This window comes from Aethalodelphis obliquidens, unplaced genomic scaffold, assembly GCF_003676395.1.
Source record: "Aethalodelphis obliquidens isolate GAN/ISIS:26980383/991018 unplaced genomic scaffold, ASM367639v1 scaffold11, whole genome shotgun sequence".
Lineage (NCBI taxonomy): Eukaryota > Metazoa > Chordata > Mammalia > Artiodactyla > Delphinidae > Aethalodelphis > Aethalodelphis obliquidens.
Genome location: NW_020837955.1, coordinates 40924175 through 41068353, shown reverse-complemented (window position 1 = coordinate 41068353; position 144179 = coordinate 40924175). Strand labels below are relative to the sequence as shown.

The window sequence follows — 144179 nt, the reverse complement described above, 5'->3', positions numbered from 1 at the left end:
AACCCAGTGGTCTGAGCACAGCCTTTGGAAGCTGAGGTCCTAACTACGCCCACTGGATGTGACCTTGGGAGGTCACCTGTGTTTTGTCCACCGTATTGACAGTCAGCAGGGAGGGAGTTGTCCCAGCTGTTTAGAATGTCAGTGAAGGCAGGTGTGGTGGTGTTATTCTCACCAGCATAAAAATAATATTTACTGTAAATCATTTGAGTTGCTTCATATCTGCTAATCACAGTCAAAAAGGAAATAGTCTCTCTGTTGGATTACAAATATTATGACCCAGATAAGTGACTGGGTGGTCAATTTATTTTCATCCCAGGAGCTCTTGGCATTGGGGTGGAAAGAGGAAATCTGTAGGAACTCCAACACCAACTCCAATGTCATTAAAGGAAATCTCCGTTGTTTCATAGCCTAAATTTTAGTTTCCAGAGAAACACTCTGACGAAGAAATGAAACCATACTGATCTGCATCTTTGTCATAATATAGTTCTAAACACGGATTTAGGAATGTTGTTTTGTTTTTCCACTGGAAATGAGACAACATGTTGGTGTTTACCAGGCTATAGGCTGTGTCAGAAGCTCAGTGCTGTTACCGTGGCAACAAGATGCTCTTGCACCTATCTGCAATACCGTCATGGCTTTGCTTGGACCATTTCCCAGAGAGTCTGGAGGGTTATTCCCCAGTGGACATTTTGACCTGACATTACATTTACAGAGTCAACCAAAGAACTCATACAGAGTATTCATCTTAGACTCAGAAATCCTCAGAAATTTTGCTCCCCGCCCCCACCAAAAAAAGGCAATGATCAGTCAGAAGTCTGTGTGAAGTCTAACTTAGCAGCCAGGGAGGGTAAAAGGTCAGGACATTCTCTACTGAAGAGGCATGATTTGGGTCCAAGAAAACAAGGAGCCATTTGCCAGGCATCATAGTTGAAGTCAACCTTAAGAAAAAGCAAAGAGCCAACACAAGGTCCCAAAGCCTCTGCTGGAGGCTGCAGAGAGCCCAGAGGAAAAGCAGGAGCAGCTAGAAGGAGAAAGAGAACGTTTTTAGGGAAATAGATGCATAAATATAGTCTTGAGGGCTTCCCTGGTGGCGCAGTGGTTAAGAATCCGCCTGCCAATGCAGGGGACACCGGTTCGAGCCCTGGTCCGGGAAGATCCCATATGCCGCGGAGCAACTAAGCCCGTGCGCCACAACTACTGAGCCTGCGCTCTAGAGCCCGCGAGCCACGACTACTGAAGCCCACGCGCCTAGAGCCCGTGCTCCTTAACAAGAGAAGCCACCGCAATGAGAAGCCCGCACACCACAAGGAAGAGAATCCCCCGCTCACCGCAACTAGAGAAAAGCTGGCGTGCAGCAGTGAAGACCCAGCACAGCCAAAAATAAAATAAATTTATTTAAAAAAATATAGTCTTGAGAGACTGTTCAGTTCTTTATAAGAAGCCATGGTCTTTAGCATGATTACGCTCAATACAGGTTCTGCTAAGTGTTAACGCTGTGACCTTGAGAAGGAACTTGACCTCTCTGAGTCTTGGTTTCCTTACTGGAAAAGTGTGGTTTATAATATCAACTTCTGCAGGCTTTTGGGAAAAGTATTGATAATAAATACTGTACCATATGTGAGTACTGTGTCATGATGTCTGACACGCAGTAAGTGCTCAGTGACCCCCTTAGCTTTCTCATTCATCGTCTATTGGGCATTGGCAGGTGACGCAGACATTCAGATAAACATGTTTCAGTTCCTATCTTCAGGGAGCTGAAAGCGTCATTGGGGCGGGAGGAGGGGATAGGTATTCATCTAATGGTCATGCAGTGTGACAAGTCTGAGAGCAAAGGAGCAGACAGAGCGTCTAACCATATCAGAAGAGTTGGGTGGGGCGCCAGAGGAAGTGGCCCCAAAACCATGCCTTGGAAGAAGCACCGGAATTTACCAATAGAGAAGTAGCTGGAAGGGCATTCCCACCAGAATGGCACCAGGGCAGAGGACTGGACTTCCTGGTGCATGGACGAGCTTCAAATGATCGGGCTGCCACACTGGGCAGTCACCCAGTGCCCTTCAGCACCAAGGCCTCCGGGACAGTTCCCTGATCACTGCGTGTGTTTGGGGGAGGGGGTGGAAGGGGTGCTGAAGGACCACAGACTACCTTAAAACTCTGAGCTCACCTTGTCAAAGAAAGTCAGTATATACTAACCGCTTGCTTATTTTTTAAAAATAATATTTTGATCGTGATATAATTCACATACCATACAATTCACCCATTTAAAGTACACAGTTCAGTGGTTTATAGTACATTCACAGAGTCATGCAACCATCACCATAGTCATTTTTAGGAGATTTTCATCCCCTCAAACGGAACCACCTGTACACATCAGCAGTCACTCCTCATTTCTTTCCAATCCCCAGCCCTACGCAACCACTAATCCACTTTCCTTTTCTCTGGGTTTACCAATTCTAGATATTTCATATAAATGAAATCATATAACATGTGGCCTTTTGTGACTCGCTTTTTTTTACTTAGCCTAATGTTTTCAAGATCCAACACTGTTGTAATATGTATCCGTACTTTATTTCTTTTTATGGCCAGATAACTCCACTGCATGGATATAACACATTACTTATCCATTAATCAGTCAACGGATATTGTGTTATTTTCCCTTTTTGGCGATTACAATGAATGCTGCACTAAGCTTTCATGTACCAGTTGTTGTGTGGACACATGTTTTCATTTCTCTTGAATATGTACCTAGGATAAAATTGTTGGGTCATAGAGTAACTCTACATTTAACTATGTTAGGAACTCTCAGACCCTTTTCAAAACTAGATGCTCCATTTTACATCCCTGCTACCAGTGTACAAGGGTTCTGTGTTCTGCCCATCCTTGCAGTGCTGGTTATTACCCATCTTTTTTATTTTAGCTGTCTTAGTGGGTGCTGTGTAGTATATCATTGTGCTTTTGATTTACATTTCCCTGATAGTTAATGATTTTGAGCATATTTCCATGTGTTCATTGGCCACTTGTATATCTTCTTTGAATAAGTGTCTATTCAGAACCCTTTGCTTATTTTTTTGGGGGGGTAGTCTTTTTATTTTTGAGTCACAAATATTCTTTATATAATCTAGATACAAGTCCCTTATCAGATATACGGTTTGCAATTTTTTTCTCCCATTCTGCGGGTTGTCTTTTCACTCTTTAATGGTGTCCTTTGAAGCACAGTAGTCTTTAGTTTTGACGACATCCAGTTTACCTATTTGTTCTTTGTTTATGGTTTTGAAACCTAATTTATAAATGGCTTTGCAATTTTGGGTGGTTCAGCCCTTTACATACTTCTTCTGGTATCATGCATAGATAGGAACTGACCATAATGTCTGGGAGAGAAAAAAGTGCTCAAAGAATGTTACCTACAAGAATGAACAAAATAGGGCTTCCCTGGTGGCGCAGTGGTTGAGAGTCCGCCTGCCAATGCAGGGGACACGGATTCGTGCCCCGGTCCAGGAAGATCCCACATGCCGCGGAGCGGCTGGGCCCGTGAGCCATGGCCGCTGAGCCTGCGCGTCCGGAGGCTGTGCTCCACAACGGGAGAAGCCACAACAGTGAGAGGCCCGCGTACTGCAAAAAACAAAAACAAACAAACAAAAAGAATGAACAAAATAATAATATAATAATGGAAACAACAATAAATAACAATGATTATTATTATACAATATCTGGCAAATTACTTACCTCATGATTGTTGTTTCCTTACCTAGAAATAGATAAGGAAATAGAAAGGAACTTTGAGTTTGAGTGTGTATTATATACCAGGCACTGTGCAAGGTATTTAAACAGGTAAATGAAAATCCTGAGACTCAGAGAGGTTAAGTAACATACCCATAAAAATGAATAAACGGGAGCCTCAATTACAGAGTCAGGAGGCCAGAAGGGGGCGCTCTCCTGTCCTGTGACCATAGCAGAGCCAAGAGGAAGAAGAAAGACTCCTCTTCTGTCCTGGCAAGGACTCAGCCAATGAAAAGCCATGGGCTCCTTGTTTACTGCAGCCTTCCAACTTCCTTTTCCCTTAATAAAAGCATCTCCTTTCCTTGCAGTTCAGGGACTTGCATGTGGCTCACCATAGTTGCAGACCCTGAATTACAATTCTCTGCTGATCCCAAATTAAGCCATCTTTGCTGGAGAAAAATCTGGCAGTCTATTTGTTTCAGGTCAACACACCCAAGGTCACACAGTAAATTGTGAAGTGGAATGGATTTGAACCCAGAAAGGACTGGCTCCAATATCTGTTCTTCTTCTACCATCAATGTAACACGTCATCATAATGCATAAAATGTCTTGAGGATAATTTTTTTAAAACCCTATTCTAGGGACTTCCCTGGTGGTGCAGTGGTTAAGAATCCACCTGCCAATGCAGGGGACATGGGTTCGAGCCCTGGTCTGGGAAGATCCCACATGTCGCAGAGCAACTAAGCCTGTGCACTCTAGAGCCCACGAGCCACAACTACTGAGTCCCTGTGCCACAACTACTGAAGTCCACGAGCCTAGAGCCCATGCTCCACAACAAGGGAAGCCACCGCAATGAGAAGCCCACGCATCGCAATGAAGAGTAGCTCCCTTTCACCACACCTAGAGAAAGCCTGCACGCAGCAAGGAAGACCCAGCACAGTCAAAAATAAATAAATAATTTATTAAAAATATTAGTAATGCCTTTAAAAACAACAACAACCCTATTCTACCTACAAACAGCACTCACAGAGTGTCAAGTGGTTTGGTGGAAACTCAGAGTAAAGCAATCAATGATATTCCCTGAAAATGCGAGGTTATAAGGTTTTCTTTTTGTTCTTTGCAAGCTGAAACTTGACTGTATGCCATTTGATTAATCACATAAAATTCACTTACGAATTAAATTCCAGAAAAGGGCAGTCTAGAGCAAAAGGGGAGGTCAGCCAAGGTCTTGGAGAGGGCGCAGAGAGGCTCATGTGAGAATTGCATAATATCAGAGGTGAAGCCCCCCATCCCAAATGCATGACCCTTCTGGTACCCCGTTCTCCAGAAGACCTGGTTGGAGGGGATTGGCTTGGTGGAAACTCCGGTGCAGGGCCCCTTTGTCCATGGCATCAACTCGGTAATGTCTCTGAAAGCAGTTCATCCTGAGAAGCCATTGCAGTAGACCCGAGAATCAGAAACTGATTATTTTGAAGTGCTGGTTTAAAATGCACATGGGCAGTAATTGAATGCTGCAGGACCATGAGTATAACTGATTACAGAGGTAGTCTTTTTTGAGATGACTCAGTCGCTACGTGCATTGATTTTGCTGCTAATGCGTGTCTGGCAGGCAGGACTTCAGAGTGGGAAGTATTTGCCCCATGCAAGCAGTGAGAACATTCATTAAGGTGATGGATTCCCTCTCTGGTCCTGGAGCACTTCCTGTCCTGAGTGATAAGGAAATATTTAAGGCCCCAACAGCTCCCTTGAAAAGGCTCTCTTCCAGGGCAAAACACGCAGCGCCTCCGCAGTGCCTTGAGTTCCAACCATGCTGCCCTGTCACTGAAGGCGTCCACTGTGCCTGCTCGTCCTTCCCCAAACCAGAGTAGGCACCAGAGTGGGCCCCTGGGGCTGCTGGGACAGGTGTCGCCATCACCCCCTTGTATTTCTGTGTCCAGAGGGCAGAGGTGTGCTGGGCTGGGTGGGGCTCCTCCCAGGTGGACCCAGGTGGAGTGATGTCTGGGGTAAAAGCCTTCTGCTTGAGGTCCCTCTCCTTCCTGCACCATCTACCTGGCTCGCCAAGGCATGACGGAACTGCAGAGTTTTGCTTTTCACGTTTAGTTTCCTGTTGAGTTCATACATGTTTCTATGTTTCTGGGGAAGCTGCCAATTCCTATAGTGGAAAAACCCCTCTCAGCAACTTCAAATGTGATTTTGGCCTTTGGACAAAACCCCTAAGAAGAAAAATTTCCCAAGGCTGCTTTTTTCTTCTGAGAAACAGTGCCAATTTCTCTGCAAAATGAACTTTGGATAAAACAAAAGAAAACAAAACAAAAATAACAAAAATCCCCAAACTGTTGCTTTAGGCCAAATGGATGCCTGTCCCAAGTCTCCAGCTTTCCAAAGATCACATCCAGGCTACCACTGAAGGACACCGGGCGATTCCCTGACAGGCTCACACAGCCTTGGGCCTGGAGGGGTGCACATGGGAGGAGGGCGTGGTCTCCTGCCAGCTTACAGACAAGGAAGCCTCTTACCCTGAACCCTCCTTCCACTGAAGGGAAGGAGCGGCAGGTGTGCAGCATCCTTGGACACAATTTCTGTGGGAAGGCTCTGCTCTGCTCCAGGAAGGTGAGGTTCCCCAGTCTCTATAGGGACCCCACCACTTCCCTACTCCTTCATTTCTTCACAGTTCTGCTTTTAAAGCAGACCCAGCTGGTGCCACAATTCAGAGATGCTTCTTAATCATTGATAATTTTTCAACCAGGTAAAATCCTTCATAGACGAAGGGAATTTACCGATAATATAACCTAGTTCTCTCAGTTTTATAAAAAAGACCCAGAGAAGTCAACTTTGGTTCCAGCCATACAGCTAGTGGATGGCAGACCCAGAACTAGACCCCAGTCTCCTGACCCCTGTCCAGGGCATGCTTGACCAAGGCTGTCACCATATTATATTTTAAATAGTGGCCGGGTTGGAGTTGGGAGTGAGGGGATGGGAGAGTGGAGAGATGCATGGTTTTGACCAAGTGGAGTAACTGACAAAAGGGTAGAAAATTCAGCATCAGGAGGGAGAAGGACTTTCAGACCAAGTGGTCCTCTAGTTCCTTCTCCTCTCCCAGATCCAGAGGTTAGCAGTTACATCTTCAGGTATGATTGAAGGGGAAGGTGTACAAGGAAGGACTTGGCTTGTGTTGAAGAGAAGCGTGGCTTAGCAGACTTTGTTCACATGTGTGGTTCACAAGATCACTAAAAGGACCAAAGCCTATTCCTGGGTAGGATTTGTGAATTTTTTTTTTCTTTTTTTTTCGGTATGCAGGTCTCTCACTGTTGTGGCCTCTCCCGCTGCGGAGCACAGGCTCCGGACGCGCAGGCCCAGCGGCCATGGCTCACGGGCCCAGCTGCTCCGCGGCATGTGGGATCTTCCCGGACCGGGGCACGAACCCGTATCCCCTGCATCGGCAGGCGGACTCTCAACCACTGTGCCACCAGGGGAGCCGCAGATTTGTGAATTTTAAATCACAAAATGAGCATATGGCTTTAAGGTCTACAAGGAAGTGGATGCAATGTCATTGCTTCTGCCATTTTTATTCTAGCTGGACAGGAGTTATTGTTCGTGTCTAATCTTCCTCTTGTTCTGACATTTTCTAGAGCAAGGATGGAGATGATGAGTGTTCTTACACATTCTGTCACCTTTTCACACTTTTGACTTGGTGTGAAATTTTAAGGAAGAGCAAATGTATTGAAATGCTCTCAGGAACAAGAATGTCCAATATATTTGACTTCCAGAGAGACTGGAGAACTGTTTCCATGAAAGAAGTCTCCTTGTCCCCCAGGTGCCTAAAGACATCTGTGCCCAAGGAAAAAACCAGTAAACGGCTTTGCAAAATGAAAGCTGGAGCCCTTCAAAGACAAGTCTGCCCCAGCCTTGGCGTGCATTCCTACGGGCATCGAATTTCAGTTGAAAAGTATCATTAAATAATATTTGTTTTGTAGGTAAATACTGGGTTAGAAAGCCGAGGAGCAACAACTAGTTTGCTCTGGTTGTATACAAATTGCCAGTCAAAGTGCAAGTCAAGGGCTCTGTGTGGTTAGACCCATCCAGCACCAGTGAGCTGAGCCCCTCCACAGAGTGTGTGTGTGTGTGCGTGTGCGTGTGTGTGTGTGTGTGTGTGTGTGTGTGTGTGTGTGGTTGGGAAGGGGGTTGCAGAACTCAAAAGTCATTGTCTCCAGGCAGATGAGTAGGGTCTTCCTCCCCCACCCACCCCCATTGTATGTCTCTTCTTTCTTCTTTCTGTCATCAATTCATCAAACCCATGCAGTATCTCTCCAGGCTGAGCAAAAAATAATGTCTTCTACGCCTTCTCTTTGCCAACACAAGTTGGGTCCCAAGCCTGAGTGACATGACAGCAATAGCCTGTCACTGCTTGTCACTGAATCTGTAGATTGCATGCACGGAGCTGCATGTGCTAAACACTCAGCAAACATTTGAGGCATGGATGAGTGAACTGGCGAACCCACCGTCATTTTCTTGATGATACAATGGAGGTGAAAACTGACACTTTTTCTTTGGTCCATCCTCACAGAGTGAGAGAGGCAGAGCTTGGCCATGGATTGAGAGTGTGCCTTAGTCACATGCCCCCCACTCCCCTCACATACCACTTCCCAGGCTACAAGAACGTTTTTATATCTCATACATTTATTTTGAGCTTTGGCTAATTTTCCTTGGAAAGTCATATTGAGGATGAGCTGAGAATTTGCACACTCCAGCAGACTAAATAGAAGTTTTGTTTTTCTCTGACGTAAAAACCATCTGCAAGAGGCCAGTCAGGCCTGGTACGGTGGTAGCTCCACAAAATCATCAGGGTTCCAGACATCTTTCACCTTTCTTCTCTGCCATTCTCAGGGGGTCCCCCCTCATCTTCATGTGCTCAAAATGGCTCCTAGGGCTCCAGCCATCATGACTGCATTTTAGGCAGGAGAAAAAGGATGAAGACAAAGAACAAAAGGCAAAGAGGCTGTACACAACCTGAATATGCCCCTCCCTACCCCAATTTTAAGATTTTCCCAGACCTTCAACAAACAACTTTTGATCATACTTCATTGGTCAGAACTTAGTCACAGGGAAACCATATTTCCACAAGATGATGAGAAATGCAGGTTTCTTTTTTTTAAACCAGATATGTTTCCACCTCCTCCAATAATACTGAGATCTTGTAGATAAAGAGAAAAGGGAGATTAATAGTTATGAATATGATTATCTCCATTTTCAATTGAAGCACTTAATTGATGAACCTTGAGAATGAATGCCTGTCACCAACATTCCTAAAATATATAACCCACTGAATTAAAACACATATGACAATAAAACCTTGGGGATTTTTGTCATGGCTCAATTATATATGCAGTTTTAAACTAATTGGGTGATATTGAAGGGTATTTTTAAAAGGATAAATTGACTTATAAAAACAAAGTTAGAATAGTAAAAGTTTAAAAAATACATTGTGCTTCGTGTCTAAGATTTATTACATTTCATAGGACTTCTTGTTAGAAAATTATTAAAGAAATCTGTAGTAGAATGTTATTAGTTAAAGAGTCACTACAACTTTAAATTCAGAACTTCATCCCAATGGTGGAGTGATGTGGTGATGAGAGTACGGTTAGCTATTTGAAGAAGAGGCTCTTCAAGTTTGTGTGTCAACAGCCCCATTTTTATCTTAAAAGTTGTGCTTATTGAAGTTCATCTCTGTATATAATTTTAAAAGCCCTGAGATACATTCTCCATTTAGCCATCAGCTATTAGACTTAGCTTTTACAAAAGAGCATAAAAGACTATAAAACAGAATTTTAAACAATTCATACTTGCTTTTCTTTCAGCTAATCTGAGTGACTGACTTTTTTTGTGTGTACAGAGAATGCATTCTGATGACATGTTGTATTTAAAACTCAAAGAGCATGCACTGAGCGCCTCCTCTGGGCTCCGGGAATAGAAAGCAGGCAAAGGAGGACCCTACCCTGGAAAAGCTGGCTGCAGTGTAGTCTGGAAAGCAATGAACGGTAGGGCTCTGGACATGGGTAGCATAGCACTGCATAGGAAGGTGCCGTTCAGTATGCCACAAGCTTCCAGATGGATGCCAGTAACTGTTGTCTTCCTAGGAAAAGAGTCCTCAGTGATTCTTGGTTTTTTTTGTTTTTTGTTTTTTTGTGGTACGCAGGCTTCTCACCACTGTGGCCCCTCCCGTCGTGGAGCACAGGCTCCGGACGCGCAGGCCCAGCGGCCATGGCCCAAGGGCCCAGCCGCCCCGCGGCACTTGGGATCCCCCCGGACCGGGGCACGAACCCCCGTCCCCTGCATCGGCAGGCGGACTCTCAACCACTGTGCCACCAGGGAAGCCCCCTCAGTGATTCTTTATGGTCCACGTTGCTGTGTTTAATCTCCATGCCCGGGTGCTTTCCTGGTGCGCTGGCCAAAGCTGATAAAACCAGAAACTGGTGAATGAGTAGGAGGCAACCCTACGTGGAGTTTCCTACCAAAGCTCTGCAGCAGCCCAAAGCTGCTCACTGGGAAGCTGTATGAGATGGTGGAGGATAGGTGGTGGTTAAGATGTTGGTAGGTGGAGGAATAAGACAGTTTGAAATTAAAAGTCATATCCAGCTTCTAGCTCTGACCCTTACTAGCACATGCCTAGCCTAATGGACATATAACATCTGAAAAGCACCTCGGAAGAACCTGTACCTTTGGGAAAATTAACCTCTACTCTCAGATCCTTATCTGTACAACTGGTGATGATTTGTTGGAAGGATTTAATAATATCATATCATTACAGTGTGTATCTTGGTGTCCGGCTCATAGAAAGAGTGGAGTCAAGGATAACCTGCCTTAACCAGGAATGTTCATGGATGAAGAGAAGGTGGGTCACGTGAACTCACGTGATGTCCAGTGATGCTGAACGACTCTCTGCTCTGGATCGGGATTTCACCTTGAATGTGAGAGAATTCACAAGGGATGAGTTGCCGATGAGGACATAAAAATATTTTCTATCTTCCTACATACTGCTGTGAAATCTTGTAGCAAAATTCTATTTAATGATATTTTATATCAGAGAAGGAACACACAGATTAGTTTTAAACAAGTAAAATCATGTCAAATGGCCAGAAAATATAATAAAAAATTTATCACTGAAAAACATTACTGAGAAGTCTTTTACAACAATAAAGGTACATTGTAGGGCTTCCCTGGTGGCGCAGTGGTTGAGAGTCCGCCTGCTGATGCAGGGGACACGGGTTCGTGCCCTGGTCCGGGAGGATCCCACATGCCGCGGGGCGGCTGGGCCCGTGAGCCATGGCTGCTGAGCCTGCGCGTCCAGAGCCTGTGCTCCGCAACGGGAAAAGAAAAAAAAGTAAGAAAAAAAAAAAAAAAAAAAAAAAAAAAAAAAAAAAGATGTTAAAAAAAAAAGGTACATTGTAGAATAAGACTGTAATTGTCATTAGTCTTTATGTACCAAATAATATATAATATTATTAGCATCAGTGTGCATATAATATATAATGATAATAGGACCAATATGCATAATATTTAAACTCCAAAAAACGCAGGAAAAAAATGGACAGAAACACAATAGCAATGGGAGTCTTAAGTAACCTCTAATAGCCTATCACAGACCTAGAACACAAAAAATAACAGGTGATATAGACAATATTTAAAACATAATTGATAAAACTACCTAATATATATATATATCAAACTTTATTCTATTCTACATAATGGTGAATACATTTATTTTTTCAGTGCCCATGGAGTGCCATTAGCAAACATTGACTCTATATTAGGCTACAAACAACATCTCAACAAATTCCTTCCAAAATGTAGAACAGATGCAATCTCACTGACATAATGAAATGTACTTGCAATTTTTAACAGATATGAAACTAAAGAACTCTAGGAACTAACACTAAATAAAACAAATAATTGAAACTTTGAAAAAAATCTCAATTTCCAGTACTGGCAGAGAAATTAAGTGATCATGCAAATCCCTACAGATAACAATACAAAAAATGAGTAAAATTAAAAAAAAAACCCAACTGTTGAAAGACATGAGAAAGAATCTAAAAACAAATGGAAACTAGTGAGGTTTAATTTCAAAAGGCTGAAAATGTAAGAGATAAACATGGTGAGTTTGTAGCTGGCTGGAGCAAGGGTGCTGATCCACCCCAAGGCTAGGGCTATAAGAAATGGTAGCTGCACAAAACATAATTTTACTTCCAGAGAACAAAGTTCAGAGCTGGCTGGGGAAACAGCCGAACACTGAAAGTGGAAATTATGGCAATATGAGAACCTGAGAAAGAATAAGACACAAATTCAGAGAATAAACTCCAAAACCCTGACTGACAGCTAATTATGCAGATATAGGAGAGAGAGACCCCATGAAAAGCAACTAGAGGACAGAGGAAAATAGATTCTTGTTAAAAGAATGGAAAGAAAAACATTTAGATAATTGGGGAAAATATGCTACTAATGAATGGATAGAGAATCTCAATAAGGAAATGAAAACTATACAAATGTTGGAGCTAGGGCTTCCCTGGTGGCGCAGCGGTTGAGGGTCCGCCTGCTGATGCAGGGGCCACGGGTTTGTGCCCTGGTCTGGGAAGATCCCACATGCCGCGGAGCGGCTGGGCCCGTGAGCCATGGCCGCTGAGCCTGTGCGTCCGGAGCCTGTGCTCCGCAATGGGAGAGGAGGCCAAAAAAGTGAGAGACGCGCGCACCCCACTGTAAAAAAAAAAAAAAAAAAGACAAGGACTATTACTACAAAGAAGAACACTTTTTATATCACGGCAATATTAATTTACTCTTTTTGCCATGCAAAACTTTTTCTTGTGAAGTCAAATTTATCAATCTTTTCCCTCACCTATTGTGGATTTTGAGTTTCCCCCACTCAACCTATATAGACAAGTTCACTCATATTTTCTTCTAGCACTTAAAAGTTTTCATTTTTAAAAAATGCTTAAATCTCTGATCCATTTTCACAAGCACTGAAAAAGTAGAAGAGTCATGAGAAATTTTTGCCTCAAAATCTACAGAAAGTCTTGATTGGTGCAACTGAATTAAGCTGACATTTGTTGGTTAAGAATGATTGGATAGGAAAGCAAAACTCTCCAAATGCGTTCTCTTTTTACGATCAAATGAGTGAGAAATTTCACAGGCCTGGACTAGCTCAGGCTCCTTATAGGTTTCTTGTTGGTTAAAGTCAGCAGGAAGCTGCTGGGGCATATGGTTTGGGAATGGATCCTTTCTGGAAAAGACAGGGCTGTGACTTTTGTTTCCCAGCATGATCATGGTCATTGAGTCTCTCTTTGGTATTAGTAGCTTTCAGAGTGGCTCCCATAACTGTCCAGCAGGTGATGTGTGGCTCTATGCTAAGCCCAGGCCTAATGCATGAAGACGGGTCAGGTTATACAGTAGCAATGAGACAGGCAGACACCCGTGGGGGGTGAGGAATCTCTACACAGGCTCTCTTGATTCCAAGCGTTCCCATGTCTGGCTTTTCACAATTATAATTTATTAAAGGCGTTAGTGGGATCCTGGTTAAGTTTCTCATTTTATAGAGAACTCACACAGTTCGTATTTTTGTCTTTTTAGAAAACATACCTTCAGGATTAGAATACACATATACATGTATACACAGACACGTTTTATCTATCTTCTATCTTTTCTGGCTCTTAGATCAAGATTTACTGCTGTGCTGTTTCTTTTGAAATACAAGTTGATTTGGAGATCCATAATTGTTATCAAATAATATGTATAAGGCTTCCCTGGTGACTCAGTGGTTAACAATCCACCTGCCAGTGCAGGGGACACGGGTTCGAGCCCTGGTCCAGGAAGATCCCACATGCCGCAGAGCAACTAAGCCCGCAAGCCACAGCTACTGAGCCCGCAAGCCACAACTACTGAGCCTTCAAGCCACAACTACTGAGCCCACATGCCACAACTACTGAAGCACGCGTGCCTAGAGCCTGTGCTCCGCAACAGGAGAAGCCACCGCAATGAGAAGCCCGCGCACCTCAACGAAGAGTAGCCCCCACTCGCCACAACTAGAGAAAGCCCGTGCACAGCAACAAAGACCCAATGCAGCCAAAAATAATAAATAAAAATAAAATTAAAAAATTTTAAAAAATAATATGTATAAATAGTATGCTTAAGTCTATATTTATGTATAAATAGTAATATATGTATAAATCATAGGTATAAATCTCAGTTCCGGTGACATGCAAATGTTGGAGCATGTGAGGATCTTGCAGTCACAGGCACTAATTTAAATAGTTTTAATGTGATACAGACACCAAGCTTGCAGGGAGAGAGATGTTCTTGGAATATCCTTCAGTTACGCGATACTTTAGCAGACTTACAAACAGATGTGTACTCCAGCAATTAAACTGGAATCTGCTTTTTCTCATCTCTGGGAGGTGGGCCTCCCTTGGGGTGTGGTGGAAAGGGCCCAGAAATCAAAGTCTTGTGGCTGAGGCTAGAGTCCTTGTGTGGCTTCTTTGAGGCTAACTTCTCAGGCAGGGACCAGCCGCTTAGACTGTCAGCCTTGACTTCTGCATATGGAAGCTCATGATGAAATGATGTAAAGTTCTAAAGAAATGATACTGGAAATTCCCTGGCAGTCTAGTGGTTAGACTCCACACTTTCACTGCTGAGGGCACAGGTTCAAACCCTGGTTGGGGAACTAAGATCCCGCAAGCTGAACGGCATAGGCAAAAAAAAAAAATTAAAAACATAATAAATAAATGATACAAATGAACTTATTTACAAAACAGAAACAGACTCACAGACTTCAAAAACAAACTTGTGGTTACCAAAGGGGACAGGTGAGGGGGTGCGTTAAATTAGGAGTTGGGGATGAACAGATACACACTACGATATAAAAATAGATAATCAACAAGGAACTACTGTATAGCACAGGGAACTCTACTCAATACTCTGTAATGACCTATATGGGAAAAGACTCTGAAAAAGAATGCGTATATGTATATGTATAACTGAACCACTTTGCTGTACACCTGAAACTACCACAACGTTGTAAATCAATTATAGCGCAAGATAAAATAAAAATTAAATTAAAATTAAAAAAAGAAAATAACACACCTACCTTAAGGCTTGTTTGTGGGACTCAGATGGATCATTTATGTATAATAGGCAAATTGGTCTCTTGGTTGTGGGAGGACTCAATCACACTGCTTGGGTTCAAATCCCAGCTCTGCACTTAGTTGCTGTGTCATTTGGGCAAGTTATTCAAACCTCTCTGTGTTTTAGTCTCCTCACGTATAAGTAAAGATAGCAATAAGTCCTACTTCTAAGGTTGTAAGAGTTACATGAATTCATTGGTTAAAAACCAGTTAGAATGAAGTCTGGCACATAGTATGTTAGCTCTTATTATTACAAAGAAAGACAATTAGAGAAATGTTCTGGGACTGCAGAATAAACAATTAACATGTGTTGTGTCCCTACCAGGTACCAGGCACATTCCAGGTGTTTTATGTATATTTCATCATTCAATCCTCAAAGAACTGCCGTAAGGTGGTGTCTTTTACCGTAGGGGAACGGGAGACCCAGGGAGCTTATGAATTAACTGGTTTCCCTCCAAATAATCCTGAGGGTAAACGTAAAGCCAGTGTAAGAAGCCAATACCCAGATTCTATGTACTCAACCATAACTTTTTCCAAAAGTGACCACTTCTGTATAACCCCCTCTTCACTAGGCCAGCCCCTCTTGGGACCATAAGCACCCACCCCTTTGCCCTGGAGGTCAAGTCCTAACTGCCCAGAGGACTCAGCCCGTGCTTAGCCCACCAGCCTCTTCTTATGCTACCCCAGTGCTGGGCACCAGCCACGCTGATCTTTCATGTCCCTGAAATATCTCTTCTTCTCTTGCTTCCAAGTCTTTGTGCTTTCCTGCTGCCCAGAATACTTTTATATTCTTGTTCAGCGTTTTATTTAAACAAAAGTATATGTCACCGTGAAACACAGGCAAAAGGCTTGAAAAACAATCTCAGGGACCTAAATTTCTTTTGTTTGTTAGTGGGCTGTGCTGAAAATTCTCTCTCTCTGTAAGAGAAAATAGACAAGGACACAGAATATTTATTACTCAGTGGGCTAAACGCAGAAAGCTGTTTATCTGGCTAATCAGGTTGACGCCATGGACTTAAGTAAGAATAGACTTGACTGTCCTTTGTTTTTTACCATTAATTAGAGATTCTCTTCTATGTTCCTTGACATTCAATGTACGGAAGGAATGACTCCCTGAAATGTCAAATTATTTTACTGCAGAGCCTGTTTTAATTTCTTAGGAATATAACCTTTCAAGCAAAGGCTTATGTTAACTCTGAAGTTGGTAAAACATGTTCTACAAAAACAGTATGAAATCATTAAAGTGTTTGTTCCAGGATAACAGGATATATAGCAATAGTTCATCAAAGATGCCTGTGATTATTGGATTACATTGGAAGTAAACACACTTGGCTTTTATCTCTTCTCCCTTTGTTACTCTGAAAATGGGACTGTACCCTGGGAACTTGCTGGCAAGGAAAAAATGCACCCATCCCCAGCTACCTGTATTTAAAATGTCTCTGGAAGTTTCTGATGCAAACGTACCAGAATGCTGTCTTGCTTCCATCCCCTAAATACTGTGTCAGAACAGTTTTCTGAAGTTTCCAACTGTCACTCCCAGAATGTGAAGCTCTATCTGTGCCCGTCTGCTGATGGGTGATAAAGAGCACCTCTCCCAGACAGCACAGCCCACGTGCCTTCAACTATGAAAACACATTCCTCAAGCAAATGTTTTCTGACCACCTACTGTGTGCCAGGCTGCTTTCCTACCAGGGCTCCAGGCTTTGCAAGCCACACACAGTCTCTGTCACATATTCTTCTTTGTTTGTTTGGCTTTGCTTTTGACGCTCTAGAAACTTAAAAGCCATTCCTAGCTCAGGGCCACACAAAAACAGGCAGTGGACTGGATTTGTCCTGGTGATATTTCAAGGTGATATTGTGATGAAAAATGCAAACACAGCCCCACCCTCAAAGAGTGATGGAGAAGGGTGAGTCGTCTATGAGTGGAAGTAAGAGGGTTGTGAAAACAAAGACTCAAAGGCCAAACCCAGAGAGGCTTCCTGGAGGAGGGACACCGCCTGTGCAGGGAGGATAGGGGTTGTGAGGACGACTGCAGTGGGCACACTGGGAGGAGGACCGGGGCCGAAAAAGTTGTTTGTGCAAAGTTGGTGAGGCAGGAGAGAAAAGGAAAGAGAAAGGCTGCACTCAATAGCCTGAGGGTGTCAGTGTGGCCTAAGGAGCCTTGCAGGGTGTTCAGCCGCGTGGGTTTAAAAGGAAGAAGGAGCTACTGAAAAGTGTGAGGCCAGGAGGCCAGGAGTCATCAACCTAGGGCTGCAGAAGTGGGTGGATGGAGGGAGCCCCAGGAAATGTGGTCCAGAGGGAGGCGGCGGAGGAATGCAGGCGAGAGAGGATGGAGCGTGGACTGACCTTGGAGCTTGCCAGCCCCTCTTAGGCCAGTTAGAGGCCAGAGAGAATGACTAGGAGGTGAGCCTAAGCCCTCTCCTTATAGGAGAATTGCTTGGAGAGTGGAGAGAGGGGCTTTGAGATCAGCCTGGGACCCTTCCCACAGCCCGTGGGACCTTCCAGAGACGAATCAATCTTCCACGCTCCCCTATTGCCATAGTGATGGAAAGCGAGGTTCTGCTAACAGACAAAAAAGTGCCCAAACCCTTGTCCTGTGTTTACTGAGAGTACATCAATGTGCCCCAAACCTGGATCTTAGGGGCCTGAAGAGTAATCAGCCTACTCGGTCTACCGGGATTTGACTGTCCGGTTAGGGAGACAGATAGGCAATGTGACCACAACGCAAGAAAGAACAAGATGCGGCAAATGAATGTTTAGAGATGCGTGGGATTCTGCTTATTTTTCCCAAGTTGTATTATTGGTTAATACAACAATCCACTGTTTTCTCAGTGTATTTCTCTGAGGCCATGATAATAAGAGTGTCAAGTGGGCAAAGGCAAACCTAGAAATCAGCCAGCTAAACTCTAGGCCAGGATGAAGAGAAAAGTCAGTGATAAGCGCAGATCTTTCCATTTTATAATAGCAAAGCATTGTTTCTGTGCAAGAAAATCCCATTTTCAATTAAAAATTTCAATTTTCATATTGGTGCTTAGTGCGGGAGCTAATAATTTTTGCTTGCGGTATACTGCCAACTTCTGACAGCAAGAGGTAAATAAGGGATGCATGTTCTCAAAAAAACAAAAAGTCACATTTTTTTTTAGTGGGGATAAAAAGATACAAATAATCATGCCTTAGGGTGTGCTATGGTCTAAATATCTGTGTCTCCCCCATTATTTGTATGTTGAAATCCTACTGCCCAAAGCAAGGGTAGTAGGAGGTGGGGCCTTTAGGAGGTGCTTAGGTCATTGAGGGTAAAACCCTTAGTGAATGGGACCGGTTCTCTTATAAGAGACCCCACAGAGCCCCCTGGCCCACCCCTCCTGCATGGAAGGTTATCAGGAAATGGGTCCTCACCAGATACTAAATCTGCTGGCACCCTGTCGTTGGACTTCAAGCTTCCAGAACTCTGAGACAGAAATTTCTGTTGTTTATAAGCTACCCTGTGTGTGGTATTTTGTGCTAGCAGCTGAAATGGACTGAGACAGAGTGTCAGATGTCACAGAAAGTGTGTGTGTGTGTATATGTGTGTGTGGGGGGGGGTGTAAACGTGGATAGGGAGCTGATTCATTCTGTCTGGGAACTGAGGTAAGATCTTTAAGGAGTATTCGGGTTGTGGTGGGAGATGGGGAGAGAGAAGGGGCACTTGGCCAGGGCACTTGGCCAGGGCACTGGCCCTGGCATACTCAGTGGGGATGAGAGAGAGGAGTTATGGTGGAAGAGAATGGAAATGATGTAGGACCAGATGGTAAAGGACCTTGAGTTAAGGTCCAAATGATAAGGAATTTGGACTTTATCTGACACTCATGGTATTTTAAGTATGGTGGTACCGTAGGCAAAGGATTGGAGACCATTGAAGTCAGGAGACCATTGGAACACCCTAAACAGAGATGGTGGAAACCTAAGCCAAAGTTGTGGCAGTAAGGATGGAGAGAAAGCCTCTGAGTTAAGAGTTATCTAAGAATGAGGTTTATTGATGAAATAGAGGGATGTGGGGTGGGCATGGTCTGGTGTCTCAATGGACCATGGTGAATACAAGACTAGCAGTTGGCTTGGTGGGGAGGCACCAAGGTCCAGATTGGCAACGTGGAATTTGAAAGGCTGATGTGACATCCTCCTAATAGCTGGAGATGTGGGTCTGTGATTGAAGGGAGAAGGTGAGGCTGGAAATGATTTAGGACTCCACAGCCATCTGGGCATCAGTCAGCTCAACAAAGCAGGGATTTTTGTTTCTTGTGTTCACCACCTCATGACCAGGCACATAGTAGGCATTCAATAATCTTTGAAAAAGGTATGAAGAGGGCTTCTAATTTCAGCTCTGACATGTAAAGGGCTTATAAGTCATCACTCCCATCTTCACAACAAGAAAAAGCTGAACCAACTGAAGACCAATGACTTCTCGAAACCATCAGAGAACAAACTGTCACCCTAAGATCTAGAAAGAAAGGCAAACCTAGAGTCCCAGCCGAGATCTGCTTACCTGGAACAGAAGCTACTGGAGCTATAAACTGTTAGACACACTTACAGGGGGAATTTGAAAAATTGCTCAAGGCTGAATGCAGACAAGAGTGAGAGTGAAAAGCCCTCAGGGGGATCACAGTCTTAGGGTTCCCCTAGACTTTCCTGGGTTTTGTTTACAGGGATCCCTCTAAGTTATCATGCTAAGGAGCCAAGAAAACCCCTTGGAAGTCAGGAAAAGGGAAAGGATATAACCATCGGGAAATACACCCAGAGTGTTCTCCATAACAAAAGCCTACTTTCCAGGGAAAAATGAATTTTACCAAAGCCTTGCCTCCCTTGGGGAAGAACATTTCTCTGACTCTAGCACCCTCTGGTATTCTTGCCCAAGAAAAGTGAGGGGGCACTAAGAAACACCTGTGAAGGTCACAGCCCAAGGACACAGACACACTCAGAGACTGAGATGGAATCACAAAGTAACAGAATGCTTCCCCTCCCCCACACAGTGGATTAGACATGAAAGAACTACAAGCTGCAGGTTTCTAAGGAAGAGGACTTCAGGAAGCCCAAAACCAACAGGAGAGACAAAAACAAGGACAATAGAGAAATGTGAAGCTTCTGGCACCTACTGCAAATATTAAATGCAGCCCAACCTCTAGCCAGATGAACACACAGCCTCACAATAAAGGTCAGTTTACCCAATCCATCATGTTTAGCTTTCTGCAAAAAATGACCAGGCATGCTAAAAGGCAAGAAAAAACAGTCTGAGGAGACAAAGCAAGCAACAGAACTTGTCTCAAATATGACACAGATGTTGGAATTATCAGATAGGTGATTTAAAATAGTTATGAATAATATGTTAAGGACTTTAATGAAAAATATAGACAACATGCAAAAACAGATGGGTAGGGACTTCCCTGGTGGCACAGTGGTTAAGAATCCATCTGCTAATGCAGGGGACATGGGTTCAAGCCTTGGTCCGGGAAGATCCCACATGCTGCAGAGCAACTAAGCCCATGTGTCACAACTACTGAGCCGGATCTCTAGAGCCTGTGAGCCACAACTACTGAGCCCACATGCCACACTGTTGAAGCCCGTGTGCCTAGAGCCCGTGCTCTGCAACAAGAGAAGCCACTGCAATGAGAAGCCCAAGCACAGCAATGAAGAGTAGCCCCCGCTCGCTGCAACTAGAGAAAGCCTGCATGCAGCAACAAAGACCTAATGCAGCCAAAAATAAAATAAATTAAAAATAATAATAAAAAGATGGGTAATGGAAGCAAAGTGATGAAAACGAAGAAAAAATTCAAAGGAAATGCTGGAAATCAAAAACACTACAACAGAAATGAAGAATGTCTTTGATTGGCTCATCAGTAGACTGGCCATGGAAAGACTCAGTGAACGTAAAGATAACTCAGTAGAAAATTTCCAAACTGAAACACACAGAGATAAAATAATTAAAACACAACAAAATAATAAAGAACATTCAAGAATTGCAAAATATATAACACACAAGTAATTGAAATACCAGAGGAGAAGAAAGATAGAAAAGGGCAGAAGAAATATTTGAAGTAATAATGGCTGAAAATTTTCCAAAATTAATGACAGACACCAAACCACAGATTTGGGAAGCTCAGAGGATACCAAGTAGGATAATTACCCAAAAATCTCCCATCTAGACATATCTTATTCAAACTGCAAAAAATAAACAAAGAAAAAGAGATAATATTAAAAGATACCAAAGCAAAAAAACCCACCATACAGTTATTATTGAAATATAAAGATGTCTGCTACCTTTTCCACAGTACATTAGCATGGTTGACTGAGTTGAGAAACAGAATCTATGCATAACTCTGCCATTAACTGGAAGACCTACTTTGAACAAATTATTTGACCTTTTTCAATCTTCATTTATGTTATTATGGCTGGAAGCAGATTTAATTCCACGTATGAACTCTGAGAGACAGGCAATGGCCTCCTGAAGGACAAAAATGAGAAAGATTCTGAAGGTAACTGAAGATGGAGTGGATAAGAATCCAGTGATTGATTATTAATGTCTGCCCTGAGAGTAAGGAATGGAGAGAAAAGTGCAATGTTATTAGCCATCCCTGGAATAATGATCTCAAATTGTCATTCTAGCTCTAAAAGGCTTGAATTTTAAAATACTTTTTAAACCAATACAACTTCAAGGTTTTAGTTGGAAACAATTATTTGAAGATACTCATCACAGGTTTTTATTTTTTAGGTGGTGCCTCGAAGCTTCTGACCCTCTGCTTGATATCAGAATTGAGACCTGAGTAAGGAACCTGTCCCTACTTTCATCTGGAACCTTGGTGATGGTCCCCAAAACGTTTAGGGACATTTAGTCTTCTCCTTTTGTTGTTCACCACTATATTCTTCTGCACCTTCTCTTCTTAAGACTCCCTTTCTCTTTCCTTAACTCCTCCTTCACTCCCTCCTTACTTAACTTTTACCTCTCAACAGGTAACTTCACCTTTTGCTTCCCAGAGAAAGTAGAGCCTCACGTGGAATCTCCCCCTCCTCTCCATGTGGTAACTGCAATCTTTCTTACCTCCTTCCCTCCAGTCACAAAGGAGCATTTCAGGGGTAAGAGGGTGGTAGGGGCTGAAGATGCCCATTTTTCCTGATAATGGCTTACTGATTCCTTTTTCTTTTCTTCTTGATTTGTCTTTCTAATTGCCTGCTTTATTCATTTTTTGAAGAAACAACGCCTGAATTTTTTGATTGTCTATATTGTTTTGTCTTCCATTTCACTCATCTATTTTTATAGTTACAATTTCCTTCCTTTTTCTTTTTAAACCATTTATCTCTTCTAGTTATTTGTATTGAACACAAAACTCAATAATTTTTTTTGTGTGTGTGTGGTACACAGGCCTCTCATTGCTGTGGCCTCTCCCATTGCGGAGCACAGGCTCTGGACGCGCAGGCTCAGCGGCCATGGCTTATGGGCCTAGCTGCTCCGCAGCATGTGGGATCTTCCTGGACCGGGGCACGAACCCGTGTCCCCTGCATTGGCAGGCAGACTCTCAACCACTGCGCCACCAGGGAAGCCCCTCAATTATTTTTTATATCCTTTGTTTTTCCTAAATACATTGATTAAATAAATGTAATGCTAAATGTTTCCCTCTAACAGCCATCTTTTAAGCACTTTTACAATTGTTCATTTCAATTCTCTCTTTACCCCATGACATGTTTAAGAATTTAAGAATTTTAAGAATTTATTTTGGTATCCAGACATTTTTAATGATCTTTTATTGCACTGTAGTCAGAAAACATGGTCTATGTGACAAAGTCCTTCCATCATTGTTGAGATTTACCTTTGTGATCTAGTCTGTGGTTACTTTACAAAATAAAAACTGTAAGAAATATGTATTAATATAATTTTAGCATATGGTTCTAACTATCTCTGTTATATCAAGTTGGGCAATTTTGATATTCAAGTCCACAGCATTACTGATTTTTTTTTTATCTGCTTGATGTAGATAGAAGTGGGTTCAAATCCCCTACTCTGTGGGTTTGTTAAATGAGTGTCTTTCTGTCAGCTTTTCTTTACTGAATTGTGAGAAAATACTGTTGGTTATATATATTCTTTATATCTTTTTGATGGTCAATTTCTTTTATTATTGTGTATTTTTCTTCTTTTTTCATATCCATGTATGTTCACTTAAATTTTATTTTTTATTAGTGTTGCTATACCAGCTTTCTTTTTGTTAGAATGGGCCCTCTATTTCTTTTTATATCTCTTCACTTTCAATTTTCCTTGAGGTTTAATTCCAGGTATATTTCTTATCAGCAGCTTATAGTTAGATTAAAAATACATAAATCCAATCCTCTGATTTTATTAGAGCAGTTTATCATTTACATTTATTATGATTAATTATGCATTTGGGCTAATTTCTACCATCTTATTTTGCATTTACTCTTAACTATTTTTTCCCACTCGCCTTTCTATCCTCTGATAAATGTTGACAACTTTTTTCTGTAAAGGGCAGATGGTAAACATTTTAAGCTTTGTGGACCAAGGGTCAAAATTGAGGATATTTTGTGATACTTATATAACAAGAGAGAAAAAAGAGATTTCCACAAAATTTTTACTGATGACATTCAACTTATAATACATAATTACAATAGTACAACATTGAGGACAAAAGCTAATAGTCTTAAACAAGTTTACTTTTTCTGGATATTTTCTGAGCTCATTTCTTCAACTGCTGATCTCAAACCTGATTTAATGAACACATCATGAATAAACAGTTTTTCTTACCCAGAACCTTACTTGGTCTGGTTGCAACTTCATTTTCATTTCCTAATTTTTGTGGAGAAATTCTGCTCTGGTGAGATAGCTTGTTTAGAAAATAGACAGCTATTTTCTAATTTTTCTGACCATCACTGTCCTGAATGGAAAGGAAAGGCTTAGTCTGGTAATGGTGATTAAAGTGTATTCTTTAGCACATGTATGTCATTGCCTGATAAACACAGTGCCTGGCCATCTAACTCCATGACAGAATAATCCACCTTCTACTGTGTCTTAAAATTGCAACACTTGAAGTCCATTTTTTTTTCTTTTCTTGTTTTGATATAATGGGTATGCATTGGTAATATAAAAAAAGGCTTGAAACAGCCACATACACGGTCCTTAAGATGCAGGGCTGTATCTGTCACTGGGACCTGCGGTGTGTGTAGCCATAAGACCCACATTATTCTCTAATGCAGCTGTGGTCTCTGATGCAGCGCCAGAGCAGCTATGGACCGCATAGAACTGCATGTGCAGGCTGTGTTCAGTACATCTATATTTACAGGCGTTGAAATTTTAATTTCATGTAATTTTTACATGTCACGAAATAGTCTTCTCTTATGTTCTCTTTAAACCATTAAACAATGTGAAAGCACTCTTAGTTTGTGGGTCTTACAGAAACAGGTGGTGGGCCAGATATGATCATTTGGAATTTCCTGGCTGTAATTTTTCTGTGCCCTCTTTTCAGTTTGGAGCCTATAGATTGTATTTCTGTTCATTTAAAGATTGCCCTTAATTTTTAAAATTATAGTACTGAATTCTATTTTATAATAAATAACAGTCGTGTGCTATTTTTAAAAATCATACCCATTGAATTATGTTTTTTTATATAATAAAGTCCAAAGTTAGTGATGTTTTCATGTTTCCATCCTGTGTCTGAGCTTTCCTGGGAATGCGACACAATGGATTAACATCTCTAGAGCAGAATTTGAGGACAGAGAATGCGGTGTTTCTCTGTCGCTCCCCCCCCCCCCCCCCCCCATTAGTTACAGGAAAGGCAGTGCGGAAAGTAGGAACACCAGTGACTTTGGAGTCAGACTAGTTCAGCTTTAATCCTTGGTCCCCACTGCCCTACCCACCTTGCGTGAGTCACTTAACCTCTTTGAGCCTAATTTTCTCGTTTGTAAAGCTAAGTTAATACCACCTTCCTTGCCTAGTAGCTTTTAGTAGCAGTCACGTCTTTAAAGCCCCTGCTGACAGTGAGCGCTCAGTACCAGGGCATCATCCTTGATGACCCAGCCCTGCCCAGTGCATCTTAGCGAGATTCCTTTCAACTGCAGGGATCTGTGTTCCTACAATCGAAACCCCAACTCTGCAATTTTGCTCTCTCTTGACACTGTCACTCACTCTGTAGCATGTTTGAAGACTTTGATTCGATTATCTCTAAACTGAACATCTCCACAAAGCCCACAGCATCGTGTCTGGGTTTATGAAAGCCTGTTCCAGTGGATGGTGAACAGGGCATGCGTCTCAGCATCGGCTCTTGTCATTCTACACCCAGTTATGCTAAAAGTCTTTTTTACTGTGGATGCCCCAAAGGGAGCCATGGGGTTGCTGTATAAACGAGCCCAGGTGAAATCTGAGCCGGAGAGGGGTTCCTCCTGAGAAGTCAGAAGAATTCAGAAACATCCATCTTACTAGTTACTTGAAACTACGTGACTTTTTCCTTTCATAAATCTCATTTTAATTTTGTGCCTGCCATGAATGCATTAATATGATATGTGTACTAACAGACTTATACATTCAAACCCAGAAAATGAAGAAACATTCCTGCCAGGGATGAAAAGAATTCTTGCTAATGAAGAAATATTATTATTGTAGATTCTTATATATATTACGTTTCTTACATATCTTTTATGTATTATGTATCCTAACTAGGGTGTTGTAGAAAAATGAAAGCAATAATGAATGGAAAAACAAGTTTAAGGGCAATATAGCTCTTAAGAATTGCATTACAAATGAGTCTTTAAAAGTTTTCTTCTTTCCTTCCCTTATAATTTCTTTCTTACATTGCATGTAAGTAGCATGCAAGGTTTAAGTAATATGCCAAATTCCTTTTAATTTTCCTCAATTAAAATATATGATGTGATTTATTCTTAACAGAAATTTTAAAATAATAAATCAAACAAACCAAAGTAAATAAAGTAGCAAAGCCATCCTGTTCCACTCGGGATTCCCAAAAAGCATGAAGAATTAAGCTCTAACTTTTCAAGAATCCTGAAACAGAAACCTTTCATTAAAGTATTAATTCTACTTACCCAAGAAAGTCCATCCTCCCCTAAACCGACCTGCCCTTAGGCTTCTAGGACTAAAGTGTTCCCAGCCCAGCAAAGCGAGGTCCAGTCAAAGGGCGTCATTTGGTTCAGGTGCAGAAGTTAATGTTCCCCTTAGGCAGAGGCAAACCGCCAGTGTGTGCAGGAGTCAGGGGCAGCCACGGGTGATGGATTGCTGAGACAGATCAGGGGCTCCGAGCCAGGCAGACACCTGAACACTTCTAGAAGATGCAGTCAAAATTACCAATTGTACACGCGCTCTGCCTCTCCCCATCTTTTAGTCCAGGCCCTGTGGGAGGGACACCGAAGCATGACCCAATTCTTGTCCTTACATTCTTCCGGCCTTCTTGGAAGCTGAGCCTCATTCTGGACAAGGATGTAGGTCTGGGGAGAGCAGAGGTGACAGGGAAAGGTATTCTGGAAAAGGCCCAGGCACCACTGGCAAATAAAGACTCATCCCTCCGATAAATGTGTGTACATAGCTAACCTCTCATCAAGGTGTGGCCATGGAGGTGTCAGCCTGGATTCTCTGGGACGTTGTTGGTATTATTATGATTGCTTTCGTGTTCAAAGTGAGAAACTAACCAGACCTTATTGGCCTCATCTCCCATCACGTCTCTGGCTTTTCCTACGCGTAGCTCCACACTCCTCAGCACACAGCACCCCAGCACAGGGCACTCTGCCCGACAGTGGTCTCCAAGGCTGTGTCTCATTCATTTTTGTATCTGCAGAGTCCAGCTGAAGCTCTGGCTCTATATATGGAGGAATCAGGCCTGTCATAGGAGACTAGGGGGCCTATGAAGGGAGGGAGAGTATATGGAAAGCTTAGGGTACAACTCTGCCCACTCACACTCTCATTCATTCATTCACTTGCTACCCTCCCCCCACCCCTACAATATCGTGTCTACAATATGCCTGGCACTGGGGATGTTCCTGTGAAATAAAGCAGGCACCTCCTCCCCACATAGACCCCAGGAGAGGATGGAGGTGGTGACAGGGCCTTCTGGGGGCGGCTGATGAGGCAGCCCATCCAGGAGCTGCAGGAGCAGAGCAGAGGGGCACCTAACTTGGACTTGGATGCTGGGGAAGGATTCCTGAAAAGTGAGATCTCCCTCAGACCTGAAGGATGAAGTGGGAGGCAAGGAAGTCAGGGGCAGGTGGTAGGTAGGTTCTTGGTGACACAGCTCTGAATTCTCTGTGGCCTCTAGGAAACAAGCCACTTAATCTGAGTCTCAATTTCTGCATCAGTAAAATGGGGATAATAATACCTGCCTCCCTGGCTGGTTGTGAGGGCTTAAATAGATGATGTCCATTAAGCATTTAACAGAGTCCTTGTCACCTTGATGTTCAATCAGTGTCAGATGAATGAATGGGTGATTCTTGGGGGTAGAGAAAACCTCAAAGGCTCATCAGTTCAGTTAGCTCCATGTTAACGAAGGGATATAACTCTGATATTTTTTTCTGGTGAAAATCTAATTTAATATACTATTCATTTACCCTCTGCGAACTGAATGAAACTCAGAATATTCCACATTCTTTGTGTCCAGTCCCTGACGGGAGTTTACTGCAGGTGCTGGGCACGTAGCCTTGAGGAATGTTATTTAGCAAATTTTACATTAGATTAAAAGAGGAAGAGCTCCCAAAACTTCAACAAACGGATGCAGGGATGCGCCAAAGGCATCCACACCCGGGAACCTCGGGGAAAGGCCAGCTCTGGTCTCTTGTGACCATCAGCTAATAGATCTTCTAATAAGCGGACAGGCTTTATGTTAAAGCTCCTAAGTGATGCTGTGGAGAAGGGAGCAGATCACACTTGCTCCAGGCCAGGGCAGTGTTCAACCCCTGGCCTAAATCACAATGAAGTTATAGAGCTGAGAAAGCAAACAGACACTTGCGAGTTTTCGGAGTGTAGGAAACACAGCCATGAGGCAATTGTGTGTTTACAAATGAGATGGCTTACGGACTTGATCATAAAGTCATTGCTTTGGAACCAAATAGCCACGGTCCAGCCTGTAACTGCTCCTTGATCTCTGCCTCTCCCACTGGAAGGAGGCTTTGGGAGGGCAGCAACGGCCCAGGGTATTCACTGCCGGGCTTAATACAAAGGCAGGTACAGAGTTGACGCTCGGAAGATTTACTGAACACATCACATTTTATTAGGATGTGCGACTCCACCCCTACTATATTCTACGATGGTTGCACATGTTCCTCTCCATCTGAAGTCAAATTCTGAATGCAAATGTGATACTCTTTTTCTTTCTTTCTTTTTTTTGTTTTTTGGCTGCTTTGGTCTTTGTTGCTGCGTGTGGGCTTTCTCTAGTTGCGGTGAGCAGGGGCTACTCTTTGTTGCGGTACATGGGCTTCTCATTGCGGTGGCTTTTCTTGTTGCAGAGCACAGGTTCTAGGCGCATGGGCTTCAGTAGTTATGGCTCGCAGGCTCTAGAGGGCAGGCTCAGTAGTTGTGGTGCACAGGCTTAGCTGCTCTGCGGCATGTGGGATCTTCCCAGACCAGGGCTCGAACCCGTGTCCCCTGCATTGGCAGGCAGATTCTTAACCACTGAGCCACCGGGGAAGTCAGCAAATGTGATATTCTCACAGTATTGTTTGAAAATACTATGCCGTTGAGTATCATGGGTTTGTGCAGTCATCTATGGCTTTTTTCTTGAGGATCCTGGTCAAGACATGGCTCAACGATGTGTGTGTGTGCATGCACACGCGAGCAAACAGATATGTACACGTGAAGGTGCATTTCTGAGTGTGAGCCATAGAAAGGTTGCGTGTCTATCAGAAGCCCTTTTAGTTCTCATTAGATGAGCTTCTGGAGATCGCTTAACCCTTTGACTCAGCTTTTCTATCTGCAAAATCACAATGAACTTCAGTCTCCTGTTTCACTGAAGAGTTGCAATAATTACTGTAAGGTTATTTCCCTGAATAAAAAAATGCCACTTGGTTACAATGGATACACTCAGGAAATTAAAGATTAAAAGTTGAACATGAATAGCCCAAGGCGGAATTGTCAAAATGCAAAACTTGCGTTCATCATAGGTGGACATACTCAATGTTGAATCCATGTGTGAATTCCTACCTTGAAATCCAGTGCTCACTTTTTAAAACTCTAGTTACTACCCTTTAAAAAATACTTTTAACAAATATTTGGGTTTTCAAACACAAATGGTTCTTCTTTGCCTGGGACACCTCTTCACCCCATGACTGCTTCCAGGGGAGGTAATTTCATAATTTACTTTATTTTTATGCTCTTTGGTTTTTCAGTCACCTGAAAATTTCCACTATTATTTGGCAATGGAAAAAATTCCTAAAAACCTGGTATCCTGACAATTTTGTCTTTCTCTTCTGAAGTTGGAAACACATCATTTCTATACTTGAAACTATTCAGTGCCACTGAAATGTTGATTCAAATGAAGAGCTGAGTATTTCAGTGACACTCCATCTGTGTGCTTATAACATCTTACCAAGGCACTCCTTTTGTAAAGGTTTGCAGTTAGTTTTAAAACAGCTTGGAATTTTCCTCAAGAGAAAAGCCGTAGCTTACAGCACCTACCCCTGATATGCAAAAGCACAACATTTTGCTATTTCAAAGACCAAAAAGACAGAGAGGTGGAGATGGGACCCTGAGCCCTGGGGAGAGGATTCTTCTGGCCTCCTGGCAGCATTTCCTCCATCTGACCAAAAGAAGCTGGTCCTTCAGTCGCTCATGTGCAGGCTGTCCTAGAAACTAAGGTCAAATTCACTGAGTCCTGGCCCAAAGAAGATATTTAATTATAAACCGATAACAGGCTTCTTTGTTCTTTTTGCTTATTTTGATTTCAGTAGTTTCTTTCCTCTGGGAAAATATATCTTTGGGCTAATGCAAAGTGGTTCTGAAGCTGACTGCCCCAGGGCCCAGAAACTGCATTTTAGTCTCTCCCCTTCCCTGCCCCTCCATTATAAAAATACATCCAGACACATAGACTGTCATGGAGAAGGGATGGTTTCTGATTTCCAAATGCCCTGCACTGTCAGAATTACTTTAAATTCTACTTTTCTCATGAAGATTCCATCTATTTGGTTATACCATTACCAATTAATGGCATAAAGTATGAATGGATGAACCATTTTTAAACATCAAAAATTGATTTTTAGTCAAACAAACTAAAGGTTGAAAGATCTTTTTGAAACTTTTCCCCCCTCTATTTTGTCAGAAAAACCATTGTTGGAAGATTAAAAAAAAGCAGCTTCGTACCAATTTCTAGCAGTCATGCAGCTATGATACACAATGTTTATATACATATTTATCAGCCAATTTTCTGAAAGCTCTATTAATTGTAAAAGTGTACATTGTACTTTCCCAATGTTGTCAAACTTATTTTTAAAAATTCCTTTACTCCAAGTTTCCTGCAGATGCAGAGTCTAAACTGAAAATGTTGGAAATAGTGACGGATTCTTCACATGTATAGAACAGCAAGTGGATTCGAGTTACAGTATGTTGGTGTTTATTTTTTAGCATTTGTTGTTTATTAAATGGGCCTGAGAAAAAATTCTTTCTTTTCGTAAGGTGATGATTTTCTTTTTCTGGTTTTCTTAAATTGTATTACATTTGGGGAGTGTTTTTCCCCAAAAAGATTTTGGGTTGGTTGTAAGTTTGGCTGGGCAACATAGTATCACAACAGAGCCAGGACGCTGCTTGCCTTCCCACAGCCTGGCAGCAGAGAGAGGCGATGCTGAGCGGTTTGCAACTTTGTGCCTCACCACCCAGGCTCCAAATTCACCGCGACTCTTGGCTTGTTCTAGCCATGCCCGAAGCCCTTCCGCTTCCTCTAAAACTCGCGCCCTGGAGGCACCTGCTCTGCTGGGCTTGCCAAATCCCCTGCCCTCCTCCAAGCTCGCAGGGTCCTCTCCCTGCTCTTCCCCAGGGAAGACGCCTCTCCTGCACGCCCCCAGCGCAGGGAAGGTTGGTGCGAGGCGACGGCCGCTCCAGGAGGAACCTAATGATCCCGGGCCCCGGCCTCCAGAAGCTCGGGGAGGTCCCGAAGTCAAAATTTTTCCTCCCAATGGCTGTTGGCTGCAAAGATAACCTTCTGGGTAAATGTTATACAAATTGGGGAGGAGGGTTTACATTTGCACAGAAGGCAGCCGCTCCGCGCAAGGAGTGGGGACTCTGGGGACCAACTTGGGGGATGAGGGGTACGAAGGGAGAGGAAAACAGGAGTGGTTTCTCCGGCGTGCGAGTGTGGCTGGGTGGCAAACCTAAACCCACCCTGAGACTCCAGCGCGCTCCGCACGGCTCTGGCGGCCCCCGGAGGCGCCTGCTCCTACGACAGACTCAGGGAGGCAGGCGCTGAGTGGCAGGGAAGGAGCTGGTGTCCCCAGGGCCGCTCATCCGCAGCCCTCCTCCCATCCAGCCCTCGGGAAGTCCCTCGTACTCGCGTCCGGTCCCGACCGTCCCAGGTGCCCCTCGCTGGCTGCGCACTCCCCCCGACGGTGGGTGGAAGCCGGCTGGCCCCCCGGGGCTGCTCCGGAACCCCGAGGGCCTCCCTGGAGCGCCAAGGAAAGGCCCTGTGCGCTGGGTGAGCCAGGCTGGGAAGGAGGAGAAAATCCTCCCCGCAGGGGCCCGGGCGTCCCCACTAGCACATATGAGAAGGCTCTTTGGGGTGCGCCAGGTTCCTTCACAAAAGCTGGGGTGAGCGCCAGCCTGTGGCCCCTTTAAGGTGGAACCCCCTGGGAGCGTGGGTTCGAGGTCCAGGTCAAGTGGAAGCACAGGGGGAGTGGGGAGCTCCCGCTCACCCCACCTGGATGGTCGCCTGGGTGAGGGGTGCACGACGGGCTGGCTTGGTTCCCTGCATCCCGCCCCGGCACCCTGCGCTCCCTGAGCTGCCCTGACCCCTGCGGAGCGAACACGTGGGGCTGAGCTCATCTCCTGTGGACACCGCATGCGGGACAATCCCCGGCCTCCCTTCAAACTTCAGTCCCTTCCCGACTGTAGACGAAGTGACCGACGCGGAAGCCGGTGGCCGCCGTCTGATGGCCGGAGGCGAAGCCGAGCGCGGGGCCGGGGGCCTGGGTACCGTGGGCAGCGACCGTCGTGGATCTCCCGAAAGAAAAGTCGCCCGCCAGGCCCCCGGGAAAGGTACCGAGGCCTCCAGCCAGGGCGCCCATGGCCGAGGCGAAACTGGAGAAGCAGGCGGCTGCCTCGGGAACGGGAGGGGACGACGAGAGCCGCAGGTCCGGGGAGGCGGCGCCCAGGGGCTCCAGTTCCGGCGCCTCGGCTCCTCCCGGGCTCCGGGCACCCGAGGATGCGGCCGCGCTCGCCTCCCCCCTCCTCTTCCTCTTCCTTCGGAAGTTCCCGTTGTCGAACATCTTCTCGCAGTTTGGGTCCAGGGTCCAGTAATTGCCTTTACCTGCGGAAGAAGAAAGGGCCCAGATCAGAAAATCCGGGATTTGACCGAGGTGATGTGAGAACGTGAGAAATGGAGGTCAACTTCACCGGCCCCTCCGTGAGCCCTCACGCCCACCCCAAACCTTGAGGGGGTGTTCTGTACCGGATCAGGCCTCCACAGTCAGACTCGGAAGAATGTGGGCATCCCAGAAAGACCAGGGAAGGGCGACCCCCAGGAAATACAGAGCCTCGCTAAGGTCAAGGCCAGAGAGAAGACCTATGAGGTGCAGAGCCGAACCGGCTCTCCTCTGGCACTCGCTTTGCCAGTGGAGTGGAGCCCACAATGCCAGGCCTCTCTGCAGGCTCCAAGGCTTCCCAAAGCGGCATCTGATTTGTCTTAATCTTCCGGGTGGCCACCGTCTTTCCCATTTTACAGCAAAGGACACAGGCCCAGAGAAGTCACTCCAAAGGTCCCCCAGCAGACTAGCTTCTTCCTTAGCGGGAGCGCGCGAGAATTAGAGACTCCTGTTGCCCTAGACCTCAAGTCAGGGCCGCGGGCTCTGCTGGAGTCCTCGAGCCGTCTGCGGCCAAGTACGTGTCGCTTCCCCACCCTCCTCCCGCCTCGGCACCCTCAGCTGTGCAAAGAGGACCGGGCTGTCCAAGGCCCCCCGTCCCTAGAGTGCCAGGAGGCCAGCTGCGGGAATCCGCGGAGTCCTGGACGGGGCGTGGCGGTGAGCTTCTGTTACCTGGGTCGTCCTCGTCGCGGGGTACCTTCTTGAAGCAGTCGTTGAGCGACAGGTTGTGGCGGATGGAGTTCTGCCAGCCCGCCTTGCTGCGCTTGTAGAAGGGGAAGTTGCCGGCCACGTACTGGTAGATCTGGCTGAGCGTCAGCCTGCGCAGCGGCGCGCTCTGAATGGCCATGGCGATGAGCGCCGAGTACGAGTAGGGCGGCCGCACCAGCCTCAGCAGCTCCTGTTGGCCAGACAGGCTCAGCCACGCGAGGTCGGCGCCCGCCAGGCCGCCCGGGGCCCCGAGGAGCGGGCCAGGGGCCCCGTAGGGGGACGCGGGCGCGGGTCCCGGCGCGTAGGGCGCGGAGCTGAGCGCGGGCGCGTTCAGCCACAGGCGCGGGCCACCACCGCCCGCCACGCCCAGGTCGCCACGCGCGTATCCCGCGGGGTGCGCGGCCGCCCGGGCCTGGCCGTGCGGGGCCGCGCAGGGCCCCGAGCCGTCGCGGTAAGCGGCCATGGCCAGGCGCTCCCGGGTCTGGGCGGGTGGCTCCGAGCCGAAGCTCATGGGCGCCCCAACCAGCGCGGCCGCCAGCAGCTCCCAGTGCGGCCCGCTGGGCCCCGCCCTCCGCCCTTTAAATGCCGTCGGGGCCCGAGCCCCAGGTGAGTGTCGACGGCGAGCCCCCTCCCCGACAGTTTTAGAGGAGTGATGTCTCCATCCCCGCCCAGGGGTCAGCTTTCCGCCCCGCCCAGGTCCCGAGGCGCTCTCGACCAGCCGCTCCAGTAATTCCCAGACCCTGTGCTGTCTGCGCCATCTCGAGCCAGAATCTTGGCCACTGTCACCCTGGGTCCCCGGGGATCTCGCCGATCCCAGCCTCGTCAGGCCTTCAGGGCCCCGCAGCCCTGGCTGCCCTGCACCCTGCGGCAGGTACCACGTCTCGCGCAGGCCCCCAAGATTTCGGAGTGGGATCCCCGTCCAGCGCAAGCCCCCCTTGCTCGTCCACCGGGGACTCGCTGTGTCTTTTGGGACACCGAGTGAGCAGCAGAAGGGCCAGTACGAGCGGCGGAGAAGGCGAGGGGCCCAGGCAGGGTCTGGCCGGGTGCGGACGGTGGCGCTGGAGTCGTCGGGAGCCCCCGCCACAAGCTCGAAGGCAGACCGGACCCCTGTAAGCGCGGAGACGCTGGAAACTCGGGACGCCCCAGTCATCCAGGGAGCCCGAGACCACGCCTGCCCAGTCCGCGCGCAGTGGCCTCGGGCACAAGGTGCGGTGGGTGGCAAAACCCTCTGCTGGGTTTCCCTGGCCCCGTGAAAACAGGGACGTCCCCGCGGTGCGCCCGCCACCACCCGGCGGGCCCTGGCTACGCCGGCCTGGGGCCGCGCCCCAGGCTCATGCACGGAGCCGGGAAGAGCAGCGCCTCCCAGACTCCGAGCTGGGGCCCCTCGCCCTCGTGCGGAGAAGCGGTGATCAGGGTTCAGAGATAAGGAGACGGGCCCCGACGTTCAGCGCCCGCGGGGTTAGCACCCTTCTGGCAGAAATCGGTCTCGCCCTGAGACCTTCCCAGCATCCCAGGGCTGTGCAGGGTCAAAGCCAATACATCCAATTCCTTTAAAAATCAAACGTTCCAACCCACTTGTCCCACGCCGCCCCCTCCCCGCACTCTTGGAGGTGGGGAGGGGGCAGGAGGGGGCGCGTGGGCGGGGCTAAGGATTAGACGGAGTGAAAGCCCCGGGCTCTGGAAATAAGGGGCCCAGCTGGAGTCAGGCGTGAACGTCGGTGTGGTCTTAGGCCTCTCAGGTTGTGATTTCGAATTTCATGTAAAACAACCAATTTGTGGATCTATTTAACAAGTAGCAGAAGGGAGAGTCCCTCTATTGCCACGTGGGCCTCTCCTCTTAGAAGTAACAGCCTCCTGGGAAGTGGTCTCTGAACTACAGGCAGTTCTGGGGGTTTGTTTGCGCTCTGAGAGGGTAGAGACCAGGGACCCTGGGCTCTCAGACGACGGCAGGAAAGAAACCACCAGAACTGGTTCATGGAAGTTAGCTTCTCAGCCGGCCTGTACCGGCCCTCCCCTCTCCCCCTTCCCACAGATTTCCAATTGATGTCAAAAGCTTGTGAGCTGTGAGGATCCCAGGACCTTTCAGAACCCCTCCACCCCCTCCCCCATCACTGCAGGGATAGTTCTGGGGGGAAGGGGGACAGCAGTACTTGGGATGGGAAGCACGCCCCGGTTTTTTCTTGCTTCTGTGACAAACAGCAGCTGTTGTGACCACCTAGAGGGGTGGGATAGGGAGGGTGGGAGGGAGACGCAACAGGGAGGAGATGTGGGGTGTAGGTATATGTATAGCTGATTCACTTTGTTATAAAGCAGAAACTAACACACCATTGTAAAGTAATTATACTCCAATAAAGATGTTAAAAAAAAAAAAAACCGCAGCCAGAAGCATTGGCCTGTCAGTTTAGAGATTTTCAGTACATCCTCACCATTTTAAACACACGCTATCTCTGTAGATATGACAAGCTTTTTGGTGATGGCGTCTTAAAGACAGTGTCTTTCCGTCAGCAAATATGATTGCAGGCATGACTTGGATGGGTTCATTACCAGCAAACTGGGTATCAGCCCCGCACACACCCCCTCCCCTCCCCTTCCCTCCCCTCCCCTGTCCGTAGTAGTCATACCTAGTTTGCTGAGAGTCAGCAGTTTTCCACACCTGACATTTTGAAATGGCTGCTGGTTAGGGGGCAGCTTTCCAGAAACCACCCTTCATGAGAATGGGACATCACAGAAGCCACACAGCTCTGCCTTAACCCGAGCTATGGGGGTGACGGAGAAAGAGTGCGATGGGAGACACAGCTGGGTGGGCGGACTTGCCAGCCAGGCCTGAATCCACAAAGACCCGGCCCCGCCTTCCCTTTGTTCCAGCAGCTGCTGTGTGACCTGCAGAGGCCCTTGGAAGAAACCTGCTGCACCTTGTGGGGGGTTTGAGTGCCCAAGGCTTCAAATGTAGGAAAACTTGTCTTGATGGAGTGACACAATGATCTAGAGGAAGAATCAATTTTATCTGCACTTACCTGTACTGCATCATAATAAAATCAAAGATACTGAATTCTAAAGAACATCCTGGGTCATCTCTTATAATGTGAAAGAATAAAAACAGATGATAGTCCTTTCCAAATTCCTTTTCATTTTAACAGCCTTTCGTCCTGTTAATATTGTAACTCTTTACTACTTGTGAGTTTCAGGACTTCTAAGAAAATCAGTTGAATCTTCCTGAAATTTCCCTCAGTTTCACCTTATAGAAGTCATTACAACTTGTGCTGTGCGGGAATGTCCATATTTTAATCACCCTTCCTTGCTTTCTGAGCCCAGTGTGCATCTTCATCTCTACTGTAGTAATTTCCTTATTTTTCAACAGATTGGACTCATAAAATGAGTATCAGGTGATGCAGCGCAGTCATGTGGGGGAAAAATGTTTTAACATTTGAGTCGGTCTTGGATGGAACTCTGATGAGAATTTTCCAAGAGGAAAAAACAAACCAACCCCCCCCCCAAAACAAACAAACAAAGAAAAAACCTCAGGTGAAGACATAACAAGGGAAAAGGCTATGCCTTTAGAGTCCCCAGCTTCCCCTGTGTCCCTGGCCCTGCCCAGGAGTCCTAAACAGAACTGGTCCCCTCCCTCAAACATCTGACCCATTGCTTCTCCTTCTCAAACCTGACCCACTGCCTACTTTGTGGGTAGGTCTCCCCAACCTTCCTCCATTAGACTCCCAAGGACACCACAGCTGTCTTCCTTCCTCTGGTCACCGTGGGATAGGTGTCCTTTCTTCACCACGTCAGTCTCTCTCTTTGCTTCTCTTCAGCAGCCCAGTGTCTGGAAGGGTTGCCTCTGTTGGCTGTTGGTGCGTCCTTCTGTCTGGAGAACACACCTGTGCAGCCCAGACGGGCGTCCACCCCCACGGCTCCAGTGAACCTGCTCAGGCATAGTCTCTAGTGGCCTCTGTCACTCTAAGTCCAATGGTCGCTGTTACTCCTTTTGCTTGACTCTCAGCAGCTCCTGACACATTTGAGAATCAACACCCCTTTTTCTACCTGCTTTTGAACTCCGTCCTTTGGTTTACCTCCTCTTCTCTGGCTCCTTCTCAGGCTCTGGCTTGGCCTGCCCTCCATTCAGAGCTCTGTTCCAGGCCCTCTCCTCAGTCCTGTGGCTTTAACTACTGACCATAAACTCCCGGTTTCTCAGCCTCTTCACTATTGGCATATTGGGCTGGATAATTCTGTGCTGTCCTGTGCACTGTAGAGCGTTTAGCAATATCTCTGGCCTCTACCTGCTAGATGCTGGCAATACCCCTCTGCTGTGACACCAAAGATGTCTAAGACATTGCCAACCATTGCCTATAGGGCCAAATCACTCCTGATTGAAAACTTCTGCCTTAACTAATGATTTGGTCATTTTTATCATCCATTTGGATGTCTTCCTCTCCAACTCAACATGCACTGAATTCATTATCTTCCACACATGAGCACTGAGAGCAGCCTCTAGCAGATGAGGGCACTCCCTACCCCCCACAGCCATCGAGGAAGCAGGAACTTCAGTCCTACAACCACAAGGAACTGAATTCTGTCAATAGCAGGAATGACCTTGGAAGAGGACCAAGGTCCAGATGCAGCAGCCAACTCCTTGATTTTAGCCTGAGCAGAGAACCTAGCCCTGCCTTGCTTGATGTCTGACCTACAGAATGTGAGCTAATAAGTGGGTTTTGTTTTAAGCTGCTAAGTTTGTGGTAATTTGTCACACAGCAGTAGAAAACTTAAAAACACAACCACCAAACCAAACAGGGCCATGTCACCCCAGTTCAGAAACCCCACCTTTGTGGTCATAAGAAGGTTCCCACTTCTCATGGGGGTTGTGCCTCCCCCGAGAAAGGCCCTGCCCCTGTGCCCTTACTTCTCACCATCCCCTGTGTGGAACTCCAAGTAAGGCACGACCACTGCTGGTCAAGGCTGATTGGTGGGGTCTAGTTAACTTTTTTAAACGTTCAAAATTGGAGAGAACTCAAGGGGGTTTTGGTCTTTGAATGGATCAGTTACAACATCAACAAAAACCGGCCTTGACTTGTGCAGCTCTTCTCTGCCAAATAATGTCCCAAGTTCTGGAATTAGCTATGGATTTCTGGTTGCTTACTCTAGAAGGGGTCAGGTCAGGGGTCACTGTGACCAAGAGCTCAGGCCCAGGTGCCAACCGGACTTTGGTTTGAACCCTGTGGAACGTAGGTCAATGATTCCACCCCTGAGTTCCATTTTTCCCCCCACCTGTGAAGTGCTTTGATGTATTAAGTTTCTCAATGAATGCATATCCCGTCTCCTTACCACCCCATGGTAGTTCATAACTGAAATTTACTTCAAACTCTTATCACTGAGAAAAAGTATTGAGACAACTTTCAGACTGTGCAGACCTCTTTTCAGCTGGCAAATGTAGAAGGTGAGAGCCTTAGCTACAGACAGACTTGGATTCAAACCTTGGCTCTGGTCCCAACCACCCGAATGGGTAGGCTGCTTAACCTTTCCAAGTCTCAGTTTCTCCTTCTGCAAAGTGGAGCTAGTAGCGCCCAGCTCATAAGTTATTATGAAGACTAAATGAAATCATGCATGCCAAACACACATAAACATTAAGTACTTACTGACAGTAGGTAACGGTATTTCTTCTCTCTCTCTCATTCAAACATCCATTGGTCTAGAGAATCGAGACCTGATCCTGAGTTCACAGTTTGTCTCCCTACATGTTAAATACACTTTCATACCTAAATATGTTGTCCACATTCTTGACATGAAACTGAGGAAAGGCTTTATTATAATATGTTTTCTCCAAATACGCTCTAGCGTCCTTTACTAGGGAAAATCCTGGCTGTGCTGAACTGTGTTTAAACAGACCCCATCTTATTGATTTTAAAACTGTTTTAAATATTGTATGTTTTAATTTTTATTCTAAAAATGATCAAACATTGAATTCAAGTTTGTAAATTGTTGCTGTATTTGCTTCACCTCTGTGTAGCTATGTATTTTGTTACTGAAGCCTTTAAATACAAATTATAAATCTTTTGATTTATAATTATGTTTACCCTTAAACATGCATCAGTCTTTAAAAAAAGACATTCTCCTGTGTAACCACAATATTATAACCACAACTAACAAATTAGCAGCAATTCTTCAATATTATCTAATACACACTTCATACTTAAATTTCTCCAATTTTCCCTAAATAACTTTTTAGCCTTTTTCTTTTCAAATCAGAATCCAATGTGCCCACGAGAGCTATCTTGTATTTTTCAGGTACTTTCCGTTTCTTTTATTCTAGAACAGCCCCTACCTCCCTCTCAAATTGAATATTTAAAGGCATTGACTCTTTGAAAAGAGCAGTCCCACCATCTAGATGTGTCTGATGGTTTTCTCCTGGTGACGTTTATTACCATATTCCCTGCATTTCCTTTATACTGGAATTTAGCTCTCAAGATTGGTGCAGATTCAGGTTACGTGGTTTTCCTCCATCATATCAGGAGACACACGATGCCAGGTTATGCCTCTCTCACTGACTCTGAGTTTGATCACTGGGCTAAAGGAGTGACATTGACAAGACAATTAGGAACTAATCCATAGGATGATGCTTGGATACAATAAAAGTTCTCTGGTGGTCCAGTGGTTAGGACTCAGCGCTTTCACTGCCGTGGCCTGGGTTCAAGCCCTGGTCAGGGAACTAAGATCCCACAGGCTGCCCAGCACAGCCGGGAAAAAAAAAAAAAAAAAAAAAAAATCCACCTCCCCCCACGTAAAGGTATTCTCCCCAGGTAAGAATTGCTATTGATTTTATTTTCCATTAATTGTTGCTCCCTAAATCAATTACTCTACTGCGAGTTGCAAAATAAAAATTTTCTAACTCTGTCATTCTTTAACATTCATTAACTGTCATTTTTCTGTAAAACAGAGCCGTCATCAACTGGATTTATTGGGTTCCCATGAACTATAATTTATATTAAAAAGACCAGAAAATTACACACTTATTTCCCTTTATTGATCAATTTTAAGAGTAAGGAGTTGGTGAAACAGTCACCTTAATTGGAAACAGTAAGTTCTTGTTTTGTTTTGTTGGATTTCTCTGAGTATCATTATGGACTCATAAACGTTTATATATTTAATGTTTTAATAAATTATACTTATTTTTGTGATGTATATATTGTCCAAAACTGAGGCATTGGGGGTCCCTTTGAGCTGGCCACCATATCCTTTTTTTTTTTTTTTTTTTTTTTTTTTTGCGGTACGCGGGCCTCTCGCTGTTGTGGCCTCTCCCGTTGCGGAGCACAGGCTGCGGTCGCACAGGCTCAGTGGCCATGGCTCACGGGCCCAGCCGCTCCGCAGCATGTGGGATCTTCCTGGATGGGGGCACGAACCCGCGTCCCCTGCATCGGCAGGCGGCCTCTCAACCACTGCGCCACCAGGGAAGCCCCACCATATCCTTTTGACATGGTCCCAATAGGCATTGGCCGTTTCTTTGCTGTTTCACACAGCAGTCCTGGGCTTATTTTGTACTTTCCCTGACCCAGACCTTGAATCAACTATTTCTCCAATGGGCCCTGGCTCCTTTTTAGAAGGAATAGTATTAAGAGACTAAAATATAAGGAGTAGGATATTTTCCTGGCGAAAGGGGTAACATTGCTTTCAGACCTTTCAATGGACAGAGCTAGGAAATACATTTTTTAAAAATCATGAGTTAAGGGCTTCCCTGGTGGCGCAGTGGTTGGGAGTCTGCCTGCCGGTGCAGGGGACACAGGTTCGTGCCCTGGTCCGGGAAGATCCCGCATGCCGCGGAGCGGCTGGGCCCGTGAGCCATGGCCGCTGGGCCTGCGCATCCGGAGCCTGTGCTCCGCAACGGGAGAGGCCACAACAGTGAGAGGCCCGCGCACCGCAAAAAAAAAAAATCATGAGTTAATATACTTATTAAAATTTAACACTTACAAGGCTTGTTTAAAAAAACTTTATACCTGTGTCTTCTTTCTCTTACACTGGAAATCTGATTCCTAGTCACTTTAGCATGATTACTTCTTGCTGTATCTCACAGCCCACCTCCAATAACCATGCCAGTATCATTATTAACAGAAAAACTATTGAATGAGAATTAAGACTTCTTTGCAGTTCTTTTTTATAATCCTTAAAATACATCCCACTAAAGAAATATAGTCAAAGCAATATGTTATAAAGTCCCTTGAAACTTTTCTTTTCTCTGTGTGGTCTGTTGCTGTTTAGGCAGATGGTTGGGCTCGTTTCATTTTATTCCATGTATGTGTAAAGCCTGGAATTTGCTGAGCAGTAAGAAGTTGGAAAGCACACTTGGTCATTTAATTGTACAATATTTATTTTCTTTCCTGTATGTATTTAGTAAATAAATGTGATAGACGTCATATAGGGTTACTTGAGTATTAAAAGTTATGGCTACCTTTGGGATCATCTAAGGATGTTCTAAGTGTTGTGGTAACATTTATTATCTTGTATCAGGCAGACATTTTCAGGGACTGAGTGGGACCATGCTAACAGTGGTTGGCTTTGACAGTGAGGAAATGTCAGATGGACTCCGGTTTGAATCCTGGTCCTGCCAATTACTAACTATGTGATCCTGGATGAGTTAACTTGGACCCTCACTTTCCTCATTACTAATATAGTAATAGTAACTGTCTCCCAGGTCCCCCCCTCCCCACTGGGGCAGAATGATATCATGCATATAGAGCACTTTGCACGTTTCCTGGCATAAAATACATGGCAGTGAGTGTTATTAGAGCGGCAAAGAATAGTGCATTTTCTCTCTTCACTAGTCTGCTTTATTTTTTCAGAAAAAAAAATTTTTTTTTGTTTTAAATAATGAGCTTGCCTTGCCGTCATTGTAGCAAATAAACAGTAAACTCCAATAAGCTGGGGGTGAGACAATGATTTTATCCTCTTTAGAATCACGTGACGACTTTGTTTATTCATCCCGCCTCTTCCCTCTGTAATTATGTGACTGTACTGCCATCTAGTGGAAAGTCATAGAGTCTATTTCCTCAAGTAGCCCCGTTTCATAAAGAAAAATCCCACATTGATGTTACAAAATAGGTAGCTTAAGTTCCATTGCTTCCTCGGTATAAAGGTAACGAAATCGACAAGAGAAAAGAAATATTCAGAATCCATAGTCATCAGTAAAGATATTTTTGAATGAAAAGCATTTAAGGATATAACCTACCTACAGAGAGGGTAGGCTTCTTTCATTATAAAGGTTTCTTTTATATTTTTATGTCTGTATTAAATATTCTAATGCCAATTTTCATGATCATTCTATTGAATATTTTTTAATGTAATAAATAGACAGGACTTTTTAACATTTTACTTAAAAGAAACACTTACTGCAGTTAAGTACCACGAATATTCCTTTGATTAAAAAATAATAATAATGTATTTGGAATGAAAATAAAGTCGCACCGATGGTGAAGCTAAGCCCATCCAGTGTAGCGGCGGTGGCGGGATTGCCTGGGAGCCAGGGGACCGGCGTTCTCGTCTGGGTTGTGCCTTTCCCATCTTGGGTGACCTTTGGTGGGGAGAGTCTCCACCTGAGCTTCATCTGTACATGATCAGGTTGGATGAGAAGGTCTCTCATCTTCCATCTTGTAGATCCTTGAATCCTTAATTACTGGTTTATCAAAGTGAGGCCCGCTCTTTACGACTGCTACTTACCAATTATATGAACATCTAAGTCCTATTTCTCCTGTGAAATGTACGTGGTCATATAAGTAGAATAGATCAGGATGGAGACTAAGATGCTCCTGACTAGCGGATGGGGCATTTCTCCTCCTTCCTTGCTCCTGCCCAGATGTAACTCTGACTACACCTTGTAATGACTAAAGGTCAGAAAATCGTTTTCTTTTCAATTTCTTATCATTCTGTTTCTTCAACTTAATCGATGTCCCCTGATTCCTGACCACTCTGGTTCAGGAGTGAATCAGGCCAGCAAACACAGGAGGACAGAAGGGGCTGGGCTCCTGGCTGCTTCTCGCCAGAGATGCAGATGGAGATGATGTGAAACACTGAAAGGAATGGTGTCATTTCTCCATCGTTGGCACTTGGTCTGCTTAGGGGCCACAAGGAGAAGGTACAGCTCTCGTTTATGAAGACTGCTGCCCCTCCAGAAATGAGGACGGTCCGAGTGGTCTTCCAGGTCCGACCCATGCTCCGACCGCTTCTCACTGTTCTCCTGTCCTGCCTGACACAGAGCATGAGCTAAGAATGCTCGTGCCAGGAATCACAAGGACACAAGAGCTCACAGCCTGCCTAAGTGGCAGTGAAGTTAGCATTTAAGAGCATGGGCTCTGGAGTTAGGCAGTCCCGGCTTTGAATCCGTGTCGCTGCTCTGTGCCTTTGCCTAAGATACTAAATCTCTCTGAGTCTCATTATCCTTGTATGTGACATGCATATAATAATAATACCTGCTCCACTGGGTCAAGGGAGGATAAATCAGGTATGCACGCTAAGTACCTAGTTAGTGCTTAAAACATTATCATTCAAGTCACTAATATATAGTAAATCAAATATATTGATTTTATAATATAGTAATTACATTTTATATTTTATCCTATACTTTGTTATATGGTGTACAATATAATTATTATATATTATGTACATTATTTATATTACACTATATTATTTAGTAATATATTAAATTAGATTAAAATATTGAATTAAATATTTGTTATATGGTATAATACTAATATGTGAAAATTTATTTTTTTGATGATTTATTTATTGAATTGGTTTTCTGGGAGACCCGGCTGAAGGAAATGATGTTGCTATTTCTACATAATGATTCCGTATAATTTGGTTCTTAGCTTTTGCCATTTCCACAAGTCAATTAGATCAGTCTGGTTCTCCTTCCTCTTGTTGTCCTTTCCAAAATTAGAGCATTTTTCAGGGGTTCCCCCCGCCCTGGAGTTTGCTTGTTCAGTATTTTTCAAACCTTTGGATTTCTGCAATTTTGTCCATTTTGTGTGTAAGCTGTGGAGATGCTCTCTGGAACGGATTGGTACCCTCAGCTCATACCCTCCTACCTCACGGATCTCATCTGAAGGCCCCCTGTGTCCACATCAGCTCAAACATTGTCTACGATGATCTGGAATTGAACTAAAATGCTCTGTGTCCAAAGGACTTCCATCCAGAGCCCTTTACCTTGCCAGGCGCTGCTTCCTCCCTGGCCAATGGCCAAGCATTGCTCTCTTTCCATCAGATTCTCCCAGGGGCTGGTGGGAAACAAGTCATTTTCCTTGGTATTTTAGAAATTCCCCTGTGTCTCTAGTTACCTTTAGATAACTACTCACACAATGGCAGCTCTGCAGACATCTGTCCAGTTTAGTGGCACATCTATAGAGAATTGCATTAAGAAAGGAAACCAATCTAATTACAAGATGATAATTAGCTGTGTGTCTCTCCAGGCACAGTGTGGGGCTGGGGGGCGGGCATCGGTTCAAGGTTGGACCTGAGGCATCATGGGGGGAGGGGAGACCCAACCACCCCACATAGGTTATGAGGAACAGGGCTGGTGGTCCAGCTTCATTTCCCACCCAGCCTGGCTTTTCCAGTTTACTGGTACTTTCCCTACTTTAGAGATGCTCCTGAGGGACAGAGAGCCTGGCCAGGGAGGCTGAGCTGCTCCCAGCTCCCAGTCGGGCCACTGACCACCCCTGTGCCCTTGGGCACATCCCTTAAACTTTCTTGAGCCTCAGTTTCTCCATCTGTAAAACATGCCATATCTCAGAGGGGTTTTGCAAAGGACAAAAAAAACCAAACATGTCGTAAAAGCACTCGTAATGCGCTGTACAAGATTGGGTTTTTTTTTCTCTACAAAAGAAGACACTTCGTTGAGGAGTAAATATGCACACCTTTCAAAAAGAAATGATATTCAATGAAACTTTTACAAAACCAGAAACATTTTAAAGGTCTACACTTCTCCCCACTTATTTTTAAAAGAAGAAAATTTAAAACTAACTTCAGCCTGACGGGTCTAAGTTTCTTCTTAGATATCAATGTGGTTACAGCGATCAGGGCTGGTTACTTTTACAAAATAACAAATAATGAATTTAGTGCCAGATATTGTCTGTAGCACTCATTTATATTTCTGCCTTTCTAGGTTTTTCTGTATGTTCTTTTGTTCTAACAGCATAGAAGCCTTCAGAAGCAACTTTCCCATCAGAAGCAGGGTTTCCATTAGCTTCTGCCAATGGGAGGTTGAAAAGGCAGGGGAAGGCATGAGCTACTCTGTTTCGGGTGGTGCTACCAGCCAAGGCAGGGCCACGAGTCAAGGGGAGCAGCAGGCGACTGGGGGCAGCTGCAAGCTCTGGTAGCAGCACCTGTGGCAGTGGGAGGTGGGCTGACTTCTTCCCATGGAGCTGGGGGTCCGTAGAACACGACTCCTGGAATCTTGTCCAGGGGAGCAGAGACCGTGGGCCGTGGGCTCAGGTGAGCACTGGCTGCACTGGCTGCAGCAGCGATGTGACAGCTTTCTGCAGCTCCTGACGTCATTGTAACGCTGCCTTTATGCAATTAGTTTATCACTTAATTCCCTGTGTTAAGTCCTCTCTGTTTGTAATACCTGGAGTAGTGTCTGTTTCCCCATTAGACACGGATACTTGGAGAGTTAATTTGGTGGTTGTTGCTGAATTATTTTGCTGTTGCAGTGTTACTTTTGGTGGTTTGATTCTGAATCAGGGCTACCAGCAAAAATGATAACTCTTCACATGTACACGTGCTTTGGAATACACTAACGCCCTTAGAGATGTTGTCTCATTTGAGATTTTCTGGTAGTCCACAGACAAGAAAAGTAGATGGCTATTATCACCTCTATACAGGCAAGGAAACAGAAACCAGGGCTGGTTCAGTAATGTTTCTTAACTGTAAACCTTCTGTTTCAGGTTTATTCACCTGTCAGAGGCTGATGTGTGGTACCCAGCACGTATACTCACTGGAAAGCACTCCCAGGAGGAGGAGGTGACGTCTCCACTTTAAACTTCATACGTCTCCTCCACCCTGATTGCACAATACCGTCTGGATGATTTCTTTTTCCTCAAGGCTTGTTCATGGTCATCACTTTAACAAGGTGGCACCTGCATGAAACCTGCAAGGTTATGCCAGTTTCTGTGATTTTTTTTTTCCTTGGCCACACATCTTAGTTCTCATGAATTACCACAAGGATGTGTGTTATTTCTCAATCAATAAGAATTTACTCAACACCTACTATAGGCCAAGATCTGAGTTAAGTCCTGGAAGGCGTGACACTGTTTAGAAGCCAGCAAGCCAGTGAAGAAGGTCTGAGATAAGTGTCTAACTGCAGTGCAGGGCAGCAAAGGACCAGGCAATGCAAGGGCACATAGTGGTTCACTGTAGAGGCGTGATCTTATCAGGATCAGGAGGTCAAGAACGAGGAAGAGGGGATGGAAAGGGCAAAGGCGCTAAGGGAGAAAAACCTGGGACAAAAATTTGGAGCAGGCGAGGATAGCTAAGCTTGCCATGATAAGATATATACGCACTATTTTCTTCTCTAAGCCAGGAATTTTATAAGGTGCTCAAGGTGAGCTGGAGGCGAACAGACCCAAGAATATATCAAGACTTCTTCCCTGGTTCAATTCATGGTTTTTTTGTAAATGTTATTGCTATTTCTACAGATAAGTCTACAAATCAGGTGCACAGCTTGGCAAACTTTCACAGAGTCAATTCATCTCTGCCACCAGCACCCAGAAGTTTACAGCACTTTAGAGAAGTCCAGAAGACCCTCCTGCTCCCAGGCGTGGACGCTCCTCTTGAGGAGTAACCTCTGTGCTGACTTTTAACTTGGATGAGCTGTATCTGGTTTTGAACTTTATATAAATGCTAACATTAGTATGTGCTGTTTTGTCTAGCTCCTTCATTCAACATGTTTTGGTGACATTCAGCCATATTGTTGCAAGTACTTACAGTTGATTCTTTGTTGTTGTTCCGTAATATATTCCATTGTGTGACCATATAAAATTCACTTACCCATCTCTCCTGCTGGCGGTTATTTGTATTGTTTCCAGTATTGTGGCTACTAGATATAGTGCCCCTGTGAACATCTTATATGAATCTTTTGGCGAAGATGTGTGTGAATTTATAGTGTAGAATTACATACTCAATGAGGTATGAATACGCTCAGATTCATTAGATGTTGACATCTTTCCAAAGTGGTTGTACAAATTTACACACCAGCCCCGTCTGTCTGAAATTTCTAATTGCTCTTGTCCTCAACAACTTTTGATATGTCCGACTTTTCATCGTATTGACTCAATACCATTTGGGTGGATGGTAAAGGTAGGGTTTTGTCTTCAGGATTTGTAATGGTTAAGGTCCATAAATGCAGTATCTTGTCCTGAGCCCTGGTAGTTAGATTGGCAGTGGGCTATGTTTCGCTCGATCGCGTCATTGAATTTTCAAACCTCTGACATTTTCTTCCCTGAGAGCTCATATTTCTGAAATGAGAGCTTCCTGTTATAGCCTAACATAGCTGAACACTCTAACATAGACACCAAATCCAGGTTCTGGGGGAATATTGTTTTCAGCATACATGCTTTTGATGTGAACAAGAACTTTAGCAAAAGTGAAATGTAAGACTTGACAATCTAGTCGTAAATGTCTTCAGAACATAATTCGTTGCTGCTGCCATTTTGACAAAGAAAGACTATGAGTCTTTTCTTTTTACAGCTGTCTACCTGCAGGGGAGTAATGCAGTAGAGTGAAAAAAGGCATAAGTTTTGAGCTTGGGACCACTTAGTTTTGAATTCTTCTCCACCATGACTTGTAACTAAACAAGTTACCTAATCTAAACTTGAATTTCCTTATGAGTTAACTTGGGGTAAATCAGCAGTGACCATCCCATAGCGTTTTATTTAAACACCAAACATGGTGGCTCACGTTAGAGCATTTAGTTCAGTAACTGGCACTCAGTAAACACTCAATATTTGTTAGCTAGAACGTTTTCCTTTTGGTGGGTTGCTAGTTATTTTGATATCTATTTTGTAAATTGCTGTAATAAACTTAAATATGTTCATTTTTAATCCTGTAGTGATTTTGTTTTTATTTGTTATTAAAGTAATATGTACATAATGCTAAAGGTTTAAGGTGAAATATTAAAGTCTCCTTCCCCATCACCAACCCTATTCCCGGAGGTAACCACTTTTAATTCGTTCCGTGTTAGATATTTTGAAGTTTCCTCTCTAACTTTAAATTACATGCTTGTACCTGTCTTTTTTTTTTTTTTTTTGCAGTACGCGGGCCTCTCACTGTTGTGGCCTCTCCCGTTGCGGAGCGCAAGCTCCGGACGCGCAGGCTCAGCGGCCATGGCTCACGGGCACAGCCGCTCCGCGGCATGTGGGATCTTCCCGGACCGGGGCACGAACCCGTGTCCCCTGCATCGGCAGGTGGATTCCCAACCACTGCGCCACCAGGGAAGCCCTGTTTTCTTTTCTTAATTAACTTTTTAATCAAAGTAATGGAAATGTATAGCAAAACCTTATTTTCTTTCCCTCCCATGTACCCTATTCTTCTCCATAGAAATAATAACTTTTAAGCTCTTCCACTTGATTTTTAAAAGATTTACCTCCACATTTCAAATAATATGCAGATATTGTTATTGCCCGATTCACTAATTTTTAGCTTTACTTATTGGCTTTACTTTAAGGGAGGTGAAATTTTGGTTCCCCTATACCTAATCCTCCAACTCATTGTCCCAGTTTAGTATCATAATTTTTATTTAAATACATTTTCAGTGTTTTAGCTATTATAATTATGTAAATATCATTCACTGCTGACCAAGCCAAATATGATTACATTTTCTTTTATGTAAATTTTTTATTTTTCCAAGGGTTAACAATTGCTTCAATTTTTAAAAGTGACATTGTTTCTCTTGAACAGCTGACTGAGTCTTTCTATACCTCCAATACTCTCTCCAAGGCTTATCAGTACAATTCTTCACATAGCCTAACTTGTGAGATAATAAATTACCTAGCTTTGTGTATGTGTCTGAGAAGTAGTCTTTCTGGAGTCCTTCTTTTAATTTTTCTAAACCAGGCTGCCTACTATTTTCATGGAGACATTTCTCCACCATTATCTAGGGGATTTCTTTTTCCTCTTTCCTCCTTGAATCCCCTGCTTTCTGGGTCTCATACCTTTTCCCTTTCTTGGATTATTCAGTTCTTTTAATGGAGGGTACTTCTTGTTGTTTCTCAAGAAAGGGTACTTGGGAAGTATTTGTTCTTCAGATTTCATACTTTGAAATTTCTACCTTCATTATGATTAGTAGTCTGTCTGAGTATAGATTTATATGTTGGAAATTATTTGTACATAGAGTTTTGAAGATGTTTTTCCATTATAGTCCAGCTTCAAAAACTTCTGAGAAGTACACAGTTATTTAAAATTCTTGATCCTTGGGTTGTGGTGTATTTTTCCCCTTGGAAATGTTCAAGGTCTTCCCTTTGCTCTTGGGATTCTGAAGATTCATGATTACGGGCTTCTATTTCTCTGATTATTCTGAACACACTTTCTATCCAGAGGCTCATGTCCTTTGATTATAAAAATATTCATATTGACATTGTTTTTATATCATTTTATCCCATTCTTCTCTCCTCTCTCTTTCTGTAATGCCTACTAGTCAGGTGTTAGACACCCTAGATTGACCAACTATTTTCTTTTCATTTCTGTCCTATTAATTCTCCCTTTTCTTATTATTGTTCTACTTCCTGGGAGAATCCCTTGAGTTTATGTTCCAATTCTTTTATTATTTTTTTAAAATTTTCATGGATACTTTTAATAATTTTTTTTTAACCAGAGTACTTTCTTATTTTTTGACTGTTCCTTTTCACAGCTTCTTGTTCTTGTTTCATGGATGCAAAACTCTCGCTTACCTCTTTTAAGATATTAACTATAATTGTTTTGAAATTATCTTCTTCATCCTGTGTTTCCTCTGCTTCCTTTGAGTTCATTTAAACTTTTTAATATTTTATTCATTTCCATCTGTATCTTTCATATTGGAGCCTGTCATTAAAAGTCAGGTGATGCTTGGCCGACCAATCATATTTAGGAGTGAGGCAATAAAAAAGTTGGTTGGTAGCTGTGTATGTATGTGTGTGTGTATGTGTGTGTGTGCACGCACACAGAAATCAGGGCATCTTTTGAGTTGAATGTCAGCTGAATGTCAGCTCAGAAAAAAATATGTTGTGGAGCTGGGAAGGGGAAGAAGACCTATGTCTCACTGTTCATTTTGGAGACTCCTACTTAATCTCCACAATGTGAGTAAGATATTTTCCTCCCATTTTCCTTTGTGCCTGGTGCTCAGACTTAAGTCTGAGACCCTCTGGTTTAGTGTTCTTTCTTTTTTTTCTTCTTTTTTTTTTTTTTTACCTTAAATTACATTTATTTAATTAAGCCTTTAAATGCAAATACTAGTGTTGTTTCTTTTATGGGTATAGGGTACTCACAAACATTGGATGGGGGTCTAATTGCTCTATTATATGGACTTCCAACAAACCATCCCTTTGTCTTTAGTCGTTTACCCATCCCTGCCTTTTTCTGTTCTTAACATGTATTAGCTTGCTCCCACCTACGTGTTGAATCTAAAGTTTTCTAAGGATTAGCATTTGGGGACCCTATTCTCAGCATTTCCTGCATCCCCACCCCTGCCTTAATCACCAACCCCTCTATCTCCATTTATCTAAACTTCAAAACCTTTGAGAAGTTACAGAATTTCTAAAGCAATTGTTGAAACCAGAGCTTCTGACCTATTTCTGTAAAATAGCTGGTCTCTAGGCATTAGACTGAGACCTCCCTGAGTTAAGACTTAAAGATTATTTTACCATGTCAAGTAACAGGAGAATAATTTTGTGTGGGAACCAGAAGTGTATTGAGTTGAGTGTCTGTAACCTTCTATTGGGGGAAGTGTAATTCCCAGACATTGAGTGTCACAGAGGAGGAAATGAATAGAAAGAGAATCCCCCCCTGGTGCTTTAGGGAAGGATTCTTCATCTGATTCTATGCAGGGAACAGCAGGGGTGTAGGTGAAACAACACCCTCTTGTTTCAAGGAAGCAGCTGACACCGACTCCCAAGCACTTAATAGCCCAGCTGGATACTTTTGGGGAGTCATTACAGCATTTGTCCCTAATGGGGAGCCCCCTCAGCAAGGATGAGCCAGCTCAGCTGGTAACTTAATCCTCACGACACCTTCACTGATGACACAGAAGACCTGAGAATGGGAGGCTTGACCACGAACACAGTTTAATTGCTCATAATAAGAACGACTCTTGGCTGGTAAGCTGACATCCCAGGCGGCAGGACTCCTCTAGTCAACAATTAATCACTCAAGGGGGAAAATAATCAAAAGTCCCATCATGTCAAAGCAGGATGGATACACAAATTCTTTCAAGAAGTTACCTGGGGTCTAGAATCTGCCTTGAAGGAATCATGGTTTTATTTTTCCAAGTACCTTCCTTTAAGTGCAGAGGTGATCAGATTACTGATTGCAAAGGACAGCTCCAAATCACCTTTGAACCTTTGCAGCACGAACTTCCTATCACGTGCGTGAGGGTAATTTTGCCAGGAGCTACAGCAGATTGAACCTCCCAAAGGGTTCTCCAGCTCTGAAACAAGCACTGACAATGCTTGAGTGGAGAAAAGGGTCTTTCTAAAAGAGAAGGTCACGGCTTCGTCTTTGCTTAAGCAAGGCGGATGTGCATTATTCAGCTGTTTACAAAACTGCTGCTTTCTGGAAAAAAATCAACAGCCATATCACGTGTCCTGTACAGTAACTGGTTAAATAGCTGTCGAAAACCAGACTGGATCCTTCTGGTTCTGATTTTATCTGAGGCATGACTGAAAAGCACATATGTTGCCAGGTTTAGTATAGCAGCCCTGAAGCTCTGGGCAGTGTCCCTGCCCTTGAAGAGGACTGGTCCTTCCTGTCCCGCCTGCCTTGTAGGAGACGTGGCAAAACAAAGGGACTTTTTCAAAAGCTCTTTCTTTATTTACCGAGTGTCATTTGTGCACCTGCATTTCAAAGGAGGCTTCATAAATATTGTATAATCCCTTTAAACACAGAAATTTTTTAAACAGAAAAGAAGATTTAAAAAGTGTATCTTATAGTAATTTTCCTGGTGAGTAAATGTATGTGAAATTATTGTGAAGGATGATGTCAGAATGCGCTTTACGGGTTTAAAGACAAGTGTTAAAATATGTTTTATCATGGAGTAGTCATGTCTTTCGTGTAAGAGATTGTTGCTATTTTTTCTTAGACTAAGGTCATTGGAGGGGAATTTAAACTGAGTTGGTAAAAATTTACTTGTCCCTAAAACTGTGTTTTAAAAAGGGTCCTATAGGGCTTCCCTGGTGGTGCAGTGGTTGGGAGTCCGCCTGGGGAGTCTGCCTGCCAATGCAGGGGACAAGGGTTCGTGCTCCGGACCGGGAAGATCCCACATGCCGCGGAGCGGCTGGGCCCGTGAGCCATGGCCGATGAGCCTGTGCGTCCGGAGCCTGTGCTCCGTGGCAGGAGAGGCCACAGCGGGGAGAGGCCCGCGTACCGCAAAAAAAAAAAAAAAGTGTCCTGTAAACTTTCTAAGGTGGAGTGGCTTTTCATTGTTGGTTGATCTAAGTGCCGTTAATGATTCCTTCTGGAAAAAAAAATATTTTTTTTAAGAAATAAAATGTCCCAAACTGTTAATATACACTTTATTCTCTTCACTGAAGGTTCAGAGAGAAATAGGAAGGTGAGACATCTACATGCGTGTGTACATTCAGAATGAACAGACAAGCCTAGTTTAGGCCTATCAATCTTGACAGCTCCTTTTTAATCCTTTGGATTTGCACAGATATGCAAACAGAGGAATCAGAAGTGAAGAACTCACAATTTAGAAGTCACATCAGGGCTACAATTGCTTGAGAGCGGCGATGATTTGTAATCCGTTCATTTCACTCTGAATCCAGAAATCTATGGTTCTATTCAAAACGGAAACCAGAAACCATCGATAACGTAGAAATCCATGTGAATGACATGCTTATGTGTAAATGTCAAATCTGAGGAGCCACAGATATGCTCTACACAGAAATGCCTCGACTTGTCTGCGAGTGGGGTGTCTACCCACTGCCCCCCTGGCACTGGGAAAATGAAGGCTGATAAATAAATGAAACCATTAGCATCCTCCTTCACACGTTCTACAGGGGGATACGATGGGTCTTTTAAACACGCTGTAACAGAGCCTTTTAAACTTGAACTTCTCCCAGTCCTCTTGTTCCCAAGTCAAAATTGGTCATGTACTTTATACTAGTTGAATATTATAGTTTGACCTCAATGCAGATGGAGGACATAAGAATCCAAAATGTATTTCTTTTAGGGACTGAATGAACCTCAGGAGTCTACAGTCGTGTATAACGTGAAAGTAGAAAGCACTTAGCCAGGTGAGCTCTATGTTTTATCTTCTAGATGGAGCAGGACACTGCATGGCTGGCTGTCGTCCAGAAGCACTTTCATTAAATCACGGGCTCTCTTTGAGCTCTTGGTGCTCGGGGTACGGAGCCACTATAAGTCATCCGTCTTCTGGGCTAGTAAACCACCGTATGATCAATTCCTCTGCAAAGGATGATCATAAAATTTTTCAGAGGTAACCGCGGAATTCTCATTTCATGAAACATCATGAAGTGACGCATTATGATCAACGTTTAGTCAAAGACAGGGATTAAAATATACAGCCAAGGCATGCCATGGTGGAGGAGGTGCTTCTGAAATGTTGATGCTAAGCAGACACAAAGCAGGTCCAGCTGGGTTGCTAATGGGTCTGGCCATGTTCATCCTGTGGCTTCTGGGAAATGACTTTGGGCTTCATCTGACACATCTTCCCCCTCACTACTCCCACCCCACTCCACCCAGCTGGCCCTTGTCCTGTGAAAACTTCACATCAGCGCTAACTTATATCTCTGCTGGAATTCTCTGCAATCGGGTTTGAACTCACCAGGCAGGAAGACTAAGCCACCCACACAGGAGCAGAACAGAAAGGATGCTGGATGCTTCAGAGACAGCTGTCCAACAGGATGCTCTGCGCTGGCCCCAAGTTCAGGGCCAAGTAGTGGCATTTCTTTCTCTGTGACCTTTGAACGTAGAAGAGGTGTAGGAGTGGACACTCCGTAAGCCCCTTCAAGTTCTACAGTGTTGACGTCTCATTGCTACTCAGCTTCGTCATAGAGAACCCTGGAGAGAACGAGAATACTTTATTACATACGTGGCCCCATAGCAGTGGCACGCGTATCACTCTGTTGGGTGCCAGTTTCTCTTCATGCTTTATGAATAATCCTATAATATGTGGAAAGAAAGAAACAATGGGGCGCAGCAAAGCACTCTGACTTTGGAGGGAATTCAGGGGGAAGGGAGTCTTGCTTTAAAGGCCGGAACTGAAAAACATACAGGGAGCTGACGCACGTTGCAGGGTTCAGAATTCCGAGCTCCTGTGGTGTGAACGGCTCTCTCTGCTCCCCCTTCCCAAACTCAGCCAATGGAAGTGATCATTTCTTGATGGGATCATTTCTGGCAGCCAGGAGGCTCCCAAGTCACCTCTCACTGTCAGCTAACACTCATTTTCTCTTTTTCTTTTCCTATTCTTTCTTCTTCCCTCCGAGTGGCGCGCACACGTAGCCGTCCTTGTGACGGGGGCCCTCTTGTGCGACGTATTCTTTTTAGCGTACAATCCAAGAGCTTCGCCTACTGTTTCCTCCACAGGTAATTCTCAGCATCTTCAGCGTCGTATTTTATGTGGGTGAGCGGGCTGCCGCTGCCACCTGACACCTTTCAGGGACGTTGACTTCCTTTTGTGAACTTGTACAGACACTTGTCTAAATTACTATTTATGGAAGATTTGTGGCCTATTGTTTCAGAAAAGCACTCAAAGCATTTTCTACCCGTATTAGTATCTCAAAGTTGACGAGTCAATAATTTGAATTCCATTCTTGAGGTAAGCTTTTTTAAAAAGGTAAAGAAAACCTATACGTAAGCATTATCTACCAGTGTTAAGTATTTTCTGTGTCTTTAAGTTGTATTCTGGTAGCATCAGCATGCTGATAAAATTATGGTAAGTGGTATTTTAAGAAGCTAGGTAATATACCTTTTAGTGAAAACATAAAGTGTGAAGGCTGTTTTTAAAAGTAATTGTAGGTAAAACTAAAAATATATGCACAAGCACATCTCTTTATAAACACATATATGTGTACATAAACACAGACATATGCATAGACACACATTTGCATATACATAAATGTATGCGTGCACATATAGTTTTTAAAAAATTATGCGTATTGCTTGGCATTTTAGTTCCTTAATTTCATAGCGTCTCAGTTATCTATCTCCTTTGTACGCCTGCATTGGTTTCTTAATATCCTCCTATGGGTTTATTACATTTTATTTGCTACTATTGAAGCCCTGACTCATTTTCTCTTGGGGCTGAGTCGGATCCCCAAGAGAAATGTAAAAAATGTAAAATGTAAATGAAAAATATTAAATATCAACAGGAAAAATGACTCCTCCTCAGATTTCAATATGTGCTTTTCTTTACTTTTTAAAATTTTTATTTTGTTTAATCTCTAATTCCCTTTAACTTTCATGTTTTCACTCATCCCACCAAGAAGTAGATTTCATATAAAAATAAAATTCCTGTTTATAACTAATTGAGCTGTGTCTTTCCCACCCTCTCAGTTGTACTCTGTAGCAGGAATGCTTTTGCATCTGAATAAATGTCAGCAAACAGACATCTTGTGTTGAAATGAAATAAAGGCTCCTAAGTGCATACAAAACTCAGTATTGTTTTTAAGTCTCTAATCTTTAAAAACTGTTTTTCACTCTATGATTCCGATTTTCAGCACATTTTAGTTTGGCTTATAGGTTTGTAGAACATCTGCATATTCATTTACTCAGTGAATGAATTTATTATTGTAACATTAAATTATTTTCAATTGAACTTTGATAAGGATCACTTATTACAACTGAAATGTATCTCATAGATCGTATTTTTATAATATATGAATTTATTTTGATATACTTTAAGAAATGGACTTGGGAGATGTCATTGATGTTATTTATAGGGAAAGGCAATTGCCCGAATACGCCAAAACAGCGCTCTTCTCTCTAAAAAGGCCTCCATCGTTCACCAGGCACAAAGCTCTGGGAGGAATATCTTCAACCCTTGGCCTGAGAGAGGGTGGGGCAAACGGAGCTGCCATACGAGCGTTGTCAGCAGGGAGCTGGCACTGGCTGCAACCAGAACACCGTCATGGCCATAATTAAAGTAGGTAAATGGACAATCGTTCACAGAAGGGGACTATTAAAACAGCGGACATTTAGGCCTCCCCGGGCCTCTTTCGCCGCCGCCGCCGCCCGAGACTCGCGCAGAGCAGTCAGGGCGGATCCCGCAGCGCCCGCGCCCGCAGTCCCGGCTCCCGCCCGGGTCCCGGACACGCCCCGGCCTCGGCCTCGGCCTCGGCCTCGGAGGGCGAGGAGGAAGCCGCGGGCACTCGGGCTGCCCCCAGGCGGGGCGCGGGCCGCGAGGAGGGCCGGGCCGCCCGCTGCGCCGCCCGCTACTGTGCGCGTCGGGTGGTACCCGAGGGCGACCAGGACCAGCTGCTGACCAGCCGAGATGTTCTAAAATTGATTGTGGCAATGATTGCAAAACTCTGCATTTTTAGTAAACAATTGAGTTGTTTACTTTAAATGAGTGAATTACATGTGAATAATATCTCAATAAAGCTGCTACTTTTAAAAAAAGGATATGAAGGCCTAAATGCCTCCAGGCATTTTCATTTGAAGATAAAAACAACAGGAAACTCAGTAATGATTTATCAGCAAAAGTCATGTTTAGACTTTCTCTTCTCTTATTAAGAAGGAGCCTTTAAATATTTTGCTCTAAATCTCATATCTACCAAGTGACGGGGGTGGGTGAGGGGACTCAAAACCCAGAGCTCCCCAGTAGGACAGGGGTCAGGTGTGCTCTGCTTTTCCTTGTATTCCCAGCACTTAGCATAGGCCCTGGCACGTGGTTAGAGGCCTGGTAAGTACCGAGTGAATGAACAAATGAAGGGATGAACAAATGCATGAATGAAGAACAAATGAATTAATGAACAAATTAATGAATGAAGAACAAATGGATGAATGAATGAACAAATGAATGAATGAATGCATGAGGCAGAGGTAGACCTCTTAGAGAAACTGAAAACCAAGACATCTAGGTTTTAAGAATGGACCAAGACTCAGTGGCACAAAACGGTAGTTTGAGTGTAGACAGAAGTGGGTCTCTTGGCATCACTCTCCCTGCGGATTCCAAACATTCAGCCCCGTTCTCTTATCAATTTAGTGGTTTCTGGTGCTTGATTCCAAGCAAGGTAACACAATTCATGTCACGGCCTTGATGTGTCCTTTCTGAGAGCGCTAGCAATCAGTTTGTCTCCTGATTACCTTTATCCACCATGAATAATTATTAATGTTATTATTAAACTTAAAATGTGACTAACAAACAGCCCTCTTGAAAGGCCTCTTACATTATATATAAAGATCCTCACGGTGCTGTTGACATTAGGTGAACGAGGCTGGGAGCTCTCCCTAGACTTCTTTCAGGATCAGATTTAAAGGGGGTTGCTAAGACCTTGCTCCTGCAAGGTTAGTTAGTGATAAACCCTGAAATTCTGCTCAGTACGTGCAGAGCACCATGCCAAGCAGTTTACAGGTGATTCCTCACTGAATCTGTACAGGAACCCAACAGGAGGTAAGGGATACTGTCATGGCCATTTTGTGGGTGAAGGAACAAGCCGAATGGCGTGAGATAACTTGCTCCAGGGCACCCAGAGAATCAGTGGCTGCGCTGGCTGGTCAAGCACAGTCCAGGACTCACCTTCTCAAAAGCAATCTTACTTGTTGGACTTGAGGGGGAATTCTATTCCCTGACACTATGAAAATGCATTTAAAAATCCGGGCATGATCTTAAGACGATTCAGCCAGGCCATGTGCATGACGTTTCTTTAATCACAGTTCACAGTGTGGGTCACTGAAGAAGAGTCTGGACCACACTGACATTTCCCGTCATAGAGACCGCCACGTTTTCCCAGGAGATTCACACACAAGACTCTCACTTTTGGCCCAACAGGGTAAGCGATCGTTTTCATCTTTACTACTCTTCACAAAGTGGTTAAGTTAAATATTTAATACAATTCTTCTTCTAGATTTCTGTAGTTTTATAATCTACTCTTATGGGAAACCATGAAACCTCAGACAAAATAGGTCATGGATTAAAAGGGAAGAAACGTGAAAATCAAGTATATTAATAAGATTTCTTAATTCAGAGAAGCCCAAATAGTGGGGATGGGGCAATTAGTGAAATGCTCAGGAAACGAATTTCAGTATTAGGGAAGGTAGATGAACTCTTTTCAGATTGTAAGGACATGAGGGAAATAACCGGAGTCCAGGAACCTCCAAGCTTGAGTTGACATTGGAGACAATCTCACCCAATATGTTCATTTCACTGACGAAGATCCAAGTGGCATCATTTCCCACTTGCGCACCTGATTGTCTCTTTAACTCACAGCTCTTCTGCTGAGAGACGATTCTAATTTTTACCAAGTAGCAATGGAATAAAATTGGCAAAACAGGAGAGAATTTCTTGGATTCAGTGTCAGTGAGCTCCTGGCCTGTGTTCAGTTTGGCTTTCCCTTAAAGCCAAAGGACGCTGGGATAGCTATTGGTTTATGATGCGACTCAGGTGTCAGGCTAGATTTTTGTACTGTTTTTGGAGGCGATTTTTTTTCCAGAAGCAACCGTGCATCCGTTATCCTGACGATCCAGCGATTTGTTGAAGGCAGATATACAAAGAGAAGCCCAAGCAAGCAGATCTGAAGAGGCACAAAAGGAATAAAACATTTTTAGCTCACGTGGTACCGATAACTTCAATAGATAACATTTATACTGCAAGCACTTTTATTTGCAAGGGAGTCACAAAGTAGTTTATACATTTTCTTTTCCCAGAAAAAATAACTTCAGGAAAAAAGTTGATCTAATATATTCCATGAGTTGAAGTCAGTATTTAGAAACTTTTAATTTTCTGTACTTGATAACAATTGCCTCACCTACTTTTTATTTAGAGTGATTCTTGGATACAGAAAACAGTTTTTGTTTTGGGTTTTTTGGTATATTATAGTGATCATCACTGTAAAATACAACACTAGGTATATAGAAGTTCAAAAGCTAGATTTCCACTCTTCTCATTAGACTTTTCTTTTTTTTTACTCCTGAAAATAAACATGTTCTCATTTGATGCCACATTTAATTGGATGCATTTTTGGCTTCATTTTCAATTCCTTGTCAGAACCATGAGTTATTTAAAACAGACTTGAGCTGGGCAATGACCAAATAAATCCATTCCAATGGAAGGAGATCTATTCTGCTGTGCGTTTTGGAAATCCAGCTTTTAGCGCATGTGTTACCACATGCTACATAGCTGGTAGCAAGCTGCGAGATGCATTGTACTCTTGGGCATTTTTGGAAGGGAAAGAAGTCGAGGACGTTACTTGCCAGAAAAATGTTTTTACATGAGGCAGAATACATTTGTGAGGTTCCATGGAAACATCTTTCTCTCTAGCAGCCTCCCCAAAAGCACTGTGCAAGAACGGTGACGTGACCTTCTTTCTGCCTCCCCAAGTGTCTTGAATGAGAGCCAGGGCCATGTCCATGTCAGAGCTCTGGGTGGACTGACTGCCTTAGTGAAGGATGGACGTTACAGGAACTCACACACAAGGGCTTCCAGACTCCATTTCTCCCATGTCAAGCTTCCCCAAACCTGAACACAGAAAACGAATTCCAGTGGAGAGAAGGAAGCTCTATTTTCAGGCCCGTTAAATGCCTGGCCTGTTTATAAGACCCACTGGTCCTTCAGGAGAGCTTCCTGGCAGGCTGGGGACTTTTTTGTGCATACGACAGCCTCCTGTCCAGTGGACAGTGAGTTGGTTCCAGAAGGGTTCCTGGTTGTCTACATGAGCAGTGTTCTGTCACTGACAACTTGGGCCCTCTTTCAAGAAATTAAAAGATTTCAACAAATGCAGGAGAAAGGAGAAGAAATGCAAAGTTAAACACCCTTGAATTTTAACAGCGTTGATGTATAAGAACAAGGGGAACTGTGAAGTCGTTGAGTCCATAGATGCTGGAATCAGAAAGGGCTTCAGAAAGTATCTAGAGCTTCTACCCCATTTCATGGATGAGAAAATTGAGTCCCTGCAAGGGAAGAACTTCAAGGTTACATGGCAAGTTTGCCCTTTTGATCATATATTTTGTTCAACACGGAATATAAAGACTGGACCTTGCTGCTAGATGTAGCAAGGAATTCTGGAGGTATATAAGGGTAGAGGTTGCAAACTCCAAGGCCTAATGGAATCTGGCACATAAAGTAAAGGAATGGGGCTTCTCTGGTGGCGCTGGATGGGAAGGAGTAGGTTCTACCAATGATCCGGGAGCACCATTTGCCTGATACCACCGTTCTGTTCAACCAGGGAGCCCCTCGCAGACACACTGAAGCATGAAAGGATAGACCCATGGTTACTTAAGTCAACTCATGTAGACCATTCTTTGTGGTCACCAAGCTAAAGCACCATCCATAGGTCAGACATTCTGGCTTGTTTTCCTTAGATCCCAGCGCACAGCTCAGGGTTCCTCTGGACTCAAGTGTGGTCAAGGGCACTGTTTCACGTGCACTTGGGAAGCAGAGACTGAGCCTTGAAGAGAAACAGTGAGACCAGCCCCATGTGTGGACGCATTCTGAGACCCACCGGACTGCCAGACTGCTCTCCTCTGCTGCCTGACCTTTTGTGCTGTGTTCCCTTTATGACAGTTACATGCCTAATTCAATGCCAGAAGGAGATGAGCGCCTCCACCGTTGTAAATGTAGCCTAAAGAACTCACCTCTGCCGCGAGAGCAATTATGCCCGTAGCGCACAGTTAGTAGGATGGACATTTTTCCTTACTGTGATGCTTCTATTATTTTTTTACCAAGTGCAGTTATTATCATGTAAATGCTATGTTGTAATTCGTTTTTATACATCTGTTAATCCAATTAGCAGCATTTTTTCCATGAGCAAGACGAGCGGAGTTAAGCTAATGAAGTGTGCATGCGCACACGGGGCGGGGAAAGATGATTGATGGCCCCAGACACGTGGCAAATAAAACATTTGACAAGCAATCTTCTGTTTTTAATAACATGAAACATTTTGAGGGAAGAGAAACCAGGAGGAAAATAAATCTATGTTTATAGAGCAGAAGAAGCAATGAAACATCATATGAGAAGGCCAAGTATGTGTTCAATAAGATTATCATTGTAGGTGATTTCAATTATTCCAAACTAATTGAAAAATCTCTAAGGTATTCTGCACCACAGCCGCCGTAAGGAAGAGACATGCAGCAGAGAGCTTGGCAGAGAGCCTGGCTATCTTCTGATTCCGAAACTGCCCAGAGCAAAATGCCACATTCCTCACCGCGGACCAAGATAGTGCCTGCAAATTAGAATTAAGCCAAAGACGCCAAGGTCAAATCGGGCTGCAGACTTATTACAAAGACGACAGGACACTTAATTTAAAAACAGTATTTCTCTCTGCTCCTTGGAAAGTGCCTTCCATTGTGTGATGCTTGCTGAGTGATTGCAGACTGGGTGGAAGCCTTCCAATTGCCTTCCAGGGTACCCAGGCTCTTCCTGGAGCCTCACTTCCATAAGTAGGGCCATCTTTTGAGTAATACATCATCGGTGTGTCCTGTGCAGATTATTACACTAATATATCATTAGGCCAACAACTTGCTTTGGTGATGGATGGCATAATTGCACCCTGGGAGGTGCAGTTCACTCCGTGATGGAATGCCCCCTCATTCTGATATATACTCACAATACTGCCCTACGGGTCCTCTGTGAGGGAGAGAGGATAGATTTCAGAGTGGGTTTTGTTTAAAGAAGCACAAATGAAGCTCTTTACAGAGGAGTGTTCCTTGTAGATCAAACCAGAATATGATTTGTATTCTGATCACCAGGTGATAAAATGACAAAAGCATTTGCAGCATTCAGCTAGATTCTAAAAAGCCCGTATCTTGGGTAAAAGCCATATTGAAAGTTTCAAAGGGAGTGGCCGCTTTAGGACACGTGTGTCTCAACTACTGGGGCAACAATGGATTCTTTTTGATTTTCAATGAATGTGTTACTCTCGGTGTCCTGTATGTCAGTTTTGAAAGGAGAGCTATAGCAGCCCTATTTTCTGATAGATTGGGTCTACTCTTAGGTTAAGTGGGACAGTCCTAAAAGTCAAACTCTATCAGTTATAAGAAGGGTTTGATTTCTGCCTTGCTTAGCTACGGATTACAAGTGGACCCACTTGAGCGCAGGAAGAGGAGAACCATATTCATATATAGGCGTCATTCACACCCCGTCAAGTCTTCTGCTACTTATAATCCTCAGGCTTGTCATTTAGCAAATCAACTAATAAGAGTTCCCAAGTCTCTGGATGATTCTTTTAAAAGAAGCTAATAGCACAGGGGCCAAACCTGGGGAATCTTTTTTTTTTTTTTTTTTCTGGGGAATCTTTTAACCAGCTTTGGTTTTTGCTCTAGTTTAAGATTATTTCAGTGAATAGGTGTAATGAAATATAGTAATATATTGATCTGGACAGTTTGTATCACCATGGGAATGATTAAGAACAACAGTAACCTCATATTATTAGAGTCTTTTAAATACTAGAAAGCGTAGCCACATCGCTATCCAATTTCAAGGCTCTCCACACATCAACCCATCATATAGGTTGGGCAAGTATTAAGGCCCCCCTTTACAAAAAGGAAATTGATATGCGAGGGGTTAATGGTTTTACCCAAGGCCATCATGCCCCTTTGGGTCAGAGCCAATGTTGGACACATGCCTAGGTACTGGCAAGTCCCACCTGTTTCCCTTATGCCAGGCATGTGCCATCTTTATCCCATGAATCATTTCTGAATCCCTGAAGTCCTGACCACTCCTTCAAGTTGAAATACCTGGGAAAATCAGTAAACTAAAGTCGTATGTAGAGGTATTTTGCTGGAGTCATCAGAGTTATTTCAGCTGCAACTAACATTTCAAAAGTGAAGTGAACAGGAACCTCAATGGACCTGAAGGACCCCAACGTCCCTGAAAGCACAATTAGCCGGTTTAAAATCATGTCTCCAACTGGAAAGATAATTCTTTTTCACTTCAAAAGAGTCTTGGAACTGGACAGGCTATCATAATCCTATTCTCTGCCCCTTGTGGATAAATAATGCCCAGCTCTCTGACTTCGACAGGCTCTGCTTCTGTTTAATTAAGGGTGTGTTATGGGCTGACTGTTCTTTCTGTTGGTTGTCTTCCGGGGACAAGATCCTGCCTTGGGTGATCCGCCCCTGCTGGGGGCCACTGCTCATGCTGGCTCAGCACTCAGCTTTCTCAGTTTGTCTGGGATCTTCTACCCACTGGAGGTGAGAATTTTCCCCCCAAGCATGACTGCTTAATGTCACTCCAGCTACCACCTGGTTCCCTCTTCGATGGCAGAGGGCAGACTAGCCACTGTCCTGGAACACGACGCTTCCTCAACACTGACTGTGGAATCCAAATTTTGGTTCAGGTGGTCCTTTAACCAACAATCCAACTCCAGTCCTTTGAACAAAATTAATTTTATACTTTTATCAAAGCATTACACACACACGCATATACATTTATATAGTCCAGAGTTGCAGCGTATTCACGAACTTCAAGAAGAAAACCAGCAGTCTCCCCACCTCCTCCACCCCAGTCTCATATCCCAGAGTGAGCTCTTGTGATGGTTTCTGTTCTAGTTCTTTCCAGATTTACCTTCATTACCTGCCTAATACGCATAGACCTTCATTTCTTGACACATCAACTTTAAATATTTTGTCCTCTATTAGGTTTTTAGTTATAAACTCTTCTGTTATTTTATAATGGTTACACTAGAGATCACAATATGTATCATTGGTTTATTACAACCCACCATAATTCAATACTTTTAACACTTTCTGGACAATCAATATCTGTGCAGCATTTGACTTCTACTTCCTCTTGCCCCACATTTGTGTGTTCCTTGTAATCTCTGTTCCTTCTACCTAGGCTCTAAATGCCACGAGACATTGCAGTGAATGCACCTTTAAACAGGTGATGTTAATGGACATTTACCTCACGTTTACCCTTTTGGAAGCTCTCACTTCCTTCCTGCAGTTCGTTGTTTCCATCAACGTCACTTTCCTTCAGCCCGGAGAAATCTCTACAGCATTATTTGTAGTGAAGCTCTACTGGTGATAAAGTCTCTCAGTTTTTTCTTGTCTGAAATGTCTTTATCTTGCCCTCACGTTTTTAATCCATAAAACTTCTTTTGTCTTTTTAAAAATTGAGCATTACAACACACAGTCATGTGCACAGATCTTAAGTGTATAGCAACTAAGATCTAGAAGAAAATATAGAATATTTATACTACCCAAAATTGCCCCCTCAAGCCCCCTTCCAGTTGCTACTTCTCAAAGGAAACTACTATCCTATTATCTCCCTAGACGAGTTTTGCCTGGTTTTGAACTTCATAGAGAAGGAATTTTAGAATATACACTCTTTTACGACTGGTTACTTTCTCTCAAAATTGTATCTGTGAGAGTCTATCCATGTTGTTGCCTGAATCTGTAAATCATCTTTTTCATTACCGTGTGGTATTCTGTTATGCGGATTTACCACAATTTACCTATTTTACTTTTGATGGACGTTTAGGTTGTTTGTTCCAGTTTTTAGCTATTATGAATAGTGGGGCTATAAACATTTTTATACATGCCTTTTGTTGGACATTTGCACTGATTCTTCTAGCAATGCAATTGCCAGGTCACAGGGCTTATGTGTCTTTACCTTTAGTAGATACTTGGTATCTCTTCTTGTAGCAACACTAATTGTTTCAGATTAGGGCCCCAACCCTAGGACTTCATATAACCTTAATTACATTCATAAAAGTGTCCAAGGGCAGTCACATTAGTGGTAGGGCTTCAACATAGGAATTTGGGAGAGAAACAGACATTCAGCCTATAACACAAATAATCCCTATGCACTTGAGAAGGAGTATTCCCTATTTTTATGTATAAAGTTAGATATATTTCCACAGGATACACCACTTTATAGCTTTATGTATTTTATCTTCTTGATCTGACTTCTACTGAGAGTACTATTTTATTTTATTATTTATTTATTTATTTTGTGGTACGCGGGCCTCTCACTGCTGTGGCCTCTCCCATTGAGGAGCACAGGCTCCGGACGCGCAGGCTCAGCGGCCATGGCTCACGGGCCTAGCCATTCCGCGGCATGTGGGATCTTCCCGGACCAGGGTATGAACCTGTGTCCCCTGCATCGGGAGGCGGACTCTCAACCACTGTGCCACCAGGGAAGCCCTGAGAGTACTATTTTAAAGTCTCTTATTATTAGTGTGTTTCTTTCTATATCTCCTTACATATAGTATATGCTTTATAAAAGTAATTGCTCCATTTTTTTGGGTGTTCATGCATTCATCATTCTATAACTCCATTATTAATTGTGGTTTTTAACACTTGTGAGTATACTTCTTTGTCACATTTAATTTTTTTTATCTTGAATTCTACTCTGTTTTTCTAACATAAGGAATGCAAACCCTATTTCTTATTTCTTCCTTTGCCTAGAATTCTTTTGCCCATTCCTTCATGTTAGCTTCCTGAATCACAGGGCTCCAGGTGTCCTTCTAGCTGGGTTCTTTATATTCCTCATTAGGTTGGGTCTTGCTTTATGAGTGAAATTAAAAATCTTTTCTTTGATAGGTGAATTTCATCTCTTTGTATTTACTGATATGACTGATAAGCTTGATCTCAACTTTGTCATATTATATATTCTAATTTCTGCGGTTACTGTGTAATATTTGCTGTGTTTTCATCTCTATAGAATGTTTTAGTTGCTCTTTTCTTCTGTTATTTAGGAGAGCCTGTATTTTTGTTTGAGTGCTTGCTTTAATGTACTTAGTTCCCTGCTTTTTTTAAATTTAGGTGTTTGCTATCTGGTTGCTCTGTTTTTAATAGTATCTTTTGATTCCCATATAGTGCATATGAAGTTTAAAATGAGCTCATTTTATTTTCTCTTTCCGTCTTCCCTATGCCCTCACTTTTAGTTGCATGATTTTTACTTCATCAAAACATGTAATATCTGAATATTATTTTCCCGCCTTTGTTTTAGTCTTACATCTGTAGTTAAACGTTCACAATCAGTTCTTTTGCTTCTGTTTCCCCAATCTTCTCTTGATAGAATAAAATCCATTCTCTAGGTCAAATCTGTGGCTCATAATTTCTTTCCTTGAGTTTTTTTTTGAAAATTATGCTTGATTTTTCTTTGCTTTGCATATTACTTTTTAGAAACCTGGTGCTAGTTGAATTTTTTTGCCTTTGTAAATAGTTTGATCTTTTTGTTTGGAGAGACTTTGAATATTTTTCTTTACCTTTAAAATCTAATCATTTTACTTAGATATGTCTCAGAGCTCATCATTCTGGGTCAATCTCCTAGGTACCCATGGAGCGCTTTCATTATGTAGAACCAGGCCTTTTTTCTTTTCAGAAAGTTTAACTGAATTATAATTTTAAATATTAGTTCTGTTTCATTATCTGCCACCCATCTTTAGGGGCACCAGTTACACACATGTTAGGTCTTCTTTGCCTGTCTTTCATTTCAACCACTTTCCCTCTAAACATTTCTCCTTCTCCTTCTCTTCTTTTTTAACTTCATTTTTTTCTTCTGTATTTCCTACTTTTCTTTTCCTGTAAGCCCATTGTTAAATTTTTATTCAAATATATTCTCTTTGGGACACGATGAAACACTGTTGTCATTTAGGGTATGCTAATTGTCTTTGCCTTATATTTATTTTCTAAATTCAGTCTACTCTCGGCTTATGTCTTCCTTTTATAAATTAAATATTTTTTCTGTTTCACAATGGTTTTTCATATCCCCAAATGCTTGTTTAATCATACTTAAGTAATTTAGGATTTTTTCTTACCTCTTTCTTCTGCTTTTTGGTTATTTGAAACAGAGAGGAGGAGAAGTGTTATCAGCTAAAATGTTTCGATTTTAACTTTTTGTTTCCTTCTTAGAGGATTTTATAAATGAAGACTTCTTATGTTTCTATCATCCATGCACACAGCAGCTTGGGATGATTACAAGAGCATGCTCTTCTTATGTGTAATACAGCTTCATCAATGGATGGCTTCTTTTCAAAGAGGGTGTGCACACTTTTATTTTATTTTTATTTATTCTGTCTTGCAGAACTCTGAATTTCCTCCATTGCTTCTTTTTCTGTTCATCACCCAATCTCCAGAGTGTCTTCCTTATTGTTTTCCTTCAGAAACATAACTTTTCAAATTCTCTCTATGGGTCCCATCCTCACCTTTACATTTATTTCTGTTAGTCAGTGCTCTTATCTAGAAGGACTGTTTCTCAGTATTTTCACACTTACAATGAAATGTCTATTTCAGAAGGTAATTTATCTCAGCCCCTTTTATCCTTTCCTTTGTAGCTTTTTCAGAACCTCTACCAGTTCTCCTAGCAAAGGTTTGTGGTAGATGTTTGAAAAGAAGTTCTGCTGGATCTTGATGTTTGTTTTTTTACATTAATTAGCAATATTTAGTGTTCTCTGTTTTTTATTTTTGCAGAAAGCTTGGGATTTATATGGTTTTATTTGCTCTGCTTGTTGATTGGTAAAATTTGTGGTAGATGTGTGGAGATATTTGTATTTAAGTGTGTAGTCTCCATTGCTTTGGCTACCAGGAAATCCCCTTGATGCAGTTTTTTTTTAATTAATTTTTATTGGTATAGTTGCTTTACGATGTGTTAATTTCTGCTGTACAGCAAAGTGAATCAGCTATACATATACATATATCCCCTCTTTTTTGGATTTCCTTCCCATTTAGGTCACCACAGAGCACTGAGTAGAGTTTCCTGTGCTATGGAGTAGGTTCTCATTAGTTGTCTATTTTATACATAGTAGTGTATATATATCAATCCCAATCTCCCAATTCATCCCACACCCCTTTTCCCCCCTTGGTATCCATACTTTTGTTCTCTACATCTGGGTCTCTATTTCTGCTTTGCAAATAAGTTCATCTATCCCATTTTTCTAAATTCCACACATAAGCAATATTATATAATATTTGTTTTTCTCCTTCTGACTTACTTCACTCTGTATGACAGTCTCTAAGTCAATCCATGTCTTTGCAAATAGCACAATTTCATTCTTTTTTATGGCTGAGTAATATTCCATTATATATATCTACCACATCTTCTTTATCCATTCCTCTGTTGATGGACATTTAAGTTGCTTCCATGTCCTGGCTATTGTAAGTAATGCCTCAATGCATATTGGAGTGCATGTATCTTTTTGAATTATTGTTTTCTCTGGGTATATGCCCAGGAATGGGATTGCTGGGTCATATGGTAGTTCTCTTTTTAGTTTTGTAAGGAAACTTCATACTGTTCTCCATAGTGGCTGAACCAATTTACATTCCCACCAACCGTGTAGGAGGGTCCCCTTTTCTCCACACCCTCTCCAGCATTTATTGTTTGTAGATTTTCTGATGATGGCCACTCTGACCAGTGTGAGGTGATACCTCATTGTAGTTTTTTTTTTAATAAATAAATAAACTAATCAGTTAATTTATTTTTGGCTACGTTGGGTGTTTGTTGCACACGGGCTTCCTCTAGTTGCAGCGAGTGGGGGCTATCTTTGTTGCGGCGCATGGGCTTCTCTTTGCAGTGGCTTCTCCAGTTTCAGAGCACAGGCTCTAGGCATGTGGGCTTCAGTACTTGTGGTGCACGTGCTCGTTAGTTGTGGTTTGTGGGCTCGAGAGTGCAGGCTCAGCAGTTGTGGCTCACGGGCCCAGTTTCTCCATGGCATGTGGGCTCTTCCAGTACCAGGGCTCAAACCCGTGTCCCCTGCATTGGCAGGCAGATTCTTAACCACTCTTCCACCAGAGAAGTCCTTCATTGTAGTTTTGATTTATATTTCTCTAAGAATTAGTGATGTTGAGCATCTTTTCTTGTGTCTGTTGGCCATTTGTATGTCTTCTTTGGAGAAATGTCTATTTAGACCTTCCTAAATAATTTAATTTATTCTTTATGCACGCCATTATAGAAGGGAAAAAAGATACTTACAGAATAAGTGGAAACACTTTTCTTTAAAATTTATTTTGTGTAAAACAATTAAATACTTGATAGTAAGACACATTTGTTTGGTAAACCTTCATTAACATACAATATAAATTCAATTGTTAATACAATTGGAATATCAGTCAATATTGTGTATCCTATTGAAAAACTCATAATAACACATTTAGTTTATTTTAAATTTCTGTATTTCATGACATTTGAAATTCTGGACCATGTATGAATCCTCTATGAAGTACTGATAGCTTAACTATGTCCCAACACAAGCTTCTTAAATATAATATTCATCATGCTATCTAGAGATGGGTAACAGCAATGGAACCAAAGATAATTAAATAGGATTAAACTGTACAATCCAGCGGAGTTATCCTTGTTGGAAATTTCTTAGTGTTACCTGTTAATAAATAATTTCTTAACAGTGATTAGAAGTTTGCTTATAATTGTATTATATAATGAGTCTTCCTGTTATGCAGATAATAAAGACAACTGGGATGTACTTTGGAGAAAATGCTAAAGTTTATTAAAATATAAATTATGGATTCAACAAATGCAAAATAATAAGTTTGAACCATATTGTTTATATACTCAAGTAATCATTCTCTTATTTTCTTCTAATATCCTGTTGTTATTAGAAATTTTATACCCTATTAATCTTCCTTGACTTTTTCCCAGAGGTAACATTACTATTAAACACACACACATTTATATACATACACACAGACATTCACATACAAACAGGCACCTTATGAGTATAATTACTAACATTGATAGTGAGTAGTAGGACCACTGAAATACAGAAGAGGTAACAGACATATCTTCCCAAGAACATAATGGACTATTTTCTAGCTTTATCCTAAAATGTGTGAATTAGGAAAATTTGAACTCAGAGGAAAATATATGACTAGAAGTTGGAGTGATATTTTTTGTGTGAGTCTTTGTTTTTGTTTTTGTTTTGCGGTATGCGGGCCTCTCACTGTTGTGGCCTCTCCGCTGCGGAGCACAGGCTCCGGACGTGCAGGCTTAGCGGCCATGGCTCACGGGCCCAGCCACTCTGCGGCATGTGGGATCTTCCCGGACCGGGGCACGAACCCGTGTCCCCTGCATCGGCAGGTGGACTCTCAACCACTGCGCCACCAGGGAAGCCCATTTGAGTCTTTGAATTTGAGGAATTCAGGTTAAAGTGATTTTGAAAAACATCTGGCAGCCCAAAGGTTTCTGAGGTGTTTCTTTCAAAACCACAGAGGAATCCTGATTAAATCCTCTGTAATTCCTTGTGAGAGACATGATCCAAATTAATTTGATGTCACCTGAGGGACTTATTGACTAAAAGTCCCTATCTATGTGTAACATTTATTCTCTAAGCATGAATAATCAATTGTTGACTACAGGAGCAGTTCACCTCATACTAAATCACACCTGTTTCTGAAATATTCAGAGTATATATAACAAAGGGGGATGGAGATGGAAAGAGAATGTTTAATTGAAAAAACATTCTGTGATGCTTTAAATTCTTTAAAGTGCATTTATGTGCACTCGAACTAAATGAGCCACCTAGAACCTGTGGATTATGTAGAATAGGTATTGTCATCCCCCATTTGATACATGGGGAAACGACAGCTACAGTAAGTTGCTAAAATCACTTGGCCAGACTAAGATAACTGGGATTTGGGCAGAAGTCTTCTGTCTCCTCATTCAGTGTTCTCTCAACTATATCCTTCAGCTTAATTGCTTGCAAATTGATCCAATATTCTCTAGTTAGACTGTATTTTGGAAGCCAGCACTAAAGCTTTACTCACAACCAAGGCATCTTTATTGACTCAGCTCCTGAATTGTTTCTACTTCATAGAGAGGTTTAGAGAATGGATGTCGAGAGGGAAACAGGGAGTGGAGGAATGAAAACTGTTATTGATCACTCAATTATGGATGGGATATTTGATCTTCAGCAAACTCAGAATGGCAGGTTAGTGTCCCCTTTTTCTGTTGACTTAGATACTCCATCAAAGAAGCAAAAATCCTTGATACACTGGGCCTCTAAAACCATGCAGCCGAACCATTTTTCAGTCAGTAGAGGGACTGCAATTTCTGATGAAGCCTTCAGAGTCCGAAGTCTTTGGGTGAATTTCCTTCCAAACTGTTCTCTGGGCCAGATATCACCTCTGCTCATAAGTCTTGATCAGATCAATATGAACCCAATGCTCACAATTTCTGACACATCCATCTAAATCATTTTTTTTCTTTTCCCACTATGGAAAATCCGTCCTTAAGACACGGGTGAAACATATTTTTCCACATCAAAATAGTGCACACAGAAGGTCATATTATTTTTTTGTCATATGTAATACACATATTATTTTCACCCATGGAAGAGTCAGATTTGATTCCTGTAAAGGAAGGGTCAGTAATAAGAACTTGAGGAGTTTCAAGTCCTTACTCAGACTTCTTTAAGAAAGGTCAATGCTCAAATATCTGGTCCTGTGGTCTGAAACCCAGTGTTTGAAAGCACAGACACACACAGGCACACACACAGACACGAGTTAATGAGGATTCTCAGCATAAGATAGAATCAGTATTACTCATCGCATTTTTATATTGATTTACACTATAATTTGGGATGTAAAGTCAGTATTTCAGAGAAAGTATTCAGGGAGGTGAAGTTATAGGGTGTGATTCCTTCTGCACAGTACGAGAAGCTGTGCACTGGAAGTTAAGATCCAATTTCTAGGTTCATAGCTTACCCATAGGAATATATTTGGTATTTGACACACGATATAACCCTTGGTTTACTAGAATCCACTTTATGCATTTTGGGGGGATAGCAATTTGGTATTTGAAAATTCAGGGCCAAATATGTTAGGTCGCGTTCTTCCTTGCTGTGTTATAACAGCAGCTATAATTAATATTTTTTAATTGGGCCTCTCCAGGGTGTTTTTAAACAATATTTTGATCTCAGTCTGTAAGTATGAAAATCCTGTTTTTCCCCTGATCTAAAAGTGAGGATAATTCAGGTGCAGAAGTGCGTCTTCTTTCTGTGCAAGATGTTCATCACACGAAAGATGTATATGCTTCTTGATATGAATTAAATTTACTTTTCTGGAATAGGAGAACTTTCAGTTTATACATAGGTCATAAAATAGCTTTGCCAGCATCCTAAGTAGTTATTCAGTAGTTAACTGAATCACTGAAAGTTTCTGGAATTCTGGCTGAAATTCTTCTAATTAAGAAAATTCATTTCCTGGGTGTTGGACCTTGGCATTCTGATGTATGTGATAAACTGCAAATGGTTAGAAAAAAGTAAGTGGATAGAAATATACGCTTGTGTTTCAATAGGTTGGAGAATTTAGACATTTTTTGATGTCCTTTTCTACAACTTGAGGAAACTCTGTATGTGTGTGCTTAATTTTGATAAATATGATACTTTGTTATTTTAATTCTCTTTTCTTAGATGTAAGGTCTAGATATGCCTTTTTCTTCATCTTCCTTTAAATACTATTAAAAATTCTGTTGGAATATTTCTAACTTTATTTTTTTATTATTATTAATTTTTCCCCGGTACGCGGGCCTCTCACTGTTGTGGCCTCTCCCGTTGCGGAGCACAGGCTCCGGACGCGCAGGCTCAGCGGCCATGGCTCACGGGCCCAGCCACTCCGCGGCACGTGGGATCCTCCCGGACCGGGGCACGAACCCACGTCCCCTGCATCGGCAGGCGGACTCTCAACCACTGCGCCACCAGGGGAGCCCCCTAACTTTATATTTGATATAACTCGATTTATATCACTGCTCTCAAGTCAGGAATTTCAAACTTTCATTATTCTAAAGTCATTTTTCATCTTTCCTGAATTCATCATCCCGCTGAATTTATATACCTGGACTCCAGGGTAAATCCACCTTCTCAAGACAGAAAGACCTGCCTTCGGGTCTCCTGGGTACGTTTCACGCCTCCCACTTGTATTTCCCATACTCCATCCCTAGGTACTCACTGTTATTTCAGCGATTTGAGTTCCACAAGCTGGGAATGCTTAGTACTCTGAGGCAGTGGTCACCAACTGATTTGGTTAGTCACCCCAAAAGAAGAACTTGGAGAAACGGCCTACCCCCTAAGATAGTTTAAATTTCACATCCAAATGCTTTCATCCTATGAGCGAAATATGCAAACAGGCGTCCTTTCCAGAATATCATATGTATTTACATTTAAAAATAAAACAGTCTGTCATTCTTTTTAATGATCTAAAGGAATCTGATACCATAGTGACTCAATATCTGCTATCATCCATTTAAGAAATACACAAACTATCCTTTAAGAGTTAGAAATTATATATATATATATATATATATATATATTTTTTTTTTTTTTTCCTATTTGAACTTGCATTTTCATTCCACTTCTGGAACAGAATTTTCTCTGCGTCTAGTATATTTTATGATTGAATGTCTTCTGTTGAGCAGCCTTTAATGCTTCTTGGTAAAAAAAAAAGATACATACTTAAATCTAAAATTTTTAAACATTTATTTGATCATAAGGCTTGTTAAAAAATTTATTCTGGCTGAGGTTACTATTAAAAGTACTATTAATATGGAATTGATCAACTCAGCATAGCATATAGTATAAATTTCAATAAGTAATTATTAAACATATCAAATGTTATTGGAAATACATCTTTTGGTAAAATGGATGGAGAGTTTTATAGTCGATTTGAAATGCATAATGAATATGGCTGAATATGACCTTGTTGGAAATGTGGCAGTCTGCATCTATTTTAAAATAGATGTAAATGCTGGGAGGACTTGTCGACATCAACGAATAGGTAAAAGGAGTTTCATGATAGAAATTCTCTGAAATACTTCTGAGTTATATGTCAACACACTTAGTGACCTAAAATTTCAAGAAATGAATTATCTGTCAGCTGCCAGCTCTCTTAATTCCTCCTTTAGTTTTGCTAAAAGCAAAGGTTTGGGAAATACCTGAATTGAAAATTGAAAAAGGAGTTGGTACCTATTCATTAGAGTAATTCACGTTCTCAGAGTGACCTGGGTATTTCCAATTATGCTTCGGGCAGGGCTGGGCTTCATACCCCAGAGCAATATGCCAAAGTAAGATATACGTCTTTTTTTTTCTGTTAAAGGGAGAAGGTGATTGTGATAGAAAAGGAAAGAAAGGAGAACCTGCATTCTCAGGGTCATTTTTAGGAAAAAGTACATATGGGATGGAGATTCCTTTAAAACAATGGTTGGTTGCATATCCCTTGAAAAGCCCAGAGACCTGAGTCCCCACCTGAAGGTGGTTAAGCTCAGGCAACATGATGGCATATTGTAGTCCATGAACTTCAGTGTGTAAGCAGAAGTCCTGGCTATGGGGTGAGGAGAGGCTGTTAGACAAGTCTGTGGCCAGTCTCTTTCTCCTCGTATTCCTCATTCCCTATTAAAATTCAGTATGCCTGGGAGGTAGCCCAGGAACCTGCATTTTAGACTAGACTCCCTGAAGATTTTGTTGCAAGTCACAGACAAGTCATCTTTTGAGAAACACCGGCTCGCAGGAAAGAGGATGGACCATGACCTTAGCCAAGAATCTTCACCCTCTTACCTACTACCTATGCAGATTCTGGGCCAATAGGTGAACCTCTCTAGGTCTCGGTGTCTTCAGGTAGCTTTTTGGGGAAGTGATCCTATGAAGCAGGAGTAAGGGACAGGGGAGAGGGAGGGCATAAGGATGCTTTATTGATTTGGCCACTGTGGATGACCAGTGTTGCATTCTACTGGGACTTTCTGAGGAGCCCTATGAGAGGTGTTTCATGACCACCCACCTGAGGTCAAAACACAGAAGCATTCTGTCCCCCTTGAGTGTTCACTGCCCACACTTGCAGGGTGTACAGGTGAGAGCACCTGGCAGGTTCCCAGCAGTGATCCACATCATGGGGAAGGATGGAGGAGCCCCAGAGGCAAAAGTAAGAAGTATGGTTGCTCAGTAACTTCCCACCACCCAACATCCCAGTATGTAAATGGTCTGGGGAGGAGATCTGGCATCTTTTAGAGTACTTTAGTGTTCTCACTCTTTTTTTTTTTTTTTTTCCCAGTACGCGGGCCTCTCACTGTTGCGGCCTCTCCCGTTGCAGAGCACAGGCTCCGGACACGCAGGCTCAGCGGCCATGGCTCAGGGGCCCAGCCGCTCCGCAGCATGTGGGATCTTCCCAGACCGGGGCACGAACCCGTGTCCCCTGCATCAGCAGGCGGACTCTCAACCACTGCGCCACCAGGGAAGCCCTAGTGTTCTCTTTATAAAAATAATGTCTATTCCCATCTTGACTTTCAGTTCCCTCTGGCAAATTTTCATTCTACTCTTTTCAATCAGAAGATCTTTCTCCCTACAAAGAGAAGAGCAATATGGCACCTAAATGGTCCCCATCACACCACGAGCACTGAAGGCTGGTCATTTTACTTCTTGCTTATCTTCTTGTTTTCTTTGTAATTCTAAAAGCTCTTAGTTGACCTTAACATTGATTAGGATCCAGTGTTTCCTTCAATTCTTTGCTGCTCCTTCTAGCCTCAGCTCAAGTATCACCTTCTTATTTTGAACAGCCCTGTCCATTTAAAATTGCAAATCACACCCTCCCTCACTCGTGATTCTCCTTCCTCTCTTCTACTTAAAGAAATAGCACTTAGCGTCTCATAACACGCTGAGATTTGCTTACTATTTATGGTTATATTTAAGTTCCACAGGACAGAGGACTTTAACTTTTGGGTTCACTAATGTATCTCCAGTAACTAGAACAGTGTCTGACACTTAGTAGGTGCTCAATAAACATGTGTTGATTGAATGAATACATTGTGAATAGTTCTGGCACATTCCTTAGTAAATAAAAGCAGGGTTTGACTTTCGACAAGCATGTTGGAATTTTCTATGGATTGAAGCTCAATGAATGTGGTCACTGTAATCAATGCCGAGGCCTTAGTTGAATTGATAACTTGCCTTGAGAAGAAAGGTTTAAAGAGATGCACAGTGAGTATTATTTTTGACTGCTCACCATCAGGAAGAGATAGAGAGCTAACATAGGCAGCTGGCTCCCTTCCCAGTCCAAACTTGAAGGTGCCAAAAAGGGAAGAGGAAACTGTACAGATTTGGAGAAGGAAGATAAATCCCACGAGGACCCCTGGGGACTCAGATGGAGTGGTGACTTGTTTTCGGGAGAAAATAGCAGTAGAGCAGTGAAGGAGCAGATGGTGGGCTGGGCTGGGGGAGGAACAGGTCGGGCAAGAGATATTAATTGCACTCTGTCCTCGTGGCACAGCCCTGGGCTGGCCATTGCTCTCCCCATCACCAACGTGGCACAGAACAACAGCAGTAACACCCCAGCACCCTGGGGGTGAGGGTGGGAGACTGACAGTGGAAGAGCAAAGAGCCCTCCTGTGACAGGTGTGGGCATTCTGCCTCGCCCCTTCACCCTCTGCAGGCTGGGTGATTAAGATAAAGGGGGACGTCTCTCTGAAGACAGTGATCATGGGATTTTTGTTTAGGCTATATCGAATCTGAACACATGGACCACACTGAATTTGGCTGAGATGAGAGAAATATGATTTCCCCTCTGATGTGCTCTGTGAACTCAGCTAATGAGAGCTATCATTTATTGAGCACCTACTCTGTACCTCCTACTTGCTATTCACCACCCAATTTAATCCCACCAAAAGCTTTGCAAAATAGGTGGCAATCTCCCAATTTTCCATGGGCAATCCTGAGGCTTCGAATGGTTGACGACATCGTGAGTGTACCCAGAGGCGCTTAAAAACGGCTAAAAGGGTAAATTTTATGTTGTGTATAATTTTAACCACAACTTAAAAACTCATACCTCACATTAAATTAACCATTTAACTACATTAAAGAAAAATGGTGGTAGGTGTCAGAAAAAGGGCTTGACCCCAGGCCAATGAGAAAGACCTTGCTTTTCCTCCTGCAAGTAGTTTGCATTTTCCCCTGCCCGACACAGGTTAACTTCTACAGTGCAAAAAAAAAAAAATCACCTCAAAACTCAATGGCTCATTATCTTTCCATGGAATGCAGGAGCGGGTCAGTGGGTTGCTCTGGCCTGAGGTCTCTTGTGTGGCTCATTTGGATGTTAGCCAGGGCCGCAGTCATCTCAAGGCTTGCCTGGGCTGCAGCATCTATTTCCAGGATGGTACATTCTCCTGGCCAGCAAGTTGGTGTTGGCTGTTGGTGGGATGCCTCCATTCCTCTCTACGGGCCCCTCCGCAGGGCTGCTGAGGACTTTAAACAGCATAATCTCTGTCCCTCAGAAACAGAGAGCCAGGCAGGGGGTGTACTCTCTTAAAGACTTACCCGTGGAAATGACAGAGCATCACGTTTGCCATGTTAGATGCTAGGCACTACTTCTGGTCCACATTCAAAGGAAGAAGAATTAGTCTCCAGCGTTAGAAGAGAGGAGTGCCAAAGAATTTGTACATTTTAAAAAAATTCAATATGGCTTTCCAGTATTTTTTAAATTGTAGCAAAAAAAGCAGATCTAGCTTCAGACATAAGATGCTGTAGGTCATGACCCGATGTAGAAGCTTAGTATACAACACAATATTTTTTGCCATGTTCTATATATTTGCCCCTAAACAAAATGTATATTCAAAGCTGCTGTTTTAAACAACAGCTATATTTTTAAGTGATCAAAACATGAAGCAGATGTCAGTATATATAAATTATATATATATATAATATATAAATTATATATAATATATATATAAATTATATATATATAAATTTTATATATATATATATATATATATATATACATATATATATATATATATGTCATGGAGCCTTCGCCTTTTTCTATTTGCTGTGTCCTGTCCTGCTGGGCTCGTTTCCAATTGTCTCTCTGCACATGGAGCAGATGGCTTCTGGCCGAGCCTACCCACCCGCCTCAGCCTTTCCCTCCCGGAGGGCTCTGACTGGCCTGGTCGAGTCACGTGGTCATCTCCCAACCAATCACTGTGGCTCAGAGGGCTTTGGTTTGCCAGCTGGGGTCATGTGCTCACTCCTGGGATCAAGGAGGTGAGTTCAGACTCTTCCAAATCAAAGGGATTAAATGGGATTACAGTGAGATGGGGAGCTCGACTCCCCAGGGAGGGTATGCAGGTCAGATAAAACTGTGCACCACAAGGTTCTGACTTCTCTCATATGTGCCCGCCAGCACCTCCTAGAAGAGGAAGAGAGGAGAGAGGACGGTCAGCTTGGCTGCATCTCTCTCAATGAGTTTTTGTCTTTGCTTTGGGGAAAGGGTGACGTCACAGGCTACTAGGTCTCGTAAGTGTCCCTTACAAGAGCTCCCAAGGCCTCTTCCCCAGGGCGGTTTTCACCCCATCAGAGGATGAAACACTAAGGACACATGGCCACTCAAAGGCGATCGTTCTTTCAGGTTGCAGATGTTATCAGCTCCCTTTCTTACTAAGCGCTCTTCAAGGACGGAACCGATTGTTTTTATTTTAAAAAAAAAAAAACCCACAGCTGCCCAGCTGTACTGAATGGGGTCATCTCGGAGGGTTTTGACAGGGGAAACCAGCAGGCTGGCATTCACTTCTCCCGCGTTACCCACCAGAGAGGTCGTGTTTGCAGGCATGCTGACCCTAAATCCACACGCGGCAGCTGCTCATCACACAGCTGCCACATCACCAGGGCGGGAAGAACGTCCTTGATGCATTTGCTAACCGCCTCGCCAGACCTTCGGAGAGCAGATTAGACCCTGCAAAGTGCGGCATAATCCAGAGCTGTGATCTGAGCCAGGATCTTGTCACAGTCACATGCAGCTGTTGCATTCAGAAATACATTATGTTTTTCCCTTCTAAACAGGCTCTGTTCATTTCGACTGCTTCATTTACAGCCTTTTTCTACCACTTTGGCGGTTGGGTATAATAACGTAACTGTTGAACTATCTGCTGTTAACAACCTTTTTTTGTGACATTCTTTGGATGTTACAGGCACTTTTGAAGAAAGAAATGTTTCCCCTTTCTGTAGTTTTGTCAATCATGATTTTCTTTTTCATAGCATCTCATGTTTCCTCGCGTGGTTTAAAATCCCCAGTATAAACAGAATGAAACTACCTGCTGATACGAAAACCCCTAGATGACTTTATAACATGGCCAGCTCTTTTCGTTATGATGGTGTTTAAAAGAAAAAGGACTTCTGTCTTGAAGTGCTACTGTCTGAGATACTGAGACCACCCTAGCACTGGTGGGGGCTTTTTGTGTTTGTAGCTATGAATTAACTCAATTTTTTTTTCTTGTAATAAAAATAGAGAAGATTTCCAGCGTCTGAACTCTAGAGTGATTGCGATGTTCCATTTATCTTTAGCAAGTTTATCCACACAATGCAGTGAGTGTCTATTAAGCACCTACTGTGTCTAAGTCTTTGTGTCCCATTCAAGGGGGAATTCAAGGATGAATTGTTCACCTTCTGCCCTCTGGGAGCTTGCTACCCAATGAGAGAGTCAGACAGGGTAACAGCTGTCTCTACAGAAGAGCACAACATGAATATATTATACAACACGTTATTAATGGTAACTTTAAATAGGGTATAATCTATAAAAATATTGAATCACTGTGTTGTACACCTGAAACTAATATAATATTATAAATCAACTATATTTTAATTAAAAAGAATAAAGGAAAACAGAACACTTGGAGGGTGATCGAGTAGAGAGATGCCCGCTGCCCCACAGACCAGGACACTGGGGGGGGCCCCACGGAGGGGTAGCATCCCCTGGGCCTTAGAGAGTGAGCGGATTAGATGTCAACGCATGAAATGGGTGGTCAGAGGCCCAGCCACAGCATCAGGCTGTGGGTGTTTTCAGGTAATGATGAGTGGTCAGGAATATGCAGCCAACAGTGGTGGCGAGAAGGCTTGATCGCTGGGGCCAGACTTTGGGAGAACCTGATGCACCAGCCCAGGAAGATGAAGAGTTTTCCGAAGGCGGGGGATTGCCCGGGCTCACCTGAGCTTCGATTTTCTTCTTGGAAAAATCTGATCTAGAATATCCTTCACTTGATGTCCTCCTTCTTAGGAGGTGCACACCAAGGAATTTGGGAGTGAGTCTCACGATGTCTGCAATTTATTCTCAAATAGTCCAGCAGAAAAGGTCACACGCGTACACACGCACACAGAGAAAGAAGAAACACATGAACAAATGTCAAGTCTAGAGGAAGAATATATGGGTGTTCACTGCACTGTTCTTTTAACTTTTCTGACAATTTGTAAGTTCTCACAATACAGATTGTGAATAACAAAGAATGGCTCTGTTCTACCAGAGGGCGTAGACCAGTTAGTAATATCTGGGTTTTGGAATTTAGTTCTGGTAGCCAACATTCTGTTCTAATAAACAGTCCCAGCTTCACCATCTGCGAGCCACGGGGCCACAGACAAGACACTAAAGCCCCTTGAGCATCAGCTTTGGAGTCTATGCAAAGGTTGCAAGGACAGGACCTGCTGGCCCCCAGGGCTGAGGGAAGATTAAGGGAGAGACTCCAAATCTGAAGTATGGAGCGTGAGGCCTGATGCAGACTGCATGCAGCTCAGGAAATGGAGCTGATTTTTATTATTATTACAACTACTGCTATTAAGCATTATGCTGACATCTTCCAAGTCCTATTTCTGCCCAGCATCCATGATTGGTGTTATAGGCTCAGAGCAGCATCCCAACGACTCTGCTGATACCACATCCTCCAGTAAGTGCTGAGTTATAACACTCACCACATCCTGCACTGGAAAAAATGGTCTGTCTGTCCAACCTGATGTACGGAAAGGACCTCCCAAATTGCACTGGTGAGCAGATTGCGAACATTCAGATCAAATGTCGATGTCGTCAGTGGGGTAGTCATTTGGTTTAAATTAAAAAAATATTCAAATAAGGTGAGAAAATGGTACTATTCTTTCAACTGCATCTGCAGCCCCACTGTCCTTTTTACTATTTATTGTTTCTAAACAAATCAAACATTTCGGTGTGACAATAAATCATCATAAACGTGACATGATTGATTTGAAGATGGCCAGAAAAATCTCAAGGATCATCTTTGCCCTGGTGCATTCTGGTCTTTTCCTCGTCCCTCTTGTCCCTATAAAATGCCTTTACTCTGATCCAGGAGGCATTCTGCATTTAAAATAGAACATTTAAGGGCTTCCCTGGTGGCGCAGTGGTTGAGAGTCCGCCTGCCGATGCAGGGGACGCGGCTTCGTGCCCCTGTCCGGGAAGATCCCACATGCCGCGGAGCGGCTGGTCCCGTGAGCCATGGCCGCTGAGCCTGCGCGTCCAGAGCCTGTGCTCCGCAACAGGAGAGGCCACGGCAGTGAGAGGCCCACGTACCGCAAAAAAAAAAAAACATTTAAGAGCGCTTGCTCAGCTAATCAAAAGTAAGCTCAAGGGACTTTCCTGGTGGCGCAGTGGTTAAGAATCCGCCTGCCAATGCAGGGGACACGGGTTTGATCCCTGGTCTGGGAAGATCCCACATGCTGCAGAGCAACTAAGCCCGTACACCACAGCTACTGAGCCTGTGCTCTAGAGCCCACAAGCTACAACTACTGAGCCTGTGAGCCTCAACTACTGAAGCTGGCGCGCCTAGAGCCTGTGCTCTGCAACAACAGTAGCTTTCGCTCGCCGCAACTAGAGAAAGCCCGCGTGCAGCAACAAAGATCCAACGCAGCCAAAAAAAATAAAAATAATAAATAAAATAAATTTTTTAAAAAAGATAAGCTCAAAAATTCTGCATTGAAGCCGTGTGTGTCTTTGTTTTATGTTTGCAAGTGTTCGTAAACATACATGTGTACAGATACCCAAAATACTAAGCAAAATAAAATAAGAGTGACTCAGAGCATATGTTAATACCTGTATGACTGCAATGCTCCAATAAAATGCAATTTAAGCTATGAAGGTAATGGAATAATATAACTAGCCAAGTAAAACCACTTCAGCACAGCTATATGTGAATTCTAGGCCACCACAATCCTTCTCCATTACCTCTACTTTTAAGTAGATTTTATTTTTTAGAGCAATTTCACATTTATAGAAAAATTGGGGGGGATGGGATAGACAGTTACCTGGTACCTCACACCAACTTCCTCTATTATTACATCTTTACATTATTGTGGTACATTTGTTATAGTTCACAAACCAATATTGATATGTTATTAACTAAAGCCCGTACTTTATTCAGATCTCCTTTGTTTTTACTTTATTCAGATCTCCTTTGTTTTTACTTTATTCAGATCTCCTTTGTTTTTACTTTATTCAGATCTCCTTTGTTTTTACCTAATGTCCTTTTTCAGCTCCAGAATCCCAGCCAGAGTCCTACTTACACTCAGTTGTCATGTCCTCTTAGGTTCCTCTTGGCCGTGGCAGTTTCTCAGATGTCCCTTGTTTTTGGGGACCTCGAGCCTTGAGGTCTCCTCATCTTGTCATTGGCTTCATTTCTCAGCCTTCCTATTTCCAACCACTTTGCCTTGTAAAACTAGAAGCCTTCAACATCGCTCACATGCTTTGGATGGCCTTGTATTATCATGTCAGAGCAATTGTGATTGGCTCGTAGTTATACGTTAAAAATGTGCTCATGTTTAATAATAGGTTAGGGCATTTGCATTCAAAATTGTTTTCTGGTAATTAGATAATTTTGAGATGTGTCAGAGACCCCCAATTTTCATTTTATTTGAAATTACAGTTTACTGCAATTATAAACATAATCCGTTCCCATTGGCTCAGTCTGGTACTGATTATGCATTATGGGCATAATTACAGCTATCCTGTACTCATGCCCCACCTCACTCTGTAAAAACATAACAATCACCAGAAAACTAGAGTTGGAGGGAAATTGTTAGAGGGAGGAGCTGATGGACGGCATCCCATCCTTCCGTCTCCTTGCTTCCAGGTCATAAAATCCTAAATCACAAAAACCTCTGTCAAGAGCCTTTTGCCCTAAACACAGCTGCCAGGTCTTTGAGAGTCCATGGACCTGCTTCTTCCCTGACTTAAAAAGATACCCAAGCTCTCTGTACCAAGCACTTGGCATGAACAGCACAAACACTCATCCTTGCCTCATGGACCAGTCTGTCTAGGGACACAGAGTGGATAAACCACTCAAGGCTTGTTCTGCCCTGTGTGTGTGTATAACTACATCACTGTGCTCTACACCTGAAACCAACCCAACACTGTAAATCAGCTATACTCCGATATAAAATCAACGTTAAAAAAAAGACATGGTGTCCCCTTAAGCTGGGAGAGTCCCAAGTCTTGCTGTGTTCCCACTCTTTTTTCGCCTTCTCCAGTCTCTCTGATGCTAACCTGCCACCCATGTGGAGTCTGTCTGTGCTGCTGCATTACTCGGAACCCTGCTTGTGACTCACCCGAGCCTGCCTGGTCACGGGCCAGCCCCCTTCCGTCCATCTCGATGCCCCGTTTGGACTTGCCTGAGATTTCTTAGCTCTGACAGCTGCCCACTTTGTTAGCCAGGCCCTGCTGCCTGGTCTGTGAGACACTGCATAGTATTCATGGCAGGTTAGACAATGTAGAAGAAAAGAGTGGCTGAACACATAGTAAACACAACTGCCCAAAATAAAACATAGAGAGAAAAAGACCTAAAATAATTAATAGAAAATTAGTGGGCTGTAGGAAAAATTCAAGTGACCTACTGTATGTGTAATTGGAGTCTGCAAAAGAATAGAAAGAAGGGGAAGACAGAAAAAAATATCTGAAAAAAATACTAGAATTTTCTAAATTTTCCTACAAAGTTGATTCCACGGCCAAGAATATTACCAGAGATAAAGAAAGTCATTTCCTAATGCTGTAAGGGTCAATTCATCAGGGATGCATAACAATCCTAATAAGACAGTTTCAAAATATATGAAGCAAAAACCTGGTAGAACTGAAAAGAGAAATAGACAAGTTCACAGTTGTCAGAGATTTCAACCCTCCTTTTCAATAACTGACAGAATGAGTCCACAAAAAACTGGTGAGGAAATCTGAAACTTGCTTTGACACTAACGTCGCCAATACAGATACAGTTTTCTTTTGATCAGTGTAAACATATCTTTTACCATCTTATTAGTTTTAACCTATTTCTGTCTTTATGTTTAAAATGCATATGTTATATGCAGCATAGAGCTAAGTAGAGTCTTATACAGTCTAATCAACCACATTGACATAATCCACAATTTTTGGATACTCCACCAAACATAAGAGAATACACATTTTTTTAAGTACACACAGAATGTTTACCCAGATTAACCAAATTCTGAGCTTTAAAATATGTCTTAATACTTTTAAAGGGACTTGATTTGTTCAAAGTATGTTATTTGGCTACAGTGGAATTAAATTAGAAATCTAAAACAGAGAGAGCGCAGGTAATTCCCAATTATTTGGAAACTAAATAATATACTTTATAATAATCAGTGGATTAAAGAAGAAATCAAAAGGGAAAGAGAAAGTATTTTTAAACAGTAGTTCAAAACAGAAACACAGTATTTTGAACATGTATTAATATATCTGAAAACATAATGTGCCAGAGATTGTGTGATGCAACTAATATAATACTTGAGGGAAATTTATGGCACTAAATATCTACACAAGAAAAGAAGAAAGATTCCCCCTTAAGAATTTAAGTTTAAGAAGTAGAGCTACTCACACCCAAAGTAAGCAGAAGGAAGTAGATAATAAAAATCAGAGTGGAAACAATGAAATGTAAAACAGGAAATCAGAAGGGAAAATCAATGAAACCTAAAACTGTTTATTTGAGAAAATCAAAAAAGTTGATAAGCTTCTAGCCAGGCTGAAAGAAAAAAAGAGAGCAGATACAAATTATCTATATCAGGATTGAAATAGATGACAACACAACAGATTTTACAGATATTTAAAAATAAGGGAATATTGGGAATTCCCCGGCGGTCCAGTGTTAGGACTCCGCGTTTCCACGACAGGGAGCAGAAGTTCAGTCCTTGGTTAGGAAATTAAGATCCCGCATGCCGCGCGGTGAAGCCAAAAAGGAAAAAAAAAAAATTAGGGAATATTATGAACAACTTTATGCCAATAAATTCAATAACTTGGGTAAAATGGACAAATATCTTGAAAGGCACAAAAACTACCAAAGCTCACTCAAAAAAGAAGTCAAATTTGTAGTTAAAAATCCTTCCAGAGAGAAAACTCCAAATGACATCACTGATGATTTCAGGAAGAAATAATGCTAATTATACTAAAACTCTCCCAGAAAATTATATAGGAAAGAATATTCCTCAATTCATTCCATGAAGCTAGCTGTACCCTGATACCAAAACTATACTAAGATATTACAAGAATAGAAATCTACATACCAATGTCCTTCATAAAACTATATGCCAGAAATAATGCATTATGAGGAAATGGGGTTTTTATCCCAGAAATGCAATGTTGATTTAACACTGGAAAATCTATCAATGTAATTCAACACATTATCAGACTATGAAAGAAAAAATAATACCATATGATCATCTCAACAGATGCAGAAAAAGCATATGACAAAAATGTAACATCTGTTCCTTTTTTTTTTTTTTTTAATTCTCAGTAATCTAGGAAAAGAAGGAAGTTTATAATCTAGGAAGTTTATCTTCCTCAATCTGCTAAACACTACTTAATATTGAAAGACTGAATTCTTTCTGCCTACGAAGAAAGAACTCAGCACTTTTATTCAACATTTCTCTGGAATGTTGAATAAAACATGTGGCGTAAAGCAAAAATAAATAAAAGTTATCCGGATTGAAAATGAAAGTGTGAAAACTACCTTGATTCATGGACAATATGAGCATCTATGCTATATTATCTACAAAAATCTACTGGAACTAACAAGTGAGTATCAAGTTTCAGGATACAAGATTAATATACAGAAATCAATTGTAATTCTAATCAGTAGCCATGAAAACTTGAAGGTAAAAATAATACCATTTACAATAGCATCAAAAACATGTAACATACTTAGGGGTAAATCTGTCAAAGGGAGTTCAAGACCCGTACACTAAAAACTGTAAAAGTGAGAGACGTTAAAAGGACCCAAATAGTGGAGAGATAGGCCATGTTCGTGGACTGGAGGACTCAGTGTTGTTATGTTGTAACTCACCCCAAATAGATCTATAGATTCAACACAATTCCAGTCAAAATTCAAGCAGGAATTTTTTTTTGGTATAAATTAACAAGTTTATTCTACAATTCATATGGAAATGTGAAGGTTCTAGAATAGCTATAACAACATTGATGTGAATGTACAAAATTTTCATAGCTGCTTTCTTTATAATACTCCAAAACTTGAAATAACCCACATGTTCCTCAACAGGTGAATGGATAAGCAAATCAATGGAACTCAGCAATCAAAAGGAATGGAAAGCTTACAGCAAAATAGATGAGTCCCAACTTAATTATGCTGAGTGAGGCACACAAAAAAGAAAAGTGCATGCAGTCTGATGTCATTCGTACAAAATTCTAGAAAATGCAAACATTCTCTCATGACAGGAAGGAGATCAGAAGTGGCCTGAGGACAGGAGTAGGAGACAAAGGAAGGGGTGGAGGGGCAGAACTACAAGACACTAGAAAACTTGGGGGGTGATGGGTGTGTTCTATTTTGATTGTGTTAATGGCTTCATGGTTGTATACAAATGGCAAAACACATCAAGTTTTATACTTTAAATAGGTACAGTTTATGGTATATAAATTATACTTCAATAAAGCCATTAAAAATATACTACCTACACTTCTACCCAGGAATCCCACTCCTGGGAATCTATGCTTTCAAAACCATGTCACCTCTGGGTAAGGATCATGTAAAGGGATGTTACTGTAATGCTTATCCTTAATAAGTAAGTGATTGAATACGTCTGGTACGTATTTGCCTTGGAATACTATGAAGCTCTTTGAAAAGATTGAGCTGGATCTCTAGCAGCTGGTAGCTCATCTACCAGATGTGTTAAGTGAGAAAACTGATACAGAAGAGTGCATGTAAGTTAATTCCCCTTTTGTAAAATGATGAACACATTTCTGTCCCATGAGTGTGTGTGTGTATGGAGTATTGTTAATATTGGTTTAAAGTCAGAGAAAGAGGGAAAGGAAGGGAAGAGAAGAGGTAAAGGAAAAATAAAATTTCATTTTAAAAAGGATGCTCAACGTAGCTTGGATTCTAATTCAAATAAATTTTAAAATATGAGGTGATCAGAAAAATCTGAATGACAATGATGATATTAGGCAATGACTAGTGGGGTTTTTTTAGCTGTGAAAATGGTATTGGAGATTTTTTCAATGTTCCTTATATTTTATTTTATTTTTCTTAACATCCTTATATTTTAGAAACACTAACAGAAATGTACATTCACGAAATGATATAATTCTGGAATATAATTCTAGGATTTGGAAACAGTGGGAGGGCGTATAGATGAAACAAGCTTGGGTAAGATTTGATGATTAGAAACAAGCTTGGGTAAGATTTGATGATTACTGAAGCTGGGGTATTTAACTGTATATGTTAAATTTTTCCCCCAATAACATGATTGAAAACTGTAGTCTCTGGTCTGATATATAAAGATATTGGAAATTGCCACTGGGGTCCTCACAACAAGAAAAAAGCTGAACAAACACTTCTTAGATCTGTCAGAGCACTGAGCTCACGGGGGGAACAGCTGCCCCCAAACTGGAGAGAAAGACAGGTGAATACAGAACATCCCAGCTGCTAGAGCAGACGCCCAGGAGCCGAAGAGGCCACCGGAGCCAGGGCTGGGGTAAGAGACCCTGAGCTGTGGCTGCCGAATTGCTGCAGGCTGCATGTGGACCTTCTAGAAAGTGAAGAACCCCAGGGGGACCCAGTCGCAGTGCCTCCCACATTTGCCTCCAGGAATCCCCCTAGATTCTCAGGGTGCAGAGAGGAATGGCGCTTCCGGCAGGGATAAGGGCAAAGCACTCTTTTTTTTTTTTTTAAACGACTTTATTGGAGTATAATTGCTCTCCAGTGTTGTGTTAGTTGCTGCTGTATAACAAAGTGAATCAGCTATACATATACATACATCCCCATATCTCTTCCCTCTTGCATCTCCCTCCCTCCCACCCTCCCTATCCCACCCCTCTAGGTGGTCACAGAGCACCGAGCTGATCTCCCTGTGCTATGCGGCTAAAGCGCTCATTTTGAAATACACCCAGGGTTTTCTGTTCTCCTTCACAGAAGCCTGCCCTTCTGTGAAACTGTTCACTAACCACCTTGGGTTTTACCGCAGGGTAACCTACCTAGGGGGAGGGAAATGTCCAGATCCAGCCCCTTATAGCCTTCCTGTCCCACCTAAGGCGGAAAACAAAACAAACAAAATTGAGCAGCATTTGTGAAGGTCACACGCTGGAGACACAGGGTCCCTGAAAGATGGAGCCCCAATCCTAGGACCATGGAGCCTTCCTATCGCCACACCTTCACCACTGCCTCTAGAGCTCCTGTGTGACGACAGGGGATTACAATAGAAAGAATCAGGCATCCCAGACCTTACTGAGGAAGAAATGTCTAGAGGATCCCAATGACAAAGAGGGGGCGACAAAAACAGACACCAAAGTAGCCTCTGACACCAGAGCTACAGCCCACTGTGAGTATAGCCTAGCAGCTAGCGAGATAAACACAAATCCCGCACTGAAGACCTTTTCCCTCGCCTCCTTTCACTCACTACATCTTTTTACTGTCTTTCAGTAAAAAGATTGAACGCTAACTAAACAACAAACAAAAGCAAAAAGAAGTACGTGGGAAAAAAAAGTACACACACGTCATCGGAACCTCACGTGTTACCATCTTCACGGCTCCTACTCTGGTCCCTGGTCCCTGGTCCCAGCCGCCATCATCTCTCTCTTCTTTTGGTCATCTTCAAATTCTGGTCTCAGCTTTCCTTTACAATTTAGTGTCTCCTCTTTCTTCCCTTGGCCCGGAGGTTAGGACATCCAAACTCGACTTTTATCTCCTGAATACTCTCCCCTAAACCTGGCTTGTGGGGTGAGCAACAAAGGCTGGGCTCACACGACTCTATTTTCTTGTGGCGGGGGCGGGGGGATCTTTGCATCCACCCTTGAAGATTCAGCTTCCTCTCCAACCTGTACATCTTTTCCTATCTCCTCCGTTCTGAGCCGTCCCAAGGGGTGAGGCCAGCACGAGGGTGACTTGAGCGAGGGTATCCCGGCTCCCGGCTGTGCCACACCCACACCTGATGTGACCTTGAGCAAAAGCCACGTGTGAGTTTTAAGTCCCACTTAATTCAGAATGAAAGGAATATCTCCCCTGTATCATTACCTCAGGATTGCTGGGTGAGATCTTCTGTGAAGGATTTATGAACTCATATAGTATGGTTATTGAGAAATCGTGGACTGTTACTTTATTTTCCATGCATTTGTCTTTTCTCCCAAGGAATTTGCAAGCTCTCGCCGGCCAGGGTTTCTGCACTCGCCTTCTTTGTATGCGCTGAGCAATTTGCCTTGTGCACGTAGCAAGTGCACAGTGAATGCTTTTCTGAACCAATCATGGCTTTGTTGGCTCAAAGGTGATCTTTCTGGCATGCTATCCCATCCCCATCTTCAGCAGCAATATTTGACATTGCCAGATACGGAAATCTCTGCAAACAAAATCCAACTCAGTAATTGAGTTAACATTTCTTTATTTTCTACAGTGTTTTGTTTTACTTTACAAGCAAAGTAACATGAAACGGCTTCTTAATTTTTTTAAGCAAAATACGAGTTGAGTAGTCTTTTCTGGTCAGTAATTGCATCACATTTTCCTTATTTATCACTTTATAGCAGGCGTATTTCTGCCAAAATGGTAGTGATCGTGTGGTCGATTCTGAAGCATGATTTCACACAGACCCCTAGCTACCAACCAATCAGAATTTCAAAAGTTACGGATATCCATGGGCGCCTAATAGGATTTTCCTAAAATTACTCTATTTGAGGAGGAAAGTCAACTGTACATTTCATATTAACCTGTTACAAAATATATGAAACAGCTATGATTTTTCTTTTCAATCTTAACCTTTATAACCTACGTCTCAGTGGCCTTAACAGCCCAAATTTCATCTCCAACTCCACAGCTTGTTGGCATCAAATCGCCCTTTAACACAAACTTTAAAAAGGATAAATTAACTGTAGTATATCTATATAATGAACCTCTATTCAGCAGTAAAAAGTGAGAGTTTTTGATACACGGAACAATATGGGTGAATCTCAAAATTATTATGTTGCAGAATAAAAAAGAACAAGGAAGAAAATAATTCGTAAGACTTTTTTATATGAATTTCAAAAATAGGCAAAACTAATCTATGGTAGTAAAAGTCAGACTAGTGGTTACCTGAAAGGTTATGAATTGGAAATGTTCAGTATCTTGAAAGGGTGGAGGTCACCATGAGTGTATACAAGTATAAAACATTAACTAGCTGCTCACTGAAAATGTGGGGATTTTTCTGTATGTAAACTATATATCAGTAAGTCCTATTAAAAAAGAATTAAGGGGCTTCCCTGGTGGCGCAGTGGTTGGGAGTCTGCCTGCCGATGCAGGGGACACGGGTTCATGCCCCGGTCCGGGAAGATACCACATGCCGCGGAGCGGCTGGGCCCGTGAGCCATGGCCGCTGAGCCTGCGCGTCCGGAGCCTGTGCTCCACAACGGGTGAGGCCACAACAGTGAGAGGCCCGTGTACCGGAAAAAAAAAAAAAAAAAGAATTAAGTGTAGACTTCCTTCCACTTCTGGAAAGATGAAGTAGACATACTTTCTCCTATTCCTCCAACTAAGTACAGCTAAATACCCTCGACATTGTGTATACAAAACAAATATAAGGAACCCTAGGATGCGGGAAGAAGAGGGCAAACTAATTAGGGACCTCAGGACCCAGGAACAACAGAGTGGACGTTCTTTGGGTTTTCTTTTTGCCTCATATATCCCAAGCCTTGAGTGAAAGCAGCCCAAACTGGCTCATGCGTTCATCGCTGGTAAGAATACGAAATGGTACAGTCACCATGGAAAACAGCTTGGCACATTCATCTTCTTTTTCTTTTTTTAATACATTTATTTATTTATTTTTAGCTGCATTGTACTTGCATTGATCCTCTGTCCTGACTCCGCTGCTCTCGTCTTCCTTCTGTGTGTTTCCTTCTCCACTGCATTGCTTAGCTGGGGCCCCTACCCTTTCACTCAGCTCTATGGGTGACTGACTCAAAACCAATCAACTTAAAATCAGGTATTAGGCATCCCTGTGCTTAGAAGTCCTTCAGCCATTTCTGACCCTGGGAACCTCCAGTGGTGGCTTCCGCTCAGGCTCTGGCCACTTGTCAATTTCTGGATCACACCTGTTCCTCTCTTTTTATCCTCCCCCCTGACTCCCTGACCCTCCCTGCCAGCTCGTTCTTATGCAAAGCTTCCCCATAGCCCAGCCTGACCCCTAGAGAGTTGTATAGGAGATGGCAGCTTGCCCAGAGGATGCCTTCCTGGAGTGCCCAGATTTTCAGTCAACTGTCTTGCTCCTGGGAGTGTCGAGACAGCACTGGAAGGTCTCTGCTCTGCTCCTTTCCCTGGTGCATCAAGCCAGCCTTGAATTGGGATGCACAGATGCTCTAAGGACCACCTGGAGGTTCTCTTTCCAGAATCTCAGACCTACGTGACCAGGGGGAATTAAGGTTGCAGATGGGATAGAGGTTCGTATTCAGCTGACCTCAAAATAGAGAGACTTCCCTGAATTATCTAGGTTGGTCCAACATCATCAGAAAATTCCTTAAAAGTGGAAGAATGAGGCATAAAAGGAGGATAGGAGGTGGGTGTGTGATAGGGAAGCGGGAGCAGGGAGTGACAAAGCTGCTGGCTTTGAAGACAGAGGAACGGGTCACAAGACAAGGAATACGGTGACCTCTAGAAGCCAGAAAGAGCCCAGGAATTGAACCTTTGGAAGGAACACACCCCTGCCAACCCCTTGATTTTAGTCCAGTGAGACCCATGTCAAATATCCATCCAACAGAACCGTAAAATAAGCAATTTGTGTTGTTTAAGCAGCTAAGATGTGGCGGTTAGTTACAGCCACCATGGAGGAGGAACCACGTAGGAAACTAGGTCCTGTGATGGGTGAGTGCCCAAAGGCTCTGCAATGGAGCGGTTTACTTTAACACCCTTGTAATAATGTTCAATAGTCATTGCCAGGCTATCTCTGTGAAGCAGATCAACCTCACCAGGGTTTCAATGATTTTTTTGAAAAAGAGTTACATCATTCTAGGGGAGTGAGTTCTACCCTGACCAGGCATTTCTATTTGAAGGGCCCTATGAATGAACGTATTCACACGGTCATAAAATTTACCAGAGTAAAGTATTTCAACTCCCATCAGCTTAGACTACTGCCCATTTCTGCTGCAATATCTCCTCGTTTTGGGTGGAGTGGAATGGCCACAAGCATCGTGGGGGTTGGCTCAGGAAAGCCGATTGAGGATGCATTTCTTTACATTTGGCGGGAGATGTGATTTCAGTTACTTTCATGTGTATCGTTGGTACAGCCAGTTTCAAGCCCGCAAAACACAGAGTTGGATCCACACTTAGGTTCAGAGGTCTCGAATTCTAATGGTCTTAACTCTGCACTTACGGCCTTCCATATGCTCCCAATGTGTCAGGAATTGCTGAGAGTCCAAGATCCTATCCCCCTTGCACACTGACAAGTGAGCCTGCCACAGTTTCACAGATGCTGGCAGAAGACTCGAGAGCCCTGGGTCAGAGACAAACGAGGCTAGTACTCACATACATCAGACCTTTACCTCCACAGGGAGACTATCTTTATTATCCTGGTCAGGAAACAAATCGGCCCTTTGCTGGGAGGTACTCTCTCTGTCTTCCAAGGTCACGCGCAAACATCCTTGGAAAGCTAGCCCTGGGAAAAAGTCATCAGTCACTCTACTGAGAAGATATGCAGAAATACTAGAGACTGTGGGGGACTGTCTCCAAAACAGAGATTCACGTACAGGCCCTTGAACCATGACCCCAAGGCAGGGGGGCCACTCCCAACCTCTCGGCAGCAGTAGACAGCTTTTCACCTCCCTCCTTGAATCTCACCCGCTTTCCCCATCTTATCCCCCTCTCCTCCCCTTCGCTACACACCATCCGTCTATAGGAACCTGCCCAAGCACATTTATATAGGTTCTTTTTCAATTTCTTGCTGATTTGTCATGAAATTCTGACATAAAAGGTAAGAAAAAACAATAAGCCACTGCAATGTGAGAACGGACAGCAAACTGGTTAGTGAGGGTCCTCATTTAGAAGAGTAGTTAAGATTAATTCCTTCAGAAGAAAACTTGAAATGCCCTGAAGCTTTACAGCTCACATTTGAGAAACTTGATAGTTTTTCTAAACATGACAATAATTCTAAGTAACTCATAATATTACCGATAATGACTTTGGGAAGCTTAAAATAAAACTTTCTAAGCCATCAGTAACAAAAAAATAAATGTTGGTCCTCCACGACAGAAGAAAGACTGGATTATCTTTCTAGCTTTGATAGAGCTGCCCAGTCCCATATGGTAGCCACTAGCCACGTGGCTATAGAACTCTTCCTGTGTGGCTAATATGATTGACAAAGTGATGTATGTGTAAAGCACACACCAGATTTTGAAGACTAAGGAAAAAAATGTAAAGTATGTCATTAATATTTTTATTAATAATATATTGATATCATAATATTTGGGCTATATTGGGATAATGAAACATAATTAAAATGACTCTCACCTCTTCCTTTTTAAATGGGACCACTACTAAATTGAAAACCACACTTTGACACGTTGAAGGGTTTGCATGGTATTTCTATTGGATAGCATTGCTTTCTAGAAAATGATGGCCAGATTGTTTTTGTATGAAGAGATCATCAGAGTATGCAGCCAAATACATAGGAAAATCTACTACTTTTTTCTGGATTTTTTAGTGTTTGTGGATTTTTCAGACCTTCTAAAATTTGTAATGTGTTGTAATTTATCATGTTAAATAAATATTTACTTTCACACCTATTTATGTCTTTATAATTCTGCATTCTTCTTCTTAAAGAAGTACCCCCAAGTTGTATAAGCTTCATGCCCCACCAAACCTGGATCTGCCCTGGGGGTCAGCCTCCATGCTCTTCAGTGGGGCTGGAGTACATTAGTCAGTCCAAGGGTGGGGTCCTGGAAGTTGATGAAGCGATCTTTTAATGTGTTGTTTCCAGTTTGCCTCTCACGTGGTTCAAAGTAGCTGTGAGGTGAGAGGACAGGTGAGAGAAGATTGCGGCGGGGTGGACGGATGGATGGATGGATGGAGAGGAGGCGGGGGGAAGAAGAACGGAAAGGTGGACAAATTTCCCACTGAAGGAAATTCTTACTCTTTATTCTGAGGTCATCCCATGTGCTATAAAGTCCTTCCTTTTCATTAGCACTGATATTCAAGAACAGGAAGGAATGAGTTAATGGAATTCGGTTTATATAAACAGGGCAAGAACAGAGTGCCTCTGGAAGGAAAGGAAAATGTTATCATAAAATAGGCCAAGCAAATTTGCAGGCAGGTGTAGTGATGAGGGAAGTCAGGCAGCTCATTGATGAGCCTGCTTTTACACTGCGGAGGGACAGAATTGGAAGTTTTCTAGTAATTGAATTTAAGGACAATGCAGAAAGCAGGAATTAAAAGACAACCAGGTAACCCTGGATCAGAGACTTCCTCAGAATTCACATCTGAGCCCCCTGGAGTCGCAGCTGTGCTTTAGCCCACTGCAGTAGCAGAAAGTGAGAAAATAGCAAAAAGATGTGCAAAAAGGAAACTCAGGCATTCCTGGGATATTAGTTAATCCAGTGAGGTAGTATATAGTGTATAGTATATAGGACTTGGCGTCCAAGCCCTTCCTGCTGCCCGTTCCCCTCTTCTCCTGCTGGGCTCTTCCCCTTTCTCTCCAGCAGTCCATTGTGCATGTGCTCACCTCTTCAGGCAGCCGCTGGGTTCATCCTCCTCCAATCAGTCATCACTAGTCCCTGCACCCGCATGGACCTCTGCCTTTGGACATTCCCGTGGCTCCTGCTTTTGGAATCATTCCTATTCTAGCCACCCGGTAGTCCTTGCTACTTCTGGTTCATATCTTACTTTCCCAGCTCTGTAGTGGTGACTCTGGCTTCCCCTTCTTTTTCCTCTCTGGCTGGGAGAGATGCACACTTGGCATACTTTATAAACATTGGTGGAGTAGGTCTTGATGTATGTTCTAAATCATCAAAGAGGAATTCAATTCAATATATTAAACTGCTTAATATTTTTTATGTTTGTGTTTTCAAAAGTGGGAACCCATGTGAGCTATTTCACGCCATAACACAATCAGTTTCAGTGTTTGAAGTCAGTCCTGGAGGTGTACTCTCTCCATCCATCATTCTGAAGTCTGCTCTCATAAGTCAATAGGGGTCTTGGTTAATAAATGTATTGAACCAATGGATAGACCCCCACTCAGAAAGAGGCAGAAATAAGCTGAACCACGGCAAATATAACTACGAAAATTACAATTCATGATAATCCAAAGTTCCAATTCAGATCAGGTTAAGCAATAAATGGGGCAAATTTGCCAACATAATTGGGAAGGACAGAGCGGGAGGGAAGGGTTCAGACGTCACTGCGTCAGTTCAAATAAGGCCTTTAGGATTTTCGATTTCTGTCCATCTTTCCTTGTGGCCTCTGTCCCTTTGTTGCCCTCATCTCTCAGGATCCTCCAGGTAATGGGGATGTAGTTTCCGCAGCTATGGTCCCATTCACGCAGCTGGCCAATTTCTCCCCCCAGTGCCCTTATGTAATTGGCCTGACTTGGCAATGTGCTCATCCCTGGACAAATCTCTTTGCCAGCACTTGGAAACCTGCATTGGTCAGGCTAGATCCCATGTCCACCAGTATGGCCAGACAGAGAGAAAGAAAGCAAGCTGTGTGGATGAGGGACAGTCAGCACAGTTACCAGAGGAAGGGGCATGCACAACACACACCAAGCAAATAAAAGCAAATGTGCCCCCTGCATTTAAACATTTAACGGGCTCAATGTATTTGCTGGTCATAAACAAAGACATGCCAGAGGGAGCAACAGGAAGAACCCCTCGATGATAACGTGTCAGTTAAATTCTCTCGGATCTTCCTATTATCATTCCATTTGACTTTGGTTTCCTGAATTTTGACCTACAGAAATGTCTTTGTTTTCTTCCTTGTTCACGTGGGATAACAAAAGTCCGGCTCTCACACCATCCGCCCACCTGCCACAGCTCTCGGAACTGCTGCTGCTTCTCCTTTACAGTAAAAGTGCTTTGCTGCGCATCATAATTGCTCAGATTCCCTTCTTTTCAGCTCAAACACAGAAGCTAATGAAGGAACAGAGTAGGTGAACCTGGCTGAAGGCCCTTGGAGGACCTCTGATCATTCCTTCCAAGTAGGATGAGATTCACACCAGAACTTTCTCCTTGTTCAGCATCACGATGCTGTCTTTGCTAAGCCGCTCTCCAGCTTTACCAGCTAAATTTCTTAAAGGAACGATGTTGGTATTTTAAAAATCTCCTTTCTTTGAGCTATTTGAAACTGACTTTGAACCTAAGAGTGGTTTCAAAGCAGTGTTTACACAATGAATATCTTCAACCACACAACTTAACAACTAACAAGAGCCTATTTCCCGACTCCCATTGAAACAGGACATGGTGTTGTAGCCAGATTCTTTCTCCCTTATCTTTTGCATTTTTCTTTGTATAAAAGAAGTATCTGAATCACAGAATTTTATCCCTTTGTAAAGAGGGAGTTTTCTCACCCGCGGGTTAGGGAAACACATGGATTAGATCATTTAAATTCACACCTTAATTCATCTCAAGATTACCTGTGGAAAGCACATAACGAGTTGGCAGCCTCAGAGCCAATTTCTGGTCTTGGCTTACAAGTGAGGCCCAGGAAACCTCTTTATAGCTTTGCTTTCTGTAACTTGCACACTCTCTGATTGCTTGAGTATTTTTATCTGTAGAATTAACCACCATTTATTTAATGCTTGCTCTGGGACTGGCTCCGTACTAAGCAATTTCATTTAAACATTACTGCAGCCCTTAAGTTAGGTGTGAGCTGCTCCCTTTGATAAATGAGGAAAGTGTGGCTTACAGAAGTGAAGTACCTTGCCCCAGCTCAGCCAGCTGGCAGTGGGGCCCTAGGACCAGAACCCACATGCCCCTAACAGCTACTCTGTCCAGTGAAAGATGGTCTGGGTACAGGCAGAGCCTTATTTAGAAAAGTTTTGTTTCTAATCCTCTTCCATTCATTTCAAACTTATCCTTCAGTCTCCAAAATTTCAGTCAGTCTTCACTTTACTGATAACATAGGCTCTTCAACTAGAGGCAAAAAGGGTTCCTTAAAAAAATCCCTACATAGCATTCTAATTCTGAAATCATTATTGGAACAAAAGCTTCTTTTCTGATACTGTGGTTCAGCGTGGTCTACAGGAATGTAAGTCAGCTTGCGTACCCTTCTAGGAGATGCAGATTTTGTATGGAGTTTGGTGGAGAAAGTCCCATGGTACCTTGGACCAAAGACCTCAGTGCTTTCCAGTGTTGTGGCTAAACATCACACACACACACACACACACACACACACACACACACACACACACAATAGTAATACTCCTTTTAACTGTTTATATATATTTATAGCCAGCTGTGTGATAAAGTTACATTTAGAAAATTCACCTTCTATTCTACACAGCAGTGAAAGGAAAACCTTTGATATTTTAAAAATCGTTAATGATGAGTTATAAACAGAAGCACAAGTGAAGTTATTCTGCAAGTCCTGTATAAACAGGACTTTATTGACTATGAAACGACAAAAGAGTAATGAATGGATATTGGACTCATTTGTCACCACTAAGGAGATCATACATTTGAAGCAGTTTATCAATTTTGGGCTATTTCCCCTCACACGCCTGGAAGTGTCACAAAGCAGGGGTAGGTGGTTTTCATGAACAGCAGTCCCAAGGCAGCAGATACCATTACTTATCTGGCATAATAAAAACAACACTTAGTACACAGGAGGGCTCATAAAATGCTACAGAAAGTGAAGTGAGTTCACTCTCCTTGAAGTAAGTAAAGAGATTGCCTAGCAGTATGCATTTTTTTAACCTAGTTTAAATGATAAACCTTTTATCTTTCCCAAAGTTATGTTTGTAAGAGCATCTACATTGGAAGTGTCCTTGGTTATAGAGTGTATGATATCTTTCATCAATAAACGGCACATCTGTGTCTTGATGAGCAGACTGGGGTGGGGACGGTAGAGGGTGATGCGGAGAGAAGGGTGGAATAGAGGAGGCTTGGACGGGGCTGGACTGGAGAAAACCCTCGACCTGACATGCTGCCGCCCTGGGGAGTTGTATTCTCACCAGTTTTCACTCACTGATTTCATTCTCAAGAATACATAATCTCTACACCTGAAGCTAACATAACATTGTTAATCAACTATACTCCAATATAAAATACAAAGTTAAAAAAAGAAGTGTTTTGCTGAAACCCTTCGAGGAGTTTGGGGGGTTTTGGGCACGAGCCACCTGTCTCCGTGCATAGCCCTGCAATAAACCTTTCTCTGCTCCAAAACAAAAAAGAATATGTAATCTCTTGAAACTCCTGTAATCCTGTAATGGGTTCTTGTAAGTATATTACTTTAAAAATATATTTCACGTGTAGAACTTTCATTTCTGATCAGTGTACTAATAATGATTTTATTCAAATTAATTTTTTTATAATCTTGAATGTTACTTATAAATATGTCTGGCTTTCTTTCCATTTAAAAATAAGATGCAGGGCTTCCCTGGTGGCGCAGTGGTTGGGAGTCCGCCTGCCGATGCAGGGGACACGGGTTCGTGCCCCGGTCTGGGAAGATCCCACGTGCCGCGGAGCGGCTGGGCCCGTGAGCCATGGCCGCTGAGCCTGCGCGCCCGGAACCTGTGCTCCGCAACGGGAGAGGCCACAGCAGTGAGAGGCCCGCGTACCGCAAAACCAAAAATAAATTTAAAAAATTAAAATTAAAAAAAAATAAAAAAGGATGCATACTTTCAATTAATTTTAAAAGCAAAAGCATAATTTGACAAACATAAAAATTTAAATGGCATGTGGTGTCACCACTGGGTTGGGGACCAAAAATGTATCAGTACATTGAAACATGGGCTAATTGCTAAATGCATGTGGCAGCCGTACTCCTTGGAGACACCAGATGTTCTGACCTTCCCACCTGGAGGGGAAGACTGGGAGCCCCTCCCTCCATCTTTTGCCACAGAAGCTCTCCTCCCAGACCCGGATTCCAACCCCACCTAAAACCTTGACACTAGACATTCCCAACCTCACCCTACTGACAATTTGGCCTGGGTGATCCTTCATTGTGTAGTGCTGTCCTGTGCTCTATAGGATGTTTCAGGGCACCTCTGGTCTTTACCCACAAGATTCCAGGAGCACTTATGACAGCCAGGTTGTCACAACCATAAATGTCTGCAGGCATTGCCAGTGCCCCATGGAGGGCAAGCTCTCCCCAGGTTGACACTGTTTAATAACATCACCTCATCTGCTCTCCAGTTGGCCTCCAAACTGTGGCCCACGTTTATCCCTAGTGTGGGAGAGGAAATTTCATTTTATGTAAGCACAAACATGCTAAAATTTTGTTTTAAAAATCCTTTGCTTAAAAGGTTCCCCCCCAAAATATTTTCAAATCTAACAAGTGTTTACTAAACACTCACCTTTTGCAAAGCATTGTGTTGGTCCATTTTTCTCCTTTATTGGTTTTCCAAGCTCTTTTCATGTCTCTTTAGCAAACAATTTCCAAATCCAGAGACAGCCTATGAGAAAAATACCTTATTTTGCCTTTAACACGTCAAGTTTTCCTTTGCAAAAACCATTCTTTTTGTACGAGGAGGGAAGGAACTGAAGCTGCTGATTTATGTTAACTCATGTCTTTGTATTCGCACCGACATCATTACAAAGATTTGATTTTGCAAAATTTGGAGAGATTTTGCTCCAGAAATTTCCACTGAAGGTGAAGAGTCATAAATCTCAGAGAAGAGAGACGTATACAGGAATCTCTCACACATCCTTCATTTGTTCCCTGTGGTGTCACCGTAGACTGTGAATAAAGGACACGTGCCTTGTGATGCAGAAAATCTCTCCAAACCGCCCTTAGACCAAATTTGCCACATGCAGATAGAACACTAGATGTATTATCTAGCTAATAAGACCAAGAAGGAAATGTCATTTGCTTAAAAGCACGTACACATTCACCTTGCCTTCCTTTATAAAATCATAAGCATTAAAATAAAAGCCTTTGCTAACATTTTTCTGAAAATAAGTTAGGAATCTGGGAAGTCAAAACAAAATCTTTTTGTTTTATCCAGTTATTTAAAAATAAGGAAGCATACCTTCATAATTAGATCTGCAGAGTCAGGAAAGAACCAGTTCATAGAAATGCTGCCAATGCCAGTGGGGAAAAAAAAGCTTGAGTTTGTCCAATAAACAAATGGCTCTGTGAATGTCTTCTTTTAACAGGTTATTTATCCAGGCTTTTCTCCTGAGCACACATCCTCTAAGACGTCTTTGGAGTCAGGTTTTTCCTTGGGCTATTTAGAACCAACTTTGCTGTGTAGTGAAAACTCAGTTTTGTTTTTCGTTGGTATGGTTTTTTGTCCATCCACCCACATACCTCGTCCATCCATCTATCCCCCTATTCGCTTATTTATCAGACATTAGTTGAATGATTCTCCTGGCCTTTGTGTGGTTTCTCTATGCCAGGGACCGTAGTAGGCGTAGAGATTCAGAGATGAAATAGATCGTCTGGTTATCACAGACCTTACAGTCCTAGAGGGGAGCTGTGTCTGCATACTCTGGGCTTTTTAAGACTACCAGAGCCACATCTCCATTAGAAGAATTAGGTATGTACCTAGTAAACGTGATTTATGTAGAACTGGGTAATTCAGAATCTTTTTTGATGTTGTATTTGGCAGGGGGCTGTCTGGATTTAACAATCATTAACCACCCATCATCCTCTTGACCTAAATTAGCAGCAGAGGCAGCAACAGGAAGCGAATTCTTCCAGACTTAACCTCTAACCCTCATTTGCTTCTGCAGCCACTTGCCAAGCCCTTTTGACCAACTGTGTGAAGTTCAAGAATCTCTCACTTCGGGATTGCAATAAACGATATCAACCCCAGCACTTTTCTTGACATAGAATTTCTCTGACATCCCAATCGCTTATTCGGTGGAATCAAATTTGGCAAAGGGAAGAAAGTATTAGTATTTAGTTTCAAAATTCAATTTAACTTTCTAGTCTAGAAGTAGCCTGCATCTAACAGAGCAACTAATTGAAAAAAAAATCTTTCTTCTCAAAAAGTTAGCTCACCAGAATTCAGTAAAACCTAACCTAACAACCCAAATCAATGTGTAGACAATTCATCCGATGAAATTTTGCAAATATTAACCAGCTTCCAAAGCATTTCCTGGATCTCTACCAATTAAAATTTCCTTTAATAGTCCATGAAATTGCCCAGTTAACCACATCTTCACTTGATATTATCATTTAGGCCAAGCTGCTTGGAACAGAAATGCATGCCCATTCATGTTTTATAAATATTTTCCTGATGATGAGGGTACTTTTTTTTGGTGTATTGCTCATTTACATTTCGTTTTCAATTAATTGCCTGTTAGAATTCTTTTCCTACTTTTATTTTGAGTTGTTTGGCCTTTCTTGGAATGTGGAGGGCTGTGGGGGGTCGTTTTAGATTTTCTAAATTTAAATGAACAGACTTTAAACTTAGAATTTCAATTCTAATCCCCCAACTGGATTCCTGGTCTTCCCCCTCCCTCCAAACGTGTTTACCCATAGTCTGCCCTACCCGGGGGATGACAACTCCATCCTTCCCATTACTTATCGAAAAGCACCCATTTTCCGTCACCTGAAATGTTCCTAGTAGCTTTCGTAAATTTACCCTAAGGACAACTTTGACTCATTATAAAACAAAAGCAAAGTTGTATCCAAGTTACAGTGCCTCTCTGCCTTCCTCTACACTTTCAAATCAAATATGGGAGAGCCTTTGCTCCTCATTAGAACCCACAAGGTAGAAGTTAGAATGACAACCAAACATTGGTGGTTTGAGATCAGGAAGAAATGCGGTGTTCACCAAGACGCAGAAGAACCAACTGCTGCGTTGTTGTTTAAATTCCACATCTGAACGCACTGTGGAGGAACATTCACTGGGCCTTCCTTCGTGTTACCAGAGAGGAACCATCTGTATCCTCATCTGAAGCGGACCTTCCCACCCCCGCTCAAGAGGGTGCCCCAGCGAGATTATCCTCTCTCTGTTCATCAGTGGCTCCTCCCCACTCCTGGGATCATCCCATAAATACACAGACACCAGACACACTGGACTTTCTCCATTAAGAAAATTGACAGACAAAACAACCCAAAAAACAAGAAAACCCTTTCCTTTTCTAGCACCATCGGACCCATTGCTTGGGCTCTAGAGCGCTATCAGCCCTCAGGATGCTAAGAACCCTGGAGTATAAAAAGAAGGACAAGCCACAGATCATCTTGAAACCAACCCCCATGAGGGAGGTTAAGGCACAGGGGAATCTCCTTGGGAACTGGGCCATGGGGGATACGGGCAACCAAGTTTTTGTATTTGTCATACTTTTAGCAATGGGAATTTTATTGTCTCCTTCACATAAAAAAACATCGCTAAGAAGGCATAGCTCTTTTTTCAGTCTGGATTTGTCCTGAGACACCCAAACTCATTTCAGAGGCCCTCTGAGACCAAGTGGACTGGGGGCTGCGGTTCAGCGGCTGGGAAACACAGGACTGCCCAGTGAGCTCCAGGTGAGGACCATGGAACAGAACAGCAGGCTGCGGCATGAGGAATTCCAAATGTGAAAAATGAATTAAAGTGGATTCTAATGGTGTGATTACCTGTAAGGTCCTGATCCGTCATTATTCGTGTCATGGGATGGTTTAGGCTCCCCTAAAACAGATGGGGGAGCACAGACTTCTTTTTCAAGAGTCCTTCAGTTTTCTAAAGTGAGCTCTTCAGTGGCTGGCGTGACCCAGTAGTCCTTTGCCGCATGTAAATTTGGACAGAGAGTGTCTTGGCGCGTTGACAGTAGTTAAAAGTGTACCCAGCAGATGGCCCGATTGGTTCACGTTAGAAATAGACAGTGTTTGGAGAAGTTCTCACTGTGCATCAGAGGCTTGAAGTCCTGGGGGGGCGGGGGGAGAGGCGGCACAAAGTTGCTAAATCTGCCCCACCTGCTCTGCAGGGAGCCCTGGAAGGAACCAACTTCTCCTGTCTGCTGGGGCTTAGCATGTGGTTGACACAGAGTCGGTGCTCAGTCAATGTTTAAAACCAGGCTTCTGCTCTGCTGATGACCCAGTTTCATTAAGGTGGAGAGTCTTAGTCTTGCGCCCTGGGGGATATGCGCGTGGCTCATGGGGGAAGCGGGGTCAGCTCCATGTGCGGAGTGTCCTCAACTAAGCCCCGCACATTTGTACCCCTACTCCTACTCACTCCAGTAATTTCCACCAGTGACCTAGGTGCTGTCCAGTGGGAAATAGTGTAGCTGCTTGATTCCAGCTCTCTGGGTGCATGCTCTAAGGTAGGAACCCTCTAGCTTGGGTCATCCAGGCGGTCTTCAGTCTTTGACCCACCGAATATTTCTGATGGATGTACCCCCGCCAGTAGTCCTTTCCCATGAGCTGAGCGCTTTCCGCTCTGGAGTGGAGGTAAATGTGTTCGGCTCAGGGCTCACCTTCAACCAAGTGCTGAGGTTGGGGAGCAATGGGATTGTCACCAGATGAACTGGTGTTGAATTCAAAGACTGCCCTGGGTTCCTGCCAATCAGGTGAAGAAGTTGTGCTCCATAAACACTTTGTTTACAAAAACTATGACTAAGCTAAGGGTCAGGCACAGAGAGTTTCCTGATGGCATAGACACACCAAAAAGTGGAGGGTTTTATGAGTTCCTGTCTTTCTTCATTTGCCATTTTAAGGTGTAATGATTTTTTTTTACAAATTGATTCCCTTCTGTGTTTTTTTAAAAACTGTCATTGGAAGTTTATTTGGAGGAAGTAAAAACGTGTCCTCGGTGCAAAATCTTGAACTGGAAGCCATTTTTCAAGGGAATGTGCCACTTCCTGAGCCAGTGTTTGATTACAGAAAATAAAATTGGCCCACACAAGCCAGTTTAACTTCCTGCCATTGTTGAGTTGGCGCAAACGTTTTGTTTATCAAAATGCAACTATTCCTGGTTCCAGCTGCAATGAATCTTCATGACAAAAAACGACTACAAAGTTAGCTCTTGCTGAGTTAGTGCCATTCTTCATTTCCTCTGTTAACGCATTATAATTTAAGAATTATATTTTAGATTGGGAGCTTGAAACGGATTGTTTTTAAAAAGGGAAGTTAGAAGTCTTAGCTTGAAACAAATGAAAATATATCGGGTAATGAAGACATTCAGAGCCTTCTGGAGTCACTGAGGATTGAGGCAGCCTTGCCTTTGACCCTGAAGCTTCAGACATTGAACTTGATGTACCAGAAGGTGCTTCAAGCACAGCCAACACACCAGAAGCCAGCAGTGTCAGCCAATCGAGAAGGCATGGATGTTCTTAGAAAGTTATTTGAAAGATGAATTTTGTAATTGTGGCAAAGCAAATATGCTTAAATCTTATTGTCTCCTGTTTAACAAAACTGAATAATAAATTATACCAAACAAGATCATGATGGGATATTTGAAAACAAACCTGCAAGCTTTAAAGAAAATCTGAGAATTTTTTTTTTTTTTTTTTTTTTTTTTTGCGGTACGCGGGCCTCTCACTGTCGCGGCCTCTCCCATTGCGGAGCACAGGCTCCGGACGCGCAGGCTCAGCGGCCATGGCGTCATGTGGGATCTTCCCGGACTGGGTCACGAACCCGCGTCCCCTGCATCGGCAGGCAGACTCTCAACCACTGCGCCACCAGGGAAGCCCTGAGAATATTTTTGTAGCTAGAAAGGGTAGTCTTTTGCCTAGAAACAATGAATGAAAAGTAAAAGCAATAAAACTTAAGAAGTTGCTTGTCTCTATCATCAAGCTTGGTTTCAGAAATCACTTGAACAGTGAAATTCACCTTACAGGAGAAAAGCTGGTGTAGCCCTACCCAGTCAGTATGACTGATTCTAGTTTGGAACCAAATACAGGCAGCCTTGCTAGAAACATACCCTTCTCAAATGGCATGATAAGAATGCATTTTATTCTGATTAAAAGTCACACTTTGCTCAAATAAATGGATAAGAGACTGAGTTTAACTCAATTCTTTCCCTTGCAGTTGGTTGACTCCATTACATAGATCACTGTTCACAATGCTTATGATGATGATACCTATAAACATTAATTATGCTGCAAAACACCTGATGGTTAGATGTGGCACAGAAATTTTCAACAATGGGTGAGCATTTTTTTTTATTTAGTAATTGCAGAATTGACTAGGGGGGGAAATGATGTATATTTAGATGCACTGATTAGGCTACAGTGATGACAGTTGATGTTTTAGTTTGGGTTCCCGAGAAGCATTCCTGTAGGTGAAGATGTCTGTGAAAGTAGTTTATTAAGAAGTGATCCCAGGGCGCTTCCCTGGTGGCGCAGTGGTTGAGAGTCCACCTGCTGATGCAAGCGACATGGGTTCATGCCCCGGTCCGGGAAGATCCCACATGCCGTGGAGTGGCTGGGCCCGTGAGCCATGGCCGCTGAGACTGCGCATCCAGAGCCTGTGCTCCGCAACGGGAGAGGCCGCGACAGTGAGAGGCCCGCGTATCGCAAAATAAAAAAAGAAGTGATCCCAGGAAAACTGATATAGGAATGAGGAGGCAGAACCAGGAAGGCAAGGATGACAAGTGAGGTGAGCATCAGACGAGGCCCCAGAAGTGCAACTTGGCTCAATCCCTGGGGGAAACTGTGGAGATAAGTACAGTTGACCCTTGAAGATGCAGGGGTTAGGGGTGCCCACCCTCGATGTAGTTAAAAGTCTGAGTGTAACTTATAGTCGGTCCTCCATGCAAGTGGTTCCTCTGCATCCCCGGTTTTGCATCCTCACATTCCACCAACCCACAGGTCCTGTAGTCCTGTTGTCCTTACTATTGAAAAGATCTGCATATAAGTGGCCCCATGAAGCTCAAATCCCTGATGTTCAAGGGTCAACTGTAGTTCACATCTCAGAATCATTCCTATTAGTGTAAAGAGAGATGAAGCACTTATACTATTGTTTAAGGGCTGATCCTGGTGTGGGGGAGGTGTAAATTCTCAAGCACTTCCCTTCTTTTTCTGTATATAAGTAAAGTATGCTTCAGCAGCCTGAGGCAACCCTCCAACGAAGAGACATAGATGCTGCATATTAGGAGTGAAAGCAGGTGTGCGTGAAAATGATAAAGAATCAGAGGATGCGAGCATTGTTGATACATCTGCTAAGGTCCATTGCACAATCTAAGTATATCAAGCACATCTCCCCTCAAATAGCCTGTCCCCTGATTTCTGTGTTTTATGGCAGAGTTTCTCCTAGTTGCCTGGTCAATATCCAGTCCCCCCTTTTTCCTCATTAACAGGACCTTGATTTTGTTTCAGGCACCAGGTCCCCAGCTAAACTATGCCCCTTTCCAGACTCCCTTGCAGCTAGAAGTGGCTGAGGGGATGCTTCTTCGTCTCTCTTCCGTCCTTTTCACCTTCCTTGTTGAGGCCGGCCTGCAGGGACGTCTTGTGACAGCAGATGGCAAGCATGCTGATCAGGAGGATTGCCACAAAGGCAGTGCAGTGCAAAGATGGAAACGTGGAATGGCCTCGATCCTGGAGGCACCTGTACCAGCCTTATTTGGTCACCTCCTAAATTTTTATGTTGTGGGTGAAATAAATTCCAAGCTAAGCTATTGCTGGTGATTATTTTCAGTGTTATTTGCAACTGGAATTATTCTTGGTAAAAACAATATATTGAATAAAATAGACAGTGCTTTTTTGTTTATTTTTGGTCACATTTTAATAAAATGGGAGGTGGCCTTGAATTTTTGTCCTGATCCGTGAATATTAGCTGACTTGGTTGGAAAAAGGCACTGGTCAATATTTTCCTATTCATGGTCAAATTGTTTTCCTTCAAGGAGGAAAAATAACAGGCATCACTTGGACAGGGGGAATGAATTCATTATTCATCCAAATGCTAAAGAGTAGCTCACAGAGATGGTTTATTGTACCAGATGTTTAACACACTTAATCAACAATTTCAAGGGAAAACGGAATACCTTTATTGCCGATGACAAGACTGTTGAAATGAAGTTGAGCTTGGGAATTGGATGAAGACAATTGATCATGAGGATGATTAATCGTTGGAGACTGTTGGGTCATTTACATGTGATGAGATTTACTGCATTTGCAGCAAAATAAAGTACATCATCAATCGTCTTTCCTTACTGAGAGATGGTTGTGATGACCACGTGAAAGACTGACCAGGGTGCACTCCCTGGGCTCAGTCCCCAAGCCCCCCAGTGTGTGACTTGCAGCGGGTGAAATTGCCAACCTTCCCCACCAGGCTCTGAGCTCCAGGAAAGTAGGATGTGTCCCTTGTTCCTTGTTTTATCTCTTTCCTTGGCCACATGATGGTCTTGCAAATGTGAAATGAATAATCACAGAGCGGGTCAGAGAACCTTTTAGTCTGCCATGTGCACAATTGGCCTCCAATCAGAATATGTGTTTTCTGATATCCCCACCAGTGGGAGCCTAGGCTCTGCACAGTACAATAACCTGGGCAGCGTTGGGGGCATCTCTCATCAGAATTACTCTGGCTCCAGTGGTGGAAAAGTGTTAAAAACACTGACGCCATTGATATTCATGCATTTATGCTAGCCTGGATTCTCGAGATACTGAGCTAACAAGTCAGAAGGAAAAAGGACCTGGATATAGAACCTGATATGCAGAGACAGCTTTTTTTGCAATTCAGTCCAGTTTGGGGAAGTTGGCAGAATCACTGCACCAGCATTTCTTCTGTTAAGCAACAAAGCAGAAAGAAAATCTTTTGTTCCTTTATGATATACTTAAACTATTATTTTTTATGGTAAAGCATGCATAAATACCGAACTGGAATACAGGATTTACTTGTGATTGAGTGGCAGCAAGAAATTCCCAATTGGAAAAAGAACCAAAAGGAGTCAAAAATTTTTTCTGTCTAATTATCTTTTAGAGGGAATGAACTGGTATGCCCAAGGGTGTATGGTGAAGGGCAAAGAGGCTCTATTGATATAAAATTTTCCTGAAATTCTAATAGTTCTGAAAAATTAACATTTTATATATTAAATTTCTTTTAATCTATATAAACCAGCATAGTAGCACAAATGTTTTGAAGGAATAAAAGTTATATAAAGGCTTTAAATGTTTTGTTATATAACATTACATTCTAGTACTGAAGGATTGGCAGTTACATGCCTTTTTTATCCTTTCATTTATAAAGGAGAGTAATATAATGGAGAAATAATACTTTTCAAAAACCATGCTGGAATAACTGGACATGTATAGCCAAAACAATAAACACTGACTTACATTATGCTATATTCAAAAATTAACTCTGGGTCAATGGTTGTAAATGTAAAACCTAAAATTATAAAACCACTAAAAGAAAACATTTGAGGAAAGCTTTATGACCTTGAGTCAGGCAAAGATTTTGGATACAAGAAAAACAAATATTCATTATAGAAAACAAAAAGATATTTGGACTGCTCTTTGAAAGATATCATTAAGACAAAAAATGAGAAGACAAGCCGTGGACGGGAAAGGCATATTTACAAAACACATATCTGATAAAGTACTTGTACCCAGACTATGTGAAAAAAAACTCTCAAAACTCAAAAGTACTGAGAAAAGAAACAACCCCCAAGGGCGAAGGTTTTGACCAGATACTCAGGCACTTGGCCAAAAAAGATAGATGGATAGAAAATAAGAACATGACAAGATGGCCAACGTCATCAGTCATTAGGAAAATGCCAATTAAAACTGCAGTAAGGTCCAGGGCATACATTTCATAGCAGCTTTAAAGACAGAAAACAGAAAATATCAATGCTGGCTAAGATACAGAGCAAGTGAAACTCTCATATACTACTGAGGGGAATTCAAAGTGATACAACACTTTGAAAAGCAGCTTAGTAGTCTTTTATAAAATTCAGCATATACTTAGTTTTCGTCCCAGCAACCCCAAGCCTATATATTTACCTAAAAGAAACTAAGTGCACAAAAACCTGCACACAAATGTTTGTAGCAGCTTTGTTACTCATTCCCTAAAACTGGAAAAAACTTAAATGTCCATCAACTGGTAAGTGGATGAACAAATTTTGTTCCATCCATATGATGGAATGCTACTCAGTGATAAAAAGGAACAAGGACGTGGATGACTCCCAGAGGCATATGCTAATTTTAAGAAGTCAAACTCAACAGGCTACCTACCTATTTGATTTATATGACATTCTGGAAAAGACAAAATCTTAGAAATTAGATCAGTAGTTTCCAAGGGTGAGAAGAGGCAAGGGACTGGTTATCCAAGGGCTACAGGGAATTTGTAGCATGATGGAAATATCCTGTATCTTGAAACTACCACCAAGGTAGTTTCTTTACTATATAAGTTGTCAAAATTTATAGTCATACACTTAAACAGAGTGACTTTTACTCCAGGTAAATTCTCCCACAATAAATCTGTGGGGGTGGGGGAGGAAAGAGACATGATAACCAAGTGCAATGTGTAATTTCAGTTGCATCCTGGGCCAAAAAGAGAAGCATGTAAACAAAACAACATTTCAAAAGACCCAACAGCTATAATGACATTATTGGGACTGTTGGGGGGAAAAAAATCAGTGAACTGTATATTGGTTAATATTATTGTACAAATGGTGAATTTCTTGGACATGATAAAGGTAGCATGATTGTATAGGAGAATGTCTTTTCTTTAGAGTTGCAGGCTGCAGTGTTGAGGGGTGAGAAAATATTATGATGTCTGCAAGTTACTTTCCGAAGTCTTAAATTGTTCAGGGAAAAGACTGTGTGTGTGCTGGGGGGAGGGAGGCAGTGGAGAAAAAATTGAGCAAAATATTTACAGTTGGTCAAACTAAGTGAAATCTTCATTATACTATTCTTTCTATTTTTTTCTGTAGGTTTGAAATTTTTTCAAATAAAAACTTGGCCAAAAAAAAATCTGTTAATCCTTTATAATCCAACAGGGACCTTTGAAAAAGTTTATCCTAATAAAAGAATTAAAGTTGTACACAAAGATACATGAAAAAAATATACTCAACGCTACAAGGTTCATAAAGCTAAAAATTAAAATGTCTGAGATGTCCAACAACACATGGCCCCCGACACAAAGTGGCACTCGATACCTTTTCACTGAAAAAAATGAGATTGCATTAAAAAATAATGGGTAAATAAATTACAGCATAATAACACGATGGAATATTATGCAAACATTAACCATGTCTTGCTAAATATTTAAGGAAGTGGGAAATGCTTATGCTATGTTAAATGAGAAAGAAATCAGGACGCAAAACCTGTATTTATGCAGCTATTTTTTCAAAACACACTTAAAAAAACCATGGAGTGAAAAACCCGGGAAGGTTGGCTCTGGTGATAGGGGGTTATTTTTTGTTTGTAGTTTGCTCTATTTCCAATTTCCTACACTGAGTCTATTACTTTATTTTATTTTATATTTTATTTTTGCAACCTCTGAAAAAGTGTTTGAATTCAGCAATGCAGTGTATTGGAAAGGAAACAAAATGTATCCAGAAGAATCTCTTAAAACAAGCTTTGCAGGTAATGTGATAACAGGGATGAGATGTTAGAAACTTCGTATATGTGCAACACATGCATGGTGGATTAATTGCTTCACAATAATCTACCTCATTGTAGCAAAGCTTCTGGACTTAAATTGCTACCTTCACTGAGAAAACATTTTCAAATACGCTTTAATAAAATGACAGCACTTTCTAATTGTGTATTACTCTTACCATGTAAAAACAGCATGAAATAAAACCTTCCATCGGATGAAGCAGGAAAAATCCAGTTCTATTTTTCCAGAGTTTTCTTGGCAAAGACGCATGACCTTTCAGAAAAGGTCCATTTGTGCAGCTGAGGTTATCGCATCTCCTGGATGGGGAGGGCTGTGCGGGGGCCCCAGGCAGCGTGGGGGGAGAAACCTGGCAGACCTGAAGCACAGTAAGTTGTGCTCAAGCTTTGAGCCTGGAAGCCAAGGTCCTCGGGTGATGAAGCGGAGGTCAAGAGCGTATAATGTGGGGAAACTGGCCTTCAGGGAAGTGTTGGGGATGCGTTGGCTTTGGGAATTTGATCACTAGAGTGGAGGAGAAGCTCCAGCAGCCCAGCCTCAGGCCGAGCAGAACCAGGAAAGCCAAGCACATCCTTCTGCAACGGGGAGAATTCACTGTGAGGACTAGAGGCCCGTGGCAGTGAGGACCTGGGATGCGTGTAGAAGAACTGGAACCATTCAATAATCGACCACCATCTCTTGCTAAAACGAATACAGTGAATTCCTTTAGGTCTTGATATTATTACAGTGTCAGGTTGATTGGGTGTTAAGAGAAAAGTTTGGCAGTAACCCAGCAAAGATTTTTCAAGCAAATTATCCTTTAGAAAAATTTCAAGAGTCAATTTTTTGAGAGAAAAATTTTTGAATCAAAAATATTTTTAATGTTTTTTCTGGGGATCACTATGAAGGCCTGAGGGAAACTCAAAATAGTTGCTTTGCACCTCATTTTAACATTAACTCTACCATGAAATTCAAGTGCTGTCAGTCATTTATAATATCCTGAAATGGACACTTGCACTTAAATAATGTAACAGTAATGCAAAAATACTTTCATGCCTGTGAACTCAATTAAGTATTAAGTGGAAAGAGTTCTATAAATCCATGCAGTTAATAAATGATGTTACAGCTTAATGTAGGTGCTTTGGAATCTTTGAGAGTTTTTATCTTCGTATTTTAAATTTGTAATGATTCCTCTCCGTTTCTTATTAAGGCCTTTTGGAGAAATGAATCTTTTTATTCAGGAAATCCTTAATATTTTCCTCATTAGTTGGAAGGAAAGGGATCCCAGTGAATGCCGTCTCCCTCCCTCCCTCTCTCTCTCTCTCTCTCTCTCTCTCTGGCTTCTATCTGAGTTCAACTGAAACAACTGGAATTAAGTTTTAGTGTGAAAATTCAGTTGCTATGATTGCGGTGTACGGGTGGGGCATCTACATGCTTTCCCATACTAAACTCTCACTGTAGTGAGAGCCCTATGTGCGTGGATGAACACACGCGCACACACACACACACACACACGCACAATCATGGTTGTCGGAAACATTCGAATATGAGTACCGCTGAAGTACGCCAGCAATCATCCGAGTCCAACTCTTTCATTTTACACATCAGAAAACTGAGGTTCAGAGAGGGAAAGTAAAGTGCTCGAGTTCACCAATGGGTTTTAGGTGGCCTGAGGTCACTGCCCAGTCTACTTATCCTTCTGTCCGGCTGTGTGGCGTGGAGGGGGCAGGAACTCACACGTCTGAATATCAGCCCTCCGCTTTGCCCGCTCTGTGGGCTTCTGCACACCACTCATCTTCTCTGAGCTTGTTTCCCACCCCAAAGTGGGGCAGGTGTCCCCTACCTCACAGGCTGGGAGGTGAGAAGGGGTCGTGCATCTCAGAGCTTTTTAGGGGACCTCACTGGAAGCAGCTTCCTAGAAACGTTCACCGGTCACGTGGCCCTGCTTTTAGCCCCATCGTGCTGACGCTGTACTGCGCGGATGTGAAGGAGACGCTGTACTGCGTGGATGTGAAGGAGACGCAGCCGGCACAGCCAGCCTCCCCGTGGACATTCCTGGGGCACAAGTCTTGCCCCAGCTCGGTAAAAAGGGGCTTTGCAATGAGATAAATGGGGGGGGGGCAGCACGTGTTATTCAGCTTTGGTTAATTCAGCAGTTCCCGAAATGACTGGACCCCATTCACCAACATCCTACTGAATTACGGTGGTCAGGAACACACCAGGCTTTGTGACTCCAGCTCGAGGTAGATAAAATCAAACCAAACCTCAAGAAAACAAAGCAAGAACCAGTTCCAGGGCTGAGGTTCTCCAAAATGGCCAGCCCTCGGTCACCCCTCTCCCAGTCTAGGGTTGCTGTGGCTGAAGGGCTCCTGCCTCCTGGTCACACTTCCTCTGGTCCCACGAGTGACCCCTACCCACCTTCAGTGCTCACTTGAACTTGGCTTCGGTGGGGCCTCCAGTGCGCTGTTTCTTACTCCCTTCCCTGGAGCCCAGCATTTCCTGCCGTCTCTGAGGAAGAGCCCAGAATGTTCCTGGTGCATGGAACGTGTTCAGCACGAGCTCCACGAGACATGAGCTCCCTCGAAGGCTCTGCCCTCCTTGGCAAAGGACATTTCTGAACAAAGTGATGGGCTTCTGCTCCTGGTGTCACGTTTGACCTGGATGAATGCGTGTAAGTATTGAGATGGTGACTCCAATTTTATAAAATTTCATCAGGTCTTGAGTTCTGTTTCATGCTTGTCAGATGTAGCTCTTTGGGTTTTTTCTTCTTCTTCTTCTTTTTCTGTTGTTCTGTGTCTTCATACATAAAAAAATCTCAGGTCACTTAAACACGTTCGAAAGCCAAAATAACTTCTTTGGAGTGTGTCATGTACCAATGCAGAGATAAAGCTGGATCCCATTTCAGTGGGCAAGGAAGGACCACCCTCCAAGTCCTAAGGTATTTAGATGCTGCCGCAGGACATTTACTGTGGTAGTCAGGCCCCTAGCCTGGGCTCTCCTTCCTTTTATGGAAGCGAGGGCCACTGTCCCATGAACTGGAGGACGGGCCCTGCGCGCAATTCACGAGACTGAAATCATGAAGTTCAAAGATTCCCACTGTGAACCATCACTGCCCTTGAACACATTTGACACTTTGGCCCAGGGGTGGCCAACACAGGCCTTCTTCAGATCGTTTTACTCTTCAAAGGACTGAAGAGCAACTGGCATTACGAGACGCTGGAAATTTTTATGAAAAGAAGAAAAATTACTTTAAACTAGAAATTGTGCTCCTTTTTAAATGAAGGGGAAATGACTAGCTTATGTCACTAAAAAAAAAAAAAAAGTAGTCAAAACCATTTATTAACCAGCTGGTGGCAGTGTTTTCACGAAGAAAAGATAAAGTGATATTATGCACAATTTACTTCTGATCCATTTTTCAAATGTTCAAGAGGAATGATTTTAGGTCTTTCTCGTTAAAATGCTTAAACGCCAACTAAACAATGGGAATCAGAGTTTCTGACAGTTCTTGAGCAGTTTCTACCACCAGGCAATAATATAAATTGTATGAGGCAAGATTAAAATATTTGGCGTCTTTCCTATTGCGAGCCCCTTTGTTAAGGTTTATATAGATGGACAGCAGTACTGATTGGCTAGGGTTATACTTCCACTGAATATCTTACCAGTTGACTAGAGCTGTATGACTAAGATATTTTTTTAAAAATTGAAGTATAGTTAATTTACAATGTTGTGTTAGTTTCAAGTGTACAGCAAAGAGATTCATTTATACATGTGTATATAAATATATACCTTTTCTTTTTCAGATTCTTTTCATTCAGGTTATTACAAGATACTGAGTCCAGTTCCCTGTGCTACATAGTAGGTTAAGATGAATTTTTGATGGCTTAAATGTTCCTCTTCCTATCTTCTGTCAAAAAAGAGAATAGAGTTGTATTCAGCTTTCTTCTCTAAAATTATCCAACCAATCCTTTTCTCACACATCTTCTGCAGACGGCACCACTGAGTCATACGTCACAGACAAGCAAATCACCCTAAGTTTTATTTCTGTAACACCATCAGGTGACAAACAAGCTAGCATCCTTGCCAGTGTTTAAGTTCCATTATGCCAGAAAGGACTGCCAATCAGGTCTGGGAATAACGTTGTCCTCCTACTGAAAGGCACCAAAACTATCCACAGCCTTGACCTCTCCATCTGGAAATAGGATTTTACTCCTCCAAGGGACTGAATCCTCCCACCTGTATGTGCTACTGGTACCATCTGCACTGTCTCCATCTGGGAATTGGATCCTAAACCCACGCAGGTACTCAAAGCCAGGGCCTCTACCCAGCAGACAGCCTGACCCCTGGGCCCAGCGGGAAACACTGAGCAGCACAGAGCAACTTGTCTGTCTGTATCTCATCCCTCCTCAACTAGAATCTATGTCTTCCTACTCTCCCTGGGATCAGAATTGGGTTATTTTGTGTTCAGAGTTTGATTTCCAAGGGTATGTTGATCCAGTTGGCATTGCATTTAGGACCATCTTTATTCATTGTCATTGCAAATCTCCCTTGTTCTCCCTTGCTCCCTATAAGATGCAAAGCCCTTCATATGGATGGAGGATTGCGGTCACCTGCCCAGGGTTGCACAGCAAATTACAGGAAGGTGAGACAGACAGACTTGGATTTGCAGTTTTCAGTCCATGAAAACTATTGTGTGTGAGTGAAGGGTACTTAGTTGATTTAAATTTGCAGAAGTATAAAACCTGCTCCAGGAACGGGAGTGGCATGACTAAGAGCAGATGGGCCTTGAACACTTTTCTGCGGTTACTCCAATCTTCACACTCTTCAATCTCAACATAAGCTTGCAAAGTTACTAAGCATAATGTGTGCAACAAAAGCTGTCGTGAAGAGCTTCCAGCAAGGCCACCTGAGGACCTGAGAATCCAGTATCCTGTGGGATTCGCAAAATGGCCATCAGAGAGGAGAAAGCTTCCAAATGCCTTTGAAAGAGACCTTGGCCGATAGTCCAGGACACTTATGTCCTCACGGGTGCCGGTGCCTGGAAGACACTCAGCATTTGACGCAGAAGTTGTCGTAATTTGGTCTTAGCTTCAAACCATTGAGTGGGAGCCCAAGAAGGCATGGGGACAGAGTAGCTGTCTTCTAATGTTCCTAAGGGTCATCGATCAAAGAAAGGAGTTGACTTAAATAAGTGGCTGATTCCAGCTGAGTGTTTGGAAGGGCTTTCTAACAATTCAAACCACCCTCTAGATATTACACAAGTGAGAACATTCCTACGTGAGGCATTAGAATGATTTGAGTGCCTGGGTTCAACTCTTTACCAGCTGGACGATCAGTTGAAGGTTATTTAACTCCTCTGATCCTCTGTGTTACCTGCTCATCCTACTTTTTAGGACTGCTATGCTGGCCAAATAAGAATATGTGTGATGGGTCCAAATTTGAATTGTAGATGGTATGGCTGGAAGCGGTCATCTTTTCTAAAGGGCGGAGCCAGGGGCTACCAAGGTTATAGATGAGGCAATTCATTGGGTAATAATAGTTTCATTCACTGAACCACTAAAATATATCAGACACTGTGCTGTGCTTGTTTACATGCTCTCAGATAATCCTCTCAGGAATCTTTGAAAGAATGTTGGAATCCTCATCTCGTAGATAAGGCAATTGGGGCTTAGAGATATGACATCCATTGCCCAAATGAATAGTCACGCTGAAATCTGAACCCAGATCCAGGGAAGCATTTAGGTTACCTCCCACTCAGCTTCTCTCAGTCTCTTGACTAAACCCCTTTTAATCAAGAAAGAGGGCTGATATTCAGTGATTCTGACAGGGTCACTTGCAACGCAAAGTAGAAGGAGGATGGTACAAAGATGTGTACACCTTATTACAAGTCTCCTCCTACTGAAGTCAAATAACATGCAGGAGGAGACCAGCATCAGTTTAAAGGTTGCTTGCCTGTTACTATTCCACAGAGCTGCTCTGTTCCTCTCTCCCACATGGCAGCCAAACCTGCAAGTGTTTAAGGCTTGAGAAGATCAAAAGGCTGTCTTCAAAAATCTGTTCTAAATAGCTGTAAAGTACTCCTTTAATCTGAATTGTAAATTCTGCAAACATAGCCATGATCTCCCAAGTGTACCACAAATGTGTGAACAGCTGGGCAAAAGCAACACTGGTGTTAATTGACTCACCTCAGACATGTCCGTCTTAGCCCAGCCTAAATTGGGAGAATTTTCCTGTGATATTCATTTGGTTTTTTAATGAATGATTATAGTCAGTTCAAGAGTGAGCTAAAGCTTACAATTACTGCCATGAGGAAAGGAGGGAAAACATGCCAATGCACACATGGTAGACCAAATCGTGCATTCTGAAAACTCTGCAGCCTGAGTTCCAGAGCCTTGGATCCATCAACCAAAGGGTGGTCTGCCGAGAAACAAACAATCTACGTGGCCTTTCCCTTCATGCCTCATCCTTTCCTTTCATTCCTCATCCTTCTCTTTCATTCTTTTCCTACTCCCTCCTCCCTTCCTCCCTCCCTCCTTCTCTCTCTCTCTCCTCTCTGTCAATCTCTCTCTCTCTGTTAGTTTTTAGTTTTATCAAACTTACACATGTGCATAGATTAAAGAGTCAACCAAACAAGCTTCCTTATAAAAACAGCTGAAAATCCTTCATAAAAACCCCCGCTTCACACCCACTTTTCCCCTTTCCAGAGGCAACAACTCCCATCACCGACAGCTGATTATTTTGGAGTTCAGCTCCATATCTCCAAGGATAGGCTTGTATTTCTTCTCAATTTTTCAATTTTAGGCATTATACAGTTAAATCATAATTTTGGTGAGATCGGTATGTATTGTTTATGTACTGTGACTTTGTAACACTAGGCACAAGTAAGCCGTATAGAAAGTTAAGGTTACTTTTCTTTTCCTGAACAACTTTCGTTTTCCCTTGAGGTCATATTTTATCTCTCTAATTTGCCTCATTTTCTATGCACTTATCATTAATCCAACCACGAAAACATCATTAGTGGCATAGTCTCCTTCCAAGACATTCAGACACATGAGCATTTTTATCAATCGAAACTTCCTGGTGCAGCAGCTCCCAGAGTCTTCTGACCAGCTCCAATCTGGAACAATTGCCCTTTATGCTTGGGCACTGCTGTTCCCTGGATCTCCCTTCACCGTCTCTCCCAGGGTTCCCTTCATTTATCTTCCGCCTGGATCACCTGCTCTTTTATCCCTGTGTTCCTATATTTCTTGGTCTATTCTCTATTTGGTGTGAAGCACATTCTTCTATACTGTCCTGAGAATAAGTGCATTGGAAGAACGTTTCCTAGACTGTACTTCTCTGAAAATATCTTTATTTCACTCTCACAATCTATTAATAACTTGGTTGGGTATACAATTCTCTATCGGAAACCATTTTCTTTGGAATTACAAAGATCTTATTCCACTGGCTCTCAGCTGTTCATTAGTGTTATTGAGAAATCTTTCTGATTCTATATCCTTTGCATGTGACCTTTTTTCCTTTCTTTCTAGAAGCTTGAAGGAGCTTCCTTTTTTGTCCTAGATATTCTGAAATTTCATGATGTGTGCCTTAGTGAGGTCTAGTTTCAACTATTGTGCTATATGTCTAGTGTATCCTTAACTGGAAACTTACGTCCTTTAGGTATGGGAAATTTTCTTGAATTATTTCATTGATGGTATCTTTCTCGGTGTGTTCTCTTTTAGGGACTACCATTGTTTAAATACCGAACCTATTGAAGTGGTCCTCTAATTATGTTCTTCTATGTTACATTTCCTCATCTTTTTGCTCTGCTTTCAGGGACACTTTCTTAACTTATATTCAAAATTTTCTATTGACTGTGTTTTTTATTCCCAATAATGTTCTTTTTGTTCCTTGAATGTTCTTTTTCTATAACATCCAGTTCTTGTTTTGTGGTTTCATGATATTATCTTATCTCTGTAAGGATATTACTGATGGTTTGTTGTCATTGTTCCTTGGCTTTGCTTTGGTTTTTTTCATGTTTTCCTTTTCTTGCCTAGCTCTATTTTCTCCAAGCTGCTTTTTTCTATCTGTAAGTGTTGGTATCTATCTTCCCTGCTAGAGGCTTTCTTCAGACTTCTCTCAATCCTTGTTTGTCTGCTTCTGCTAAGTCAAGGGCATTGCAGAGTCAACTGAATCCTCTAAATGTATATGGAGGTTGTCATCTGTGAGTGCTGCTGCTATGTGAACCGGCTGATTGCTTAGTCAGGAAACTTTCAATGTTAGCAACATTAGGTCTTTCCTTTTAGCCAAATAACCAAGAGGAGAGTCTCCCAGTGTCCCAACTGGAAGATGAAGTTCATCCTTGCAGAAGCTGATGAGAGCAGAGGGTTGAGGTGGGTTCCCAGCATCCAGGACACCCACCTCCACCTGACCCCTAAGTTCTCAGTAGAGTACCCCTGTATTTAATCATGCCTAGTTCCTTTGATCCAGAGACCCCCTTTCTTATCCTTCCTAAGGAATAAAATTCCAGTTTTGGACCATGAAAAGGGGGCAAGTTGAGACGTGGTCACAGATAATGGGGGATGGAATCTGGAGGTCTAATTGCTTCTTAAACAGACTTCTAAAATTTCTCCTTGTTTTAGTCACCCCACTTTAACCTGCTTCCAGAGGCATCCAGTGCCACTAATTACTGGGCCTTCTAAGGATTAGGTAGTATAAGTAGACTCAATTCTAAAATTTTCCTGCTGCCAGTTTAGGATTAAGTTTTCTGGGGTCCACTAGGTCATTTATCCTTTTCTATCTTCTTTCTAACTTCCCAAATTTGCTTGCTGTTATTTCCTCTCTCATTTTCCTTAGTCTTGTGGGTTTATGCCTGTTTTTAAAATTCCTTTGTTATGATTTTAGTGTAGTTGCTGGTGGATAGAAATAGACATGCGTTCCTTCTTCCATTTTGAATTGAAAGACTAACCAGCGTTTTTCTGAAAAAGGTATTAAAAATCAATGTCATCAGCACAAATCAACATATCTATGAAGCAAAAACAAACTCACAGATATAGAGAACAGACTTATGGTTGCCAAGGGGGAGGGAAAGGGTGAGGGAGAGAAGGATTGCGAGTTTGGGATTAGCAGAGGCAAACTATTATATACAGGATGGATAAGCGACAAGGTCCTACTGTGTAGCACAAGGAACTGTATTCAATATCCTGTGATAAATCATAGTGGAAAAGAATGTGCATCATTTTGCTGTACAGCAGAAATTAACACAACATTGTAAACCACCAGTACTTCAATAAAATTAAAATTTAAAAAATAAACTAAAATACAAAAGTTAATTAAATAATAAAAAATCAATGTCATCAGAAATCATTTTATGTCTGCCTCAAATATCACATATTAATGTTTAACTCATTTTCTCTTGTCCCATTTTCCATGAAGATGAAAGACAGCTAATCAATATCTTCCATGTTCACATTGTCGAGTATACTATTAAACCACTATGAAACGTGAATGGAAGTGACTCCTCTCTTTCATTAATAATCATCTTAATTTATGCTTACGTGCAGTTTATTATCCATTGTGTTTCCTTCAGTCTTTTTTAGCTCTACTTATTCCTAGCTAGTTATTTCTTAAAAATAAAGCAAGGTATAAGTAAGTAAGTAATTTATTCATTTAGTCAGTAAGCATTTATTATTTTCCAGTCACCGTATTAAGTACAGGGATTACAAGAGTAAATAAGAAAAATATACTCTGTCCACAAGGACTTTACACCCTGTTCTAGTGGAGCACAGACTCTATGTTCATTTTCTAAACTGATCATTGAAATTTGGCATGACCTGTGTTCTCCCGACTGGCTATTTCTCAAGAGTTTGTAGTTACTTTGAATTCTCTTCAGAGGTTCTCTCCTGCAGTGTGATGATACCGCTAATGTCTCAAACAAATTCACAAAAAACGGAATAATCATTTTAGAAGCCATTTTGGTGGGGGGAAGAACTCAGTTCCCATCAGTTTGCAACAGGAACATCACTGCTCTTCTTGGAACATTAGTTATCTTTTATATGTAACACGGAAGTGCCACTTCACAAATCTTTCCCAAGTTCCAATGATGTATAATGAAAGAAAGTAACATCTTATATTCTTCTGTGATACATAATGACAGTTTTAAACATCTTACATAATACATTTAGATTTGCCTTCCATTAAAAAACTTTAAAAATCTTTAAGTGTTTATAAGAACCATGTTTGGAAAGCAATTATACCACAATAAAAAATATATGTTTAAAAAAAAACATGTTCGGGACATGGTTATTCTTAAGGACATAAAATAAAAATTGAGAGTATAGTGTATGAAGCAAATCAATTGCAACTGCTGTGTTTTTGCGTCAGGCTGGAAAACTGGCAAGAAATAAGAGAACCATATTGACTAGGAAATAAGGGTGTACCTATGCGGACTCTGTGGATATACCTAGTTGTGAAATCGCCTGAGGATTTTCTAATCACCCAATGGAAGTGGCTACTCAGGCCAAATGTGCCCACAGCTATACATGGCCAGGAATCCAGGGCAAGTCATAGTCTCTGAGGCAAGCACCCCTGGGGGCTTCCTCTCCCACGAAGCTTTGGCTCCCATGGTTGTGCAGGTTGGGAAGACTTACAACGTGCTGTCTACAAGCTGGGGACCCAGGAAAGCCAGTGGTATGAGTCAGCCTGAGTCAGAAAGCCTGAGAGCCAGGAGCTCTGCTGTCAGAAGGCCGGAAAGATGGGGGTCCCAGCTCAAGAAGAGAGAAAGAATTTGCCCTTCCTTCACCCTGGGCCCTCAATGGACTGGAAGATGGCCGCCCACATTAGCGAGGACAGAGCTCTACTCAGTCTCCTGACTCAGATGCTAATTTCTCAAGAACCCCTCTCATAGACACGCCCAGAAATATGGTTTTACCAGTTACCTGGGCAACCCTCAGCCCGGTTATGTTGACACATAAAATTAACCATCACACATCCTTTTTCCAATGAAGTGCCCAAGGAAGAGCTATGAAAGGAAGCTGGCCTGGAGGATTGTGGAGATGACACTATCATCTCTTATTGCTCAGGTCACCTGTCCTATTCCAAAAAGCTGAGGGGAGGTGCTTAGATATCAAGAATGACCAACCCTGCTGACCAAGTCCAGTCCATAGCACATCAAAGCAACTGGCTGCTTAATTGTTTTTCCTAACTGATTCGTCCTGGCATTCTGATGTTTTGTAGACTCTCTGGGAGATTCGGTGAAGGGCTGTTTTGGAATGAAAGACCAATGGACAACCCACCTTCTAGGGCATGTCCGTGAAATTGTCTGTCCTGAGTGGCTCCCTTCTGAGAATGACCCTCCACATCATGGTTTCATGGTTGTAACCCATAAATGAGATTTGTTCATACGTATGTGTGGTTCATACATGAGATTCAATGTGTTACACACCATGTTCGTACAGAAGGGTCTTCACTCCTGGCCCCAGCCAACTGATCCAGAGGAGGGCACCTCCTTCTCAGTGGCTGAAACCGTTAGATGAGCTCAAGGTGGCCCCGTATCTAACTACATGTGGGAAGCTCTTGTATAGAATTTAAAAAGAGTGAAGCCAACACAGAGAGAGAATGGAGGAGAGCTATCCAGACAGAGAGAACCTGGCAGAGACTGAGCCCTGATCCAGAGGTTCAGCCAGTCTTTACTCCATATCTCTGTAACACACTTATTTATCCTAAAACCTGTTTGAGTTGAGTTCTTGTTACCTGCCAGCAATGGAGTCTTAACCAATGCTCTCCCTGCCCCAGCGAGCACACTTTGGTTTTCCTCAGGAGCAGCCGTTCTGATTTCCTGTGGTTCTTCTGCCTCCAGCACATGAAGCCAAAGCCTCTCGAGAGGCTGGTGTGCCTCTTCCATTGGTGTTGCTCTCTTCCCAGAGCTCACCTGGAGCAGTGTTTCAAATTAAAGTGGAGAAGGGGAGAAAACAGGCAAGGAGAGTCTCCTGGGATCAAAGTTGTATTAAAATACATAGGACCTATCTCTCTGAGCCAGCAGTGATGGGGGAAACCAACCACCATGAGAGGTCCCTCAGAGGGGAAGCTTATTCCTCTGCTTATGAGGAAGTTCCTTTATGGGGCATGGAACCAACCAAGGGTGATTCATCACATCTCTTTCTGCACTGATTTACCTGCTCATGCAATATATCAACAAGCCTCCTACTCAAGGGCAGCTGCTTGAGGAACAGGAAGCATCTTCTCTCTCCCCTTCTCCCTCTCCTTCTTCCTTGAATCCTATGATAGATAGTAGAAGAAGGTCACGACAGATCCTAGTATATTAATAGCTTATCAAGTGTCTTCCTTTGACAAGGATCTGATTATCATGCAATAAGACAAATGTTTTTCTTGTGCCCAATAATACAAAACACTTGTCATATGATTATGCTTATATCCCAAGAAACCAGAATTATTATGTTTCAATGTTTGTATTAGTGGCTTCTCCTGCTTCAAATCCCAAAACCAATTATATTACGACCAAAAACAAAAGACCACCACATCGCTCAGAGGGCTGTGTTTGCAGTTTCACAAGGGTTAGAATTTTGGATTTTATTCTCACAAATAATTGCTATAAGTTAACAGGATTTTGGATTAATAATCATGTAATACACACTCAGTTTTCTATGTGTACATATTTTCTGCAAACTTGAGTGCCATCCTAAAAGTAAATGTGGAAAAAGAAACTTGTGCCCATAATTTAAGCAAAGAAAATTTAGCCCAAATAAATAGACATCTCATACAACCACACTACTATAAGAATTCTAAAACCTTATGCTTTTTAAAAGTATATCGTCTAAATTTTATAATTACTTTTCTTCTTTCTAGCAATTTACTATGGAGAAGAGGAGGGAGAGAAGAAGAAAATAGATTTTTAAAATCTATTTTTCTTAATCTTTAGCCTACTTTATTCCAACATCTGTCTCAGATCATTTCACCAACAGGGGAAGGCTTTCTTTTCTTTCACTAAGTCAGATATTTTGGAGGTTGGAAAGCTTTCAGCAGCACTTTGCACCAGTATTTTCTTAGTGAAAATACCCAGTTGGAGGAGGTCTCCTAATAGCAAGTGATTTTTCCAAGCCATAGCTGTTTTTGTTTTTGTTCTTTTTAATATATTTGATCACAACGAGGAGGTATGAATCAGCAGGACTGGGGCAAAAGGAAGACTTCAGATTCAGCTCCAAGCAAAACGCAGAGTCCGGAATTTCCTCTTGGGCTATGCAGTATTAGAGCCCTGTGAGAAGCAGAGTGAAAGAAAAGCAGAGTCATCACCACAGACAGCCACAGAGGCTGATTTCAAGCCACTTAGGATTAAGGCTATAAAATGGAAAACACCCACATGACCCACTAATTTGCAAGTCCAGGGCTTGTAGAACAACTGAGTCATTTGGCTTGAACGACGAGACAAAAACATTAGTGTAAAAAAACTACGTCTCTTGTCATATTTTATGCTGACTCCTGTGTGCTAGGCTTGAGGTATGGTATGCAAAGTGCACTTCTCCATCGTGGGCAGACAAGCAAGAACATGGACCGCTCGAGTCAGGACACTAAGTTACGGTAGATCACGGGCAGAGAGCCATAGCTAGATTTCCCAAAAGAGAGACCCAGCTTAGTCTGATGACCAGGACCGCGATGATGATGTTGATGATGTTGGTGGTGCTGTGCTGGGATGATGCCAAAAGTAACGGCGACACTTGCTGAGCCCTTCGGGTATCAGGCCTCGCACTGAGCTTTTATATGTCTTGCCTCGGTGGGAGGTTGGGGTCAGCAGATGTAAACTTTTTGTATGGAGTGGATAAACAGCAAGGTCCTACTGTAGAGCACAGGGAACTATAGTCACTATCCTGTGATAAACCCTAATGGAAAAGAATATGAAAAAGAACCTATATACATATAACTGAGTCACTGTGTTGTACAGCAGAAATTAACACAACCTTGTAAATCAACTAGACTCCAATAAATAGCCAAGAGGCACATGAAAGGACGCTCAACATCACTAACTATTAGAGAAACGCAAATCAAAACTACAGTGAACGCAAATCAAAACGCAAAACTACAGTATCAAAACGCAAATCAAAACGCAAATCAAAGCTACAGTATCACCTCATACTGGTCAGCATGGTCATCATCAAAAAAATTCTACAGGGCTTCCCTGGTGGCGCAGTGGTTGAGGGTCCGCCTGCCGATGCAGAGGACACGGGTTCGTGCCCCGGTCCGGGAGCGTCCCGCATGCCGCAGAGAGGCTGGGCCCGTGACCATGGCCACTGGGCCTGCGCGTCCGGAGACTGTGCTCCACAATGGAAGAGGCCACAGAGGTGAGAGACCCGTGTACTACAAAAAAAAAAAAAAATTCTACAAACAATAAATGCTGGAGAGGGTGTGGAGAAGAGGGAACCCTCCTGCACTGTTGGTGGGAATGTAAATGGATACAGCCACTATGGAGAACAGTATGGAGGTTCCTTAAAAAACTAAAAATAGAGCTACCATGTGATCCAGCAATCTCACTCCTGGGCAAATATCTGGAGGAAACCATAATTTGAAAAGATACATGTACTCCAATGTTCATTGCAGCACTATTTACAATAGGCAGGTCATGGAAGCAACCTAAATGCCCATCAACAGAGGAATGGATAAAGAAGATGTGATACATATGTACAATGGAATATTACTCAGCCATAAAAAAGAATGGCATAATGTTAACTGCAGTGACAGGGATGGACCTAGAGATACTAGTCATACTAAGTGAAGTAAGTCAGACGAAGACAAATATCATATGACATCACTTATATGTGGAATCTAAAAAAATATTACAAATAAAGCTATTTACAAAACGGAAATAGAGTCACAGATGTAGAAAACAAACTTATGGTTACCAAGGCAGAAAGAGGGAGAGGAATAAATTGGGAGATTGGGATTGACATATACACACTACTATATATAAAATAGATAACTGAGAAGAACATACTGTGTAGCACAGGGAACTCTACTCAATGCTCTGTATGACCTATATGGGAATAGAGTCTAAAAAAAGAGTGGATATACATATATGTATCAACTATACTCCAATAACAATTATTAAAAAAAACTATACTTCAATGAAATAGACATTGGAAAAAAAAACCCTGCAAAATAGTTATGACATGAGATTGCCCCTGGATCTATGACACAGAGCGCATGATTCTGAGAGAGACTGGCTGAATCCAGGGCACCTCAATCCCAATCCCACGTCATTTTGCTCATTGATCTGAGGACAGGAGCCCAGGAGCCCAGGAAGATCTGCCTACTCGCATTCTATTCGCAATGACATTGCTGTTTCTATCCCACAATTAAAGTAGAGTTGTTCTTCAACTGTCATCTTGCAAATGTCTGTCCCTCCTACCTGATCCAATTTGCTGCCTCTGAAATGATAGCCTTAAAGAGATATGAAATTGGATAATGATTTAAACCTTCCAAAAGTTCTTCTAAAATATTGAACGTAGTCTTTAAAATTAGTTAATTTTAGGAGTTACTAATGAAAGCATAATGGCAGCTATAATGCTGGCCCTTTGCAAAGTCCTTATATCAATGAGAAACTTCTGGGCTCTTGAATAAGAGATTTCGCGTTCTCAGTGGCAAGTTCCTGCACGCTCCTCTTGAATTATAACGTGTTCATATCATCTGAAAGTCTGGAAACAGAGACAGCGCTTATCATGAGAACCCACAGCGTTGGCTACCCAAAAATCATAGACTTGTAATTAGTTATATGTCCTCAGCTTTTTCCTATGGATCTCAGTTTCGTCAGCTGTGAAATGGAAATGATAATATCTTTTCTACCTATGTCAGTTTAGATACAGGATGTGAACTCTCTTCGAGAAATAAAAAGATAAAAGCTTTGTCCAAATGGAAGACATTATTTTTTGTGATTATATCCACAAAATAAAACAAAAAAATGTAAAAGTCTCATCCACCCCTTCCTTCTGCGGCTCCGTTCTGTCACCGCTTTTCATGCTCTCTGGCAGGAGTTTATAACGGAAGATGCCACCACCTTTATTATTCCTCTCTGCTCCCAATTTATACGAGGCAGACGTTGAGTGCACATTTGAGATGGAGGGTAATTCAGAGCCTTCTCCGACCCACTCTCATCCTGGGAGTATATTAACGTTCACTTTGAAGCCAAGGGAAGGAAGTCTCCCACTTAAGAAGAGGATAACTTTATATTAATTTTGCTTGTTGAAACCTTTATGTAATACTTCTAGTGAAACAATACCCTAAGGCAGGTCCCCTGGGCAAGTGAAATGCTATGGCCAAGTTATTAGAGAACATCAAAGTTGTTTAGTAGAACCCGAGACCTTGGAGGAAGGGCTGACATCTGACTTCAGCAGAAATAGAGAACATCTTGCTCAGGTCCAAGCCACAGAGGTGCCCAGGGAGCGGTAGAAAGTTTGCACGCTGCAGGCAGCTCAGCTCAAAGCTGTTGAAGTAAAAGGAGATCTTACTGGCTCACATCAAGGGAAGGGTTAGGTGGATATAGCTTTAGGCATCACAGACTCCGGGACCCCTTTTCTTTGGGGCCTGGTAGATCCCCATGTCCCTGTATCATTCACCACCAGTTAAAGACTCCTCCCATCATGGAAAAATGGTTGCCAACAGCACCTCTCCTCATAGCTCCAAGGCCATGGGAGAAAAGGAATTTTCCTTCCAGGCAAGTTTAGCAAAAGTCTGGGCTTCACGTGCTAATCCCTACACCCCGTCCTGTGAAGGGGGACTAAGTATGCAGATCAGAACAGGAGCAGAGCTCCAGGGGGACCATTGGTAGTGAGGGAGTGTGTGTCCACAGCGAAATCTCTCTATGCAAAATTACCAGAAGAAGGGGGCGGGGACAGACAGCCAAAGAGTTCTCTGGGTCACTATGCGAACCGGAGAAAATGTAAGGACATCGTGACCAAGTCACTTCACAACACCCCCTTGATTTCTGGAAACGAAGTCCAAATACTGGACATTGTGGTTAAAAGTCAGGCATCTTTCTGTCGCTAGTGGAGAGCCCATTTCACCAGCTGTGTCCCCACCCACGTCCCCAGCATCCTCAAATGTCATCTCTGGAAAACTGGAGGAAACCGCCAATAAAAAGAATTTTAAAGTTTTTATTTTACTCTGCAGGAATGTGCACACCTGCTCCCCCTCCCAGCCCCTGAGACAGGACAGCATCTCATGTTATCCAGAGAGCACTCCACACCCTGGTCTGAAGAGTTTGGATTGGAATTGGCATTTAGCCGGGGTCTGGTGCTACACTGAGGACACAGAGGAAGTACTTGACCTACACATGGTGGTCAGGAGGGGTCCCTGATGTGGCCCTTCCTAGAACAAAGAAACTGTCTACACCAAAGATTTGTTCCATCCTTCGAATTCTAAGAGGCAAAATTCTGTTTTTTTCCTGCTTCTAGTAATTGGTGGTTCATTGCACTCTGCTGTCCAATCAAGAAAAAGTTGTGGGGAAAATGTGGGGCATTTTTGTCTGGTTTTCAAAATTTCTTTTTAGCAGATGCAGAGTTAAGACTGCAGCCTCACTATCTCATCCTGAACAAGTAGCCACCCAAACTGAAAGTCCAGGTTAAGTCTCCAAAACCAGTGCAGTGCAGAGTATGGAGAAAAATAGAGCCAGGATGCTCAGAGCTGGAGAGAACACAGCTTAAACTGTGTCACAGGTGAGGAAACTGAGCATGTGTAGTGCAATTGCCCAGGAAAGGTTCTGCAGCTAATTTGATGAATAAAACAAGGTTAAAAAGGCAGAGAGAATGGACTTGAGGACACTGGGAGGGGGAAGCATAAGCTGGGATGAAGTGAGAGAGTAGCATTGACGTATATACACTACCAAATGTAAAATAGGGACTTCCCTGGTGGAGCAGTGGTTAAGAATCCGCCTGCCAACGCAGGGGACACTGGTTCGAGCCCTGGTCCGGGAAGATCCCACATGCCGCGGAGCAACTAAGCCTGTGTGCCACAACTGCTGAGCCTGCGCTCTAGAGCCTGCAAACCACAACTACTGAGCCCGCGAGCCACAACTACTGAAGCCTGCGCACTTAGAGCCCGTGCTCTGCAACAAGAGAAAGCCCGCAAGCAGCAACGAAGACCCAACCCAGCCAAAAATAAAAATAAATAAATTTATTTTTAAAAAATGTAAAATAGCTAGCTAGTGGGAAGCAGCTGCATAGCACAGGGAGATCAGCTCGGTGCTTTGTGACCACCTAGAGGGATGGGATAGGGAGGGTGGGAGGGAGACACAAGAGGGTGGAGATATGGGGATATAAGTATATGTATAGCTGATTCACTTTGTTATACAGAAGAAACTAACACAACATTGTAAAGCAATTATATTCCAATAAAGATGTTAGAGAAAAAAAAGGCAACACATGGTCTCTTTGAGTAGGCGTAGCAAGGACTCACACGTAGAAAGCACTCAGTAAATGAAAACAGGGTTTGGAGTCGGGTACAGCTGATTTAAGCCTTGACTCCTCTATGTTTTAGCTCTGCAACCTTGGACAATTGAACTAATCTCTCTATGCCTCATTGAGATAATACTACAGATGTCACCCTGTGGTTGTAAGGGTTAAGAGGTAACTTATGCTAAGTGCTTGACAAAATAGTTGCCGTGGTAAGCACTCAAAATGCATGATTATTTTATTTAAAATATTATTTAAATATTTTATATTTAAAATGTTATTTACATTTTATTTTTGAAAAGAAAAAAGAAAGAGAGAGAGAGTTAATATCCCAAAGCAGCCGTTTTTCGAAATCAAATAAATCAGGGAATTTTCTTCACCTTCTTAAGAGAGTAAAAAGGACAAAAGATGAAAAGTGAAAGAAGGTAAAAGAAGGAGATTAACATAGATCTGTTGGCCTAAAGATAAAGACAGTATCATTGCAGAAATTAAAAATATTTTAGAAGATGCAATTATCAGAATCGACACTACAGAAACCAAGTTAATAACATTCAGGACAGGAATGAAAAGTCCCAGGTAACATAGAGGTAAAGACAAAGAAACAAAAGAAGGACAGAGAAAATGGTTGTCCCGGACCCAACAGATGAGCCTCCCAGTTTCTGGGCTGCACGCATCAGGGCCACTTGGGGAGCCCCAGCCAGGGATGCTGCCCTTGCCGGGAGCAGACTGCCCTGATCAGGGGCTGCAGTGGCACCACCGGCTCGGCTCTCAGCTGTGCAGCCAACACACGCACCTGGTCCCAGATCCACGCTCGGCCGTTTCCCCTGATGTCACCGGCGGTCTGCATCTGCATCCAACTCCACAGGGCCGGGGGCTCCTGCTTTCCCCACTTCCAAGCTTAGGTGAACCTTCACATGCTGGGACTGGGACCTGGTTTCCCTGGCAGCTGCCTGGGGCCGGGATGTGGGGTGGGACCCGGGCAACACAGCCCAGGAGTATGGAGAAGGGAGTACCCCAGGGGAAAAACTTTGATGGAAAGGAGCAAGCGGACCAATTAGACCAAAAACTCGGCAGATAAACGATTTACACCTCTACTCCCTTCTCCAGTAAACTGTCTTAAGACCAGTGGTTCATGTAGTCCCAGAATATCAACTATGATTTTGATGATGGTATGACCAGCTCGTAATGCACAACCTTGTATTTGCTATTCCTCCCTCTTCGTTTCACTTCCATTCTTCTTTCATCCTTGCTGTCCTGGAATTGCACTCCAAACAGAGGGTGGCCATGAGGTGTTGCCCACATTCTGTGTTCTGGGGAATTCAGACTAAGGTAGTGATCAAAATGTGATAGACATTGGATATTGGATATGGATATTGGGTTCCATGAATTAGAAAATAGAAGAGTAGAATTACATGATAATAAAACGTAAGAGAAGAGAGCTTTCAAGGAAGTATCATGACCTGGACAATTAATTAATAGAGAATGATAAATATCCTGATAAGATTACTGAAGTTTAAACTTTTAAACTGAACTTTTAAAAAAACTAAAATAATCTTACAAATATGCAAAAAGAAGAAACAGGTTACTCACAAGCAAAATAAAAATATATTAAAGACAAGCTAGAACTTCTCAGCAGCACAAGATTCCAAAAGACAATGAAGCAATCAGATATCTACAAAATTTTGACAGAAAAAAAAAATCCCAACCTCAAAATGCTATAAGCTGTTATTTACATTAGAAGTGTAAAGCAATTATACTCCAATAAAGATGTTAAAAAAAAAAAAGAAAATCATTGTCTAAGATGGGGTAAAGGATGAACAGATAAAATCAGGATGGACCTGGAGATTATCATACTAAGTGAAATAAGTCAGCCTGAGAAAGACAAATGTCATACGATATCACTTATATGCAGAATCTAAAAAAAACAAAATGATACAAATGAACTTATTTACAAAACAGAAACAGACTCACAGACTTAGAGAATGAACTTATGGTCACCAGTGGGGAAGGGTAAGAGGGAGGGACAGACTGGAAGTTTGGGATTGACATGTACACACTGCTCTGTTTAAAATAGATAACCAACAAGGACCTACTGTAAAAACAATAAAAATTTTTAAAAAGTCAGCAAGTGCATGCACACACACACACACACACACACACACACACACACACACACAAAGCGCAGGTTGGGAGAGAGAAAGCTGAGCGATGTAGGACATGGAGGTTGTTCAGGGTTCTCAGGGTCTGAGTGTCTGAGTTGAAGGCCATGAGCACAATGAACTCTCCCCCTCACCCCAACCATGTCCCTAGTCAGGTCTGAGGCCCTGAGGTGTGACTCAGCTGGGTTTTTAATGAGCACGTTCTCTATCCAACACTTCAATTGTCTGAAAGCCTCCATGTAGTTAGAATGTGCTTTGTAGATATTTTTTTTTGCTGCTCTGTCTTATTGTATATGCACTGAGTATTGACCTACATGTTTTGTTACCTAAATATTAAAGATACTGTTATCTCACAAAAAAAAAAAAAAAGAAGTCAACTGAAAGGCATCCTAAATATGCAAAGAGGGCTGATGCACGCTTATGTAAATACACTTGAGGGTATACTCTAACTCAGCAAGAGGTGATGTCCTGGATCAAAGACGTCAATAAAATCTTAAAACCTTTTATTTTCTTGGAATGGGAGCATTTTCTTTCCCATGACCCAATAGCCAGAAAATGTGAGGGAGAAAAATAAAAGATATTTGCAAGTTAAATACAAATAAAACAAAAATCTAATTACAAAATATGACAAAAATGCTCAATAGCCTATGACATAGGAAGTTTTAAAATTGATAAGAAAAGATATCTCATTGAAAACTGGGCCAAGTACATGAGAAGGCAATTCATAAAAGAATTCCAAATGTGTGTGTGTGTGTTGGTGTGTGTGTAGGTATGCAGATAGACAGATCAACAGACAGCTGGATAGATAATAAATGTTTAACCCTACCAGTAAGGAAAAAATGAAAAAGTATAAATTTAAATATGTGATACTGCTTTTTACCAACCAAATTGGCCAGTTTGAAAAAGATAGGCAATGTCCAGCGTGACTGTTCCAGAGGACACTTTAGCAGCATATGATGAAATTTTAAATGTGTATAACCTGTTGACCAGGTTTCCCAGTTCTAGCATTTTACTATTACAAAGCAATTGACCAAATGTGCAGAAGTATGAGTTGTAGCATTTTTCCTATTAACACAATATTGAACGATTGAAATGTCCATTAACAGAGGAGGATTTAACTAGTGATACATGCACACAGTTGAATCCTCTGCAGACCTTAAACACGATGGTATATTTCAGCATCGACAGACATAGAAAGCTATCTATGCATATTGTGAATTCATAAAACTGATTTCAGAATTTGAATAGTGTAACCACATTTATATAAAAATGTGCGTGCGTGTGTGCATGTCTCTGCTCCCACATCACATAGATGGCTGAAGACACTGAGAGAGGTTACCGAAGGGTAGTGAGATTAGGGTTACATTTTTCAATTTTTGGGGTTTTTTTGCCTTTTGGGTTTTTTTTTGCCTAGGTTTTCTAAATGTCTGGTTATTAAATTTACAGTAAGATAAGTGAATAAAATGTCTTTATTTAAAGAAAAAAACACTGAAAAAAGTTCAAGCCAACAGATATTTACTTTCAACCAATATTGTAGATTTCCTGGGAAGTTTTTCTTAATGTATGTCACCTTGGTTGTATCTATTCATAGAAACAAATAGACCACCCCAATTGGAACAAACAGGCTATTCGTCCACAGCTTGCCATAGCAAGGGAGTCGGCCACCATCACTTGCGTTTGACAGAGACTCAAAGACAGAGGAGCACAGAAACTTTATAGTGGAGAAACAGGGAGGTTTCAGGTTTGCCCTGACTGGAGGCTGTTGGCCTAGAGAAGGTGGAGGCGGGCTGACCAGAAGTGGGGCATCTTATGTGATTGGTTTGAGAGCATATTTGACTTTCTCTGTTGGTTATGAGTTGGATGTGGGGTAAAGAAAATAGAGAAATTGGCAGTCATTGACCAAGTCCTGACCGTTCTGTGCCAGTTGCTGCGGAAATTGGCTTCCTGGCCTGGTGGCTGCAAAGGGGTGGGTCTGCATCGTCCAGTTTGTTCTGGTCCTTGCTGGTCTGTACATTCAATCTCTCAACGTACTTCCATTAATCTACATTATTGGCCACACTGTTTCTAGAGGGCATAGAACATTTCCCTCCCAACCAGCCATACGGGCATCTATAATAGCTTAGCAACATACTCAGGATAGCATCCAATCCATAATTCCATCACCAACAAACCGTATCTGCCTCCAGATCTTCACCCACTTAATTTGTAAGTATGAGTGATACACCCCGTTTTCTATGCAATGTTCAACTGAGATGTTCGGCATATTCTTCTGCAGCTGGTCACCATCGACAGAGCACTCAGAGATGGAGCATTGTGTTAGGTGCATAACATGTATTACTTCACTTACTTCTCACTACAACTTTATTGTCGTGTCACCCTGGGTTCCATTTGACAGATGAGGCAACTGAGGCTTCAGTTTCCCGAGAAGCCCAGGATCATGTCCAGCCACCAAGCTTATCAAGTGGAAGACTGTTGAAGCTCCCGCAGGTCTAAATCAAAGCCTGTGCTTCTAAACCTCAAGCAACACGAGACCCCTCGGAACTGATTGGCCACGCACGGCCTGGGTCACCAAAGCCCAGAGGATCCGGGCAGAGAATACAGTGCGCTGATTCTGAGCTGCAGATTTTGTTTCTTAAAGGCTATAAAAGCACCTTAGGGGCTTCCCTGGTGGCGCGGTCGTTGAGAGTCCGCCTGCCGATGCAGGGGACATAGGTTCGTGCCCCGGTCCGGGAAGATCCCACATGCCGCAGAGCGGCTGGGCCCGTGAGCCATGGCCGCTGAGCCTGTGCATCTGGACCCGCGTACCACAAAAAAAAAAAAAAAAAGCACCTTAACCCGTAGTTCTTCGATATACCTGGAGGGTTTCCACCATGGTGGCAGGAAGCAGGATTCTAGCTAATGTCATCCTTTGGCAGTGACCATAATTCACTTTGATAATTACTAACCTGCTTGCCCAAGGATATGAGAAGGCCCATTATGGACAGGAGAACAAGAGTTACACACCTCCTGGAGGCTGTCTTCTCCAGTATAACTTTTAGCAATTTTACTGCTATAGAAGGAAATACTCTCTCTCTCTGTTATTTATAGAACAGTTACTTCACCATAGCACATTGCTATTTATCAAGTGCAGAGGCAGCTCCTTCATAATTTCCAAATTTTCTAATTGAACTGGATCCAGTCATTTTCTAATTGCTTCTTTGCTCTCTCCCACAAGAACACATTTCACCATGGGAAACATGTCTTGGAAATTTCAAATACACCATTTCCTTTCACTGTGTCCTTTCTGCCTTTTTGTCTTACTCCTAGCCTGTCTTTCCTATACTCCAGCTGCAGCCAGCTTTTCTTCACCAGCCTGTGCCATTCAAAAATGCCTGAACACTCCCAGGAGACGGCAGCTTTCTTTGTCTAAGGGTTTAAGACGCTGAGTAGGGGGAAAATCCTCCATCTCTGGAGTTAGACCACCTGGGTCCCCATCTTGGCTCTACTGCTCACAAGCTGTGTGACCCTAGGCAGGTTACTTAACCTCTCTGCCTCTGATGCCGTATCCTTAAGATAGTAAGAGCACCTACCTTAGAGATATTTGGCTTCTTGAAGAAGTTATGGGAATTGAATGAGCTCATATATGAAACTCTTTAACCAGTGCCTAGCATTAGTAGGACTTAATTTTCACTCTGCATTTAAGCCTTAAAATCAATCTAAGTCTGACTAACAGACCGCCAGTCTGCCAGACCACCTGTGGTGTGTATCCTACTCCTTCTCAGAGCTCCGGTCTAGAGACAAATGGTTCTCTCCCACAGCCAAGGCCAGTCACCCATAACTCCTCTGTCGACTCTGAAGTGGCGCCCATGACCCTCACTTCCTGGTGTTCACACCCTTGTGTAAACCCTCCCCTTGAGTGCGGGCAGGACCTCTGACTTGCTTTCAGTCCGTAGAATATGGCAAAGGTGGTAGATGTCACTTTCATGACGATGTTACAGAAAATTGCAATGTCCATTTACTGCAAGATTCTCTGTCTTGCTGGCTTTGATGAAGCTGGCAGCCATGGTGGGAGCCCACATGGCAACGACTGATGACAGACTCTAGAAACTCAGGATGGTCTCTGGCCAACAGCCAGAATGAGGCTGAGACTCTCAGGCCTCCAGCCACAAAGGACTGAATTCTGCCAACAATTACGTGAGCTTGGAAGTGGATCCTTCCCCTGTTGAGCCTTAGGTGTGACTGCAGCATTGATGACACCTGTACTGCAGTCTTGTGAGTCCCTGAGTTAGAGGACCCAGCTGTGTCTGGACTCCTGACCATCAGAAGCTAACAAATGTGTGTTGTTTAACCCACTAAGTTTCTGGTAATTTTTAAATGTAGCAACAGAAAACTAATACACTGTGTTAGTCAGGGTTCTCCAGAGAAACAGAATGTATAGGACATATGAAGAGAGAGGGGGAGAAGGGGGGCAGGGGGAAAAGAGGGAGAGATAATACACAATTGGCTCATGTAATTGTGAAGGTTGAGAAGTCCAGATCCCAGAAAGCCAATAGTATATATTCAGTCTGAGTCTGAGTCGAGAGCAGAGAAGACCAATGTCCCAGCTCAAAAACGGTGAGGCAGGGCTTCCCTGGTGGCGCAGGGGTTGGGAGTCCGCCTGCCGATGCAGGGGACGCGGGTTCGTGCCCCGGTCCGGGAGGATCCTGCGTGCCGCAGAGTGGCTGGGCCCATGGGCCGTGGTCGCTGGGCCTGAGCGTCTGGAGCCTGTGCTCCGCAGTGGGAGAGGCCACAGCAGTGAGAGGCCCGCGTACCAGGAAAAAAAAACCAAAAAAAACCGTGAGGCAGAGACAGCGAGTTCTTTCCTACTCAGCCTTTCATTCTACTCAGGCCTTCAAGGGACTGGCTAAGTCCCACCCACACCTGGGAGGGCAACCTGCTTTACTGAGTCTGCAAATTCAAATGCTAATCTCATCCAGAAACTCGGACACACTTAGAATAATGTTTAACCAAATATCAAGTCACCCCATGGGCCAGTCAAGTTGACACATAAAATTGACCGTCTTGTACACTCTCTCTGATTTCTTATTTCCTTCTCTTCTCTTCACTGCCTGACACCATACCTGTGGGCAACTGGACATCACAGGTCACAGGGCACCTTCTCTGCAGTCAGGCAGACCTGCCCTTTACCGGGTATTTCACCTTGATCCTCTAAGAGAAAACCACTGGATCTCCGAGCTTCAGTTTCCTTATCTGTCCATGGAGAAAAGAGCATTCCAGGGCCCTCTCCCAGGGCTGGGGCTGTGGAGAGTATAAATGGGCTGGAGTATGGAAAGCACTTCAAGCAAAGCCCCCAACCTGTTTGGGGCTTGCAGAGGAGTTTGGGTATCACTGCAGAGGAGACAGTTTGCGACCACACCGAGTCCCGCTTAGCAAAGATCTCTTTAGGTTTGATTTTTTTTTTTTTTTTTGCAAGTTTTCTCCATCTAGGGCGTTAGCCTTGATGGGCAGGGGTCAGCCAAGAAGGTGTCAGCCAGAGGCCCGGGATGAGCCTCAACACCACACCATGGAGGGCAGAGGTCAGGGCAGAAGACCCAGCAGCTGGGCAATGACTGCAGGGCCTGGTCTGGGTCCCACAGAGAGGGGTGCTTGCACCTGCATGGCTGGGCTCACCACGGTTTGTGCTCCAGGAGAGAGGGCTTGCTGGCCATCTCACTTTTTGTAGGTCGAGCAGGGGAATGGATTTGTTAGCTGGGAAGAAACAATCTGAGCTGGACTGTCAGCTGCTCGGAAAGTTGCATATCCCAGCCTGGGGGAGTTGAGGGGGGCTCAGCGCTCATGAAGTGGAGGAGGGCTGAGGACAGTCACCCCAGGCAGCTCAGGGGCAGCGGTCCAGCGCCCAGAAGACAATCATCCCTCCATAGAAGAGAATTAAAGCCACAGCCTTCCATCAACAGAGGAACCTGCCTCTACACTTAGCATGTGAGTCCACATGAATATTAGCAGAAAGAAACACACATGGAGGGAAGGGGCAGAGCAGAGCCTCCTGGTGTTTCCTTTCTGCTGTTATTGTCTGAGGGCCAGAAGGAGATGAGAATATTGAGTGCAGACATGGGACTTTGATGTCAAACTGCTATATTCTGGGTCTTACTATATGAGAGAAATGAAATTCAATTGTTTTTAGATTTTCCTTCCCTAAATTGTTGCTCCTTCTGTGACGGCTCAAGAATGAATGAGGCTGAGTGTTTGGAGTGGAAATTTTGTAGCAGGCATCCTTGTTTGTTTGTTCATGTTTCTGCATTAGAAATAAATCACCACCAGAAGGAAAATGAGAAGAGCGTCTCAAAATTTCAAGTGTGTGAGCTGAAAGCTTAATTCCTGTATTTGTTTGCTCGAGCTTTCTACCCACAGATTTACACACTCATGCATCCCTCTCTCAAAATTTGGGATGTTTCTATGGGAATCTCAGTAAATCTTTGAGAACAAAATGTTCCACATTTGTACGTGAAAGAGAATCCAGTGAAATAGAATTTCACCTTTAAGGTGATTTTTAATTGATGGGACAGGAATCTGACTCTCAGTCATGTTCTCTCAGCACCTCGGAGAGTGACAGCTCTCCCTTCCCGTGTACTTGCCCAATCAAGGGTTTCCGCTCAGTTTAATTACTTCCCAGGGCAGAACTATGAAACAGGCTAGGAAGAAAAGCAATACGAGTTCCTGGGTGTCAACCGTAGAATTAATTACTGCTACTATTATTGAGACCTACTATGTATGTACTTTATTCCTCATTCTTACAAATCAATGAAAGCTGAAAGATATATTTGATAATGTCATTTCTCTGCCCAAAACTCTCCAGTGCCATCCCTTGTCATTCAGAGGAAAAGCAAAATTTCTGACAAGACCATACAGAAGCCCCCTACCTGTCTGGTCCTGAAACGGAGCAGGACCCTATGGTCCTGGCCCCCATGTCCTCAGCCTGCCTTTTGTCTGTGGAGAAACTTTAGCTGAAGAATAAGTTTAATCAGAGAAGTGAGAAAATGCAGAAGCAAAGAAAAGCAGTCCAACAAGACTAAATAATAATACTTTAGTCATTAAGCAAAGTCAAGGACCTTTAGTTCCTCCTCAAGGGCTGTAGATCATATTCTGAGCCGTATCCTGCGAGCTGTCTTGTAGACACTGAAACCCTCACCAGGTGGAAGAAGTTAACCCCATGATGACCAGAGTGTAGCCATGACATAAGCTGCCACAGTTCCGAGAACTGGCCTCAAGGCAACGGGAACAAACCAATCCAGGAACTGAAGAACAATCTAGATGATGCTGGTCAGGCCACCACAAGGTCAATTTCAAGATGACTGTCCGAGCTGAATGTGCTGTTTCTGCACGCAGCCCCCTTCCTCTGTCTGCAAAAGCTCTTGCCCCCTGACTGTTGGGGGCTGGCGGGGAGATGGCCTTTGGGCAGGAGTCTGCCCTCCAGCCCCCCCTGGTGGCCAGCCTCCAAAATAAAGCAAACTTTCCTTTCCACCGATTGGCTTTTGAGCAGCGAGCAGCCGGAGCCCACTTTCGGTTACAGCACCACGTCCTCCCACCCTCTCCCTGTTCATTCCATTCCTGGAATTTGGGGGGGTTTACTAATCATTCTCAACAACTCCTTCCCTTATGACGGTATCTGAAATTATGCCTCCACTCCTAGACCCTCCGCCCTCCCTCTCCCCCTTCATTGCTGGTTCTCCTTATCACTTACCCCTTATCACCATCTAACATGTATAATCTTCTTTTCTCCAACCCCCCTCCCACTCCACCGAAAGATCAATGAGAGCAGGAATTGGTCTGTTTTCTTAACTACTGTACTGTATTCCCACTGCCTAGAACACTGTCCCTGGAATACAGTAGGTGTTCAATAAATATTTGTCAAGTGAATGAATTGGCAAATGAATGGACAATTCTGTAAGGTAAGTAAGTATTAGTCCCATTTCATAGGTGATGAAACTTGGGCTCAAAAAATTCTAGAAGCTTGAGCAAGTTCATGCAGCTGCGTAGACACTGGCCCTGGGATCCAAGTGCGGTGTGTGTGGCCAGGGGGTCTTTGGCATCCTGCCTACCCAGGTCCTGCTTTGTGGTCTCTTTCTCCACACAGCATTCTCTCCCCGAGGCGCTCATGGCCCTCAGGGCTTTTTTCCTTCCTCTCCAATTATACCTCTCCAGGTAAGAAATGAAACTTAAGTGAGTGAATGTAGAGTTGATCAGAATGAACACACAAAGCTACTCCTCCCTGGGGATGCTTGCACTCTGAGGGCTTCTAACCCCAAGCCTGAGGCAACTGGCTCTAAAGGTGAAATTCAGGCCTCCACTAATATCCCCTCGTGACAAAGGGGCGTCACCAGAGTCGCTAACCTCTGGTGACCCTCTCATCACCATGCCCTCTGACCCCAGGCCATTCTTCAGGCACCCTTGGGAGTAGACAGCCTTGCTCAGGACCCTGCAGAAACTGGTGCCAATGACTGAATATGACCCACTGGCCACTCAGGTGCTACACTGTCTTAGGGTTCACTTTCTCCAAAGGTTTCCATGGTCATCCTTCGGTCACCTCTCTAATGACACTGTCTAAACACGACTTGGAAGTCCTCTTTATCTTAGACACTTTATTCCTAAAACCTTATCAAGAGGTACAATTTTTCCTCAGAGAGCAAATTTCCCTGCCTGCTAGTTTTTCTCTGCTACAATTTTTAGAGTGCAAATACTTTCTCATAGGCCATTTTCCCCCCTGAGGTTAGAATGATAGTTCAGATCCAGAAATGGGAAGAGAATTTTTCCAATTACGTTTTTGATGTTTTATTATTCCAACCAATCCATATAAATGCAAATAGAAAATTAAGAAGATTCCTCTGCAATAAAAACCTTCTCTCTTCCCTACGCAAGATGCCTGATGGACAGCATGCTTGCCATGCGCTTACTAATGCAGCAACCGGTTTTCAGCTTTGCAGGAGTAAATAATGTCTAGTGGGCTATCCAATTAGCTGCCCCACCAACAATGCTAGGCAGATAAAAAAATACCAATTTCCCCGACAATCATCTGAAAGGTTTTCCACAGTTTCTTGGGGGCAATCTACATCTCACCCGTTAAGCCTCCTGGTGCCGCAGAGCCTGTCCACAAGCAGGGCGTAGATGGATCCCTTCCCGCCACTTCCAGGTGCTCCGAGAGGAGTCCAGGCTTGCGGTGGAGGGTAAGGAGAATGGAGCTGCCAGGGGCCAGTTGGTTAGATTTCTAAAGCTACCCTAATAGGAACAAAGGCCAGGACTGCAGGGACAGAAAGCAGAGGGACATAAAAGGTCCCGAGTCCTAAAATGCATTAGGACTTTTCCACCTCATCTGTGTCTACACCGATAGCGTGAAATGGAAATGCCCTTAGTGTGTTGGCTAGAACACACTAGCATTGGCTAGAATGCCCTTAGTGTGTTGCAGAATTAAACACGCACATACACATTATGAAGAGTATGCTTTTGAAATAATAACACATCAATCAATGTTGCATTATCCTTTTAAAAAAAAAGTAACGTCAGGGGATTTCCCTGGTGGTCTAGTGGTAAGGATTCCGGGCTTTCACTGCTGTGACCCGGGTTCAATCCCTGGTTGACCTGCGGCTAAAAAAAAAAATGTAATATCAGGAGTTTCAGTGGAAGGGGTTTGAGGTCTTTCCTGAAGGGGGAGGGAGTGGGGCTTGAATCAGCACAGTTTTGGGGAGCTGACTCACAAAGGACTCCCTCCACCCCCATACCACTCCTGGGCTACCAGCCATCTCTCTGCTGTCTTTATTGTTACTGGCGATATATCTATGTTTTAAGATTTAAAAAGAAGACAAATTCCCGAGACAAAACAATAATCCATGTCTAAGTATGTCTGGTGGAAAAGGGTAGCAAGAGTTACACCCCGAGGGCCCTGGTCATGTTTGTTTCTGGTATCAATCGATTGAGGAAATTACACTCGTGTCATGAATCTTAGCTTTGGTTAATTTCACAAGACTCTCTTAGAAGCTGAAATAACACATCCCCAAAGCATTGGCCTTGCTAAAGTCATTCCAGAAAACCATATTTAAAAGAAAAAAATTCAGTATTATGATATGATAGGCAGGGGAAAAACTCATACCACTGTCGTCACAGTAAAAATTCTCATACTTTCTGGCCAATTTAAGATCAAACAAATGTGTCCATGCTTATTCCGGAAAGTTACTAACTGATCACATAAATATTTTATTCTCTCACAGTGGAAGTTTGACACGGGTTTACATTTTTTTAAACTTAATTTATTTCGTACCAGCTAGGAGAGGGAAGATATTTGAGAACTGAGAGCAAAGCAATACTAAATGATAAAGATATAAGTGACTTTTAACACATTAGCCACACTATACAAAGTCTGAGATTAATTCCCAGAGTCCTTTGCACACTTAGTCATGATTTTGCTCTTTGAAAGGAAGTGTTTCTCATTCCTGTGCCAACTCCATTGCGAAAGGACCTTTTCATAAGTGTCTTCTCCAAAATTGGCTTTAGAAAATCCAGTCCCTCTCTCCTGTCCATCCTCATGGGGCAGCTGTTCAGTAGGATATGACAAAGTAGTCAGATTTTCCAGACACCTGGCAGTTGAGATGGGGCAAGAGGGAGAGAATACAGCTTTAGCGTTCAAAGCTTATCTCAATAGTAACAATTTTCAAAATCTTATGGCAATAAATCCAATATTTAAAAAGGGTGGCACAGGCTCCGGACGTGCAGGCTCAGCGGCCATGGCTTACGGGCCCAGTCACTCCACGGCATGTGGGATCTTCCCGGTCCGGGGCACGAACCCGTGTCCCCTGCATCAGCAGGCGGACTCTCAACCACTGCGCCACCAGGGAAGCCCTAAAACACCTTTTAAAATATATACTTTATCAAAATACAAAATATTATTTGGAGCTGTGTACCCTCTTTTCTAATTTTACATTACTTATGGGATTGCAGCTCTTCAGTGTTTGCATCCTACACCGTACAGTTATCTTGTTGCTATTACTTTATAAAGAATCTTTCAAGTGGCTCTAATTAGTCTTGGGACTGGTTTTTTAAATTCACTGAGAAAAACAACCCATGATAACCAAGTTTCAGCTGGAACCACTTTCCTTCTGGGGTCAATCCTGGGCCATTTGCCAGGGTTCTCCATGAGGATGTGTTTGAACGTGAGAGTTGACATCTCTGTCCTTTGACTTTGGTTCAGTTCCTCATCAGGGCCTCAAAGGCCTGGATGATGTAGAATAGTGTAGGGAGCGCTTCGTTGTGGAAGAAATAAGTCTGGAATCTTAGACCTCAGATTGGCCGTTGAGAACTTGCAGTTCATACTAACCCCATACTTTGTAGATGAAGAAACTAAGTACAGGAGCAAAGGGGCATGATCAGTGATCATGTGTGCTACATGTTTTATGCATATCATCTCACTTTATCCCCTCAAAAAGCTTTATGAAATCGGTACTATTATTTCCTGGTTATAATTTCCTTTAAATGAGGAAATTAATTAAATGGCTTGTAGGTGAAGCGGGATTTGAGCTGAGACATCTGACTCCAAGCCCATGTTTTTCAACTGTATTAGAACTATAAGAGGACAGGGGGGCTGAATGTCCCCTTTACAAATAAAGAAACATACTTCAGTGTCAAAAGCACACATTTTCCTATCCTGATGCAGGAAAACAAGTTTGGTTTGGGGTTACTTTGGAAGTTGAAATGGGGCCAGTGCATAAAATGTTCCCTGGGATTCTTCACCCATCAGTGGGTGGCTCCCTGGAGGGTCCAGCTGTCAGAGCTCCGAGGAAAACCATTCCCACTGTTCTCTGGAAAAAAAGATGGGCATTTCTGAATTTTGGATCTGGGAATTGTCAGAGAATTTCGGAAGTATTGGTCATGGGAAAACCAATCAAAAATTCTTACACTGTGTTTTACCCTGTGTTAGCAGAGGAGATGTAAGTGCGATACAATGCCATCTATTTGAAATTCCCAGCAAGGAGGGGCCTATGAGTCATTTCAGGAAGGGAAGCATTCCAGTTCTTTCCAGAAATTCTCATGATGCACCTTTATATTGCAAAAACAAAACAAAACAAAATGCTTCATTTCTAGTTATGAGATCCCCAAAACATCACTAAACATCCCTAAAAAGATACTGATGAACTTTGCTGATCCATGAAGGGAACCCTTATCAGGCAGACTCGTTAACTGAATAATACGGTAGATTTGCCTGGTTGATAAACTTTATGAAGTTCATAACAAATATTATAAAAGCTTATATGTCCTCTGCATAAACACTCACCCTAAACAGTCGAATTGGCACCATTATTATGTGATTCAGTTATAATGAGAACAAAATTATCAC

The 144179-nt window shown here is 42.8% G+C and overlaps 1 protein-coding gene across 1 annotated transcript; it reads right to left on the bottom strand.

Moving 5' to 3' along the window:
- Positions 1–31913: 31913 nt before the first annotated feature.
- On the bottom strand, positions 31914–33579 carry FOXI2 (forkhead box I2). The gene is made up of 2 exons (XM_027113145.1): positions 33081–33579; positions 31914–32356 (listed from the first exon to the last, which is right to left on the bottom strand). The coding sequence occupies exons 1-2, from the start codon at positions 33577–33579 to the stop codon at positions 31914–31916; spliced, it is 942 nt and encodes a 313-aa protein (XP_026968946.1).
- Positions 33580–144179: the final 110600 nt, after the last annotated feature.

Excerpts from the sequence above, each read along its gene's own strand:
- FOXI2 (XM_027113145.1), bottom strand. The coding sequence starts at position 33,579 with ATGGCCGCTTACCGCGACGGCTCGGGGCCCTGCGCGGCCCCGCACGGC. Across the intron at positions 32,357-33,080 it reads CCGCGACGAGGACGACCCAG|GTAAAGGCAATTACTGGACC; the intron begins GTAACAGAAGCT and ends CTTCTTCCGCAG.